The sequence below is a fragment of the Callorhinus ursinus genome, unplaced genomic scaffold, assembly GCF_003265705.2.
Source record: "Callorhinus ursinus isolate GAN/ISIS: 27379988/994484 unplaced genomic scaffold, GSC_fseal_2.0 scaffold77, whole genome shotgun sequence".
NCBI classification, from domain to species: domain Eukaryota; kingdom Metazoa; phylum Chordata; class Mammalia; order Carnivora; family Otariidae; genus Callorhinus; species Callorhinus ursinus.
The window spans coordinates 2,461,418-2,598,572 of NW_027397139.1; the positions used below are offsets into that span (position 1 = coordinate 2,461,418).

At 60.1% G+C, this 137,155-nt stretch overlaps 5 protein-coding genes and 1 long non-coding RNA gene across 12 annotated transcripts in view; 3 read left to right on the forward strand and 3 right to left on the reverse strand.

Moving 5' to 3' along the window:
* FZR1 (fizzy and cell division cycle 20 related 1) overlaps positions 1-19,435 on the reverse strand; it is a 20,646-nt gene extending 1,211 nt beyond the window's left edge. The window contains exons 1-14 of one of the 2 annotated variants that reach the window (XM_025861428.2): positions 19,238-19,435; positions 6,824-6,946; positions 5,380-5,505; positions 5,219-5,282; positions 5,008-5,135; positions 4,490-4,572; positions 3,918-4,101; positions 3,191-3,256; positions 2,627-2,729; positions 2,350-2,534; positions 1,981-2,214; positions 1,574-1,678; positions 950-1,051; positions 1-558 (exon numbers count right to left, since the gene is read on the reverse strand). The exon at positions 1-558 is cut by the window's left edge and continues 1,211 nt beyond it. In XM_025861428.2, coding sequence (XP_025717213.1) covers positions 517-558; positions 950-1,051; positions 1,574-1,678; positions 1,981-2,214; positions 2,350-2,534; positions 2,627-2,729; positions 3,191-3,256; positions 3,918-4,101; positions 4,490-4,572; positions 5,008-5,135; positions 5,219-5,282; positions 5,380-5,505; positions 6,824-6,892 — 1,491 coding nt within the window. In that variant the 5' untranslated portion in view covers positions 6,893-6,946; positions 19,238-19,435 and the 3' untranslated portion in view covers positions 1-516. The remainder of the gene's footprint in view (positions 559-949; positions 1,052-1,573; positions 1,679-1,980; positions 2,215-2,349; positions 2,535-2,626; positions 2,730-3,190; positions 3,257-3,917; positions 4,102-4,489; positions 4,573-5,007; positions 5,136-5,218; positions 5,283-5,379; positions 5,506-6,823; positions 6,947-19,237) is intronic. The other variant, XM_025861429.2, reaches the window with a different exon arrangement.
* Positions 19,436-23,533: 4,098 nt separating this feature from the next.
* LOC141371557 (uncharacterized) lies at positions 23,534-29,054 on the forward strand. The gene is made up of 3 exons (XR_012376600.1): positions 23,534-23,682; positions 24,540-24,833; positions 28,934-29,054. It is a non-coding gene; the product is annotated as an uncharacterized lncRNA (long non-coding RNA).
* DOHH (deoxyhypusine hydroxylase) lies at positions 27,107-36,832 on the reverse strand. Of its 3 annotated transcripts, none has more exons than XM_025861433.2 (5): positions 36,470-36,832; positions 32,649-33,008; positions 30,512-30,588; positions 28,999-29,239; positions 27,107-27,941 (listed from the first exon to the last, which is right to left on the reverse strand). In XM_025861433.2, the coding sequence occupies exons 2-5, from the start codon at positions 32,920-32,922 to the stop codon at positions 27,622-27,624; spliced, it is 912 nt and encodes a 303-aa protein (XP_025717218.1). In that variant the 5' UTR covers positions 32,923-33,008; positions 36,470-36,832; the 3' UTR covers positions 27,107-27,621. The 3 variants fall into 3 exon arrangements, with proteins under 3 accessions (XP_025717218.1, XP_025717217.1, XP_025717216.1); XM_025861432.2 differs by having other exon boundaries at positions 36,462-36,831; XM_025861431.2 differs by lacking the exon at positions 36,470-36,832 and adding an exon at positions 34,013-35,204.
* Positions 36,833-40,332: 3,500 nt separating this feature from the next.
* LOC112815432 (small integral membrane protein 24-like) lies at positions 40,333-43,956 on the forward strand. Its single transcript, XM_025861436.2, has 4 exons — positions 40,333-40,821; positions 41,205-41,316; positions 41,621-41,677; positions 42,773-43,956. Exons 1-4 carry the CDS (start codon positions 40,749-40,751, stop codon positions 42,909-42,911), a joined length of 381 nt encoding a protein of 126 aa, XP_025717221.1. The 5' UTR covers positions 40,333-40,748; the 3' UTR covers positions 42,912-43,956.
* Positions 43,957-44,569: 613 nt separating this feature from the next.
* LOC112815444 (small integral membrane protein 24-like) lies at positions 44,570-46,483 on the forward strand. The gene is made up of 3 exons (XM_025861461.2): positions 44,570-44,709; positions 44,794-44,905; positions 45,618-46,483. The coding sequence occupies exons 1-3, from the start codon at positions 44,631-44,633 to the stop codon at positions 45,742-45,744; spliced, it is 318 nt and encodes a 105-aa protein (XP_025717246.1). The 5' UTR covers positions 44,570-44,630; the 3' UTR covers positions 45,745-46,483.
* Positions 46,484-52,632: 6,149 nt separating this feature from the next.
* Positions 52,633-117,349, reverse strand: NFIC (nuclear factor I C). Of its 4 annotated transcripts, none has more exons than XM_025861034.2 (11): positions 117,195-117,349; positions 100,945-101,476; positions 75,544-75,615; positions 71,930-72,004; positions 71,033-71,156; positions 70,291-70,415; positions 64,229-64,354; positions 62,356-62,540; positions 61,547-61,694; positions 59,526-59,611; positions 52,633-55,350 (listed from the first exon to the last, which is right to left on the reverse strand). In XM_025861034.2, the coding sequence occupies exons 1-11, from the start codon at positions 117,195-117,197 to the stop codon at positions 55,333-55,335; spliced, it is 1,494 nt and encodes a 497-aa protein (XP_025716819.1). In that variant the 5' UTR covers positions 117,198-117,349; the 3' UTR covers positions 52,633-55,332. The 4 variants fall into 4 exon arrangements, with proteins under 4 accessions (XP_025716819.1, XP_025716818.1, XP_025716820.1 ...); XM_025861033.2 differs by lacking the exon at positions 117,195-117,349 and adding an exon at positions 110,960-111,123; XM_025861035.2 differs by lacking the exons at positions 61,547-61,694; positions 117,195-117,349 and adding an exon at positions 110,960-111,121.
* Between the last annotated feature and the right edge of the window lie 19,806 nt (positions 117,350-137,155).

Genomic DNA, 137,155 nt, shown 5'->3' on the forward strand with positions numbered 1-137,155 from the left:
GGCTGCCAGGGAAAGGGCGGCAGGACTGGCCGCAGAGAAACCTGTCAGGTGGCGGCTCTGTCCCTCTGATCCATGGGCTGACCCCAGCCGTCTGCCCAGCCCCATCTGACCGGCCTGGCGTCCAGCTGTCTGTCCCGTAGGCGTGAGTGGTGATGCGGTGGTGGCAGTGAGCACGTGCTTCTGGGAAGAGCATGCAGCCCCGACGATGCAGCGGCGGACGCAGACAGAAGCAGGCTGGGTCCCAGGAGGCGTCCATCGTGCTCCGAGCAGAGCAGCCAGACAGATGGTCCCTGCTGGGGCCCCATCTCCTGCTGGGGCCCGGCCATGTCCCCGCCCCAAACACCGGCTGCCAGGGTTCGCAATCAGGCTTTAATGAGAATCTTCAGGGTCTCTCCAGGCCCAACTCCCCACCCGCCCCGGCTGTCTCCTCTAGGGACCATGTGCTGGGGAGGGGAGGGTCCATGCACGCCGATGAGAGGTGGGACTCTTCTGACCCGGACGGTGAGGCCCGAGGCTTTACCGGATCCTGGTGAAGAGGTTGAGGACTGACACGGACTCCTGCAGGGCACACAGGAGGGACTGCTGAGCCTGCAGCCCCTGGGCGACCTCCCGGTAACCGCGGGCCGCTCGGTCAGGCCGTCAGGGCGCCGGGGAAGGAACTTCTGCCTGGAGGGCATGCGAGGCTTCGGGCCAGGGGAGCCTGTGGGCACCTTCCCCAGCACCCCGAGGGGTGGAGGGGAGCCAGGCTCTGAGTGCCTTGTGCCACGTGGCTGGAGCTGTGCGGCGACGCGGGAGCAGAGAGAGAGAGGGGACGTGGGCGTCCCAGAGGAGACTCCCGGGGAGACTAGAGCCAACAGGATAAATGGGCTGGTTGGGTGACTGGGGGAGGGGAGCCCCCAGGATAGGCTGAGGGGACGCGCGTGGGGGAACATCTGGCTCTGATACCGACCCACTTTACCTTTGTCGAACGGGTTTTGCTAAAGACATTCCAGAACCTCAGCGTTTCGTCCCCAGCACCAGTGACTATGGCCTCTCCATCAGGGGACATGGCCTGCGGAAGGGAGGAGACAGACCCCCTCCTTGGCCTTATGCCCTGCAGGCAGCCCTACTCTGACAGAGCTGCTGGAATGCAGCCAGGGGCAGGGGACAGGCCCCACCGAGGCCACATAACAGAGCCGCGGTTAGAGCACCCTGGTAAAAACACAAGGCCGCCCCCCACCCACTGCAAGAACAGATAGTCTGTTCTGCAAAATCGAACAAATGATAAGTACGTTTTAAGCACAAAACGTTTCACGGTCTGGTGAAACGTTCAGAGATCAGCCGAGTGCTCAGGCCTGGGTTATCTACGGAGGTTTCTTCCTGTGCATGTTCAAAAACACACAGAAGAGTAGGGGAAGGGCAGGGATTTGGGAGAGCAGACTCCGGGTAGTGGGACAACCTGACCGTGCAGACAGGAGCCCATCCTGCTGTCCAGGCCTGGAGGCTGCCCGGGCAGGGGGACACGGAGGCAGGGGCTGCACACAGGGGCAAAGGACAGTGGTGTTCTTCTAGACGCCGGGCGGGGCGGACTCACCAGGTACAAGACCCTGTAGGAGTGCCCGGTCAGCTTTGCCACCTGGGTCAGGGACGGGTACTTCCAGACCAAGATCTGGTTCTGCGAATAGCCGTGCGTGCTCACCTGGGGGGTGGAGAGGGCGCTGTCAGAACTCAGGGCCCCCTTCTGTGGCCCTGGGGCTCGGACGCGAGTGGTCCGACGCACCCACCCAGGAGCCATCTTGGGCCCGCTGGGCAAGGCGCGGAGGCCACAGGTGACCGCCCCCGCTCCCTGCGAACCTGTCTGGTGCTCCCACCACCTCCTGCCTGCAACAGCCGGGCTTGTCTGCCCCCAGCTCCTCACCGAGGGACCCTGAAGGCTTTCTAGCAACGAAGCGGTAAGGCACGCACACCGGCCCCGCAGGCCCTGCCCAGCCCCGCACTCACCAGTTCGTTGGCGTGCTTGGACCAGGCAAGGTTGCACACCTGGGAGCCCGTGTCGATGCACTGCAGCGGCTGCCCTGTGAGCGTGTTCCAGAAGCGGATGCAGCGGTCCGCCGTGCCGCCACCGGACGCCAGCAGCCCGTGCTGGTGTGGGGACCAGGCAATGGCCTTCACGGCCGCCAGATGCTCTGTGTACTGCTGCACCGGGCTCAGGCTTGAGTGGTTCCAGACCAGCAGCTGCGGGGGCAGCGACCGTGAGGCTCCCCGAGCTCCTCACAGTGCCCCCCACCCCGGACAACACCCGCATTGCCCTTGCCCTGGGGCGGAAGGGACGGCCCGAGGCCGGGATGGCGGGGGCCCCGGGGCGCCTACCTTGTTGTCGTTGCCCCCCGAGGCGAGAAGCTGGTGGTCTGTGGACCACTTGAGCCCACACACCTCCTGCCGGTGGCCCTGCAGCCGCCGCTCGGACTGCAGGGGCGGGGTCCGGATGTCCCTCTGCAGGATCATGCGGTCCCGGCTCCCAGATGAGAGCTGGTCAGCATTCCAGGCCAGCGCCCCTGGAGGCCGGGCAGAGAGCAAGGGAGGCTGAGTCCCGGCCACCCCCCCCTTAGAGAGCACACCTGCCCCCGGGGCCCGGGTGGCTCCTCACCGACGCGTGCCGTGTGGCCTTCCAGCATGGACAGCTTCTTCCCCGCAGCCGCATCCCAGATCTGCACAAAGCCCTTGTGCGTGCCCACAGCCACCAGGTTGCCCTGGAACCGATCACACAGGGGAGGGAGTGGGCATCAGGCCCAGGCGCAGGGCCCTCTCCCTGACTGGCCACCCTGGCTCTCCTCTCCCTCCTCGCTGCAGGGCCCCGGGGCCACTTCTCTGTGAGTTCCTTTGGGCCAAGAGGATACCCCATCTTGGAACCCTCTGGGAAGAAGGGTCACACAAACATTCCAGCTGACACACTGAACATCTGTGTGCTTCCCCACGTTGGGCGGGGGGCAGTCCGCAGGGGACCAAGTTCTGGCCCAGGGTGTCTGGGGAGGAGCCCCATCACCGTAACCCAGGCTGGGGACAGGCAGGGGTGCCGAGGCCACTCCTGCAGCTTAGACGAGTGACCTCCAGGCTGGGGTCTGAAGCCCCCTCAGCACTGGGCAGGGCCCCCACCAGTGAGACCAGGTCAGATGTCCCCCGTGCCAGCCCTGCCCAGCTGGGGGGTACTGACCCGTTCAGACCAGCCCACAGACGTCACCGAGTCCCCTTCCACTGAGAGGTCACAGAGCCGGGTCACCTGGGAAGACGGGAAGCGGGCAGTGTGAGCCACGTGCTGCCCGGCGGGCCTCCGAGGCCCTCCCCATCTGTTCATCCCTCCATCCGCCCCACAACCAGAAGTTCACGCGCTCGGGAACACCTCAGGCCCGTGCGCACTGGTGTCAATGCTGAGACCTGGGGCAATGTGCCAGCGGCTGCACGTGGGGGTGGGGGTGTACACAACAGCATGGGGACGACAGACTGCACAGAGCCTGGGGGGGGTGACCAGGGCACCATCCTGCAGGAGGAGGCCACAGGCTGCCATGTGCTGAGGGGTGGCCCCTTCTCTGAGGCGGCTTCAGTCCCCTTTGGAACCCACTTGCATTTGGTTTTATTCCCGAAAACAACCAGCCCACCTCAAACAGCAGTGGGTTCCTGCCCTGCAGGCCCCGAACCCCAGCAGCTACTCCAAGAGATTCACTGCTAAGGCAGGTGTGAGGACCACCACCAAGGACACGGCCCTCACGGCGGTCCCCAGGCTACTCTTCTGCTAACACAGAGGAATGGGGGAGGTTGCGGCCCCCCGCAGGGAGAGGTAGGCCCTGGGGGCACGCGGCTGGTGCTGCCCTGGACCCTGGGGACCGGCTCAGTCCTGCCCGCTCCCCCCAACCCCCCAGCGCACACTCGCTCCGTGGCGTCACCTGGCTGGTGCAGGCGCTCCACAGGTACACGCAGGTCCCCAGCCCCACGCTAAGCACGTTGAGGGATGACCAGTCCACTAGGTTCAGGTAGAAGTCGTCCTGCAGCTCTGGTGCGTCCAGGACCTTGAAGGGGATCTTGGAGATCTTGCGGGTAGGTTTCCGCGGCGACCGCAGTAGCTTCTGACTGCAGGGAGGGAGAGCCCACCTCGTGAGCTCCTCTCCCCCTCTGCAGCCCTAGGAGCCCTAGACCCCCCCCGTCGGGGTCTCCTGCTCATCCTGCCCCACCTTGTCACCCACGTGATTCCCAAAGCCATGTATGGGTGACTCAGGGGCCACCAACCTCCCTGAGCTCGGACAGCCACACAATGCCCTCTGCCCGGCACCTCCTCTAGGGAGCCATCCCTGACTCCCCTGTCTGGGCCCAAGGCCCCTGAGCCTGCAGTGTGTCCCCAGGGAGGCCCCCCGAGCCACCCCCGCACCCCGGGAGCACCGTCCTCGGACCAATCTTGGCTCCCAAGCACCCCCTGGCTGCCCGCCCTGCCCTGCCCCAGCCCCCACCGGCTCAGACTCACCTTTTGTTGCTGACTGGGGACAAGGAGTAGGGAGACACGTCATTGCCGTCGTCAGGGCTGGAGCGCTTGGCGCTGAGGGAATACTGGAGGCGGGGGGGGGGGGGCGCCCGCTGAGCGGAGCCTCAGCCCGAGCTCAGGGACCTCCCGCCCGGAGCCCTGGTGCCCCCGCGCTGCCGGAGGCCGGGCAGGAATGCAGGGTGCGCACCGAACCCGGCATGAGCTCTGGTGAGGATTCAGAGAAGCAAACCAGGCCTCGGGCCTGGGGCGTCGTCTGGACGGTGACTCACCCGTGTCGGCCCCCCCGCTGCCCCCCTCAGCCATCTCTCAGGAGACCCAAACCAGGCTCCTTCCCACACTGCACGGGGGCTGCCCCAAGGCTCAGGACCGTGTACTTGGCCCCTGGCCCAGCGCTGCCGTCGTGGCAGCAGGAGAGCAAAGCCTTGGTCCGAGGCGTGGGGTTAAGCGGCTCCCAGGGTGAGCGCGGGAGAGCAAGTGGGGAGCCGAGCTGGGAGGCTCACCGTGAACAGGCCCTTCTTCTCAGGTGTGGAAGGCTGCAGCCTGCGGTCCTCTGTCTGCGGGTCCTGCACCTTCTCGATGCCGGCTCCCAGCAGCTCGTTCTTCAGCAAGGCGGAGTAGGCCAGGCCGTCTGCAGGCAGGGGGCTCCATGAGGCCAGGGAGGGGCGGGGGGGGGGGCCGGGGCGCGGCGGGGGGCGGGGGCTGGCTCCTGACCTTTGCCGTTGTCTGAGGTGGCGTCCTTGGCCTTCCGGTTCTGGCTGGGAGACTTCTCATTCTCCTGTGGGAAGGGGGGCAAAGGAGGCAGGGCCCGCTGGAGCCAGCTCCTGGCCCCCCAGCCCCGGCCCGGCCCCGCCGCCCTCTGGGCGGCCCCTCACATTGATCCTGTGGAAATTCACGCTCCAGTTGGCCCCGGCCCTGGAGGGGATGAAGCGGTCTCCATGCTTGCTGGGGGAGGACACGGGAGAGTTGGCGGGCGTCAGGGTTCGCCGCATCTCTGCCACCTGCAAGGACAGAGGGGCTGGGCTGGTGCCGCGGGGCCCTCAGTGTGCAGGGCCGAGGCCAGTGTCGCCTCTCAGACCCTGAGGCCAGGCCTGGCCTGCCTCCCTGCACTCGGTCTCTGGCCGCTGACCCAGGGGATCAGGTTTAGAAATCCGGGTGGCAGAGGTGAGACGGTGAGTGGGCCACGTGCTCGGCGTGGCCTCCCTGCTGCGGGAGGCCGGACACTGGCGAGGAACAGAAGGCACAGTACAGACCGAAGACCCTGGTCCCTGTGCACGGAGGGCTGCCACCCCCTCAGCCCCATCTCCGTCAGGCAAGGATAGAGTCCCGCGCAACTGCGAGTCACTCACCAGACCCGGGGAGTGGACGCGGGGGCACGGTTCCTGGTCAACCAGCCCACCCCCCGCGACTGTCCCAGAAATGCCCCTTTTTCTATAAGGGATCTGCAGTGGGTTGACTTGTGTCTTCCAAAAAGCCATGTTGGAGTTCTAACCCCCAGGCGCCTGGGATGTGACCTCATTCAGACACAGAGTCTCTGCAGGTGTCCTCCAGATAAGACGAGGCCACGCTGGAGCGAGACGGGCCCCAAATCCACGCCCTGTGTCCTTCTAAGAGTCAGAGACGCCGACACGCACAGAGAAGGGGACACGAAGACAAGGCAGACACAGGGTGGTGGCTCTGAAACCAAGGGCTGCCGGCCACACCAGGAGCGGGGGGAGGCAGGAGGGGCTCCCCCAAAGGGCCCCCCAGAAGGAGTGTGGCCCTGAGACACCACGGGCGGAGGCCTTGACTGCCCAGCGCAGAGCTCAGAGAGCGTGGAGCAGAGTAGCAAGCACAGCCTGTGACCAGTCAGGAGCCCGTGACACAGGCAGCATGGCTGAAGGGGGTGGCGTACAGGAAAGAGGCACCCCCAAACGCTGCTGGCTCCCAGCAGGTAAGGACCGGGCCACCTCATGCCACCATCACACCTCTGCCCGGTGAGGCCAGCCCCACAGCTCTGAACCCCAGCTCGGACACATTGGGCCCTTCACCTCCCTCTCTGGAAACTGAGAGCAGCTCACCTCCCCTGCCCCCCTCCTCAGTCCTGAGTGCGGCCCCACGGGAACAGGGGTCTGGAAGCTGACGGCCCATGTGGGCTCCCGCAGCAGGAGGCACGCAGAAAGCCTGAGGAGGGGACTCCCTGGCGTGTAGCTGTGCCTCTCACCTGCCCTGCACCCCATCCTCTGAAGGGTGAAGCCCAGGGGCTCACTGCAGTCCCCACCCCAGCCCCCCGCATGGAGCCAGGACGGTGCCAGTGGGGGTGGGATGCCAGGTACTCACGCAGGGCATCGTGTTCTCGTTCTGAACAACGATCTGCCGGAGGAGGCGCCGCTCATAGTCCTGGTCCATGGCGACGCAGGGCAGGCCCAGCCCGCCGGCCAACGTCAGCCGGCCAAGGTCAGCCTGGGGCAGGAAGGGCAGGAGAGGTCAGCACCAGTAGGCAGCAGCCCCCTCCGCTGCCTGGTGACCACAGGGAACTCCATGGTGATGGCCAGGCCCTCCACCAAGGACCTCCCTCCCAGGAACCTGGGTGAGGGAAGCCACAGCGGGATGTGACGGGGAGGCCAGGGGGAGCCCTGGCCTTTGTCCTGGTTAGTGCAAGTCTCTCATTTATTCCTGGGCCATGAAGCTCACCCTAGGACCACCCCTCCAACCCATGCACCCCATCACGTTGCCTTCCTGCTTCAGATCCTGAGGCTACAAACCGCCCCCCAAACCACATCCAGCCCTGAGACTGGAGAAAGGGGCTGAACAAGGGCTGAAGTGGTCCCAGCATGGGTTCCTCCGAGCAGGGGAGCCCGCGCCCTGGAGCCAGAACGGGGCCACAGTCCTCACCCTGCAGCCCCGTGTGTGCAAGCGGGTGGGGTTCAACAGCACCCCCCACTGTGCTCTACCCAGCTCAGAAGGCTTCTCTAAGAGTGAGAAGAGGGGAGGCAGCAGCAGAATGTTCTACGAGGAGGAGCACGTGCAGCAAGAAAGGGCTGAGCACTGTCCAGCACGAGGGGAGCGAGCGGCCACCTCGGAGAGAATGATGCTCTTCACCGCAGGGCTGACACCAGGCCCACAGCCAGTGGTTACTTGCAGAAACCAACGGGAAACGTCTGCAGCCGTGCTTCCCCTTGGGGGTACCGCAGAGCCTCTGGAGGCTGAAGCAAGAATTCGGGGGACAGAGCCCGGCACAGGGCGTGCTCAGAGGACTGCAGCTTCCCAAGGCGCACCTGCTCTCACCCCAGACCCCCCGCGCGCTCATAGTCACCGTCCCTCTGCTACTCGGGCTGGAACCTGGGGCCGGGACAGGAAAATATCAACAAACTGAACAGCAAAAGCTGGCCAAAAATTAAAAGTTTATGAATTCTGAGGTGTAGCACCCCGGAGAAGTCAACGCTTGGCTTAAAAAAAAAAAAAAATTACAGTAAGAGACACGTAACAGAAACCGTAGCATCGTAACCATTTTCAGTGCACAGCTCAGCTCAGCCGCATGAAGCCCACTCGCATTGTTCTGCGAACACCCTCAGCATCCGGCTCCAGAACTTTCTCATCCTCCCAAACTGAGACTCTGTCCCCATGAAGCACCGACTCCCCGCCCCATTCCCGTGAGCTCCTTGCCACACACTCGCACGCACACGTGCACGCACAGCCACGTGACCCAGGAAGTCCACTTCTAGGTATATACCCTGGAGAAAGGAGGGCAGACCCGCACCGGGACTAGTGCTCTCGTGTCCTGACTGGTGTTACTCGTAACAGCCGAAAAGCCAGAGCCTCCCAAGTGTCTCCACAGATGAAGGATAAACACAGTGCAGTCCATCCACGCACGCTGAAATGTGATTCAGCCTTAAAAAGAAAAGATATTCTGACACCTGCTCCAACGTGGATGCACCTGGAAGACACCGCGCTCGGTGAGAAGCCAGACGCAGGACACACCCCGTGCGATCCTACTTTGTAGGGGCTCCCCAGGGGGTCCCGGGCACAGAGACAGAGAGGAGACCAGAGAGAACGTTTGCCCTTTCAAACAAAGACACTTGAGGACGCCTGGGTGGCTCAGTTAAGCGTCTGCCTTCAGCTCAGGTCACGATCCTGGGGTCACCAGATCGAGCCCCGCAGCGGGCTCCTTGCTCAGCGAGGAGTCTGCTTCTCCCTCTCCTTCCACCCTCTCCCTCTGCTTGTGCTCTCTCTCAAATAAGTAAACTCTTCAAACAAAGACTCCCAAGGAAAGTACTGGCTTTGTGTCACCTGGGAGGGAGCAGACCTGGGGGAACGCCACTCACACCTCTCCAGCTGTGGGCACACGAGGAGATATTCAGGCCAACCTGCCTAAGTCCTACTTTCAACACCCCCAAATGGCCTGATGGGTTCCCGGGCCTGCGGTGGAGAGACCAGGTACAGCACGTGGCTGAAGGACCAGCGTGAGCCTGCTGATTTTTTTTTTTTTTAAGATTTTTTTTTTTTTTTCATGAGGGGGGGGGGGGGGGGGGCAGAGGGAGAAGCAGGCTTCCCGCAGAGCAGGGAGCCCGATGTGGGACTCGATCCCAGGACCCTGGGATCATGACCTGAGCCGAAGGCAGACGCTTAACCATCTGAGCCACCCAGGCGCCCGAGCCTGCCGAGTTCCTGACCCTCACCTGCGACGAGGGGACATGGAGGGCTGGCCTGGTGTGGTCCAGCCCAAAGCCGGACACTCGGCCAAAGCCAAGCCAGGTGCATTAGGCTCACAAGAACATGAGCACGGCCTCTAGACACCACTGTGTCCCACACCACGTGCCACATTAGTGGGCGCTACCAGTGCGTGGCCTCACATGCACATAAACACATGACGGCTGAGCCAGGGGCAGCAACACCTCAGGGTCACGTGGGGGCACGGACAGGGGCTCTTGCCCACAGGCCTGAGATCCGTGCCCACCTGCCCCCAGGGGCCTCCCTCCACTGGGCCTGGGGTTCTTCTGAGCTCCCCCAGCCCCGTTGTCCCCACGGGGCCGCACAGCGGGCCTCCTGCTTTGTGAGTGAAGTGGGGTTGAGGCCCTCCATCTGGGGCAAACCTGTGGGAGCAGCAACCCCCTTCTTGGCCATCCCCCCCCACCTTGCATGTACCCTGTGTGCCCTGGCAGAGGTCCCCAGACCGGTTCAGCCCATTTGTCACAGAGTGGAGTCCAGAAGTAGGGGGTGGCTGTGACCCTCAAGCCTCCCTCACTTCTCTGGGGGTGAGGCTCCTTCCCCAGCCTCTCCTTCCTGTCCAGTTCCAAGTCCACCTACTGGCCTGCCCCAGGACAAACCCCAATGTGTATCCTCACCACAGGGACCACTCCTGGGGCAGCACGGTCATGAGTTTCTGTCCAGGCTGGAAATGCCCATTCAGAAGACACGGTGTTTCCCAAGGGTGAGCCTGGGCCCCATGCAAACCGGGGCTGAGCTCCAGGAGACCAGCGTCCACTTTGAGGACCGAGAATCCCCAGTGGGATTTTTGGCAGGGAAAAAGAAGGGACACATGGCTTCGTTCTGGTCAGTTCTACCATCAGTGGGTACTCTGCCAGAGTTGGGCCAGTCAGCTGCCCCCTCCACCTTGCAGACAAGGAAATAAGGGCCAGAGAACCACTAACATCCCTCTGCCAACCGTGTGTGGAGTCAACCCTGGCCGGAGCCTTGTCCGCCACCCACCAGGGACTGAACCCTGAGGGGAGTCAGGTGAAGGCCATGCTCAGTCCATATGCTCAGCGGATGCCCCTCCCCTGCTCTCCCCCAGTAGGGCTGCTCAGGGCTGGTGGGGCTCGGGAACAAGGGGTTTCAGCACCGGGAATGGTCATACTGTGGGCTACAGGGGCCTAAACCTCTCAACCCAGGTGAGCTCGCTTCCAGTGGAAAACAGAGCCCCCCCATTCACAGAGCAAGGCCACCATGCTTGTGTCCCCAGGTGACTCCTTGTGAGGCCGGCAGGGCTGATCTGTCACATGGACTACAAGGCCCAGGAGAAACGAAAAGCGTCCACAAGACAAGACAAGCCACAAACGGTTTTATTTAAAAAGACGACACAAGCAGGAAAAATACCTGCCAGCCTTGGGAGATACCGAAGCGGTGAAGGGTGTGTGCATGGCGTTCCTGAGAGCAACGCGCACCGTGGCCGGCAGCCGGAAGGTGGCAGGTCCCCAGCCCCGAGCTTCCAGGCAGCTGACACAGCCGGGCCGCCCATGCCAATGCAGAAGGCAGGCACGTGCGCTCCTTGGCAGGAGCTGAGACCCGACTTCCAAGGAAGGCAATTTGGCAGTTGCTTTCCAAATTTAAAACGCACATCCTTTCTGATGCGGTATCTCTACTTCCAAGAATCTGCCCGTAATAGTTGTGTGCGATACCATGTGGGCAAGGACGCGGTCTGCAGGCTGCGTGTGGGAACAGGAGGCGAGGGCTGACGCGGTGGCGTGAGGCTCCTGTCCCCACCAGGGCACAGGGCAGTGGAGGGCGGGGGTCAGCGAGCCCCACGCACGTGAGCGCAGCTCCGGGCCAACAAGCTACTTCCGGAGGGCGGGGGAAGAACCCAGGAGCACAGGTCAGCTCAGGGGAGAGGAACTGAGGGTGCGGGACAGGACAGCAAGGAGCCTTGCTTCCCTGGGCGCGTCCGTTTGCACTTCTGGGGCTCTGAGGCCCCGGCCCAGGGCTGGAGCACAGCGGGCAGGGCACCCAACATTCGGTCGCCTTCACCGCACACTTGAGAACTTCCTAATAAAATATCTGAGAGCCTGTGCTGACTTCTGTTAGCGAGCAGTCTGGGGCACGGACCGTCCACAGGCCGAGCCCGAGACAGAGCCGGGAAGGCAGCAGCGAGCGCCCCGAGCTCACCCAGCTGACCAGGGAGGCTGGTGTCCAAGTCAGGTGAACGGGGGCCAGAGCCCTTGGCCACTCGCTGCCACTGTCCCCTCCACTGGGTACTGTCCCTGGGGGACTTGCCCACCCACCCAGCCAACCCTTAAGAAGGGGGTCTCCTCTTCCCCCCAACGTGGCCCCCAGGATGGAGAGCCAAGAGACCCACCTCAGCCCACTGTCTCAGACAAGCTTCCAACCTCCAAGCCCGCTCTTCTGGGAGACAGGCAGCACCCCCGTCACCTCACAGGACAACAGTGAGGTTCCCTCACAGCGAAAGCTAGGGTCTGCACAGGTCAGGGGTCGCCCAAGCACCCAGGGCTGCCCTCCCGTGCACTGGCCGTGCTTCGCTCCTCACTCACCCTGGGCCCAGAGCTCTCTGAGAGCAAGCCGATCCCCACCAGCAGTCAGGGAGCGGGGCCCAGCCTTCTCTGCAGCTCCCCACTAGCCCCTGACCTCACCCAACCAGCCCTGGGTGTGCTGCTCACATGGTTTCCACCCACCGAGCACTCAGCAGAGACGGCCCACTCTAGGCAGGACCCAGTGGTTCTCGCTGGGGGCCATCCTGCCCCCCAGGGGACATGGGGCGGTGTCTGGGGACTTGTGTGGTTGTCACGACTGGGGTGCTCCTGGCATTGAGGGGTGGGGGCCGGGGCTGCTGCTCAGCATCTCCCCCCGCCCCTGCAGAGAGTGGTCCGGCCAGAATGTTCACAGTGCTGAGGGACAGAGACACTCTGGGACCAGGCCAGGAAGGCTAGCTGATGAGGGAGACGATGAAACACGTGGGCTGGGCCTGGTGTGAGCAAGGACCGAGGACACAGCACACGGCACCTCCAAATGTCTCCCAGCCTCCTGGAGTGGGGGGCGGCCGCAGGGGGCACAGCAAGGGCGGTGGCATGGAGATGCAACAGTCTGCCCTCCAGGCCTGGGGGCAGCCCAGTGCACCCACATCTCCTCCCAAGTTCATGCTGGGCCCCGGGGCCCCAAGACGGAGCACTCTGCTTCCAGAAGTGCTCACCAAATTCAAAGTCCTTCAAGGTCCTGCTCATCTCGAAAAACCGGTCCCTCCTGGTTTAGATGTTGTAAGGCTCTTCAGCAAAAGCCAAAGGAATGAGACATCCCCCACAACGGGGCTTTCGTGACTCGGTGTTTTGAGGGTGATGCCGGTCTGGATGTGGCTACCTACGAAATGATTTACACCGGAGGTTCTCCCCATTGTGACGACCACAGATGTCCTTGGCACCGCCCAGCGTCCCCCAGCAAAACTGTCCTGGGTGAGGGTAACTCCAGCTTCTGTGGGGGAAGCCATACCTGCTAACAGGTAGAGGTCAGGTGGCACCTGCTCCCACCCACCTGCCCCATCCCGTGTGGGCCCAGGGTCCCAGGTGAGCAGGATACTGCTCCTGGCCCCATGGGACAATGACAGCAGCAGACCAGTGTAGCTCCAGGTCTTGTACTTAATTTTGCCCCCAGGTGCAATGCTACCTCCCTTTCACAAAGGAGGAACCTGCTGGGATCCTCCCCAGGAAATGTAGCCCCAGTACCCACGCTCACCCTCCTGCCCACGGCTGCTCAGATCATGACGCTCCCCCAGGCGGGAGGGTCCCCAGGCCCAGCATCAGAGCGAAGGCCTGCTCTGGAGTGGGGCGTCACATCACGTGTGAGTATCTGCTGGCTGGTTCTCGCAGGAACCATCCACCAATTAGGACTATGCTGGTAAATGGCTGCGGGCTCCCTGGGAACTGTCACCAAGGGGCACAGCCCTTCACGGGGCCCCTGAAGTCTGCAGAGACGCATGCACCCGTGGGAGAGATCCACAGGCGGAGGCTGCAGGAGACCCCAGGAGAGCTCCTGGCGCTCCCAGACTACCTGACTAGCAGCCCTTTCCTCCCGGGAAGGTGACAGCATCCTGCCGGGCGCCCAGGGGTTGGTCGTATTCTTCTCAGCCTTTCTCTAAAAGGCTGGGGAAGTACCACATGAGAAAGACCCAACTAGAAGAAGGGGGAGTTGTCCAATGTTCCACTCACGTGGGAGCCTCTGGCTTTGCTGCTTCTGCCTCAGCTCAGGCAGGCTTGGAACCAGCCCTCACAGCTCCTTCCCCCCCCAACCACAGTCAACCCAATCACCATGCAGTCCTAGAGAGGTCTATCAGAGAGCGAGGGGGGGGTGCGGGGCTGGCTCCAGAGAAGGACACACCTGGCTTTGAGTCCCAGCCTCCATTCCTACTGGCCCAGTAGCTCTGGGCAAGCAACTTCTCTCTGACCTGGGTTAACGGGAGAACGCCACCTACGTTGCTACAAAAGTGGGCGGGACTTCTGTGAAGCAGCTAGCAGAGGGCCTGACCCAAAGGAGATGCTAGGAAGTGGTGGCTGATCCCCCGGGCTCAGGGACAGGTGCACAACAGCCTCCAGATGGGCCTGCTTCCTGCTCCTCCATCCGCAGCGTGTGTGGGCTGTGTGGCAGGGGAGGTGCCCTGCCGGCCACAGCGGGAGGCTGGGTGGCCAGGTGGGGCCCCTTCTCCTCCCTCACTGCAGCGCGCCCCCCCCCCCCCCAGAGGAGGGAAGACTACAGTCAGTAAAAGACGTGGGGCTGGTGGTGGGAGGCCTGGCCGTGGTCTCCAGACATCGACTAGAACTTAGGCTCCTGGGCTCCGAAAGGGACTTCTGAACAGGGAGGCCCCACCCAGCGAGGGAACCCGATGAGCTAGTGGTCCGTGGCCTCTCACTACAGCAAAAGACAAGGCCCAAAAGAGCTGCAATCAAAAAGGACCGCGCCCGACACAGGACAGGGAGACGGCTGATGTGAATCAGCATGAGGGTCAACTTAGTTCTGGGGAGGCCCGGAGGTGGGGGCCCCCAAGGAGCACGTTCCAGCATGCATGCAGTCACTCAGCTAAGGCTGACTCCCTGCACTCGCTCTGTGCAGACAGGCCCTGGGGCTCATCAAGGCGTCCTGCCCCTGCCCCGGGCTGGCAGTCTAGAGGACATGGCTTTCTGGACCAAAGGCTCTCACTTTCTAGCCTGTGACAACGGCTCGAGAGACACTGCGGCTCCCCAGGCAGGCACTGCTGCACAAAGCCCCAGAAACGCGCCCAAGGTGAAGCCGCTTGCCTCCTACCCCTCAGCGCTGCAAGACACCCATTCTCAGTGTGACGGGGTGAGACACCCAGCCCACGAGGCCATTAGGGTCCACAGCGGCCCAGAGCACGCAAACCCCTACACAAAGGAAGGATGACTTGGCAACGGCACCCAAACGATTTATGCTCACGTACATGTTTACAGCTGTGGTTTATGTCAGAGAGCCAGATCTCAAGGCTGGACGGGCCTTAAAGGGGTTCGGAGTGAGCCCCCTCACAATGGCATCTGCTTACACACCTGCAGGGACAGGGAGCTCACCCCCTCACAGGCAGCCCTGAGCATCAGAAAGTGCTTCCTCGGTATGTCTCGCCATGGATCCCACCTCTGGGTCCCAGGTAGGAGCAGAAGGAAAACCCTAAAACCCAGTACATTTAGGGCAAGGACACGCAACCCCATCTGCTGGCACTGGTGACAGTGGGACCACGTCATTCTCTGTGGGGGACCGTCACGGGCATGGCAGGGGGCTGAACAGCATCCCTGGCCCCCACCCACTCCATGCCAGAACACCCCCACTGTGACAACCATAAATATCCCCAGACATTGCCCCCAGTGGAGAACCCCTGGTTTACAGGAATCCTCAGGGGGGAGAGTGGCTTCCCTCAGGCTCAAGAGACCAGCGCTAACCTTTCTCCTACTGTTCAGCTTTCCGCAAGTGTAGCCAGACAAGCTCCAAGCAGCAGTCTGCCCCTGCCCTTGCTCCCTCACCCTCCCTCGATGCCACCTTCAACCCAGCCCGCCTCTGCTTACTCCTCCTTATTGCAGGGCACTGTGCAAATACAGCCCGACACATCCCGCACAAACCGGTGGTTCCTTTCTCTGGACAGAGCACGTGCAAAAAGGCATGGGGATCTGGAAGGAGCGGCTGCTGCCCTAGAGAACTGCACAGAGGTTCAGGGAGGCTGGGTGAGGCCGTGCTGGGGGCAGGAAGAGGGAAAAGTAAAGCCAGAAGAGCAGTCTCCCGGGCGGTGTCCTAGGGCTAGTGGCAGGAGGGTGGGACAGGACAGGGAGCGGGGACTGGCAGGAGCTGTGCCTCTGTGCACTGGAAGTGGCATCACGCGCAGACCGGGCAGAGCACCGGGGAGCAGGCCCAGGCCTGCCCAGCACAGGTGAGGAAGCGGGCGGTCCAGAGAGGAGGGGCCCCATGAGAGGCCGGGCGCGGGAAAGGTTCACGGAAAGAGTGACCTCTTCTGGGCTACCTCAAGCCAGGTGCCTGCAGGACACCCAGATGACGACTGGCACTGGCCCCGTGGGCCTGGAGTTCTGAAGCCAGCCTCGGGCCGCAGCAGCAAACGAGGACAGGAAGTGAAGTGTGCCCGCCAAGAAAGTGTGCAGACAGCAGAGAAGCATCTGAGTTCAGATCAAAAACAAGGGTCACCACACAGGAACCCGCACGCCACTGTTTGCAGTGGCTCTAGTCCCAACAGGCAAAAGGTGGACACAGTCCAAGTGTCCACCCAACACGCAGGCACATCCCTCGGCCTCGGATGGGCCAGGCGCCCACACGCGCGGCCCCAGGGACGGACCCCGAGCCCACGACGCTCAGGGAGAGAACCAGACACAGAAGGCCACACGGGGTGTGAGTCCACGTGGGTGACACGTCCAGAACAGGCTCATCCTGACAGAAAATGGGGCAGTGGTTGCCGGGGCTGGGGAGGGCAGAGGACTGATGGGTAAAGGGGAGGAGTTTGTTTGGACGAGAATGTTCTGGAGTTAAGGTAATAGATGCAAAAGCTGGAAACCACTGAACTGTGTACTTTAAATCACTAAATCACATGGCATGGGAATTCTATCTGAATAGATCTGTTAAAAACAAAAATTCAGCAAATAATGAAAAGGAGAGCCAGGGAAGGAGGCTGCTCGCTGACGGAAGGCGTAGGAAGCCAGGAAGAGAGTGGAGTCCACAGTCCAGTTTCGGGGGTCGAGGACTAAGCCACTCGAGGCTGCGGGGCCGAGCCATGTGCCCCTGTCCCAATCTCAGGCGAGGAAACCACAGTAGGAGAAAGCAGTCACTTGCCAAGGACACAAGGATGCATGGCGGTTGGGGGCACGAATGTCCCCTGTCCAGAACGTCAATGCCACATGAGAAGGAGCTCTGATTGTGTGCGAGTCGCAGTGCCGGACAGAAGGAAGGAGCTGCAGGATGCGCCTGGCTCCAACTGCCCACCGCCTGCAGCCACTCCGCAGGCACCAAATCTTGGGCAGGTGGAGTGAGAGGTGGCCAGAGCAGTAACGAGTGGACCTGACAAGGGGGAGGCTGCTGGGGCCTGTGATGGATCAGAAACTGGACGGCGGGAAGCTGCTAGGCAGAAGAGGGGCAGCCTACTATTCCCACCCCAGCTCTGAAGGCCATCAGCTCCCTGTGCCAACTCCCAGAATGGGCCAAACGTACCCTACCCTCTGGCTGTCCCCACCCTTTAGCACTCACTCAAGCCAGGGTTCTTGAGCTCCAGTCTTACGGGGCGCAGAGTCCCTGGCCTCACAGGGCTCTTGGACTGAACTCCAGTCCCAGGTCCCCCCCCTTGGCACTGCTGATATCTGCACTGGGCGGAGGGGTGGGACAGCAGCATCCCTGAGCCCACCCACTCGATGCCAGGAGCACCCCCAGTCGTGATCACCACAGACACCCCCAGACAGCACCAATGTCTCCAGTGGAGAACCTCTGCTCTCGAAGAGAATTACAACGGTAGTGCCATTTCGCTGGCTCCTCAAAGACCAAGTCCCTTGATCCTGACACCTGACATGAGTCTCCAGGATCGGCCTTCCAAACAGAACCATTTGGGATCCTCACCCTGCTGCTCAGTGCTACCAAGCAAAAGGTCCCCACGATCAACCCCACTCTGGTCCCCAAATCCGCCAGGCCAGAGGCCCCAACAAACAGCACTGGGAGATTTCCTGCTGAGAGGGCCTCGTGTGAGAATGGAGGCAGACTGGCTTCTGAAGACTCATCGCCTCCCCATTTGCTTCCAGGCACTTCTCCCGTAGCCCCAAACAGCCACTGCCACCGGCTGGGCCACGGCGGGGGGGGTGGGGGGTGGGGGTCTGAGATTTCCCCGGGGAAACAGTCACGGGGCCCAAATGGCCAGCACAGCTAGCTCCCTGGACACTGCCCACCACCCAGCAAAGCAACTGTCCTTTGAACCAAGAGCTGTCCAAGGGCCAGGAGCCTGGTTTTCAGAGGGGGAGAGCCCATAATCCTCAACAAAACCCTCTTGGAGCAGTGGAACCTTGTTCACTTGGAAAGTGGCCTTTAACAGCCAGCACACCTGCCTGCACTCTGGGGCTTAGAAGGCATGCCAGTCTAGTAGTTTCTGTTGAAACAGAAGGGCCCATGGCCTCAAAGGCCAAAACGGCCCATGAGAAATTCTGCAAGAACAGCCCGGGATGTGTTCTAGGGGACAATGCACCACTCTGGGGGCTGTCCCCAGGAGATCTCATCAGCCTCTAGTGTGCAAATCCCCTCCCCCCTCCAGGAGAGACCACCCAACCTCCTTCACTTCAAAGACCTTCTCACCTGTCCCCAATCTGGGGTAAGGGGAACAGCTGTGCATGTTGAGATGGATTGTTTTTCTTTTGATAAATCCTCCCCATCTAAAGTATAGTAAGAAGTTGGGGGGGGAGGGATGGAGGGTGCGCAGTGTAGCCTCGCCAGAGGGAGGCAATGAGGTCATCACTCTGTGAACTGGAGTGGGGTGGGGGTGGGGGGCTAGTTCCTAGCATGACAGGTCCCTGAATGAGGGGAGGATTTCCAGGGGGAAAGAACAGGGAAAAATGAAACAGGTCTAGGCTAGACAGCTGCGCAGAGGAGGGTCTCCGGCTCTGGGTTGGGGGCAGGTCTAGACAGTGCAGGACCAATGGGTGGGGGTCTGCAGTTTTTAGTGGGGGAACATGGCTGTGATGGGAAGACGCATTCCACACCTGGGGGCTCCCGGATGTCGGGCGGGTGCTTACAGGAAAAGGCAGGATGGTCCGGGATAGGAGGGTAGCGGGGCAGAGACAGGTCTCAGATTTTGGTGGGGTCAGGGCCCACATGGAGAGCTTGACACCGGCTGGATGGCAGCTGGAAAGGGTCAAGCTGGGAGGCTGGGGGCGCAGATGGCAGTGGGGTTGGGAGCAAAGGGGTCACTGATGCACTCAAATGGCAATACCTAAGTGCTTCTGGGTGCCGGGAACCCCGAGGGGCGCCCACACAGACAAGGTCTCCACACCTCCTTCGACTTGTTTCAGGGGCCACAAGGCGGGGGAAGGGGGCCTGGTTCGAGCCTGGCTGTGTCGTGACAGCCGTGGGGGGGGGGGGGGGGCCGTCTCGATCCGGGCAGGGCCTGAGCTGGGATGGTCCCAATTTGGAAGAGGCGGGTCCGAGAGGCCAGAGATGGAAGAGCCGTTCTGGGGGACAGCTCGGCCCCGTTTATAAGCGGACCTCGGACCTAGCTGCGGGGGGAGTGCTCGGGCTGCAGGTGGCTCGGGCTGGGGCGCTCATGCAGGGCCGGGTTTGGGGGGTGAAGACGGGAGTGAGATGCGGAGGTCACCCCGGGCCTAGCTCGGCACGGGGGGCTGGCCGGCTCCCGGAGGGCCCGAGTGTGGGGGCCGCTGGCTCGGTGTCGGGGCGGAGTGGGGGGAGGCCCGCGCCGCCGTCGGGCCCTGCCCGGCTCGGGGGGGGGGGGGGGGGGGGCGGCTCGGGCCCGGGGGGCGGGTCCCCACACCCCGGCCGCCTCACCTGGCTCGCTCCGGTCGCCCGCTGGCTCCGCCGACCCCGCCTCTCCCGGCGCCGCGCCGCGCCGGCCGCCGCCGGCCGCAGCTCCACTGGTCCTGCCGCGGCCGCCGCCAACGGGACCCCGGGCTCCGTGCTCCTTAATATGGCGGCGGTCGCTGTTCCGCGGCCTCCCGGAGCCCTCCTCCGCCGCGCGCGCTCCCGCGCCCGGCCACGCCCCCGCGCCGGCGCGCTGCGTGCGGCCGCCACGCCCCGCCACGCCCCCTCGCGCCCGGGCCTCTCGCCGGGGCCGCGCCCCGACCCGCCCACCCTGCCCGACTGCGCTTGCGCACGTCGGGCATCTCGGGAGGACGTGACGTAGCTGGTGATTCGAATCAATACAGGAAGCGCGGCGCCACGCGTTGCCATGGGCGACCGAGGCCGGCTGGATCTCCCCGGCCCAGGGGAGCCCAGTTGCGTGGGATCTGCGGGAATGGCTCCGCTCAGTTAGGACGCGGTTCTCAGGGGACAGTCGCAGGGCCGGGCACTCAAGGGCAGACAGACCCACGCCCCGTGAGGGCAGGCGCACTGCGTGACAAGCGCAGAGAAGCTCGACAACAGGTGCATGTCTGGGCCGGGCCGACCCCACTGCCTGCGGCAGCGCATTCGTTCAGTCGGCCAGCATTTACTGCGCTCCTACCCAGGGCTCGTCCAGGCCCTGGAAGTGGGGCCCAAATCCTAATCATCTCTGCCCACCCCCCACCCCCTAAATGGGCAGAGGATCCAGACAGACATTTTCCAAAAGAAAAGAGATGACTGGCCAAGAAGCTCACGAAAAGTCGCTCACCACCATTACTCATCAGGGAAATGCAAGTCACAACCAGTGAGCTCCCACTTCGCTCCTGCCAGGGCGGCTACGAGAAAAGAACAGAACAGGAAGCGAAACCAGGAAAGTGCTGGTGAAGATGCGGAGCAACTGAGCCCCCCTACGTTGCTGGTGGGGTGGAGAATGGGGCCGCCACCGTGGAGGACGGCCCGGCAGCTCCTCGGAGAGTTACCCGCTGGACTACCAGAAGACCTAGCGATTCCTCTCCTCGCTATATCCATCTACCCAGGAGAATTGAAGTCGTGTCCTCACAAACATTTTTACACGGGTGTTCAGACAGTTATTCACAATAACCAAAAAGCACGAACAACCCGGGTGTCTATAACGGATGGTTGGGTGGACAAAAGGCGGTGTATCCGTGTCGTGGCATGTCGCGTGGCGGGAGAAAGGAGTGATGCGCTGAACGCTCTGCCGCGTGGATGAACCTGGCAAACACGATGCCCCGTGACAGAGGCCGGACACAAAAGGCCGTTGTGTTGTACTGTATTTCCCCGCTTATATGAAATGTCCACAATGTCCGGGCAAATCTGTAAAGACGGAGAGTAAGTTGGTGGTTGCCGGGAGGTTGGGGGTGAGGGAGGAAAAGGCACAGGGAGTGACTGCTAGGAACTTTCTTGCTGGGGTGATGGAGTGTTCTAAAATTGATGTCATGATGGTTGCATAGCTCTGAACACACTAAAACCCAGTGAATTATACCCTTTGAGTGGATTTTAGAGTGTGTAAATTGTATCTCAGTAAAAACGGTCATAAAAAAAAAAAAATCCAGTCTGCCTGGAGCTGAAGCATGGAGAGTAATAAAAGAAGGAAAGATGGGGTGAGGGATTAGAGTCTCAAACACAAGTCGATCAGGGACATTTGGGCAAAGGTTTGAAGGAAAAGAATATACCATGGAATGATACATGTTATGCAGTGCGCCTTTATCTGATTTCAGTGAGCTCCGGAAAGCACCATAGGATCTAGAGCAGTGTCATCTGATAGACACAGAACACGCGCCACCATAAGTAATTTTAAATTTTCTTGTAGCCACACTTATAAAATACCAAGAAACCACTGTAATTAATTTGTTGAATTAACACGTCAAAAATATTTACATTTCAATGTTTTATCAAAATCAATTATCAATGAGATATTTGCTGTTCCTTTCCTCTTAATGTCTTAAAACCCAGTGTGTATCCGCTTACGGCCCATCTCCGTATGGGGGCTAATTTTCATTGGAAATACTTGATCTCTATAATTTATAAAATTGACAGTGGGACAAGTAGATTCACGTACCGCAGGTATTCCAAGCATGCTTAAAACGTTTCCAATAACTGAATCAAATATCATCTTTTTCCACCTCTATTTAAATTAAATTTTAAAAATTAGGGACGCTTGGGTGGCTCAATCATTAAGCATCTGCCTTCAGCTCAGGTCATGATCCCAGGGTCCTGGGATCGAGCCCCGCATCGGGCTCCCTGCTCCGTGGGAAGCCTGCTTCTCCCTCTCCCACTCCCCCTGCTTGTGTTCCCTCTCTCGCTGTGTCTCTCTCTGTCAAATTTTTAAAAATCTTAAAAAATATATAAAAATAAAAATAATTGATTCTGTAGCTACACTGGCCACCTTTTTTTTTAAGATTTTTTTTTTTTTAATTTGACAGAGACACAGCGAGAGAGAGAACACAAGCAGGGGGAGTGGGAGAGGGAGAAGCAGGCTTTCCGCGGAGCAGGGAGCCAGATGCGGGGCTCGATCCCAGGACCCTGGGATCATGACCTGAGCGGAAGGCAGACACTTAACGACTGAGCCACCCAGAAGCCCCCATGTCGATTTTTCAAAAGAAAAAAAATGCATGAAAATATTACTGATTTATGTGCTGAGGTTTTTGGCATCCCCTTCAATTTGGGGCTCACCTGCCACACCGCTTAACAAACACTTTCCTCTCTCTGGTTCCACTTATTTATTTTTATTTATTTTAGACAGTGCATGCACAAGCAAGGGGAGGGGCAGAGGGAGAAGCAGGCTCCCCACTGAGCAGGGAGCCCGATGTGGGACTCGATTCCAGGACCCCAGGATCATGATCTGAGCCAAAGGCAGACACTTAACCAACTGAGCCACCCAGGCGCTCCCAATTTTTTTTTTTTTTTTTTTTTTTTAAGCAGAGGTTCCTATTTTTGACAAACTAGAAGTCCAGAGGGGTGACAGAGCCTGGCAAACATTCTGTAAGTCGCTCCTGAGGTCTGTCCTGGGCAGTGAGAAGAGGCAGAGCAGGAGCCCAGATGAATTCTCTCACTCAGCCTGGCTTGGGGCAGGGGCCAGGCCGACCCCCAGCCTGACATCGGAAGTATAACAAAGGGCTATGGGTTTCATTGCATCCCCCAAAAAGGCATCCCCCAGTACCTGGGAATGGACCCTTATTTGGAAATAGGGTCTCTACAGTCAGCAAGTTAGGACGAGGTTATACCAGAGTGGGGGTGGGCCCCGCATCCAGTGGGCAGTGTGCTTATAAGAGGGGAATCTGGACACAGACAGAGAAAGAGGGGAAGGCCATGTGGGGACGAGGCAGACACTGGAGAGATGTGTCCAAGCCAAGGAAGGCGGAGGATTGCCGGCAACACCAGAAGCTGGAGGAGACAGGGAGGATCCTTCTCCAGAGGGCTTAGAGGGAGCAGGGTGCTGCTGACACTTTGAGCTTGGACTTGCTCAGGTGTAAAGGAGCCGCAGAACGAAAGGCGTGATGTCTGCGTTTAGCACAGATGTCTGTCCTGCTATCAGTCTGTCGCATGTCTGTAGGTTCAAGATTCCAAGTTTCCTGACGTATACAGGTCTTGCTTTTGGGTGTGGCTTCCCATATCTGCTTCCTGCACCCTTGGGTCTATCTCCTTACCCCCAGCACATCCTGGGGGCCAATCATACCTGGCACTCTGCCTGGAAGCCTTCCAGAGTCACCACAGTGCCTGGCCCCTGGGGAGGTCCTGCGTGAGTATTAGCCTGAGCCACAAAACACGGTCGAGATGGTGTCCTTGCTGGCCAGTCAAGGTTACCGCAAAGTCAATCCAGAGTCAGCTCTCGAACACATAGGAAGACAATAAAAAAATAATATCAGGGAGTGCCTGGCTGGCTCAGTCGGTAGAGCAGGTGACCCTTGAGCTCGGTGTTGTGAGTTCAAGCCCCACGTTGGGTGTGGAGATCACTTAAAAAAAAAAAAAAAGGACGTCAGCTCCAGGAGACCAGAGACTATCTCGTTCTATGCCCTCTGTGCCCGGGACCGCCTGCCACGCAGTAGGTGTTCAATAAATATTTGTGAAATGAACACCTGAATGTTTAAACCAATAGTTGGTCTGTTAAGTGAGTTCTTTGTTATGCATGGCATTTTTATGTTTTTAATTGCCCACATTTATTTTTTTTTAATTTTATCTTCTTGACAGAAAGCACATGCGCACATGAAGGGCGGGGGAGGGGCAGATGGAGAGGGAGGAGCAGACTCTCTGCTGAACAGGGAGCCAGACACTGGGCTCAATTTCTGGACTCCGAGACCATGACCCGAGCCAAAGGCAGACACTCGACCGACTGAGCCACCCAGGCGCCCCGCGCACATCTCTTATGAGAGCTGGTACGTCAAATCAACTGCTGTCTGTCCTCCCTTAAGAACGGGAACACCCGGCCACGCAGGTGCACCTGCCTCAGTGCCTTACGCTTTCTGCCTGGCCCAGGAAGCAAGAGAAAGCCAAGAGGAGAACCGGAGTGGCCAGGCGAATTTTGTCCCCAGGGTAAAGCAGCTGCCTTGTGCAGGCCGTTTCCTCCCTCTGACGGGGCCACTGTCACCGTCCCGAACACATGTCAAAGTAAATACCATGGCGAAACGTTCCAAGTAGCACAGGGAGGTATAAGATCGAAAGTACTTTGGGTAAATGCTCGGATATTTTTTTCAAAAGTCACCCATGTGTCGTTTACGTACATAACTCGCCGGCTTCGAGTTCTGGAGGTCCATCTTGGACTGCTTTCCTGTAGCACAGGAAGGTCTTCCCGTCCTTCTGAGGGTCTGATTGTTAGGGTATAAATGCACCACTGTTTAAGCAGTGGCCCTGCGGACAGGCACCCCTCAAATCTTTACCTGGCATGTCTCGGTGCTAGGGGTCCACTTAGTGATGTGCGGGAGCCCGTGAGTACTGACCACAGAAGTCACGGTCAGCAACTGCACGAGTGGACCATGGCGGGAAGATTCATTTACTTATTTTAAGATTTTATTTATTTGACAGAGCATGAGCGGTGGGGAGCAGCAGAGGGAGAAGCAGACTCCCCGCTGAGCAGGGAGCCCGATGCGGGGCTCCATCCCAGGACCCTGGGATCATGACCTGAGCCGAAGGCAGCCGCTTAATGACTGAGCCACCCGGGGGCCCCATTGTGGGAAGATTTAAACTATGGGAACTGGCAAACGCTACGGACTAGGGCTTTATTTTTATTTTCCAGATTGCTCCTTTACCACCACACCGCTGTCATGTCATGGACAACAAAGCAGACAAAACCCCTGCTCACATGGTGCTTATTCTAGTGGAGAAAACAGGCAATAAACGAATTAAGTGTGCCGGAAACTATAGATGCTATGGAGAAAAAGAAAGCAGGAAACAGGATAAAGGAACATTAGGGAGGTCATGATGTCAATGCCAAGCGCTCTGGCAAGCCTCGGCAAGGAGGTGGTGTTTGAGCAAAGGAGCAAGTGTTTCATTGAGGGAGTAAACATACCGGGAAGGAAAAAGGTTCCAGGTAAACAGCGCATGCAAAAGTCCTGGGGCAGGATTGGGCCTGACCTGTTGGAAGAACACTGAGGAGGCCTGATCGGCTGGAGCAGAGTGGGCGACAGAGAGGGGCAGGGCAGGGGCGGGTCGTGCAGGGCCTTGTGGGCCTTGGGGAGGACTTGGGCTTTTCCCCCAGGGAGGGAGGGACCTGGCTCCGGTGCTCACCCGCGCCCTCCGGTGGCCGCTGCGGGGAGGACGGGCTGCGGGGAAGGGAGGTGGGGGCCGGGGGCGGGGCAGAGGGGATTGGGCAGGTCCAGGCAGGCGATGGTGGCGGCTGGGGGCAAGTAAGAGATCTGGATTTTAAACTGATTCAACCGCGATGTTTTTAGGCTGAGCCCCTGGAATGATAGTTCCCACTTCCTGTGGGAGGAGCAGCTTTGGGCGGTAACGTGAGGGATCCTAAGAACACACTATGTTTGGGACGCCTCACCAGTATCTAAGCGGAGACGTAACGGGGCAGCCGGACCCCGAGTCTGGAGCTCAGCGGAGGCCCAAGCTGGGGACAGGACTGTGGGCATCGTCCTGCCGTAGACCGGGGTGCGGGGGGAGAGCGGGCGAGGCTGCCGGGAGGGGAGCGGCTGGGGAGGGAAGAGGCCCGAGGACCCAGCCTGGGCACCGGGGGAGCGGTGAGAGGTGGGAGGGGAGCCGGGTCCCCGAGGAGTTCCCAGGAGAAGGAGGGGGCCGGGCCAGGGAGACAGCGCCCGAGGGGTTGGAGGACAGACCAGGACAGGTCTGGGAACAGGAGGGCAGAGCCTGGCGGGTGCCGGTAGGAGGGAAAGGCGAGCCGAGGGAGGCAGTCGGGGTTTGGCTCTTCCTGGGGCTCTTGCTGGAGAGAGAAGCACAAAGTGGGCAGGAGACAGAACCTGGGGATGCTGTGAGGTCAGGAAGGCTTGTTTTTAAGGAATTCCCACAGTCTCTGCTGCTGGGGACAGGTGGCTCCGAGGAGAGCAGGGAGGGTGGCTGGTGGGCCAGTGGACGAGGTGCCCGTGACGCTGAGGTAATAGGGAATGTGTGTCCCGGGCCCCAGGCCCCCGCCCCTTCTAAAAGTCTGTAACTTCCTGGGGAGCCTGGTGGCTCAGCTGGTTGGGCGACCGACTCTTGGTTTCAGCTCAGGTCGTGATCTCGGGGTGGGATCGAGCCCCGCGTCAGGCTACGCACCTAGCACGGAGTCTGACTGGGACTCTCTGCCCCTCCCCCCTGCTCTCTCTCTAAAATAATACATCTTAACCAAGTAAAATTTAAAAAGCCTGTAACTTCCTGAGAGGCAAGGGCCAGAGGAAGAGGAAGGCCTTCCCACCACACTTGGGCTCACCAACAAGGCCTGGGACTGCGGGCTCACAGGTGGCTTCAGGATGGGGCTGGGGGCTGAGGAAGGAGGGACTTTCAGCCACACCCTCGGCCCTGGGGGAGAATCACCGTTGGCCACCTATTGAACCAACCTTGCCTGCACACGGAGCCTCCACAAAAATCCCTAACCAAGGGACTCAGAAAGCTCCAGGGCGGGTGAACGCATCCCTGTGGCAGAGGGGTTGTGCCCCAAACTCCACAGGAAGAAGCCCCTGCACCTGGGACCCCTCATCTGGTCGCTTGTGACATCCTTTATAAGAAACGGGCAAGTCAAGTGCTTTCCTGAGCTCTGGGAGCTCTGCGAGCAAATCATTACCAGAGAGGAGGGGACCCCAGGGGGTCTGTGTGAACTCGGGCGGTGAGCATCAGAACTGAATCGAATTGTAGGATGCCCATGGAGAGATGACTTGCTTAGGGTGGAGACCTCGCGTGCCTGGTGTCAGAAGGGCCAGGAGGAGAAGGCTTCAGCGTGGCAGAACCAGCTCACAGTCACAGCACCCAAGGACCCCCCACTCTGGGCACCTATGCCCTCATGTGACCGGTCAGGGATGTTGTTGGCCGGCAGACAGCAGCAGGTGGAATGTGTCCCACGTGAGATTAGGTGCTATGGTTATGCCTATTTTACGGTCGTAAAACAGGGTGTTGAAGGCTGCACACGGAGAATGAGGCGGGTAGCTGGGACGGGAATCCATAGCCTGGGCTCCTAGCCATACCACTAAACCCCAATAGGGACTGGGTGAGAATGAGGGTGTGGGGAATCCAGGCTGGGAGTGGGCTGGCTGGAGATGAAACCAGGGCATGGGCCTGGAGCTCTTCAAACACCCCGGCCCCCTCCCTGAGATGTTCCTTGAGAGCAGCCCTGCAGAGCCCACAACATACTCTGAGAGTCATGGCTTGGCAAAAATAATTTAATAGTCCATTTGGACCCCAGGGTCTGCTTGTCCCTCCCCAGCCCCCAAGCCTCTAACAACCCTCCCACCCAGCCTAGTCCGGGGCTAGGGAGTCAGAGGCCCCAGGGGCAGCCCTTGGGAGCCCCAGCCCCTGGCTAGGCCCAAGGGGCGTGGGTTTGCCCACAGCGCCTTTCCGGGCGCCCCTGGTTCAAGAGGCAGGGTCAAGGCAACCCCAACTTCCCTGAGCATAGCCCTGGCCTGCACCCTTAGACCCCCGTTCCCGTGCCAACATCCCACCCCCGTGACCAGAAACCCAGGTGCTGCAGCCCTGCGCCAGGCCCCCCGTGGGGGACACAGGACACCTCAGCCTGGCCCTGGGGAAGTCAGGATGCAAAAGCAGCCAGATCAGGCCAAGCAGACAGCCCTGGGGGGACGGGGAAGCCAGACCCAATCCGCACAAGCTCGGTTTATACGCAGCTCATGCCGAGTCCCGCAGGGCAGGCAGGCGGGCAGGCGGCTCTAGGAGCGGGGCGCGCGTAGCTGCTCCAGCCCATCGGCGTACTGGAAGGCCAACCCGGTCTCATGCTCATACATGTCCAGGGCCACCTCACAGCTCTCCCGCACCACGCGCTCGGGGTCGGCCGCATGGGCCCGCAGGGCGGCCAGGCAGGCGGGCCGGGCGATGGCTCCCAGGGCCTCAGCGCACTCGTGCCGCACCATGGGGTTCTCGGCCCGCTGGGCCAGGGTCGCTGCCAGCTGGGGCACGGCCGCCTCATGCTGCAGCTGGCCCAGGACGTAGCCGATCTCGTGGCGGAAGAGGGCGCTGCCACAGTGCAGGCCTGCGGGCAGGAGGGCAAGGGCGGTCACTGGCTGGGCGGTGCCATCGGGGCAGGCGGGGAACTCGGGGCTGAGTGCCGGAGCACAGGAAGGAGCAGGTGGAGAGGGGGTTCCCCGTTTCCAGGGCACCCCGCCCCAGCCCCGGTGGTCAGTGCTGCTCAAAGGGAGGGACCTGCAGCCAGAGGGGCAGGAGAAGCTGGAGCATGGGCTGGTAATAAGCTCCCCGCCAACAGGCACTGGGAACACAGCGCTGCCCTCTGCAAGGCCAGACGGGGCAGGTGTGGCCTTCCCGGGCCCAGGGTCTCCTTCCAGCTGTGCCCACCTCTCCTTGGGCCTCTGTGTTACGCTATCGCTTGTTTAGTGAGGGGACAGTCATGAGCACCCTCCCCCCGGGACTCCACAGACAGGTCATGCTTTACACTGATGGGGAGTCCCCGCTGGGAGGGGCAGGATGACTGCCCAAGACCAGAGGCCCTTGAGGCCGAGCCAGGGCTCGAGGCCACCTGCCTGACTGCAGCCCCTGCTCCCAAGCACCAGCCAGCCCCGCTGTGCTCCTGCCCGGCACCACCTGGGACTCCCACCCTGTGGCCCAGGGTCCAGGCGATGACCAGGCATCTCCCTGCCAGACAGGAAGTTCTGGCAGTGCAGAGAGGGCTCCAAACCCTCTGCGGGCACGCCCCGGGCACAGGGGTGCAGGGGACCACGGGGAGAGGCCTGCAGAGCAGCCTGGGGAGCTGGGAGGAGAGCGACTCAAGTCACGATAACAGAAAGGGGCTAAGGGTGCCGGAGCCCCACTGCCGCAGACCAGATCCCACCTCCGCTGCTCGCCAACCACTGTCTGCTCAGGCAACCCTCTGGCTTTCTGGCCTCGGCTTCCCCCCGGGGAACTGGCAGGAAGGGTGCCCGCCCACCTCTTGTAAAGCCGGGGAGGAAATGCCGGGCGCCGGGCCCAGGACGTGCGCTCCCCGGGTCACTCTGTTGCTCCCTCTCACAGGCGCAGCTCCTGAGCCTCTCCCAGGCGCCCTGACCGGGACTCCCCAGCTCCCGGCCCCAACTCACCCTCGGCCAGTGCCAACGCAGCCTCTTTGCCGCCGGCATCCCGCAGGGCGAACATGGCTCGATAGCGGTCAAAGAGTGGCTGGGCTTCGTCCAGCAGGACCCCCCGCAGCCGCCCCACGTCACGCTCTTCGGCTGGAGGAGCAGGGTCCACGGACAGGTAGGGCCCGGCCACCGCCGGCTCCCCGCGGTGCTGCTGCAGCCACTCGAGCCGCTGGGCAGCCAGCTGGCACGTCTCGGCCACCTGCGGGGACAGGGGTGCCCGGGTGGCCGCTGAGCACAGGACGGTGGACACGACGGACCCCCCCTCCCCACCCTCGGGGGCTCTAGTCATTCTAGACGGAGAGAAAGCGGCAGGGGCTCGTGCGAGGAGGGAGCGACAGGACGGAGGGCCGGGGCGGCTCCACACGGAGGTGATGTGGGAGCGGAGCAGAGGCCTGCAGCAGGTGCAGCAGGGAGCCGGGTGCAAGTGGCCGGTGCAGAGCCCCTCACGCAGGGCCGTGCAGAGGGCGAGGCCAGGCCTGACTGTTCAGCCCGGAGAGCTGCACTAAGAACGGGGGGTTCTGTCCTCAAGGTCATTAGGAAACACGAATGCTTTAGGTCTGAAAGAGGTTAGCAGACCTCCGTTCTGCACTCACCCCCGCTGCCGAGAGGAGGCTGGGACTGAGTTCTGGGAGGTGAGCAGCAGCAGGTGAGACACACACACGCGTCCACCCAGAAACCCGCACATGCACGCTCACGGCAGCAGAGTTCAGGTGGCCAAAAAGTGGGAACACCCCAAATGTCCATCAGTGGGTGAGTGGACAGGATGTGGGCCACCACACACGGGAGTATCAGCTGCAAGAGCGAGGCGCCCACACGCGCAGCCCCGGGGATGGACCCCGAGCCCACGACGCCCAGGGAGGGAACCAGACACAGGAGGCCACACGGGGTGTGAGTCCACGTGGGTGACACGTCCAGAATAGGTTCATCCACGGACGGGAAGGGGGCTCGTGGGGGCGGGGGGCGGGGGGGGGGGGGGGGGGGGGGGGGGGGTGACTGCTGATGGGGCGGGGCTTCTTTGGGGGCGACGGAATGTTCTGGAATCAGGAGATGGTCGCACACCTCTGTGGATGCTCTAGAAACACTGATGTGTACCCTTTCAAAGGGTGAACTTTATGGTATGTGAATTACATCTCCGTAAAGCTGTTCCCTGAAGAAGGAAGAAAGGCAGGCAGTGGGGAGGCCTGGGAGAGGCCAGGCCGGCTGGGGCAGCGGAGGCGGACACAAGTGGGGGGGGCTCAGCGGGATCCTGGCGCAAGGACTGGACAGGGCGGGCGGGGAGAGGCAAGGCGGGTCAGCCGGGCAGGGTTTAGCGTGGGAATCAGTTTGGTTTTGCCGAACGGGGCCATGGCCTGGGACCACCCTGGCTGCTGCCCTCTCTCCCAGGACCCTGGCCAAGCGGTCGCCCTGGCAACCAGACACAGGGGGAGGCTGGTCCAGGTGGGGGCGGGAGGAAGGGATCAGGCCACGGCACCTCGATGACAGGGTCGTTGGAGTACTGCTTCAGGACTTCCAGGACGTCTGGGTTCCCGATGGCCCCCAGGGCCTCGCCTGAGAAGAACCACACAGACAGCTCACGGTTGGTTAAGAAACGTCGCGGACACCGCGGGGGGTGGGGGGGGACAACCAGCAACACCACCTCCTTTGTGCCCCCCCCCCCCCCCCCGCCACGGCTCTGCTTGTATCTGTGACCCGTGGATTGGAGCTGGAGCGTGAAACTGGGCTGGGACCCCCCCACCCCCACCCCTGGGGCCATGCCCCCTGTGCTCGTGGTCTAGGTGGGGAGACACTGACAAGCATGTCATGACAACTCTGAGACATCGGTTAACATGGAGCCCCAAGAACACCCGGGCGGGTAGAGCTCGTCGGGGTGAGCCCCAGAGGAGGTTTTACGCTGCAGTGTGAGAGAGGAAGGTCAGCAGAGCAAGGCGGGGCTTGGTGGGGGAGCCTGACCGTCTCCCTGTAGGTCCCCACGAGCCCCCATGGGCCCATACTGGTACGGAGTGGGAAGAGACCCACGGCCAGCAAACACTTAACGCCACACTCAGTCCCTGCCCTGCTTTGCAAGTGGGTGGAACACGCTGCTGCCCACAGTCAAGAGCATCCTAATGGAACTGATTCCGGGTCAGGTCTGCCCTCCTTGCCCGCAGCCGTCCAGGGCTCCCACCTCCCTCAGGGTAAAAGCCCAAGTCCTGCCCGAGGCCCCCCAGGCCCTGCCCCTTGCCCTTCCTCCTCCCTCTCTCCCCGTCACTCCCTCGGCTCCCAGCCACAGGGGCCTCCTTGCCACTCCTCCAAGGAGCAGACAGGGTATGGTGCCAAGACGTCTGCACAGGCTGCATCCTCTGCCTGAAACACCTTTCTCCAGATAACTGCCTGCCTTCATTCAGATCTCTGTCCACTGATTAAAAAGGTAACACCTCTGACACCCTCATTCTACTCCCTGCTTTATTTCTTCCTTAGCATTTATGTGTTTCCACCATCACCCGACAAGGTGTTCTGCGATACCACACGCTCAAAATAGCAGAACTCACAGGAAAGGTGAGGTTTGGAGGAGAACATTCTTGGTAAGGAGAGCTCCAACAAAAACAGTGACTGGCACACTGAGAGTTACCTGGGGCAGCCTGGGGAGAGGGGGCGGCTCAGCAGAGCTGGACACTACTTCAGGGAATAGGGGAAATGCCTAAAACGAGTAAGATGGAAACAGAGCCCTGCCCCGCCCCCATCTGCAAAGCAGCTCGCTGGTTGCAGAGACAGCCTCAACAGCACCGGCTTGCCACGAAACGTACTCATCTCCCTCGTTTCCAGTGTCCCTCGAGATAACAAGGCCCGGTACACAGCAGGTGCTCAATAAACACTGGCCCAGTGAATAACACGAACAAATGAAACCGATATCAGGGGCTGGCGAGCTCGCCACCTGATTTTATATTAGCAAAAGATGGTTTCTAACTTTTTATTTATTTTTTTTCTTTTTAAAGATTTTATTTGTTTGACAGAGAGAGCGAGTGTGCACAAGCAGGGGGAGCTGCAGCAGGAGAGGGAGAAGCAGGCTCCCCACCGAGCAGAGAGCCCCACAGGGGGCTCGATCCCAGGATCCTGGGATCATGACCTGAGCTGAAGGCAGATGCTTCACTGACTGAGCCACCCAGGTGCCCGGTTTTTATGTTTTTAAATGTCTTTTTTTTAGGGGCACTTGGCTGGCTCAGTCGGTAGAGCACGTGACTCTCGATCTTGGGGCCCTGAGTTCCAGCCCCACGTTGGGTGAAGAGATGACTTAAAAATAAAACCTTCAAAAAAACCCAACGGATGATATTTCCCGATGTGTGAAACTTAACGTAGAACTCAAATCTGAGCGCCCATAAAGTCCCACCGGCACGTGGCCATGCCTCTCCGCGGAGGGTAGTTTACCGCGGCTTTTAATCACGAGGGCAGAGTTGCGTCTTGGCAATAGGGACTGTCTGGCCCACGGGGCTGAACATTTTACCACCTGCCCTTTAGAGGGAAAGCCTGCCAAGCCCTGCTAGAACACGCGGGAGGGAAAGGGGGCACGTGAGGCAGAAGGGATGGGGGGGGAGTGTGTGTGGAGGTCAGACGTCCCCTCCCCCGCCACTCACCCGCCTCGTGGCGCACCATGGGCTCCTGGCGGGTGTCACGCAGCACGTCCAGCAGCACGGGAATGGCCCGGGAGTCCTGCATCTGGCCCAGGCAGTAAGCCAACTCGTGCTTGAGCAGGGCAGAGTCGTCGTCAAAGGCCCGGCTGATCCAGGTGATGGCTCCAGGACCACCGAGCCCGCGGAGGGTGAAGAGCGCCCGGAAGCGGGCCTGCAGGGGCTGCTGGGGGTCTACCAGTGTCTGCCCGATTGCCTCCACCTCCTGCTCTGTCACCATGGTGTCGCCGGCTGCCTCCTGCCCACGGGCCCAGGCCTTCCGCAGCCCCACCTGCACTGAAACCAGGGCCTCCCGGGCACAAGAACCTGCGGGCAGAAAACCGAGAGCCCAGGTGAGAGGTGTTTTCCATCCACTCATGGATTTGTTCATCTACGAGTGAGGAGAAGCAGTGCGAGCAGAAGGCTGAGAGCAGCTCCTCCAGCCCCGGTCCAGCCTTCAGCTGAAGCAGCCCCGGCCGATGTCCCCACTGCGACCTCACGAGAGATCAGAGCCGGAAGCACCTAGCTACAAGGCCCAGATCCCCGGTCCACCCAAACTGTGGGAGACAGCGTTCGCTGCTCTCAAAGCTGCTAAGTGTGGGGTGATTTGTTACAGGACAGGTAGTTGAGGCGCAAATCCTTTCAGCATGTAAACCGGACCCCTGCCTAATCGTCCTATGGCACCTCATTATTCCAAACTCCCTCACAGTCCCAAAGGCTCTGTGTGACCTGCCACCCCCCCGCCAGCCCTCCCCTCCTACCCCCCTACCCCTCGCTCACTCTGCTTCAGCCACACGGGCCTCCTGGCTCTTCCTCCAACACACCAGGCCCAGTCCTACCCCAGGACCTTTGTATGGGTCGTTCTCTTCCTCAGGAACACTCTTCCCCAAATGCCTCCCATGCTCACCCTCTCACTTGCTTGGGTCTCAAATGTCACCTTCTCAGGGAACCCTTCCCTGATCACAGTTGTCACTGTTACTCTTTTCCCTTGTTCTACTTTTCTTCAAAGCACTTACCACCACGAGATATATAGGACGTTTACCACTGTAGCTGCGTATGGGCGGTCTTCTCTCTCATCAGAACTCTGAAGGCAGGGACCGAGTCTATCTTAGTCACCACTGTACTCCCAGCAGTCCGTAAGCCTTCAGTGAAAACAGCCCTTCCAGTAACAGCAGCTGACGTTCACAGAGGTGCCAGGCCCCTCTGCTAAGCCCCTCACCCTCACGAACTCATTTACTTTTCCCCATAAACACAGAAGATGGGCACCAGGCTTGTCACCTTTCCACAGGCGAGAAGGCAGACACACAGAGAGAGGTTAATAACCTGCTTACGAACAGCGTGAGGAGTTATAAACCCAGCGAGCTGGGCTCCAGAGTCAAGCTCTAAACCACAAATGCTGTGTTGAGTGGATGGACTGACACAAAATGACATAGCCTAGGCTGGGAGGTGGGGCACCATCTCTATCCTCTGGACCAATGAAGACCTGGCGGACGCTTCATAAAGCGTGCTGTGGCGTGCTGCAGTGTCAGCAGGGCTGACTGGGCTTCATGAGGGAGGTGCGCTGCCTGAGCAGGGGTGACCACCAAGGGAGGGAGAACCCGAAACCACAGAAGCCAGGAGTGAGGGAGCTGGCAAGGTGTTAGGGGCCCTGAGCTCTGACTCTGCTACAGAGATGAGCAGTAACTTGTGTGGGCTCACACAGCAAGTCAAGGGCAAACAGGACCCAGGAGTCCTGACTCCCGGCTCTGCAGGGTCGTCCTCAAGACACCCGGAGAAGGCCCTTCATCGCCTACTCATCCCCAGAGTCCTTAAATTCCTGGGAATGAGGGGAAATCTGGCCAACAAGGCAGCTCCAGCTACGGGAGAGGAGCATGAGGAGAAAATACGCTGCTGATCTCCAGGGCAAGACTTGAACTGGGGCAAAAGTCTCTGGGCTTGGTTTCTGCATTTGGAATAAAACTATTAATAGCTCACAAGTCAGGTTTCCTTCTAGTCTCTGTTCAGACACTCAGTGTGCAGGCAGGAACTCTCTGAGCACCCGGATGTAGCCATGCAAACCCTCCGTGCCCTGCACTCCCATTGTGGCGGCTTCAGTGAACCACGCAGCATCTAACAGCACCTGGTGTCCAGCATATTTCACTGATCAGTTTCTTACTATAGAAAGTAAGGGCCGGGAGGACAGACTTCATATATATATATGTGTGTGTATATATATATATATATATATATACACACACATATAAATAAAAAGAAATCTGGGGGCGCCTGAGTGGCTCAGTTAAGCTTCTGCCTTCAGCTCAGGTCTTGATCCCAGGGTCTGGGATCGAGTCCCGCATCAGGGGGTCCCTGCTCAGTGGGGAGCCTGTTTCTCCCTCTCCCGCTCCCCCTGCTAGTGCACGTGCATTCTCTCTCCTTCTGTCAAATAAATAAAATCATTTTAAAAAATAAAGAGAGGGTGCCTGGGTGGCTCAGTTGGTTAAGCGACTGCCTTCGGCTCAGGTCATGATCCTGGAGTCCCGGGATGGAGTCCCGCATCGGGCTCCCTGCTCAGTGGGGAGTCTGCTTCTCCCTCTGACCCTCTTCCCTCTCGTGCTATCTCTCATTCTCTCTCTCTCAAATAAATAAATAAAATCTTTAAAAAAAATAAAAAATAAAGAGAAATCTATTACACACACACACACACAGGTATCTATATTACTTTGTTCACTGCTGGGTCCCCAAAGGCCTAGCATGGGATTTGTCACCATGGCAGGAGGTGCCCAATCCGTATTTGAGTGAACTGAACACCCACTGCACACCAACCATGGTACTAAGCTCTTCATACACAGTGTAAATCCGTATTATTCCTAAAATGGGTAAAAGGCGCACGTGGACCTCACAGTTACTGCGAATAAGGGTGTGCTCATGGAGGGGCGCCTGGCTGGCTCAATCAGTGGAGCGTTCTACTCTTGATCTCAAGGTTGTTAGTTCGAGCCCCACACTGGGCGTAGAGATTACTTAAAAATAAAATCTTAAAAAAAAAAAAGAAGAAGAAGAAGAAGAAGATGGCGTGTTCATGGAGCACCTTATACGCACTTGACAAACCAGAGCTGGTATTAAATATTCCTGCAGGGAGCCCCAAACCCACCTCTCTGTACTCAAGAGGGAGCAACCGAGCCTCCTGGAAGCCCACAGCTCCTACCTTCAACCCATTCTTCAGCGGGAAGCAGGGCAAGGGTGTGGGCGTGGGGTTGAGGGGATCAGCCCCCAACCAAAGCAGAATCTGGGAATCTGCTCACCCCTGTGAAATCCTCTGGATGAACTAGTAAGGGACCGAGAAAGAGGAGACCGGGCTCCTCGACCTCTCGCCCCCACCCGAGATCTATCTAAACCAAGAATTCCCAACAAAAACACCTCTGGTAACCAACTCTGCCCCGGAAAGGGATCTTCCCAACACGGGACTCCCTCGGCGCTGCGCGCAAGACCCCACCCGTTGGAAGAGAACCCGAAGAACCGGAAGCCTCAAGATCTGTCTACGCGGGTCCCTAAGTACCGCATCCCTCCTACCGCTGGTTCTCCCGAAACTCGAGAAAGAGATCGCCCGATATGGGACCCCCTCCCCCACACGCGCTGGCTCCCCGGGTCCCACGACCTGGGAATCCAGTTCCCGGCGACAGGGTCCCCGGGACGCGAAGCCCCTCGGGAGGAGGCCCCTCGACCCCCCACTGACGAATCCGAGAGACGGGACCTCCCCACGAGGCGTTTCCCGCCGTGCCCGCCCGCCAGGCCCGGGCCACGCACCGTGCTGCCTGCAGCCGAAACGCCCAAACGAGCTCCGGGAAGACGAGGCCGCCGACCCCCCCCCCGCCCCGCTCCCACAGCGGCCCCCGGCGTTTCACCAGCCCGGACGCTCGCGGCCCTCTCTGGGGGCGGCCATCTTCTCGCCCACGTGACCGGGCCGGACGGCACCAACGCGGCGCTGGGGGGGGTTCCAGTCAAAGTGTCCGCGGCAGGAGAGAGGTCTGGAAGCACGAGTCGGCATCGGTGCCACCGCTCACATTCACGCAGGAGATGGGGTCTGAGGACATCCCTCAGGGAAGGGAAGGGCAACGTCCACTCTTTCCGCGGAAGACATTCTCTCCGGCTTCCCCACCCAGTTCGATAAGTGGAAATGGTTTGCGCCGATGCCGGCCGGAGCCGGGGTCCGGGTAGCGACGGAGCAGGCGCCGCGTTCCTGGGGCGTGGTCAAGTCCGGGGGGCGTGGCCAATGGCGTCAGGGGGCTGGACTCGAGCTGCGGAAGGGAGGGGTCTAAGCCCTTTCTTCAGACCCCGATCGAGTCGTTGACGCGTCGTTCACTTAACACGTAGTTGACGGGGGCCGAGGACAAGACAACCTGCGATCCTCACCCTCGAAAACCTCACAGCCTGGTGGTCTGAGGGAGACAGACAAGAAATAAATAAGTAAAATACGTGCTAGCTGGTGACACCGGTTAAGCAGTATCGTCCAAGGGCGGTGCGAAGTCCTAGGAGGAGTGGGCAGAGGCTCAGGTGGTGACGTCTGAGCAAACCCCTGGCAGGTACGGGAAGGAGCCGCGGGGATGGTTGCGGGCGAGCCACCCAGACACAAGAAGGACTTGGGTTTACTCTGACGCAAGGAGAAGCCTGAAGTGTTCTAATCAGGGAAACACATACGAGAAGTGTTTCACCTTTGGAATGTGGAGAGTTGGTTGCGACAGTATTTGTAGAGGCAAGGAAAAAAATATTGGAAAAAACGGTGACGTGCAGCCCCTCTTCTGCCTCCGGGGGGTTCCAGCCCCCCTTATCTTTCACCCGGACCACCGCAGTCCCTTTCAGCCTGCCTTCCTGGCGTCTGTCCTCCCCGCCGCGGCCACCAGAGGCCACCTGTGGGCAACTGAGCCAGGCCCCGCCCTCCTCTGCCCACAGCCCTCCAGGGCTCCCACCTCCCTCAGGGTGAAAGATCAAATTCTCCCCTGACCCCCAAGGGGCAGGGGGGGCACCCTCCCTATCCTTCCCTCCTCCCTATCACCTTGTTCCTCACTCTGCTCCAGGTACACAGGCCTTCTTGCTCTTCTCCAACACGCCAGGCCCGGTCCTTCCCCAGGGCCTTTGCATGTGCTGTGCCCTCTGTCTGGACTGCTCTTCCCCCCTGGTACTCCCAGACCTGCTTCTCTTCCTCCTCTGGGTCTGCTCACATGCATCTTCATATGGCCTTGGCTACCCTATTTTAAGCTTTAACTCCCCTCTTAGTAGTCCCAACCATGGTACCTCCACCCCAATACCGCTCTTTTTTTTCTTTTTAGATTTTATTTATTTATGTTAGAGAGAAAGAGAGTGCGCGTGCACATACCTGCACACACACATGCGCAAGAGGGAGAGAGGCGGAGGGAGAGAAGTAGACTCCCTGCTGAGCACAGAACCCGACTTCAGACTCTGTCTATCCCACGACTCGTGATCATGACCTGAGCTGAAATCAAGAGTCAGATGCTCAACTGACTGAGCCACCCCAATGCCACCCTTCACTTTCTAACTCAATACATCACTTACTCAAGGTTATGTTTTTCTCAGTGTGTCCCCCTATCTTGAATGTCAGCTCCATGAAGGCAGGGATGTTCCCAGAAGAGGGAGCAGCTGGAGCAAAGGCCCTGAGGCGGGGGAAGGACGTACAGAGTACCAGCCATGTCGGCTGGAGCTGAATGAGGGAGGGGGGGGCCGCTGGGCGGAAGTGATTAATCCAGGCAGATGGTGGCCTTGGAGGAGCCCCAATCCTCTTACCCAAAGCCCCTAAATACTTCCGCCACGCAGGTCACCTCCGGGCCTCTCTTGCTCCAGGTGGCCATCATGCCGGGGCTGGCAGTCGAGCAGGGGATGGAGGGCTGGAGCCCGGCCCCACCGCTGTATGAGGAGTACCGCCCACCGCCTCTGGATGCCATCCGCCTGCCCAGGTATGCGCTGTACCTGCTGCTGGCGGCACTCCTGGTGGTGGCCGTGGCCTATGCCATTGTGGGGCATCTCATCAAGGACCTCGCCCATGACCTGGCTGGTGAGCTGCTACCCGCCACGAGCCCTGCTTGGGGCAGTGCTGGGCCACTCCGGGGCAGCGGTGGGGGGGGGGGGGAGGGGGAGGGGCGGGATGCAAGGGCCTCTCGCAGCCAGGGAGGGGACAGAGGGTGGATGAGGCCCCGGGAGGCTCCTCACCAGTGTCCTACTGCAGACTGGGCCTTCGGCCCGAAGCCAGAGCAGGAAGACGCCCCTCGGGAACTGTGCTCAAGCCTGGAGGGCGAGGATCTGGAAGAGCTGGACCTGCAGCTGGCCCGGGCCTGGCGGGGTGATGAGGACCCTGGTGGGGGTGGCGACGCAGCCACTGCAGAAGCCCCCGCCCCGGCTCCCCGCCGCCCTTCCATTGCCTTCAAGGACCCACCTGCTCGAAGCTCCTTCTGGAGGCTGGACTGAGCCAGGCCCTGCCCTCTGGCCCAGGACCTGGGTTTGAACCCCTTTGCAGTTGTGTAGACTGGACTTGTGCCCGCTGGATCCATTGCTCCACTGACCTGCCCCGTCTTGGCAGAGAATGTTCTCTTTCTTGGCTGACAGGTTCCAGGGGTTGGTCACTGGCTCTTTCCAGACTCCCGCACCCCCCATAGCCCCAGAGCCTGATTCTGCCCAACCTCCACCAAGAAGAATTTTTCAAAGACTAACAATGGTGGCTAACCCTTACTGAGTGCTTAGTATGTCCCTGCTGTTGTGCTCAGTGAGCCTTTTCCACGTATTACTTCATTTAATCCTCACAGGCCAGGACTTTTCGCCCCCATTTAACACATGGGAACATGGAGGCACAAAGCCCAGAAGTGACTTGTTTGGAGCAGAGAGAACTTTTTGCAGAAAGAGGCCAGTTCCGTGACCTGCCTTCGAACTCAGAATCCCCAAGGCAGGGTTCTGGCCCTGCTCTCCCGAAGCTGCTCCAGCCCCACCTCGCACCTCCTCCCCAGCTCTGCTGCTCTGTCCGCCGGATCTGTTGGTTTCTGGGGGTCCTGACTTCCCAGCTAACCTGAGAAGTCCCGGAGGACAGCGTCTGAGGCTTCGTCCCTCCCTCCTGACCTTGGCACAGACAGGGCACACGGTCGGAGCTTCGCAGGCACCACTCGGGTGGTTGAGATGGGCTTGCTCTGAGCAGGTGCCTGAGCTCCATCACTCTACTGGTTGGCCCCTTGCGCAGTGATGATAGACCTCAGGGAGGCAGGGGGCCCCAGGTATGCATGGGTGCTCCTTAAAGGTGTGTGCAGTGACACTGGTACCCCCCCCCCCAGCCCCCAAGGGCCCTGCAGAGCCCCCCGCCCCCCGGTCGGGGCTTCCTGCCACATGCCTGGGCCGTGGCTGTCCAGTGGCAGCTGGGGGGAGGTGCTCCTTCTCCTGGGCAGGGCTCCCTATCTAATCAGCCAGGGACCAAGGTTGATGGACAGGAGAGCCTGCAGCCTGAGTCATCCGCTCCCTGGGCGTCCCATTCTCCAGCCATCAGGGCGTGGCTGGGTTTGGAGATGGATAGTGGGCCATGTGGCCCATCACTTCTTGTCCCTGTGCTCATCCCCGTATTGGCTGTGGGTCCCCAGGGATCCCTGTGCTCATCCCCGTATTGGCTGTGGGTCCCCAGGGATCTGGGAGCCAGGATGAGGCAGTTTAAGCCGGTGGTGGGGGAGATCTGGGTTCAGATCCCGGCTCCAGCTCTTTGTGCGTGACCTGTGTGCTCCTGGCCTCCTTGGGCTTCTCTGAAAATGGAGACAGAAACATTCTGTGGGGTGTTCAGAGAAGGAGACACAGTGATGCCTGGCAGCCCTGAGCCCAGGCCCATCTTGGCCTGGCCGCTGCGGCACGGAGCCTGGGGCACCTGGAGGCTGGGTCCTGGGGTAGGGCACGGGGTCGGGGGGCTGGACTCCCCGTGTTAATTGTTATACCAGGTCCAGAGTCTGATCTCCGGGTCTGGACCAGCCCCGCCCCTAGGCCCGCCTGCCACTATATCAGGGGCTGGGCAGGGCCTCACCCAGCTGACCTTGACTGTGCACCGCTGCTGGCTCTTCCATGACCATGGAGACCCTGGAGACCCTTCTCCTGCTCAGCGCCCTGCTCCTGTCACCTGCAGAGGCTCAGCGGGGTAGGGCTCCGACCTGGACCTGGGGGGGCCGGGTGGAAGCGGGGGGAGGGGTCGTGGGAGGGGCTCATTCATAGGCTCACCATCTCCCCATTTTTCATGATGAGGAACTGAGACCTCCGAAAGGAGGGGGCAGGCAGAGGAGCAATGGGGCCAGGCCCTTCTTGGAGCCCCCCCCCAGCCCCCACACTCCCTCTGGGCCTCTCTCCCCATCCCTGCGATGCCCCCAGCCCCCTCCCCTTCTCTAGAACTGGCCTCTGACACCCGGCCCCTTTCTAAGACCCCATTGGCTTGAGCATCCCCCAGCAGCCTTCCCCTCTTCCCTTCCGGGGGCAGGCCCCGGCCCTGCCCCATCTCCGAGTCCCATCTGCCCCACCTTCGGACAGCCTCGCAGGATCGCCCGAAGCCCTGGCTGGTGGGCCTGGCTGCCGTCGTGGGATTCCTGTTTGTTGTCTTCATCCTCATGCTGGTCAACCGCGTCTGGTGCTCCGAAGCGAGGTGCGAGCCCCTCTCCCCACTCCGCACAGCTGCTGTCCCTGTCCTGCCCTTCTCCCCAAAGTGTTGGGCACCCCTCCCGCTTCCTGACTCTCTCTGGTCCTTCCCCCCCCCCACCCCGTCTCCCCATTCCCCTGTTCCAGCTCAGACCTCCCCCACCCCCACCTCACCGCCTCTCAGTCCAGGACAACCATGCCGCCCATCTGCCTGGCTTGGTGCAGTCCCTGAGCCCCAGCCAGGGGGGACTGTGAAGGCTACCGCCCGCCCTTCATCCACCTTCACCCCTCTACCTCTGTTTCTCCCGCAGAGCTGAGGACGAGGAGTCCGCATTCAGAATGGAGTCCAACCCGCATCAGGACCTGAGGTACTGCTCGTGTGAGCATGTGTGGGTGTGTGCGGGGTCAGGGGGCTTGTGGGAGCCCCCTCTGGGGGGTGGGAGGGATGGGTGTGCTCTGATGACCCCTGTCTGCTCTTCAACTCCTCAAGCACATTTCTGCCCCGGGGCCTTGCCCATACTGTTCTCTCTGATTGGAACTCCCTTTCCTGTATCTTCTGGCCGGCTCCTCCTTCAGTCCCAGCTCAGATATTTCCTCCTCACAGAAGCCCACCCTGACCACCAGCCTTCCTGACCCTCTGTGTCCCCCAGCTGTGCATTCTTCTTTGCACTTAACCACCAGCTGAAATTATCTGAGTCACTTACCCCTTTCGCCACGCTAGCTGGTAGCTTCCAAAAGACAAGAGAACTTAGCTTTGGTCCTGGCTGTGTTCCCGGTGCTCAGCACGGGGCCTGGCGCACACAGTAGGCCCGTTGAACAAGACCGTGGTGTGGGATTGGCTAGGTGTCTCTGCACGGGCATGTGATCGGGTGTGGGTGACTCTCCTGGACTCCGTGTCTTCTGTGGTCCCGACTGGTTCCGGACACGCTCCTGGTGGAAGGCTCAGGGAGGTGGCAGGGCTGGGGACCCTTTCAGGGCAATATCCCAACTTGGGCAAAATTTGGGGGATGGAACAAGAAGGCAGAAGATGGGAGGCGGCCAGCCTGCCTGGAAGATCCTCAGCCAAGCCCAACAAGATGTACGTGAGGGAGAGGTGTAGGCCCGATAGTTTGCTTCGTCTAAGACCCAGTGCAGCTCCGGTGAAATGTGATTCCCACCGCTGGGATGTGCTGGAAGTTCTCGACCCCACCCATGTTGGTAGTTTTCTCCCTGCCTTGTTCATGCCTTCGTCCATCCATCCATCCAACCATCCATCGTCCATCCATCCATTCTCCGTCCACCTGTCCATCCATGGGATGGTTGAGTCTTAGTGTCTGCCTTTGTGAAATGGAAATAGCAAGGCTTCCTCATGAGGAGTGTTTTGAGGAATTCAACAAAGGTGTAGAACACCTGGCACAGGTACGTGTCAGTTTAATGAGAGTGGCTGCTTCTCACTGTGGTCTGGGCCCTCTGTATCCCTACAGTGAAGAAGGCGAGAGGAAGAGGCAAGGGGACATAAAGGGCAAGAAGTCTGAGGAAGAAGGAGAGAGAAACCTGGGGCTGGAGCTGGAGGAGACAGAGGAGTCCGGAGGTAGAGGGAAAGTCGCGAACACAGCCATGTGAAGCCTCGACACCGACTTCCTCCAGGCAGCCGCCCAGAGATGCCCCTTTCACATCGTGTAAGCGATGATCTGGACGTGAAGCCACCAGAATAACTCCGTGCAGAGCCGAGAATACCGCACGAAGAGGTGTGGACTTGCCCCGCCCCACAGGGAGTGGGGCAGGTGTGCCCTGTGTGCTGCGTCCGTGGGCTTTATGCACCCTCCTTCCTGACTTGACTGCCTAGTGATTCTTCTTGCACTAGGAGCGCGTTCTTGGTTGTGGAGAAACCCCCCCAGCCCTCACCATCTCATGGCTCCACCTACTTCTACCCACCGCCTGATTTCTTTTCCCTCTCCCTGATATCTGTTGGCCAGAACCTCCGCCCCGCCCCCCCCACCCCCCCCACCCCCGTCCCGTCCCACTCAGCCTGGGGACCAACTTGGGGCAGGGAGACCTGCATTAAATTGATAAGAGCCCTTCAGAAGGGCTCCTGTTGTCTCTTGGGACTCAGTTTCCCCCTGGGGGAGGCAGCTTTTGGGGTTGGGGTCACTGCCTGTGCAGGTATGGTAGAGCAGGCTGCACCGTGCCCAGATGCCCTGGGCACACTCAGCCCTCTCCCTGCAATCTTGATTTTGCTGCCCTGAGCCTTGGACTTTGAGCCCCGAGAGTGCCGTATCCTGGGAAATCCTTGCTACCCCACCCCTCGTCTGGGCTCACATGACTCCATTCCCGGGAACTGTGTCCAGGGAGGCTGTGTGCCCCGGGGCTCTGCGCCCCCCTGGGAAGGGACAAGCACTTTCTCCTCCCAGTTTCCAGCCACTCCTTTCACCTCACTTTTTCCGGGCCCTGGACCTTGCCCTGGATATTAACCATTTCTTAATAAGGACCTTGATAAAAGCTGGCATTCGGGCTGGGTTCTGGGGCAGGTCGCTGGGGTTGTTGGGTGTAGGATGTAACCCCCAAGGCTGCTAGAACACTTCCAGGGTAGTCCACCAGGGGGGTGGAAAAAACATAAACAAATGAAATCAAGGTACTACATGGCCTCACAGATGCTCCCAGGGAGCGCCCAGCATCTTGATCCTCAGTCTCCATTAGTACACAGTTAGTCCCATTTTCCAGCTGAAAATACTGAGGCGTAGAGAGAAAGATGCCACTGGCCAGGTGTCGAGGGTGCTCTTGTCAGAGCTGGGATGAAGCCCAGGCTGCCCAAACGATGAGGGAGTTTGTGGGCTCTGGCTAAGGTCAGATTTGGAGGTTAATGTCCTAGGATGGGAGAGGGTTGGAGCGCCAGGTGTCCGTTCCTGGCTGTGGTTCCTCGCTGGGGGAATGGCGTCCCTCTGGAATGCTGTGCGGCCCCCGGGGAGGTAGCCCCTCATCTGCAACCTGAGGACAAGAGTGAGAAGGCTTGAAGCAGGTGCTGGGGCTTAAGCACCATTGCAAGGCCTGACGCATAGTAGGTGCTCAGGAAACGCGTTCCCCACCTTTCCTGAGCCTCTCCCATGGCTCTGGCTGTGGGGAGTGAGGACGCCAGGGTGGGCCTCTGGGAGACAGGGTGCTGGGATGCTCGGGACGCCGGGCCCCTCCCCAGCATACCCAGAATCCAGGCAAGGGGGCCCCACCCCCCACTTCCTGTGGCACTGGCCACACCCTGCCCTGGGGTGTCCGGGGCGGGCCACTTCCTCCTCTAATGGGGTGGCACCCCAGACCCCGCCGGAAAGAGGCCAGGACAGACGGACAAGGATGGACAGATTGCCGATGACTGCTGGCCCAGTCTCCCTTCTGGCGTCTCTGGTCCCGCGGCCGGTTCAGGCCCAACCCTGTAAGGCCTCGGGAGGGAGAGGAGGTGGGAAGGGAGCCCCCAGCTGGTGGCCCAGCCGCTGACCCCGCCGCACCCTGCCCGCAGCGGCCCAGAGGAAGCCGTGGCTGGTGGGGCTTGGGGCCGTGCTGGCCGCCCTCTTCCTCATCTTCGCCCTCATCATGGTCTACGCCATCTGGTGCAGCCAGTCCCGCGACAGGTGGGCCCCCCTCCTGTGTGAGTCCCTCCCCTGCCGAACCCGCTGGGGCTCGGAGCCCCTCCCCTTTCCTCTCCTCTCTGAGCCTTGGAGGAGGCAGGGCCAGGGGGCAATTCTTTGATTCAGACCCAATGGGGCCTCCTATAACCTCACTGACTTCCCTCCTGACTCCCTACGTGAAAAACGAGGTGGTTTCCCTGAGACCCCATCACTCATGTGTGTTTCAGATGGGATCCCTAACGTCCTTGTCACCTCCCCTCAAGCCCCACGCATTTATCCCTCCCTCCCTCCGTCCGTCCATTCCTCTGCGTGTCCATCCCGCTGTCTGCGCCTCTGTCCACCTTCCCCCCACCCCGCCCGCATGTCCACCTGTTCATCCGTCCGTCCATCCGCTCACTCACCGAGCCACCCATCGATCGATCCATCTCCCCACCTCGCTGCCTGTTCCCTCGCACACAGTTCTGAGACCCGGGAAGCCGGGAAGGCCAGATGTGAAGAGGTGGGTTCGGGCTCCCGTAGCTCACGCGTGAGCTCCCCGCACTTCCTTCTTGTTCAAACAGGGCAGGTGTCCTAACCTGTCTGAGCCTCAGCACGGCTTCCGCACAATGGGAACGACGAGAATGCAGGACTCAGAGGTTCTGGGGGGATCGCAAGAGGCCTGGACACTGTAACTCCTTATTAAGTGAGGTTTTCTGGACACTTCTTGTCTCCACAGCAAGAAAGAGAAGGAAGAGGTGACCACGGGAGAGGAGGAGAAAGAAACAGAGGGCAATGGGGGGCTGGAGCTGGATGAGAAAGAGGGGCCTCCAGACCACGAAAGAGTGGCGAGCTCCTCTGAATGAAGTCGTCCCACCTGCCTCCTCCAGGCAGGCCTCCCGGGGACGCCCAATGCCTGCTCTGCACCCTACAAGCAAAGACCTGGTCCTGGGGCCAGCAAAATTATTCCATGTGGGGTTCAGGTGAAGTGTCCCTGAAAGAGGAGCGCTCAGGCCCTACCCCAAGTAACCCCCTTTGCCTTTACCTGGGCATTTTTACACCCCCTTCCTAAGCACCCCCTCCCCCTTTGAGCCCGGAAGAGATCTGGTGGGGGCAAGCCATGCAAAGGCCCTGCAGTGTTTTCCGGGCCCCAGAGCAGGTCCAGCCCTCGGGCTGTCTTGCTTTTGTTTTGTTGCTCCTGGGCCTGAACTTCGGGGGGCGGGCAGCACGTGGCCGTTTCCTGGGAGCCAGGGGCCCTCCCACCGCGCGCGCTGGTTTTCTAGTCACTGTCTGCTAGCTGTGCCTGGGTGCGGGTGCTGAGGGTGGGAGGAGACGGCGTCCTCACTCCCTCTGACCGTGCTGCACTCCTGCGGGCGGCTGCAGAGAAGGCTTGAACTCCAAGCGTCCATGCTGTGTGGCCCTAAGCATGTAACTTAACCTCTCTGTGCCTAAGTGTCTTGTCCTGTAAAAGGGGGAGGACAGTAACTTGATCCTTTCTAAGTTGTCATGAGGATTAAATGAAATACTGTCCACAAAAATCCCGAGCACAGAACCCCCGGAACCCAAACGGTGTCTAATAAATGTCAGCTTTTTGTTATGCTGAAACGGTGTGGATGGGGCCCAGTGCATGCGAGCCCCGCCCCCTCCCCAGGCCTGGGGGATCTAGAAGGGCACAGTGTGCGTGTTCAGACTGCGTCTCTGGCGCCCCCGCGTCCTCTGCCTCTGGTCCGTGGGTTCGGATGGGGGGTCCGGAGGGTCCGGAGGGTCCGGGCATGGGGCGGCGCTGCGGTCGCGGGGGGGGGGGGGGGGGGGGGGAGAAGGGCGGGGCTGTGTGACTCCTCCCTTTCCGCGGGGCGAGACTTCTCCCCTAGGGGCGTCTGGAAATTGTGGGGGTAGTTTTTGGCTGTCACAAGCGTGCCCCCCCTTTTAGGGCATTGAGTTGGGGGCCCAGGGATGGCAAACAGCCTGCAGTGTTGGGACGGCCCCCCAAAGCCAAGAACTGCAACACTTCAGGGGCCAATGTCTGAAAAACACGGAGGCTTACCTTGAGATCGAGGGCCAGACTGCTGCCCACCCCGACCCAGGCTTACCGCCCACCCCGACCCGGGCTTACCCCCCACACCGGCTGAGCCCCCCAGCCCTGACTGACCCCCTACCCCGGCCGAGGCCCCCACCCCTGGTTGAGCTCCTTAGCCCTGACTGACCCCTAACCCTGGCTGAACCCCTCAACCGTGGCTGAATTCCCGACCCCTGGTTGAACCCCCATCCCACCTGAGCCCTTACCGCATCTGAGCCCCCACAACAGGCTGAACCTTCACCCCGCAGAAGAAGCTCCTGCTATCGCCCCCTTTCCCGCTGCGGGAAGGGGCTGGAAGGCGGGGATTGGGGTGCAGGTGGTTGGGGGCCCTTCCCCCCAAGCCCCGGCTTCTGGGTCCAGATCCTCGTCCCGTCCACAAGGGGGCGCCAGAACCGCGCTGCTGAGGGCAGAAGCACCCAGCCCTGCTGGGGATGGGGCGTGGGAAGGGAACGCGCGGGATCTGGGGGGCCTAGGACCTCCTCCCCCGACGACTGTCGTCTGTTCCTGTCCGGGCGGCGGCGTGGGGCAGTGCATCTGTGTGCAGCGTAGGGCACTGTGCCTGGGTCCCTCTGAGCGTCTTGTCTCTCTGCCTTGGTAACCCCGTCAGTAAAAAGGGACATAATCGTCCCTCCTGGGTGGGTCCGTTGCAGTGTGGGAGGAGCCTGTGCAGTAGAGAGCTTTGCTTGCCCATCCTGGTGTTCCTTGGAGGTCTCTGGGGGACTTGGAATGGGGGTAGAATGATGGGCCAGGACTCGCCGATCCCAGCCCCCCCCCCAAGACAGGGAAGTGACTGCCCCTCACACGGGCAATGCTCCTGCGCTGTAAGCCTCCCTCCTCTCTGACCCCAGCCTCTGAGAAGCCCCCCTGGCTGCCGGGGTTGGAGGAGGGACTGGACAGGACCGGCCTGACGGATCAGGGCTGCGGCGGGACCGATGGGGGGCCGGGAGCTGGGAGGCTGAACAGGGGCTTTGCCCAGGCAGGTGGGGAAGGCCTCCGGGATGAGAGGTTGTCATAATGAAGTCAGGTCCTGCCGTCCTTTGCCCGCAGCACTCCAGGGCTCCCACCTCCCTGGGGTAAAAGTCCAGGTCCTCCCCGAGGCCCACAAGACCCTGCAGGACCTGCCCCATCCCCTCCCTGTCGGGTCCTCCTCCCCTGGTGCCTTACTCTGCTCCAGTCACACGGGCCTCCTGGCCGTTCGTCCAACTTGCCAGGCAGGGTCCTACCCCAGGGCCTTTGCACAGTCTGTGCCCTCTGCCTGAAACACTCATCTGTCAGATCTCCAGGAGGCTGTCTCCCTCATTCTATTCGTCTCTGTTTAAATGTTACCTCATGTGACACCCCCTCTCCTATCCCTTACTTTGCTTTACTTCTTTGGCACTTACCTCCTCTGATATGTATTTTACTTATTTTTATTGTTTACCATGCATCTTCCCAATTTGGAACTGTAAGGGCTATGAAGGCAGGTTATTTTGGGCGTTTTGTTCCCTGCTGTGTCCCCAGTACTTGGTACTCAGCAGATGCTCAGGAAATCTTTGCTGAATGAATGGGAGTTTGCCAGGTGCAAAAAGAGGGAAAGCACTCTGTACATTTATGGAGCACCGACTGTGTGCCAGGTTCTGTCCTTGGGAGCCGGGGGGGGGTGGGAGGGGGGGAGGCAGAATTTCTTGGCACAGAGCAGGTGCTCCATAGATGCCCATGGAGTTTGTTGATTGAAGACCCTGGGGAGATCTGAGGCTGGTCGGGGAGGAAGCTAGACTGGGGAAAGGTGGGCCGGCCTCCTGGAGGAAGAGGGTGTCGTTGTGGGAGCTGAAGGGTCTGCGTAGAGTGGGGAGGCAGTGATGAGCAGCAGAATAGCAGGGGCCAAGGTTCAGGGGTGTGAAATGGCCCCTCGTAGGGGCGGGGGGACCATTGGAGCACCGGGGGCACTGCAGGAAGGACCTGGACCCAGAGCTCACCAAAGTCAGTGTGTAAAGCAGGTCCCTCCCATGGGCTCTGCGGACACAGACATGGGGCCAGATCGCTCTCTGCAGGGGCGCCCTGGATGCCGTGGGGGGCTGCACAGCACCCCTGGCCCCAGTCCTCAATACCAGGAGCACCCGTGTCAACAAACATCCCCGGGCACTGTGGAGGGTCCCTGGGGGCCACTGGATGGACACAAAGGTCTCAGCCCCTTCCCTTCACTCTGGCACCGAACAACCCACACAGCACAGAAAGGAGGACCCAGGACAGTCAGTGAGAGTCGAAGCATAGCTTGTTTATTTTATACATTTTTTCTTCCTTCTTTTGTCTTTTTTTTTTTTTTGCTTTTTATTGAATCTTTTATGGAACCCCCCCTTGTTTCTTTTTTTTTTTTTTGCATAGGGAAACAAACAAACAAAATAGTAACAGCCAGAGTCACTTTCTGTAAATGGTACTTAGGTAGGCGCGTCTGCAAAAACCGAAATGACTGCGTAATATACAAGGTTATGACCAGAGTATGCTGTGAGGGGGGCAGGCGGGCGAGCCGGGCAAGGGAGGGGTCCGGCTGGTCTGCCAGGCGTCCCCCCAGCCCCCGGCCCGGAGGGAAGGGGGCGGTGGGCAGCAGACCCAGCTCGGACCTTCTCCTGACCTGGGTTCACGAGCATGGGGTGTGTGTGTGTGTGTGTGTGTGTGTGTGTGTGTGTGTGTGTGTGTGTGTGTGTGTGTGTGTGTGTGTGTGTGTGTGATCCGGTGTGTGTGGCAAGCAGGAAGCGAGAGACAGAGTAAACTATCCTGGTAATATCAGTAAAATACAAAATGGGGGGGAACCTCAAAAAATATCTTGGAGGGAAAAGAATGAAAACGAAGAGCAACACCACCAAAAAGTTTTTCAAAGAGCGAAAGGAAGGAAGGAAGGAAAGAAAAGGAAAGAGAAAGGAAACTCAGTCAGGTGGGTCTCTGTCCTTCCCCCTGCGCTGTGCGCTCTGTCCCTCAGACTCTCTCGTCTTCCCCCCTGTGGGGTCCTGGGGGGTGGGAGGGCAGGAAGCTGGGGGCAGAGGCCAAGACCCCCGAATCTGAAGGGACTTTGGTTTTGGAGGCCTGGCTGGGACCCAAGATGGGAGGATGGGGCGTTGATGCATTTGGGGAGTAGATTTTGGGGGTTCCCACGGGAGGGGGCTGGGACAGCTCCCGTCCCCTTCCCGGGGGTCCCCTTCTAGCCAGGAGGTGTGAATGGAGGGCTGTGGGGAGGGCAGTAGCTCGGGGGTGCGTGACTTCCTTCCTGTCTGGCCCTGACTCCTGTTGGATCCCACCTCCTCCTTCCTGAGGCCTGGGAGGGGGGCCCTGGGGAACAGGGGAGGAGAACCCCAAAGCCACACCAGCAGACAAGTGAGGCACTGCTTGGGAAAAGTCTTGTTTTGGTATCGCTGGCAACAAGTCCCACTGGTACGGCTTTGGGTCTGGCTCCCTGCCTCGCCTGGGGGATGCGGGGGGTGGGGGGGTGCCAGCGCGGGGACAGCCCGACGGGGGAGGCCGGGTCAGTTCAGAGGTGGGACTCTCACGTGCCCAGAGGGGCAGAAACGGGGAAATATGGGGGCGTGCGGAGGAAGCTGGATGTGAGGACGGATCTCTGGGACCTCTCTACCAACACCCTCCGCAAAGAAAAGTAGAAACCAGGGTCTCAGGGAATCCGGGTCAAAACAAAAAGTAGCCCCTGTATAACCTGTATTATGAGAAAAAACTCCAAAATTATATATATTTATACATATGTGTGTGTGTGTATAGTATAGCCCTGCACTGGAGCTCAAAGTACCGCGGGAGAAGCCGGAGGGGGGAGAGGGCCCGCGAGCGACATCGCGGAGCGCGGAGCTGCTCCTAGCGCCAGGCTCCCGCCTAACTGGCTGCCGGCCCCGGGGACAGATAGAGGGTTCCAGAGCAGAGACGAGGGTGTGTGGGGCTGAGGCTGGAATTGTCTGCTGCCTGGGGGGTGCAGACAGCCCCGCACGTCTCCTTCGGGGTTCCTCTTGGGTCTGATTGTCTAGCTCAGGGTGGGGGGCCGGGGTCTGGGTTCAGAACTCGGCAGGAGCCCGGGTGGCGGACCCAGGCCTGGGGGCCCCCTGACCCCCTTCTCCTCAGTCAGACAGGGCCGGGTCTTCCCGCCCCTCCACACCTCCTTTTCCACTCTGGTCAGGATCGCATGCTCTCATCCCAGAGAGGCGTGAGGACAACTTGCATATATCTGGGAGGCCTCTCTGTTCTGTTCCGCAGCAGAGCTGGACCCCAGGGTCAGGTGGGTGGGGGGCCTCCCGTGGGTGGTGGGGGGCAGCAGGCGTGGGAGGGGATGGGGTTTGAGAACATGTTAGTCTCACACATGTAAGAAACAACACAGCGCCCTGTGCGCCCTGCCCCGTGCCTGGAGCACCAACCCGAACTGCGGAGCTGGGGAAGGGGGAAAGGGGTCTGGGTCCTGGTGTTTCCGCCTTATTCTGCCTGCAGCCTTTCCTGGGGGGCGGGGGGGGCACACAGGCCCAGGGCGGCACCACCTACTCAGCGGGGCACACAGCTGGGGGTGGGCTGCGGAGGGACAACGTGGTCCCCACGAAGTCCTTGGGGAGGGGTCCCGGGCGGGATGCTCCCCCCTCCCTGGGTGTCTGCTCCCCAATTCTGGGGGGAAGAGAATAAAACCCAGAAACCTGCCGCATGAAACATGACATGCAGGACCTTGAGCTCTCGGACCAAAGGACAGTTCTTAGGGGCGGGCGCTGAGAGCGGGATCTGCCCCCCGGGGCTTGCGGAGACCTCTTTTTCAAAAGAAGACATGGGAATGTGTGCTGGTGGATGGAAGCCAGGCTGCCCGCGGGGCCCCTCCCTGCTCTGGGGGGCGACCATCTGCCCGCCACAGGAGATGCGTGGGGAGCAGGAGCTGGATGGACCCAGCCCTCGGACACCCCACTAACCGGCTGCTACTGTCTCAGCTTTGGTCGAGTAAAAAGCAAAGGAAATTGGAAGAGAGAAAAAAAAAAAACAACAAACCCAACAACAAAGAAAGGAAAAAACAGAAAGGAAGCAAAAGGTTAAGAGGACGAGCGTGAAATCGAGGACAAGACAACAGTTTGGGAGCAGCCACCGGACGGAGGCCCCTGCCCAGGGGCCAAACCCCGCGCCTGCGGGCCCCTGGCTGGGCCTGCGGTGGCTGAGCTAGGTCTATAGGGACAGACAGACAGATATTGCATATATTGGGTTTGGCTTCTGTTTGCTGTTTCATCCCAGATAACCCCCCCCAGTCACAGCTGGAAGACAGAAGTGGGTGCTGGGGGCAGGAGGGGAGCGCCGCCCCAGGCGGGTCTCCAAGGAGGGGGGGGTGCCCGGCGAGTCCTTTGGCAAGAAGGAAGGGGGGCCTGGGGAAAGGAGGGGAGCCTGGGGGGCGGCAATGTGACCCTGAGCCAGGGGGACGTCAGCCTGCAGGAAAGGTGGCATGGGGGAGTCTGGCTGGAGGCAGGATGGCCACCCCATGGGGCCAGGGCTCACCCCTGAGGTCTGTCCCCTGCTGTGGGCGGGGGCCTCGGAAGGGACTCCTCTGGAGCCCAGGGGTGGGGCTGGGGATGGCAGAGCACCAGGGCGCACCCCCACTGCAGCAGAGCTGTGGAGACAGAGCTGGGGGTGGGGGGCAGACCATGGGGCGATTGTTCTGTGGATTGCTTTTCTAAGCACGGGATTTTCCTTTTTTTTTTTAATTCTTATTTTTTTATTTTTTATTTTTTTACAAATAGAAATACATCCCTCTTCAATTTTTATTTTTTATTTCATGTCATTGTTTTGTCTTTTTGTTTTTTTTTTTTTAACTACACGAGCAGTGCATGCAGCTGTGTGCGCTGATATTGTTTAAAGGTAATACTTATTTTCGGAAGGCAAGGCACATCATGTGGTAGAAAATTTCGTGCAAATTAGGAAACATGGAGTTTTTTTAAGGTTTTTTTTTTTTTCTTTTTTTTTTTTTTTTTTTTTTTTTTTTAAAGAGGAGCGGGTAGTGTCAGAGGGCTGGGGGAGGGCTGGGGGAGGGAGATAGAGCCAGGTATAATTTGCCATGCAGTATCAGCTGCGGCGAGCTGACATCAGGAGCCAGGTCACAGGAATCCCCGACTAAGCACCATGCAAAGTTAGGTAGCTGGGGGCCGCCAGGTGCCCCTCCCCTACCCCGCCTGCCCGCACCCTAAGGTTCCCGGCTGAGAAGCTTCCGGATACCCCAACTGCACGACCCACCCCCTCCTGCCCTCCCGGAGAGCGGCCCATGCTTTGGTCCCCAACAGCCACCCAGTGGAGGGGGCCCTGGGGACAGACGGACGGACCAAGGGTTTTTGAATGCCTCTGGACAATGGGAGGGGGGTTGGTGGGGAAGGGTCTTTCTCTTATGGTTGAGTTTGCCAAGCCCCTTGGGATGGTTTGGGAGGAAAGTCCAGTTTCTGGGGAGGTGGGAGGAGGCTGGCCAGGCCTGGGGTACCAGGAGAGGGCCAGGAGGGCCAGGTTTGGGAGCAGATGAGGCGGAGGCCCAGCCCAGGGTGATGGCTTTGGCCAGGGGGTGGGGGCTCTTGGTGGGGAAGGTCTTCCCCAGGGCCAGGCATGGAGAAGGCCGGCTGGGACTCAGATGGATGGGATGGGAGGGGATCCCCCCTCCCAGGCCCCCCACCCAAGATGGCCATCCTGGGGTGGGGGTGGGGATGGGGCCAGGGAGCCGGGGTTGGGGGGCACCCGGTGTCCCCAGCTTAGTGTTTTTGGAGCGGCTCAACGGAAAACGTTTAGCAGATGGGAGATCCCCCACATGGCGACAGGGGACCCCCCCCCCCAGGCGCTGACCCCACCCTCCCCCAGCCAGAACCCTCCAACCCCATCCAGGCTTGTACGGACTGCAGTTGCCCGGCCTTCTTTCCTTGTGGGGGCCCAGCTGTGATGCACCTGCCCGGCTGTGCCCCACTTCGGCGGGGGAAGATGAAAGTGCAAACCGTGGCCCCCCTTTGGGCTGGGAGGCACCAGGGAGGGGGTGTCGCTCCAGGATGTAAGGCACTGGCAGAGGAGGCGAGGGAGGGCCTGCTGGCTTCCCCAGACCCCACCCCCGTGCCCGAGCGCAGCAGGGCTTGAGGGATGCCCAGCTCTGCCCCTTGGGCCAACTGTAGGGGGGTCCCATCTCTCCAGCTCTGAGGGGAGCACAGTAATGAGGGTCAGCGACTGGAGGTGGCCGGGTTGGGGGAGGGAATGGAAGGGGCCCGCGGCCACTTCCCATTCCAGCGGGACAAAGGGGGGCGGGTGGTGGGAATCAGGCACTTAAACCACTCGCTCTCACCTCCCCCCTCCGTGGGCTAAGCGGGGGGTCCTCCCCTCCCAGGGCTCGGGTGGATGGAGGCTCCGGACAGGGTGTCCCCTCCTGGGGAGCTCTGAGTCTCTCCACTCCCCCCAGCCCCTTCCTCGGAAAGTGCATTTCTTACAGTGTGTGCAACGTGGGTCCCTCCCCTGGGGGGTGTGGAGCAGGGCCAGTGGGGTGCGGGGTGGGGTGGCCTCCTATGCTGTGGGGTGGAGCTGGGGTCAATTGCATAGAGACTTCTCCTCCCAAACAGGGCAGGCACGGGGCTGCAAGACCAAGTCCCGAGCAAGCCCGGCCGAGCACGCACGCACACCGTGGGGCAGGCGGAGGTCCCACGGCAGCAGGACGCTCCTGACAAAGTTTCTGCCACGCATCCCAGTCCCCTGGCGACACCCAGGGTCTCCCCACAACCCTCTTCTGCCCTTGTCGCTTCCCTGCCCACCTGGGCCTCCACTGCCCGCCGCTGGGGTCCTTGCCGGCCCCCCCCCCCGCGCCCCAGCATCCCCATGGCGCCCACCTCCCCACTCGGCAGACACGGTGGCGGAGGCCTGGCTGACATCCCGGCAGTGGGGGCACGGGGAGAGGTGGCCTTGCCGGGTGTCCCGCCCCGTGGGGCCTGGGCAGGGGCACCGGTCCGCGCTCACCTGGTCCTGGGCGGAGGCGGGGAGCGGGCGCCTGCCCTTGGAGACCAGCAGCCAGAGATGAGTCCCTGCGGAGGGTGCCCTGCGCAGGCTGCGTCCGAGCGGCGGCAGGGCCTGGCCCTCCGGTCCGGCCGCGGCGTCCCGAGAGTTTTGAGGGGCTGCTGTCTTTACCTTTTGTCTTCTTGGATGGGTGGGTTTATTTTTATGGTGTTTTTTTTCCGTTTGTCTTTTTTTTTTGCCTTTTTTTTTCTTTTTGCTTGTTTCCCTCCTGTGTATATATGTCTGTTCTGTCTTTTCGGCCAGGCTGGGAGTCGGCGGGGTGTTCTTGCTCGCTCTAACTTTCCACTGAAAACGTGGGCCAGGGGCCGACAGTGCGGCCCCCTGGGATTCCCGCGACGAAGGAGCAGGGCGTGGGAAGAAATCTTTCTTATCCCAGATACCAGGACTGGGTACCCGAGAGGGACACACGGAGAGAGGGGGGGGAGAGAGAGAGAGAAACGGGGGTCAGGCTCCACCATCGACTGTACTGGCCACTGCCCGCACCCGCCTCCTGGGGGCCCCTGTCCCCGTCCCAGACGTGTCATAACCTAGAGGACCCTGGACAAGGCTGCTGGATGAAACGCAGGGTGCCTGGGGACAACTGAATTCTGGAGAAACCACAGGGAAACCCGTACGCTGCGCAACTTCTGGTTATATACGTATGCTGAGACAATTTTTTCAAACTTCTTTTTATCTCTTGTTTATCTGGACTTTAAATCTATCCGAGCATCCTGGAGTTTTTGTTTACAACCAGGTCTCTGCGCCTCGGTGCCCTGAGTCTACAAGGATGGAGAGGATGTGGCTCTACCCCGGGCTTGCCTCCACTGGCGGAGTCGTTACGAAGTGCCACCTTGTTCAAGCACGGCGACCAGGGCTGTTTGCTTTCGTTTTTTAAACAAATGTTTTCCCATTTAAGGATCCCCGCCCCCCCCCCGATTCCACATGAAGGAGGGACTATGCCCCCCACTACCCTGTTTCAAACCGAAGAAAATACGGGCTCAGAGAAGTCAAGGAATTTGCCTAAGACCACCAGCACAGGGGGCCAGAGTGGAATTCCAACTTGGGCCTGCCTCGTTCCAGCCCTTGCTTGGCCCCTGCCCAGGTCTGACCTCTAGCCTGTCCCTTGAGGGGTCACAACCTCCGCTTCCCATAGGGGGCCTGGGGCTCAGGCTCAGGGACAGCTCCAGCCTGGGTCTCCACAGGGAAGCCGCTGTACACGCCCTTTCCCTGGACATGCGTCCAATCCACCTGCGCGGGGCCGGTCTGGGGACGCCCCCTGACTGAGGCTGGAGCGGCGCTGTCCCTCACCCCTGCTGTAAATCAACTGTGCCCCTCCAACCAGGCTGCCCCGTGGGCCATCCCAATGAACTGGCGCCCTGGCTCCCAGCCCCCACCTCCAGCCAAGTTCAAGTTCATCTTGGCCATTACCTCATGTCTGGTTTCTGCTGGCAACCAGACAGACTCTGGGCGTGACCCTCCCCCATGGTGGCCTCCCCTCAGCCCTTCCTCCTTCCTCCCTCACAGGCCTCTCGTCCCAGTAACTTAACACCCTCCCCTTCAGCTGAGGGAGGGGGAGGCTGCTGGGGGTGCTGGAGGCGGGGCGGTGAGGCCCCGGCTCTGGACTCCCCCTGGCCTGGCTGGAGCCATCAGTGTGGCTCTGGCATGTGGCTTAGCCCCTCTGGACCTTGGCTTACTCATCTGCTGCATGGGTGTCATGTGCTTCTGGGCAGAAGGGATCCTGGTATAGAACGCTCCACGGCGGTGGGGGGGGATTCCATCACATCGGAGAGGGAGCAGAGGTGTACGGGCCCATGGATCCCCACTCTGGGGACCAAAGTGATGGATGGCTCAGGACTCGGGGGGACTGATGGGGGAGATGAAGAAAGTCGGTAACTGACCAGGGGGAGATCAGTTGAACTGACCAGGGTCGGGGGCACCCAGGGGGGAGGGGCACTGCTGGGGGAGGGGATGCTGACGGGGGAGGGGGCACTGCTGGGGGAGAGGAAGACAGAAGATGGAAGGTGTGGGGAGGGGAAGAAGCTGCTGTCGGCTGTGGGGGTGGAACTGGGGGGCCAGAGGAGAGCAAACCTCCCAGGAATAACGAAGGGGAAGGCAGAAGTGCGGACTGGGTGACACGCGGGAGGCCTCTGGGCTCTGAGCCCTTCACATGGGGGCTCCAGGAGCGGGGGGAGCAGGGTCTGCAGGGGGCAGCGAGGGTGCGCCTGACCCACTAGGGAACTGGGGCCAACCGTCCCACTGACGGCAGCGCTGCCAGGGGCTCCCCCAGAGCTGCCCTCCCTATTCACCCAGATTGGGGTCTCCCCTCTCCCACAGCCCAGGCCCCTTGGGAGCCTCTCACCAACCTGGCATCTCCCTTCCATGTCCCACGTGCCCCAGCAACACCAGCCCCAGAAAGCTCTTTCTCACTCCCGGGTCTGGCTGTACCCCTCTCCCCCTCACTCAAAACCCTTCCATGGCTCCCCATGGCCCCCAGGACAAAGCCCACATTCAACTGTTTCTCCAGCCTCTGTCAGTGCCAAGCCCCCTGCCTGGGCACCCCTGGCCTGCTCCTCTGCTGGCCGGCCTTTGTACCAGCCCCAACCCCTTCCTGCCCGGGCAGGGGGTTGGGTGCCCCCTCCCCAAGGTTCCTCCACACCAGCTGGGGCCCACTGGCCAAGAGGGGGCCATGAGAAGCACGTAGAACCAAAGTACGCCCTGGCCTGCCTCGGTCCCCTTCCTCTTTCAGGACGTCTGCTGGGGGGAGGGACCCCCATGTAGAGGTTGATAATGCAGAGGTGAGGCAGGGGGCTGGGGGCCCGGAGAAGAGTTAAGCAGGCAAGGCCTCCTACTGGTCACTGTGTATTACCTTTGGTTTCTGAAGCAGTTAGGACATTCCCAGCCTCCCCCTGTGGGGGGGGGGGATATGGGGTAGGGGCAGGAGAGGAAAAGCAAGGCTTCAGAGCACTGGGGAGTAGGAGTGTCCATGCTGGGACTGACAGAGGGTGGCCACGGGGTACCCAAAACCCAAAGAGGGGAGTCCTGGAGTTGCCCCAGCTTGCTGGGCACCCTGACCAAGCGATTCCTGTCTGGATCCTGGCTGGAGCTTCGCAAGGCAGAACGCTTAATATTTGGGGTTTGCAAGGGTATACGGGGCAGTCTCTTTGCCTTTGGGTGCCCTTTCTAGATAAAACTGGTCCCTGAAGGAATGCTCCCCCTGGGAGGTGTGTGAGGCCAGAAGACGAGATGGAGGTTCAGAGTGGGTAAAGCAGTGCCAGGCGTGAGCCCTGGCCTCCTGGCCCCAGGACTCACTGCCGAGGCCCGGGCAGGGAGGGAGAGCAACGGCCTCCCCGTGGCCCCTGCGAGCCAGCAGCAACCAGGTCTGCCCAGGACGGTCCCCAGCTGGTTCTGGTCTTAGCTGAGGCCGGGGGGGACGCAGCCACCTCTCCGGCTCCTCCTCAATCCCTGCCCACGCCCTGCTGCAGGAAACCCTCCCCCAGCTACTGGAGGGACCACTTGTGGCCCCGGGTCCCAAACGCCCATGCTCTGTGGCTCTGGTGATCTGGAGATGCTGGGGAGCCCCGGGCTTCTCCCTCTGCACATCTGGGCACTGGAGAGCCTGCAGTGCCTGGCACTGCCTTTGGGCTGTTTGACATCCTATAACCCCCTCCCCAACACATACTGGGGAGCGGGGGCTCCCAAATCCAGCCCCCACCTGCCAACACACTCCCAGCCAGCATGCAGCACAGACTCCGACCCCCACCCTGCTTGGGAGGCTGAGAGCCACGAGTCTTAGTTCTGGACCCATCAGGGCTCTGCCCTCCACTGCTGTGCAGCCTCAGGCAACTCGCTCCTCCTCTCTGAGCCTCCTGGTCTGGTCCCCGGCCCCTCCCCCTCGCCTGGCCCTGGTGCACCCTTGGCACCCCTCCCCCTCGCCTGGCCCTGGTGCACCCTTGGCGCCCCTCCCCCTCGCCTGGCCCTGGTGCACCCTTGGCCACAGTTATGCCGACTCCGCCTCCACAGCTCCCCTCTCCACATCTCGGACTGCAGCCTGGGGTGGGGGTGCACGGGCTCTGCTGGGAGGCCCCACCCCCGGCCATGGGCTGCCTCCGCTTCCCCAGCTGCCGCTGGAGTCCGAGAGTCCACGGCCACCCTCTGTCTCCCTTTTTCGTGCTCCCTCTGGCCAGCAGCATGGAAGGGGACAAAGGCTGGGGGTCATAAGCTTGGGCTGACGTGCTGTGTGATCCTGGGCAAATCCCCTCGCCTCTGTGGGCCTGTCTTCCCATCTGTACAAATGGGCCTGGGGTGGTAACAGCCCCGGCCTCGCGGCAGCTCTGTCGTGAGTGTCTCCCGCTGGGAAGTGGCAAGCGGGGTTGGGGGCCGTACCACGTCCCCGGGCACGGGCTCGAGGCCCTGGAAGGGTACGGGGAGCCGGCCCCCCTGCCATGCACAGGGGCCACCGTGCCAGGGGTGCAGCTGGAGGGATGGCATGGGACCAGCAGGCCGGCCTCTCCCTGTGCACCCAGGCGGGGCCCTCTGCCCTGCCCCTCCCTGCCCCCCACCAGCCGGCCTCTCGGCCCCTACCTGTGCCTGATAAATGCCCGCTGGATCCCTTGGTCCTAATCCCACAAAGGAACGGTTTGCAGGGGACGTGCCGGGCGTAGAGTAGGCTGCGGGGAGGAGAGAGACCGAGAGCCCGTTAGCGAAGGGGGCTGTGCGGGAGCACCCAGAGAGGGTGGCCGCTGCCCAGGGTCACACAGCCGGGCCTTTGCACCCAGCACCCGGCGCCTCCAAGCTTGCTGCCCTCCCCAGCCGATCCGGGCACCCCGGGAAGCCCACAGTGTCGGGCCCTGGGGTCACACAGGCGGGGCATCTGCTGAGACGGAAGGCACAAGATGAAAGATTCATCATCAGAAACCGCCTGTGAATTATTCAGGGTGCTTCGCTGCCTGCTCCAGCCGCTCCCGCGGCCTGCATCCCGTGCGTGGCGCCATGAATTATGGAGGGCGCTTTATTTATTAATCTTCCTCTTGGAGACTGTGCAGGGAAGGCCGGGTGTTTGCAGACACACGCACACACACACGCATGCGTGCACACGTTTATATTTATGTTTACATTTAGAGTCAGATTTTCATCCCACCAGTTACGTTTTGTTGGCAAGTGAATAATTCGCAGCCCATGGCTGCCGGGGAGCTTGGGGGCCTCAGCCAGGCCGTGCCCGGGGTGGCGGGAGGGTCCCTGCGTCCCTGCGTGGGATCAGCCAGGCTGGGGAAAGTGGGGGGCACGGGGGTCGGGGGCAGGCTGCGCGGGCCGTTAGAACCGGGTGCAGGAGCAGAGGGAATTCCTGGGCCCGTGGACCTGCAGAGGCCCCCACCTAGCAAACGTGAGGATCACTCGCATTTTACAGACGGGAGAGTGGGCGGAGCAGGGAGTACTCTGCCCAGCCTATTTAATATTTCCTGTCTACTCTGTGCCTGGCGTGGAGTTTCATGTTCTCCCCGATCTAGCCCCTCCCCTCGCCCCCCACCGCCCTAGACTTGGCGCTCTGTCCCATTTTATGGCTGAGAAAACGGGAGGCTCAGAGAGCGAGGACGTTTCCGTGAAGACCCACGGGCAGTGAGCCGCAGAGACAGGATTCAAACGCAGCGCCCCGCACTGCCTCTGGCATTCAGAGAAAGCCTGTCTGCTCATACAGCTGCCCTGGGTCCTGGCCGGCCCTGGATGGGGGGGGGGGGGGGGGGAGAGGGCGGGGGGGAAGGGGGCGAGCTGCTGGCCCCCCCCCCGCTCAGGTGCGGTGACACAGACGCTCAGAGTGTGAGGGGCAGACTGAGAGGTCTGGGGTCTCTGAGATCATCTGCTCAGCCTGAGACGGCCTCGGGGGATGCCGAGGCCGGCGGCCCAGAGTGAGGCAGCCTGGAGGAGGGTGGACGGCCCACCCAAGCCTGCGCTGGGGTCCAGGGAGAGGCTGGGTACAGAGCCACCACTGATGGGGGTGGACCCCAGGACTGGGGGAAGCATGAGGGGCCAGCGAGTGGTCATCTGGAACCACATCCAGAGGGTGGAAAGTTCTAGAAGGCAAGGCAATCAACTCAAGGCCGTCTAGGGTCAGGTGGGCAGGTGGTGACTGTCCCATCTAAAGGCGTGGCCCAGCCTGGGTCACCAGTAGGAACAGGGCCCACGGTGGCTGCCTTCTTTTTTGCCAAGAGCCCAGAACTCTGACATTCTCCTGTGACCTGTCCTGACTCTTCAGACAACAAGAAATTATCATTTTCCATCAACAAAAGATACCTGAGGGCTCCGTCTGCCCCCAGGGCCACCGGTTTGAGATCTTCACCTACCACCACCTGCTCACTGCACGGAGGAGGGCTGAGAGGCCAGGAGCGGGCACGCAGGGACCCCAGACACCCCCCTGGCCCTCTCCTGCCACTCCCTAAGGCTGCCTTGGCCCCACGTGGCCCCCCGGGCCTCTACCTGGGGACCCACCAAACTCACCGGGACCCAGCAGGCCGGGCCTGAGCCCCTGACCCCAGCAGTCGGGGAGGGGAGGGGAGGGGGCCCCTCAGGGACGCCCGCCCTGCCACGGGCACCGCTTCCCGAGTGCTTACAGGGCGAGGTCGGCGACGTGCTTCCTCCCTCGGAGGTGGGTTTGGTGGCGGGGGGGAGCGCCAGCCGCGGCAGCCCAGGGGGCGGGGGTGCCAGCATCTGAGCAGAAAGGCAGTGACTGGACATTTTGAGCTGACCACTTCCATTTAACTGGGAGGAACAGAGAGACAGGTGGTTAAGGCGGCGGGCGCCCCCTCTGCCTCGGGCGGCCGTCGGCGGCCCTGCCGGGGGAGGGCCGGGCTTGGCGTGACCAGGCGAGTTTGGTGGGTGCCGCTGCCGCCCCCTCGCCTGACCCCGCAGGCCTCCAGAAGCATCCCGGGACCCTGCGTCTCCTCCTTAAGCCACTCTTTACCCGTCTGCTCCTTCCACGAGACACCACCTCACCCTGAACAACATCTGAACCCACGGGGGCTGTACACTCCCCTTGTCCACTACAAGGACGAGTTCGTCCACCACCTCGCCCACAGCTCCAAAATGCAAAAGGCTCTGAACGCTGAAAGCTTTTGTGGAGGTTTGGCAAAGGTGGGCCTGTGCTGAGGCCACAGGACCATGTGTGAATCTGGGTAAACTGTGTGCTGTCAATTCCAACACCCGGAAAAGCCTTCATTCTGATCTGGCCCAGCTCCGGGCACTTCAGACGAGGGAACACGGCCCTGCCGTCCACGAAACCATTTCAAACAGAGGCTGCCTGGCGGAGGGCTGCCCAGGACGGCTGCGTGATGTGCCAGGCCCCCCGGGGAGGTCCCCTGGAGCCATGTGTGGGCAGGCAGCCCTGTGGGGCAGAGGGGAGGCCCAAGCCCCCCAAACTCACCGGTCCAGGCTGCTGGCTGGCTGGGTCACAGGCCAGCGACACGAGATCTTTGAGCGGGTCCTGGGGGTTGAGGTGAGGTGGGTAGCGGATGGCCGTGTGCGGGAAGTAGGTGGAGGCCGTCTGGGGCAGGATGGAGGTCGTGGGGAAGTGTAGGGCCGAGGATGGGTGAGGGCTCCGGGCGATCCCTGCAGAGACCAGGAGGGGTAGTCAGTGGAGGCTCTGGGTGGGGGCGTGGTCTCCCAGCGACTGGGTCTGTGGGTGCAGGTCCCAATGACAGAGCAAAACCCAGCCCTTTACACGCCCAAGTTCGAGAACGTCTACCATAAGCCCATGGGGTTCTGGTATCACCTCCACCTTTTTTTTTTTTTTTTTTTTTTAAGTAGGCTCCACACCCAGCGTGGAGCCGAATGTGGGCCTTGAACTCACAACCCTGAGATCAAGACCTGAGCTGAGATCAACAGCTGGATGCTGAACCGAAGGAGTCCCCCAGGTGCCCCGGTTTCGTCTGGTTTTGAAACAGGATGACATGATGGCTCTCTGAGGTTATGTCCCCTGCCCCAGACCACACAGCAAGCAGGTGGCAGACCCAGGGGAAGGTCTGGCCCCACAGCCCAGAGCCCAACCCAAGGCTCGGCTAGCTCTTTCCAAAGACGGTTCACTGGTTTCTAGCATATTCTCTGTGCAACCACCATGATGGTTTCTTTTAGGACACTGCCATTATCCCGAAAAGCAGCCCCACCCCCATCAGCCATTACCCTCCCACCCCCCCCCCCGCCCCCGGGCCCCCCCGAGCCCCCTTCCCGTCCGTGGATGAGCCTGTTCTGGACGTGTCACCCACATGGACTCACACCCCGTGTGGCCTTCCGTGTCTGGTTCCCTCCCTGAGCGTCGTGGGCTCGGGGTCTGTCCCCTGTGTGGGCGCCTCACTCCTGTTCACAGGTGAGTAATGTGCCCATGTAGTATTTGCTTTTTTTCCTCTCCAAACAATCCACCACTGACTTTTTGTATATTCACTCCGTCGCTCTAGAACATTTCCACCAACCCCAAAGGCAGCCCTGCTTCTGTTACGGCTCAGTCCCCCCGCCCTCTCTCCAGCTCCTGGCCAAACAGTATGTACTTTTGGCTTCTCAGGTCCTAGGTTCTCCTATAGCTACTGGACCCTGCCCACTGCAGCCCGAGAGCTGCCGCAGATGATGTGTCAACGGGTGGGCGAGGCCACGCACCCGTGGAACCTTACTTACAGCGGCAGCTGTGGGCCTGGGCCGCTGCCTCGTGGTCTAAACCACGGCACGAAGCTGGTTTTTACCCGCCTCCCTGTACGTGTGTCTCCCCTGTGCACAGCTAAAGTGTTATCATTGTAACAACGGGCTCCCCGGAGATGTTCAAGCCCTTGATTTAGCTCGTTCGGTCCTAAGCACAGTCCCGGGGTGGTGGTGGGGGGAACGTTTATGAGCCCCAACTGCCAGGTGAGCAAACACAGAACCAGGGGCACTGTGCCCAGCTCAGCGCACGCCCACTGGCTGCTTGAGTGGGTCTCCCTCCTGTTCACGTGGCGCCCCTGTATCACCCGGGTGGCCTTGTGTGTATCCACCCCCTTCGGGGACCTCCCAACCCTGCAGGAGCTGAGTGTGAGATAAGGCGAGCAGGTTGAGGGACAAGCCCAGACTGTACCTCCTTCCTGTACAGAAGGGGACACCAAGGGACAGAGTCAGGGCCAGGCGCTCTGTACCATGACACCTCCAGGTTTTCTCACCTGGCCGGGAGACCGCGGTGACAGGACTCATGGTCAGATGGCCTGTGGGACATCCCTGGCTGAGGGGGGGCCTGCTCAGAGCCCCCAGCCGCCCTCCCTGCCCGGGGCCCCCGTGCTCACCGCTGTGCACGGCAATGACAGGCCGGTGGTGCTGGGTGAAGCTGGAGAGGCGAGGTGAGTCCTGGGGTGACGGGCTGTGGAACGGGGACTTGTCCATCTCTGTCTTCTTCACCGGGGACGAGATGCCTGTGTGGGAGGAGCCAGAGGGTCACAGGGCTGCAGGCATCAGATCCTGGCCCTTCCTTCTTCCAGCACCTCGGGGCCAACGGCCTGGGAGCCCACTGTCCATGGTGGGGCCGCACACCGGGGCTCCGAGCACAGAGAATCGGGGCTCTGAGCACAGAGAGGGGCCGCACAGGGTCATGTGGCCCACGGAACGAGGAGCATGGTGCCCACAGAGGCCCCTGGACGTCACAGCCTGGCTCCCGCCTTCTCTCCTTCCAGACACAGGTCCGCTCGGGGCTGCCAGGCTCTGGAGAGAAGGCCACAGGGTCCCTTCGAAAGCCCCATCGGGCAGAGGTGAGCTGGCAGGACACAGACAAGGCCCTGAGGGGCTCTGCGTGTGCAGACCTCATCCTCACTGTGGTGAGGAACAGAACCTTCCCTGTGGGGCCATCGTGAGGATGAAGCGAGACAGAACACTATGGCTGCTAGGTCAGGGCCCGGCACCTGCCCGACCTGCGGCAATCCCGAGCAGAGGGGCCTCACCGCCTCCCCAGCTGCCTGGGGCACCCCTGGCCCTGCGGTACCCCGACAGCCTCCAGCTCAGCCCCCGGCACCCCCCTCCATGAACAACTGGTGTAAATCGGGCCCGCAGAGACTCCACAGAGACCGTGGCACAGGTGTCCCCATTGTCCCGACGGGGGCAGACCAGGCCTCTGCTGGGCACACGGGGGCCCTGCAGAAATAGGTGAGCCCCCTGCACCCTCCATCCAGCACCCCCACCCCTGCCGTCCCCTAGATGTGCGGGAAGAGGGTGACGAGTGCAGACCCCCGGGCCCGGCTCCAACCCTGCGACCAGAATCTCAGGGATATGGGGCCTGCAGATAGATATGCTTAGAAATTATTTTAAAAATATAATTTAGAGTGACACACACCCACTGAGACTCAGAGTGGATTCAGACGTGGTGAGAGATGTGCCTTGCCTCCCACCCAGCACTGCTGACGTCAGGGCGGGTCATTCCCCGGGGAGGGGGGGCATCCTGCACGCTGTAGGCCGAGCAGCATCCTTGCCATGCCTCACCCCCATGCCAGGAGCCCCCCGAGCCACAGCCACAGAGGTCCCTGGGCAGAGTCGCCCTGGTGAGAGCCGCTCCCTCCTGAGGCTTGCTGTCATGGTTTCTGGGGTCTCCTGTCGCGCGTGCGCCGTGACGGGGGGGCATGTTCCCTCAGCCACACCGCTGGGCCCTGCTTCCCGTGGTCCCTCCGCCGGCCTTGGTGAACCAGATCTGGGAACCAGCCCCCCATGGCCATTAGGGCAGTCAGCTGGTTCTGCTGTTACAACCCTGGTCGCCAGCCCTGAACACACGCGGTGTGGGTCCTGGGACCTGGGTCAGCGGGCCCCACAGGCCTGGCAGCCACGCTTTCCCAGGGAACAGGAGGCGCTGATGGGACAGAGGTGGCCAGCAGGGGAGGCAGCCGGCCCTGGGTGGGGGGGGGTGTGTGTGTGTGTGTGATCCCTGCTGCTGCGGGGGGTGTGTGTGTGTGTGTGTGTGTGTGTGATCCCTGCTGCTGCGGGGCTCTGGTGGGAACGAGGTTAGGGCCGGGAGGCGCTCACTTAGGAGGATTTCCTAGAACAGGCTGTCCTGGATGGCAATAGCCTGGCTGGACCCTGCTCCCCAGCGCATCTCTACAGGCCCTTCTACAGCTTCCTGAGATGGGGCCTGGGGGAACCACGGCAGGCGGGAGGAAGCGGGGAGACTGACCCCAGGCCCTGCAAGAAAGAACAGCCCTCCGTGCTGCTGGGCAGGCCACCGGAGGCCCTGAGTGTGAATTCCCACATCCGGGCATCCCTCAGTGGTTCAGCAGACTTGCCTGCAATGCCCCTGTCTGAGGAGCTGCCGTCCAGTTAGGACACTGCTGGTATGGCCTCCACCCCTAGGTCCGAGCAGGCATCTTGCTGCTCAACACGTGTACCTCTGTGTTCCCATCCGGGCGCCAGGTCTGTGCCCCATCTGAGAAGGGCCGCCTTTACTGAGCACACAAGCCTGCAGCCCCCACTTCCTGTTCCCCGCCCCACCCTGCTCCGTCTGGCACCTGTCTAAGCACATCCTCCACCAAGTGGACCCACCTGCATGTGTATCTACTTGCTCAACACACAAGCCCATCCCAGCTCCACCGTCCAGGGCTCCCCGGCCCCAGCGCGTGCGGGCTGGCCCCCTGCGGTGTGTGCAGGCGGAGTGATGGGCGGGGGTGCGCCGCTCTGCCAAGACCAGCCATCATCTGGTGAGCGCGCGTGACGCAGGGGACGTGAGGCCCAGTGACTCTCCGCGGGGGCGTGCGGGGCACTGCGGGGGTGTGCAGCATCCCCGGCCCCACCACCGCGGTGCTGGGAGCCCCTCCCCAGAGCGGTGACAACCTGGATGTCCTGACTGGAGTCCCCTGGGGGCAGAGCGGCCCAGGTGAGGGCCCTCTGCAAGATCGTGGGCAGGGCACGCAGCTACCCCGTGCAGGACTTACAGGAGTCACCCCCACATGTGGACACTGGTGCCTGATGGGAGGTCACCGGCTGGAGGCCACGGAGCAGAGAAGTGGTGGGGCTGACTCTAACCACTGCACCTCCACCAGCCACGCTCTGCACCCCTCCCGCCACCCCGAGTTCCACAGAGGTGGACAAAGCCCCCCCCCCAACACGTGACAGGGAGAGAAGGGAGCTGCCTGCTTCACCCTGGATCATAACTGCATGTGTGGGGGGCCTACACCCCCTGCTGGAGGGCCCCTGGAGCAGCAAGAACCAAGCAGTCTGGCAGCTGAGCAGAGGGTGCCCCTTTCTGGCCCGCGTGGGTGGGTAATCAGGGAAGGCCTTGGGAGGGGGTGGCCAGGAGGAGAAAAGGCACTCCTACCTGGGCATAGAGAGGGCAAAGGCCTGAGAGGTGTGGCTGCGCGGATGCTGCCTGGGTGGGGCTGACATGGCGCCCCCCCCCCCCCCGGCCCCATAAGGGATGCTGGGGTTGGGGGGCCGTTAGCTGAGCGCTGCCCTTGTGCCCAGAGCAGAGGAAGGGAACAGTGCTCTAATCAGCTTAGCCCCCTTAATGAGCAGCTAATTGGGGGCTGTCTAGACAGGAAGCTGGAGGAAGCCAGGAGGAGGAGAAAGTGGGGGAGGGGGGAGGAGATGGGAGGGGAGGGGAGGGAGGAGGGGCAAAGGCGCAGGAGGGAGGAGAGAGAGGAGGAGAAGGGGAGGGGCGGGCAGAAGGGGGAGGGGAGGAGGAGGAAGAGGAAGAAGAGGGGGAAGAGAGGAATCCATCTTCCCACTAGGCTTGGGAGCTCCTGCGGGGCCCACACAGGACACACAGCAGGGGTCACAGCGGGGCTGGGGGGGTTACACCGAGGGTCCCACAGGAGGAAGCGAGTTTGCCATCACCCAAGGCAACCAACAGAGGCTAGAGGGGACAGATGGCCTCTGACATTCCCCTGCGCCCCGCGATTCCCCAGCACACAACAGGAGCGGGTGTGGGTTCCTCCCCCTCCCCCACGGCTGCCACTTCATGCTCAAGGCAGGAAGTTCAGACCCAGCTCCAGTCCAGTGACTCTCGAGAACATTTCCTTCCTTTAAAAAAAGTTTTTTTTCCTTTTTGAGCTTCCTGCATTGAAAGCTAGGTTTTTTACGTCCATCCCTTCTCTTTTTCTAACCCATAGACTTGAGACTATAATTTTTCCTCTCAAGGCTGCTGTGGCTACATCACAGAGGCTGTCCTCCACCTCTAGGGGTAGTATATAGCTTATACGTAGTCTTGTCAATCACAGAGCCAACGAGGAGTGCTTTCGGCTTCTCAATCAGTAAACGACAGGGCAGAAGTTAACGGTCTCCCAATATCTGCTCTACCCTTCTTCCTTAGTAGCAGAACCCTTAAATTTGAGACGGGCACATACTTGCCGAAAATAAGATGACATTTCCCAGAGTCCCTTGGGGCAGAGTGTGGCCATAGGACCAACTCAGGGGCATAGAGATCAGCAAAGGAGGTAAGTGCATCTTCTGAGAATTATTCTTAAAGAGCGAGGACATGCTCATACTTGACCCTTCTTTCCTCCTGGCTGGAAAGTAGACCTGATGGCTGGAGCTCCAGCAGTTGTCTTGGACCACGAGGTGGGAAAGAAAACCATATTCACTGGAGCGTAAGGCAGGAGCCTAAGTCCTGCACAACATCCATGTCCAGGGGTGCTGATGGCTGAATGTTTACTTTCAGGAGAAATGTCCTGTCCTTTTGGGTTTTCTGTTTCTCACAATCAACTTAAAGCTTATTAAATACAGGATTTTTATAGAGGCAAACCTGACAGAAACGGGGAATGCACAGAGAGAGCCACAGAGACACCGCGACCCATAAATTAGGGTCTATAATAAATAGATCCTCCCAAAGTACCAGCTCTGAGAGCCACCGCAGTGGAAGAGGGAGGACCCTTGGGGCTCGCGTGTACAACCAGATGAGTTGGAGACTGACTCGTAGAGATGGGAATTGTATAAAGACACAAACAATGAACTGTGTCCTGGGCACTTACCATGTGCCAGAGAGTTGCTTTAGGCACATCCTACCATTTCCTCCTTCCAACTCCAGGAGAGAACAGTTAGCTCATCAATCCCATTTGGGACATAAGGAAACTGGGGCTCAGAGAAGTCAAGTCACCTGCCCAGTTACACAGCCCCCACAGCGAGCCAGTGGCAGGGCTGGATTTCAGACCCCAGTCTCTCTTCCGTCTAAACCTGCTCTCTTAACTGAAATGTTAACACTGCTTTCCAGGAATCCTGGAGGTATGACAGTCTGAACAGAGTTTCATAGGAAAGCTGGCCCTTGGGGGCTAGGGAGGAGGGACAAAGGGGGAAGACACAAGCAAACCACTCCTAAGATTTACTGGGTGGGTATTACGCGCCAGGTCTGTTTCAGGGACACCGAATGCATTAACTCAATCCCCAAACCAACCTCAGAGGGGCAGTGCATGTATTAACAACCCCATTTCACAGACGAAGAAACAGGCTCAGAGAAGTGGGTTCCCCAGAGGCTGTACGGGCCGGTGCACCCGAGTCCAGGTCGGCAACCCCTGGCTAATCCGTGGGGTGAACCCCTGATAAGGGCTAAGGGTCTGGACAGTGTGATGCTTCCGAAATCTGGGGCACAGATCCCGCTGAAGATCTAAGAGTCGCCAGGGACGCCGTGCCCAGGGTAAGGCAGGCGCGTCGGCCGCCCTGCGCACCAGTTCGCGAGCATCCCCGAGGCCGGCCCGCTGCAGAGCAGAACCTCGGACGCCTCGGAGGGGAATCGCGGTGGAGACGGGGACCCCACGGGGCGGGGGGAGTCTTTGGAGGAGGCCCGTGGGGAGCGAGCGCTGCACAGAAGGGCGCCGATGGAAACGCCACCCCCGCAGAACAGGACCCCGATCTGGGGAGGGCCAATGAAGACAGAAGCGCGAGGACACGATCTCCCCGGAAAGGACACCGAGGGAAAAGCGACGGGGCTCGGAGAGAACTGGACTCACACGCGCGAAGACCCCGCGGGGATGAGAATCCCCTGAGAACACGACAGCCTCTAGCTAAGGGTCTGAGGCCGACCCCGGGAAGAAGCGCCCTGCCCTGCTGATCAGAAGCGCTACCGAGTCCATACTGGAACGCCGCGATGAACCCCACGGGGATGAGGCCTTACCGGGCAGAGGGCAGGAAAGTCGCCCGAGGGACAGTCTCCGCTCACCCTGGCCTCAGCGGAACCAAAAAGCTCGGAAACGAGAGCCCGGACTTGCAGCGACGAACACCCCCCCCCCGCGACTACAATTCCCAGGAGGCTCCGCGGCTCCAGCCCCCCCACCCCCAGGTTCCCGCACCCTGGGAGCCCGCGCAGTGCCTACCGGGATATGTAGTCCCAGCCGCGGCAACCCCACCCCGACCCGGAGGCCGGCTCCGCCCCCACCGCCAGGCCCACCTCCTTCCATGTCTTCAGTCCAGTTGCGGCTGCTACTCGTGGGAGAGCTGGGCGAGGTGTAGTAGTCGCCGCCGGGGCTCGTGTCCACGTCTTCCTCCATCGAGCCCGATTTGTGCCGCTTGCTCCTAAGGAGTGAGGGAAGGAGAGCGCAGGCCGGTTACCACGGAGACTCGAGGGTGTGGGGCAGGCTGCGTAACTTCCGGTCCCTAGAGGGCAGGGCGAGCAGGGTGCTATCGCGAGACGCGGCGGGAAGCCGCGGGCTCTCAGCGGGTGGCGTGAACGCCCGTCTCGACCTGCCCATTGCTCCGATGGGACGCGTGGGGCCGCAGGCGGCAGCTAGCGGGCTGCGGACTAAGACCCCACGGGCCTGGCTCATCACGGGGCCTCCCGTAACCCTCCGAACACCCGGGTAGGGCTACGGCCCCATTTTCCAGATGGGGAAACCCAAGCAACCACGGTGTGACCAGCTCAAGGTTACACAGCGTATCGCAGCGAGAACCAGTGTCCACCTTCTCGTGGACTCTCCAGGGCTGGGCTCACAGGACTCAAGGCTGCGGGAACGCTGACTGGGGTGCCAGGGCTGGGGACAGCAGCGCTCGGGGCTGGGTTTTGAAGGATCAGTAGGAGTTTATCAAGTGGACCTTGAAAGCAGGCACTGCAGGGAGAGGAATGGACCACCGGGGCCAGAGGGACGTAGGGGAGGGGTCGTTCAAGGCCCCGAGGCGGGGGCCGGGGCACGTACCCGCTGGAGGAAGTGCTGGGTAGCGTTCTTCTCATGCCTGTGCTGGCCGGATTCAGGTCGTAGGCCAGGTGTCCCTGCAGCTCCCCCAGGGAGAAGTTGGGTCCTGTTCCAGTCACCACGGGGGCTGCAGAGGGCAGGAGCGAGCAGAGTGAGAGAGGGCGCAAGGTCCAGGGGTGCAGTGTGCCCTGGAGGGTGCGGAGAGCCATCTGGGGGCCGGCTGGTGCGAAAGGGAACCCCTTCCCTGATGGGCCTGGTTCCTAATTTGGCTGAAACTGTCCTGTTCTATGGATCAGAAGACCAAAGCCCGCAAGAGAGCTGGTTCACACTGTGAGGCAGAGGCAAAGCCGGAGGCCAAGCTTGCCCGTGCTCCCTGAGGCCAGGCTCTGCTGATGGGGACAGGGAGGGTGACGGTCAGAGGGACGGTCAGGGTGAAGGCCGGACAGTGCCCACACCTCCCTGGGGTGGAACTCCCTTGGGGGTGTCAGGGGAATGGGTCCCCAGCAGGTCCATTAGGAGCGTAAGGGAACGGGAGGCAAAGAGAGGAGGGGGTGGGGCCCTTTGGGGTCTCCTCCTGGAGGGGTCGGGAGGCCCCAGGAAGGGACACGGGCAGAAGGTTTTCCAGCACCCTCCATCCACCGTGTGCAGTCTGTTTCCTGGGGAGGAGCATGGTACCCTGACCCTTGGTTCTAGGAAGGGCCTGGATGCCGCCCTAACTAGGGACCTTGGCTTGGTGACAGAGGGGAGCAGGGCAGGGTGAGGGGCTCCTCGCCTCTCCCTGAGACCCTTTTCCTCTCAGAGCCTCCCCTCCCAAAGCCCCTTCTCCCTCTCCATTGCCCCTTCCCTGTGGGAGTCCCTCCCCTCACTGGATCCGGGCACAGGGTGGGCGGGGACACTCACTCCGGGACACTTGGATGAGCTCGGTGACACTGAACACACCGGAGGTGACGAAGCTCTCCTGGAAATCCGTGGTGTCTGGAACAGGGAGAAAATGGGGCTCACTGGGTCTGTTTCCTTCTTCGACACCCTGGGCTACCCACACTCCGGGGGCTGGAGTGGTCACCCTGTCCACCCCCTGCAAGTCTGTGGCAGGACGGCGGTAGAGGCCGCACCCGGGTTCAAGTCGCGGCCCTGCTGCCCGGATCTGATCTTGGGCAAGTCACTTCCCATCCCTGAGCCTCCCTGCTCCCTAATCTCGGAAACGGAGGCCACGTACCCTGTCATCTGGGCAGCTGAGAGATATGAATCAACTGCCCAGGAGGGGCTGGCTTGCTTCCTGCGTCACTCCTTACACCATGCAATGCTGCAGCTTCTTATCCTTCCCCCTCCAGACTGGGAGCTCTGTGATGATGGGGTTCCGTGTGCCCAGATCCCAGTGTCCCTAGGGCCCAGACCAGAGCCTGGCCAACAGCAGCGGCTCAGAACCACAGGCTGGATGGAGGGCCCCCCTGCAGCAGTTAAAATCCCCAGTGTCCCCAGAACCACTCCTAGTGTCAGAGGGAAGAGAGACCCTTCTCTCTGGTGTGGGGTGGCCGGGACCCGTTTTATGGATTTGGAAACAGGTTGGCTCCAAGAGGGCGGGAGCCCTGGCTGACCTCAGACAGCTGGGAGCTGGCCTCCTGTGCCCCCAGAGGCCCACACAGGCAGGATTCACTTACTCAACAAGCATTTACCAAGTGCCTCTAGTGTCCAGTTCTGAGCTGGGCGCTGCAGACACTGTGGGAATGAGGCAGACACAGCGGCTGCCCTCCTGGGACTCACTGTCCAGTGTGGGCAGTGGACACGTGACATCAATAAGACACAAAACCCTGTACATGAACGCACATAGGGGCGTGATTTACAACAGCCCAAACTGGAAACAACCCATCAGCAGATGAACGGATACACAAAACATGGTCCATCCACGCACGGGGGCGTCCCGTGGCCACGAGCAGGAGCCAGGCGCCCACACGCGCGGCCCCGGGGACGGACCCCGAGCCCACGACACTCAGAGAAGGAACCAGACACAGAAGGCCACACGGGGTGTGAGTCCACGTGGGTGACACGTCCGGAACGGGCTCATCCGCGGACGGGAAGGGGGCGTGTGGGGGCCAGGGGCTGGGGGCAGGGATGGGGGTGACGGCTGATGGGGACGGGGTTTCCTTTGGGGGAGAGGGAATGTTCTGGAACTGGATAGAGGTGGTGGTTGCACAACAGTATGAATGTACTTAATGCCACTAACTGTACATTTGATGTTCTGTGAATTTAACCACAATAAAAAATATTTAAAATCATGAAGTCAAATGCGCCAACGTGTCAGGCAGTGATAGGCAGGCAGGGTTAGGGGAGCCTGCTGGAAAGGTAACCTACTTCACGCGAAGGACCCTCGGAAGGCCTTGCTGTGGGTGACATTTTACCAAGACCTTCAGGTAGGGGTGGATAAGAGGAGTGGATGCATTAAAATTTGGGAAATGGCAAGGACAGCAAGTGTTGGTTGCTGTGACTGGGGTGATCTTAAACGTGGTGTTTTGCTGCCTCCCTGAGGGCCACGATATTCCCACTGGTGGCCCATGCAAAGGCCCTGGGGTTGGAGGCCAACAGGGCTGGAGTGAAAGGAGCCAGGGAGGGCTGTCAGAGCAGGGTCAGGACCAGCAGGTGGGCAGCGCGAGGCTCCTTGGGGAGGCGAGAGCAGTTCTTCGCCAGGCCCCCAGGGGGCAGCATGGGCCACAGGGAGCTGACCTTGGTGCCCGGTTTCCCCAGCTGTGGGAGATCCAAGGCCCGGCCAGTCCAGAAACTGCAGCCTCCCTGGTTATGAGCTTTGTGAACACCATTTGTTGTGCAATTATTATATGCCCAGCCCCATGCTGGGGGGCTCTGGGCCACAACATCCCTGGGAGGACAGGGTGATGGCCCCCCAGTGTCCAGGGGAAGTGGCCATGGCCATTTCCTGCCACCCAGATGGCCAGCTGGTGTCAGCACGCCCCTCCGCCTTCCCCCCCCACCGGGGTTTCCTGTTTGTGCAGCACTCGCCCAGCTCCATCTCCAGGGGACTCCCTGGCGGGTGGGAGGAAGCGCTTTCCCCCCCGCCAGACGCTGGAGCTCCCCACGGGACCAGGCCAAGCACCGCTGCCCCCGCCTGCCTTGAACATCTGGCTTGGAGGCAGGCGCCTGGAGATCACAGGAGGCCAAGGAGGACTCAGGGTCACAGACGGCCAGTGGTGAGCAGCCTGAGGGCCCGTGAACCTCCTGGAATCGCCCGGCCTCCCTGTGCTGGTCCTTCCTACGGGGAGGTCCTCACCCACTTGCTTTTTCTTCCATTCTTCCTTCCTCCCTTTTCGTCTCTCCTCCCTCCTCACCCCTGCTATACCATCTCTCTAGTTTCTCTTTTTCTCTCTGCTTCATCTCTCCCTCTCTCCTTTTTTGCTTTCTGCAAATATTTATTGAACACTTATTATGGACCAGGTCCTATCCTAGGCACTGAGGACCCAATGGTGATCAGGACAGACAAAAGCCTCTGCCCTCAAGGAGGGGACGTTGCATTCGGAGAGATAAACACATGTGCAGTCGCTAAGCAACTAAGCAAATGCATATGCAATCACTAACTTCCTCAGAAGGAAATAAAACAGAAGGTGGCCACTGAGAGTGGCTAAGGCTGCTTGAGATCAGAAGATCTCTCTGGGAGGGAAGCATGTGAGCTGAGACCTGGGAGATCCAAAGAGAGAGAGAGAGAGAGAGAGAGCAGTCAGCTGTCCAACTAGAGAGCAAAGCACATGCAAAGGCCCTGAGCCGGGGACTGGGCCTGGACTGTTAGAGGAACAGCTAGGAACCCATGTGGCTGGAGCAGAGAGTGAGGGAGAGACAGGGTGGAGGGGAGGGCAGGGAAGGCACAGGGACAGATCCTGAAGGGCCCTGGGGGTCAGAGGAGGACTTTTACCCCAAGGGAGGTGGGAACCCTGGAGGGCTCTGAGCAGAGGAAGGCAGGACCTGACTCAGGTGCTCACAGGCACTCTCTGGCTACTTTAGGGAGGACAGACTGGGGAGGGTGGGGGCAGAAGCCAGGGGACCAGGGTGGAGGCAACTGCTCTGGTCCAGGAGGGTGATTATGGGGGCAGCCCAGGGCAGAAGCAGGGCCTCTGCAGCTTCTGCATTCTTTCTGTTCTCCGGGGCTCTGCTCCCAGCCTTGCCTGAGGCCGACTCTCTCACTTCCCACCAACGTAGAAGTGACTCGCCCTGCTCATCCACTGAATGTCCCATGGGATTGCAGGGACCCCTGGGGCCCCACCTGTGGGGTGAGCACTTCAGTGCCCGGATGCTGGGAGCTGAGGGTTGTGGGCTCCAACCCCAGCTTCCTGGGTGCCCCTGGGAAGGCCCCTTAACCTCTCTGAGCCTTGGCTTTGTCATCTACACAATGGAATAACAGTAGCACCTGTTCATGGCATGGCTGTGATGAACGAATCCACTAATCTCTGGGGTGCCCACACAGGGCCACGCAGAGCACACAGGGTCCCCCCCTCCTTCAGCATCCCCAGACTCACCCAGTGTGATAGGCTTGCTGTCCTCCTGGTCGGAGCCCATCCCTGCCCGGGGACTGCCGCTCTGCTCCGCATCTGTAGAGGGAAGGAGGAGGGGGTGGTGACATTGCAGGGAACCCCACCCCAGGGGGAGAGGAGACACCCACGCTGGGGCCAGGCTGGGCAGTGCCGTGGAGAAGCAGCCCCCAACGCGCCCAGGCCCCGGGGTCTCCACTTGGCCCCTTCCCTTGGCCGCTGCCCCACAGGGTCATGGGCATCTGGCAGGACCCGCACGTGGCAGAGCCTGTGTGCAGGGGCTGACTCAGTCACAGGCTGGAGATCTTCCCCTCCCTGAGCCTGTTCCCTCATCTATGAAATGAAGGTAGCTTGCTTACTAACTCGTGAGGGTAACTCATTCATCCTGCCTTAACCCTGGGAGGCAGGAGCCACCATTATGCCCATTTTACAGATGGGGAAACTGAGGGCCAAAGAGACGAGTCCTTGAGCCCTCAGGCCCCCTCCGCTCGGCCTCTGCCCTCAAAGTCCTGGGGGTCCAGCACTTGGTCTTGGGTTGTCACGCACGGCGCCCAGGAGGGGGCGGAGGGGCGTCCCCCTGCAGCTTCTATACTGCCACCCACCCGCCTGGCTTGGGGGCTCCCTCCCACCCTGGCGCCCGCCTCTCCATCTTATCTAAAAATAATCAGGCTCCTTGGCAGACGGGCGAAGCAGACAGACGCTGAGCTCAGCATTATCAGCTCTGGCGTCCTGGATGGCGAGCAGCGCCAACCCCCCTCCCGCAACCCCCTCCATGTCCGATGCACGGGTGTGGGGGGGGGCCCATGGCCAAGCCCAGCCAGATGGAACCCCTGGCCCTGAGTTGTCTCTCAGGTCAAAGACCAAGGTGGTGCGAATCACCATCAAAGGCCAAAGGAAGAGAATCAGCCCCTTCCACCTGCCACATCCCAAAGCCAGACATAATCGCTGTGTGACATCAGGCATGTTGCTGAACTGTTCTGAGCCTCAGTTCGCTCCTTCAAATGGGTGCAAGCACCACCAAGGGGTGGTAAAGAGATGATACCAAGAACTGGACACCTGGGGATGTCCTTCACGTCATTATTATCGTTGGTGTTATGTATGTTTAAATCCCGAAGATGACCGTCAACGTGGCGCTTTATTGTTCCCATTTGAGACGTTCCCTAAAATCCTTGAGAGAGCCACACATCTGGCATCGTTATTGGATCCACCTTATGGACAAGGAAAACGGAGGCTGAAACAATGAAGAGGGGCCTACCCCACGGCACACTTGCACCCTCCCTCAGGAGGGTGATTTTCTGCTAGTTTGCACCGGCGTCCAGACATCCACCACGTGGCTGTGCGTGACACGACTGGCTTCTGGGCTCAGATGCCTGGGTTCCCATCCCAGCTCCAGGAGCCTCGGTGGTGATGGGCCCCCAGCAAGCCCGGGAGGCTGTGGAGGTAATGTGCTGATGCCTCCTAGAACAGCCACGAGCCCTCGCCCTTTGCCCTGTGGCTTTGCACACACTGTGTGTTGAGCACCTCCTGGCCGCCAAGATTGAGGATGCCCTAAACAGCGCCAGAGCGAGGACCCGTGCCTCAGTTTCCCCACCCACAGCACGAGTGGATGGGGGCAGCTCCAGTCGTGACCGACTGGGCTGGGCACGGCTGGGCAGCAGCCGAGGGGAGTGTGCCCGGCTCGGCCCCACGCCCTGTGGCTGCTCCCGGGCTGGGCAGCCAGCGGCCCCTTGGCGCTGGCCACTCCTGCTTGGATGACCACGCGGCTGGGCACGGGTGGCCCCTGCGTTGGGAAGAGCCCAGCCCGGGCAGCTGGCCGTTGGGCTGCAGGCCTCGGGCACAGGACCCTCTCGTGGAACCGGCGCCCACACGGACTCAGCAGGAAGCAGTGCCTAGCTGGCCCGCGGGTGCTGCCCCAGGAAGGGGGCGTGTCCCCCGGGCACCGCCTGCGTGCTGGCGCTCGGCAATCAGGGCCACAGGGCCGCGGGCCTCACCTCTCCCTGTGCCTCTCTCTCCTCATCCGGGAAGTGGGCACAACGACAGCACCTCTCTCAGAGGTAGTTCTGAACCGAGAAGGTGACAACGGATGCAACACGCTGCCCCACAGGGTGGGCGGCTCACCATCAGCACTTCACCAATCGGAGGGGGGCACTTCATCACTCTCCGTGCGACTTCCCTTGTTTCCGTCCCGGGTGCTGGTACTTTGCACCCACTGAGAGCGAGGGCCCTGGGCTAAGCCTGGCTCCTGCTGGGGGCCCTTATCCCCTCTCGCTCATTCACTCCGTGACCTTGGCCAGCGGCCATGCCACCTCTCTGAGCCTCAGCTCCCTCGGAGTAAAACGGGGAAGATAGCAAAACCCACCCCCCGGCTTTGATAGGGCACCAAAGCGGCTAATAATACGTGTAAAAGGGTTGGCATGTACCAACATTCAAAAAATGGTAGGCTTGGGGAGCGGCTGAAAACAACATTGTGTTCTTAATTTCGGTCTCTAATTGTCCGTTGCTTGCACGGAGAACGGCCGGCGGCTGGGTTTTTTGTGTCAGTCTTGGATTCTGCAACCCCACTGAACTCACTCAGTAGTTCTAGGGGATGTTTACGTTTGTATAGATTCCTTGGAACTTTCTTAGCAGGCCATCACGTACTTTGCAAATAGGGGCAGCTTTATTCCTTCTTTCTCATCTGTATGCCTCTGATTTCCTTTTCTTGCCTGATTGCTCTGGCGAGGACCTCCAGCACAACACTGAACACAAGGGCTGAGAGCAAGTGTCCCTTCCTGCTTCCGATCTTGGGGGGAACTCACTCAGTCTCTCACCACTGAGTGCAAAGGTAGCCGTGGCTCTCTGCTGACCCCCTTCACTGGGCTGAAGCTTTTTTTAAATATAGTCCCCTTTTTTTCTTCTATACTCCCCAAGCTTTTCTTTTTTAAATTAAATAAGTGTAGTTTCTAAAAAAAATGATGCTGTAATTATATGCTATCTCATTAAATTTTTTTAAATTTGGTTTTTAAATTGTGCTTAAATATACATAGCATAAATTTTACCATTTAACCATTTCTAAGTGCACAGCTCAGCGGCATGAAGCCCACTCACCCGGTCCTGAGACCACCCCCACCCTGTCTCCAGAACGTTCCATCTCCCCACACGGAGACTCTGTCCCCACCCCCTGCCCCAGCCCCGGCTCCCACCCTCTCCTGTGTGGACGGGACTCCTCTGGGGACCTCCTGGGACTGGGGTCCTGCGGGACGTGTCCTTCTGGGTCTGGCTCCTCTCACTGAGCCCGGTGTCCTCGGGGTCCCTCCACGTCGTGGCAGGTGTCAAGATGTCCTTCCTTTTAATTATGCCATCTTATTTTTAATTACCTCTCAGCTTCGGCATATTTCTCGTCCATCTGCTGACCATTTGCCTGTCACTTGGCTCCTGAAAACTCCCACCTTCTTGAGCTGTCCAGTATGGGAGCCACTAGGCACATGTGACTCGAAATTTACATCCGCTAAACTGAAATTAAGTTAGAATCTCAGGACTTCAGTGGCACTGGTCATCTCTCAATCCTCAAGAGCCCACAAGACTGGTGGTGACTGAATTGGACGGTGCCGAATATCACCATCTGCATAGAAAGTTCCACTGGGCTGAGGGCCTGTGGATGTTTCTATGAAAACTTGGGAGTGCGTGGGCACAGGTAATCCCCTCCTCCTCTCATCTACGTAGACAGCCAGCCCTAAAATGCACCTTCCTCTGGTCTGAACAGATGTACCCAGAGTGGATAATGCCTAAAGGATGGCTAATGTCCAATGCCCCACGATGCCCCACGATGCCCCAGGCCCCAGGCCATCAGCTTTCATTTGCCAAGTTTCACTGTGTGAAGAGCTTCATGGCACCATCTGATTCAACCAACCCAACTGATGAGTTTGGTAAACTGAGGCCCACCTCAGAAAGTCTGTATCCCAAAGCTGATGTCAAGTCAAAGAAGTTGCGTGCCTAGCACAGAGTAACGTCACTGGGGTGATCTTGCCCCTCAGGACAATATCTGGGGACGTCTGTAGGTCGTCACGACGGGGGGTGCTCCTGGCACTGAGTGGGTGGGGTCACGGGTGCTGTTCAGCGCCCCCCCCCCCCCCGCCCAGGACGCCCCCACAGAGAGCGACCCGGCCCAGCGTCTGCAGTGCCAAGTGGGGAGACCCTGGTCTGGACCCATCCACTTTCAGTGGGGGTGAAACCGGTTCCTGGGGAGGGTATGGAGGATCTAAAGATTTTACTCTTTCGTGTATAACACATCAATATAGATACAGCACATAAACAGACATATACCTGTGATATTAAAACTTCACGGGGCAGAGGGATTAAAGAAAAAAATGTCTATAAAGGATCTGTTGGTGAGGCAATAATTAAAAGGGGGGGTACATTTTGTACCCTAGTGAATTTTTAAAGGACTGTAAAAGGAGAAAGGAGAGTATGTGACAGAAACCGTATGAGACCTGCCAGGTCTTAAATATTGACCATCTGGGCCTTTACTGAAAGTCGGCTGACTTCCAGCTGCATGTCGTCCGGCAAGTTCTTGACATCTCCGAGCATCCTTTTTCTTCATCCATAAATCGGATGCAAACCACACTGCCCTTATTCCTTTTGAAGGGAACTGATTGCTGAGCACCTCCTGGGGGGCCCAGCAGTGACCAAGATGGACAAAAGGCCTTGCCCTCATGGCACTCACGTTCTAATGGGGGAGCGACAGGCGATGACCAAGTAAGCAAATAAATGAGGAGGAGAACCTCAGGCTGTGCCAAGTGCAAGGGAGGCTAAACCACCGGGAGACGTGGGTGGCAGCTCCTGGAGGGTGCGGGGCTCAAGCTGGAGCTCCTGGGCGGGTTGGTAAGGCCCCTCCATGTGAAATGGTCCATTCCAATAGTTGATACTTAGTGAGTCGTTTCTTTGACTAGACTGGTCCGCAAGTTTCACCTCCACTGACTTATTTAATCTTCAAAACTCCCCCAGGAGGACAACACGGATGGAGCTAGAGAGTATAACACTCTGAGGGAAGTAAGTCAGTCAGAGAAAGGCAAATATCATATGATCTCACTTATTCGTGGAATTGAAGGAATAAAATAAACAAGCGGGGGGGGTGGTGCAGAAAGAGAGACAAGGCAGAAAACAGACTCTTGACTATAGAGCACGAACAGGTGGTCACCAGAGGGGGGGGGGGGGGGGGGGGGGGACACAGGTGAAGGGGATTAATGAGCACACTGATCAGGACAAGCACTGAGTCACGTCTGGGACCACTGAACCACTATATATTGTACCCCTGAAACTCATCCAACACACTATGTTAACTAGATTGGAATTAAAATTAGAAACTTACTTAAAAAGCTTACCCTGACTTAAAAAACAAACAAACCAAAAACCTCCCCCAGCAGGGACATTCAATTCTCGTCCCCATCTGCCAGATAGGGAAACCGAGGCACAAGCTGGGCAGCAGCATATTCAGCCAATGGCGATGGGCCTGGAATCAGGCTTCCCATCGACTCCTGTGCTGCTGACAGAGGTGAGGCCCAGCAGGGTCCAGGATCCCTCTTTTGGTAGTTTGGGGTGATGTCCGGCGTCTGGACCCTGTTCTCTGACTAGTCAGCTAAAGCCCCTCCGGCTGGGGTCCCCTATTCCTCTGCCCCTGCCAAAGGCCCCTTGTGCCATTAACTGTGGTGCTGGGGATGGCGAGGGGCAGCAGAAATCCTTTGTGCCTCCCTGCTCCGTCTCTGCCGACAAACACCCCATCTCAGCAGAGCCCCCGACCCTACCGTACAGGCCAGTGATACCTGCCCTGCACGGACGGCACCCCACGCGCCAGATGTCAGGCGATGCGTCTGACAATCTGCTCTGACACCCTGGAGCAGCCCTTGATGGAGTTACCCAGAGAGGGCAAGTAAGTTACCCAAGGCCACACAGCAAGGAAAGCTGACCGGTTTTATCTGCTCCCCTCTTAGAAACATATATAAGTGAACATCTTGTGGGATTTCAGACCACGTCCACTGCCAGCTTTAAAACGCTGTTTGCTTGCTTTTGAGTTTCCTCGGGACCTGGTGGACTCCTCCGCCCCGCCCCCACGCCCTGAACATGCCGTTCCTGCAGCCCACCTCGGACCAGGCATTCCCACTTGGCACTCGGTGCTGCTCAGAAGGTATTCTCCACACGAGGAACACACAGACATGCCTCCTGGGTAAAAACTGAAGCAGGACGTGGCCGCCCGTGACCTGTGCTTGCGGTTCCAGACCTGCCCGAGCGCGGGCGTCACGGTCAAAAAGTGCGGGCCTCTCGGCATCTGGGAGCAGCTGTGGGCTTTGCAGAGCCTTTAAAACACACTGAGGGCTTGAGGGAGGGCCGGCAGCTCCCGTGCCCGTCTGATCGCGCCGTGGACCCTGGCCCTGAGTCCCGGCCCTGGCACAGCCCGGTGTGTGACTTCGCACTGGTCAAGTCTCCCCGCTCCGAGGCTCGGTTTCCCCATCTGTAAAGCGAACATTCTCTAGAGTTGCCTTCCTTTACGGGTGTGAGGTTGAAATCTGAGGCGCTCTGGGAGAGGAAGGGCCCATCGCAGATAAGGGGATAAATACCATTTTGGTGACAGCGTTTTTCCAAACTCAGAATTTAAATGAACTTATTAGAGAGAGAGAGAAAAAAAAAGAAGAATTTCAATGAATTTAGTCCTTCCTCTGCCAACTGCCCTCCAGGGCTCCCCTTTCCCGCAGCCCCCCAGGCCCTGCAAGACCTGCCCCGTCCCCTCCCCGCCCTCCCCTCCTCCTCGCCCCTGTCGCCCACTCCGCTCCAGCCACACGGGCCTCTGGCTGCTCTTCCAATACACCAGGCAGCCACTGCCCTCAGGACCTTTGCACAGGCTGCACCCGCTGCCTGGAACTCTTGTTCCCTCAGCATCTACATGGCCAACACTCTCCCATCATCCTGGGACCTTCCTCAAAGGCTTCCTTCTCTTTGAGGCACACAAGGCTCCTTAGCACCTGAACGAAGCATAGTTAACCACACACATGTGCGTATAAGCAACACTCGGGCTGTTGACTACAGGTGTATGGCAAGTGACTCCCTGCGCTGGCCCGGACCCAGTTGTCCCGACTTTCCAGGTCCGTGGGGTGTTCATGTGTAGCCAGGACGTCACCACCTCCTGTAGCCTTTTGCTCAAACAAGCACATGATCGTGGTGACAATAGAAATGTAAACTGGATCCCACTGACGGAGTGTACAAACTGTTCTTTCCTGTCCATGGCCATGAGCCCAAATTTGGTCTGTCCCAGCCCATGACAAAGGCGCCGCCGGGCCTCCGGTCCCGCCCTTCCCGCCGGGGAGCACCCACCCCTTTGCACCAGACAACTCCCTTCATCCTGGTGGCTCAAACTTCCGCCGCTCTTAACCGGGAGATCAACGCACCACCAGACGTTGACCTCACAGATGTTTAGTGATCACCTACTACTCGCCAGGCATTGGGGGGGATGGCAGAGTGCCAAGGGAGGGGGGGATAGACAGGAAGTGAACACACAGAAGAAGACAGAGATAATTTTGCACGGTTCTACGTTCCAGCGAGGCCAGAAAGCTGGGTGAGGGGACAGAGAGCGGCTCTGGGGGAGACTTTCGACACAGACGTCAGGCGGGGCCTCTCTGAGGGGGCCTTAGCAACGGGGTCCTAGGAGCTGGGCAGAGGCACAGCAAGTGCCAAGGCCCTGGGGCAGGAATAAACAAAGGATGTCTGAGGACCGGAGACAGGCCATGTGGCTCCAACCTGGTGAGCAAAGGGGAGACAGCTGGGCCACTCCGGCCACGTGGCTGCCGTGAGAAGCTCAGGCCTGATTCTCGAGCACCATGCGGAGTGACATGACTCCAGCTCTGGTAGGTTCAACAGCACCACTGGCCAGGAGGCTGCACAGAATCTGGAAGCCCGGCGCATGGTGGTGGGAACATGAGATGGGGCGGCCGCCGAGGAGGCCGCTTCCTCGGAAAGTTAAACACAGGGTCCCCACGTGACCCAGCAGTTCCACTCCTGCGTATCTACCCCAGAGAGGTGAAAGCACGGACTCCCCACAGATACTCGCACCCCTGTGGGTAGGGCCACCACAGACGGACGCCACCCCAGTGTCCCTCAGCGTGTGAAGGATATACACGGTGCGGTCCGTCCACACACTGCAACAAGATCCAGGCTTAGAAAGGAAGGACCCTGACACCTGCCACGACGCAGAGGTACCCCCGAGGACACCGGGCTCAGTGAGAGAGGCCAGACCCAGAAGGACACATCCCGCGGGAGGACCCCACTCCCAGGAGGTCCCCAGAGGAGTCCCGTCCACACAGACAGACAGACAGGAGAGGGTGGGAGCCGGGGCTGGGGCAGGGGGTGGGGAGTCCGTGCTTCGTGGGGACAGAGTCTCCGTGTGGGGAGACGGAACGTTCTGGAGACGGAAGGTGGGGGTGGCTGCAGGACCGTGTGAGTGTGCTTCATGCCGCTGAGCTGTGTGCTTAGAGACGGTTAAGATGGTGACTAACACAACATAATAAAATTAAAAACATTTTAAAAAAAAGATGGTACATCTTACATTATATGTTTTTTTAACCACAAGAAAACACACACGCGTTAAAAAAAAAAAAAAAGTCTCTGGCTGCTGGGTGAATTCTAGAATCTTGGGGGCTGGGAGACCAGGGAGGTGGCACGGGCAGGTGTCCCAGGGACTTACCAGCCCGGCCCAGGGTGATGGCCTGGGAACGGACAGAGGGGTCATCGTTAATTTCTCGTTGGGATGCAGAAAGGACAGGACCTGATGAAATCATAGTGACACTTCTTTAAAACCTGGCAGGACACGGGAGAGCCTGGGGTTCCTGCCCGGGCCCTGCAGCATGTCTGCGGGGCCGGCATGGGATGCCCGGGGAGCGAGTGAGCCGGATTTACGTTCCAACCTTAGCGGGCGTCCAAATGTAGCTGGCTTTGCCGGGCTGCCACGTCTGCCTCCCAACACCAGCCAGCGAGAGAGGAAACCAAAGCCAGGCCCTGGAATTCCCAGCTCCCGAGTGTCACCAGCCATTTTTAAACATTAGCCAGCTCAGGTTCAACTTTCTCTGTCCTGGAAGGCCATGCCGTACACACGACCCTGGCCTTTGTCCTCCTCGTTGCTGCCATGCGCCTTCCCTGCCCCCCACCCCCTCAGGCAAGCTCCAGCCACCTTCCCAGGCCCAGTTCTAAGATCTCCTTCTCCAGAACACCCTCTCCCTTGGCCCCTTGGCCAAACCCCCATCACACCGGACTGAGTCTGGGTCCGTAAATATATGAAATTCCAAAGTCCTCCCCATGGCCCCCAGGACCCTGCCTAAACTGGACGCCCTGCCCTCCCCTCCTCCTTCTCTCCCCTTATTCACTCTGCTGCAGACACACACACACACACACACCTCCCCACTGGTCCTCCGACACACCAGGCCCAGTGCTGCCCCAGGGCCTTTGCATAGGCTGTACCAGCTACCTGGAATGCCTTTCCTGTAAATGGCTGCCTGGCTCATCCCCTCACTTTACTCAGGTCTCTGCTCAAATGTGGTTTATGTGTCCACAGCCCCAGGGCACGGGATCTGGGCTTGACGTTGGAGAAGTTCGGGAATCCACTTCTCTGTGTCCCTCCCAAGATGTGTGACAACAGACTCCCATGTATGTCCAGTTATGTGACAACCAGCTTCATGTCCCTGAGCCTCCACCCCCATCGCATACTAGCGTCTGCGCAAATCCAAGCAGAAGACGAAACTGTGATTCTTTTATTCAGCGCACTCACTGAGCACCTACTGTGTACCAGACCCTGTTCTAGGCCCTGGGGACACAGCAATGAACAAAACAGACCCGAAGTCCTGCCCCACGAGGTTCACGGTCAAGGGTTTTGTCCCTGGCATTCCAAGGAGGGCCGGGGCTCGAATCACAGAAGGAGGGCTTCAGGCTAAACTGACCTTGGACTTCACTGGGAGCGTGGCAGCAACAGCAGACCGCCCTGAGCTGCAAGGAACTCCCCCACAAACCCGGGCTCCCCCTGCAGCGCCCCCAGGGGCGCGGAACACAGACCCCCAAACCCAGGAACGACGGCGAGGACAACGACCAGCTGTGTGACCTCCACAGAAGTACTTTCCCTCTCTGAGCCCCCACATCTCCCTACAGAGGATCCCAAACCCCCTCTCCAAGGGCCTCTTGGACAAACCAAAGGAAAAAAAGTGCAACGCTGGCCGTCCAAGGCATGCGCTCATCGGCCCCTGGGGAATGGTCTGGGAAAGGCCGACAAGAAGCAGGGGACCCGAGGGGCAAGAGAGGGCCCCGCCGGGTGACCTCCGGGACGCCGGCCTCCACCCGGGGCCTCCCTCGCCCTGTGCTTCCTGACCCGCGTGTTCCTCGAGTCTGGACCACACTTTCCCTCTTCCTCTCCGCGGCCGCCGGCTGCCTGGGCCCGAGCCAACCTGCTTCGGAGTCACTTTCAAAGAAAAGTTTCTGTTTTCTTCCCCACCCAGCCCAGCTCCCCCGCCGCCTGGCCTGCTCCGTGGCCTGGCTCCGTGGCCACCTCGGGCCGGTGGGTCAGGGTGGCGGCCCTCCACCGCCGCCCCCCCCCCCGCCCGCCTCCCCAGCGCCACCGGCGGCTGCAGCCCGAGGCCTTGGGCTGCTCTTGGGGAGTCCAGGACGCCCCGCGGGGGCTCTGGCCCGGGCACCGGCGGGGAGGTCCCTGCAGGCCGGAGGGCCCCCCCGGAGACCTGCAGGCCGGGACCGGTCCCACCCCGGGGCGCTTCTGGCGGCCACGCCGCCTCATGACATCACCGCTCCGGCGGCCATTTTCTCCACTCTCCCTCCCCCGGCTTCCAGATGCTTCTGCCGGCCTCGGCGGCCATTTTGTCCGCGCAGGAGGCGCGGGCTGGCACGGGGCTGGCGCGGCTGGGGCGGCTGGAAAAACGGGGTAAAAAACCCCCCCCCCCCACCCCCCCCCCCCCCCCCGGTCCCCTCCAATGTCAAATGTGTCAACGCCACCCGGGGAGGGGGGCAGACTTAAAATAACTTGCTGTTTACATTTGGAGCAAATTCTTGGCTTCTCCAGCAGCCAAGCCAGGGCCTCCTCCCGCCTCCCTGGCAGGCCCGCTTCAGCGGCCGCGGGGTGGGGGGGGGGGGCGGGCTGGGCGGGGAGCTCGGGGGCCACATGTGCCCGGGCTGAGCACACATGTGCGGGCGCGGGAGGGGACGGGCCGGCCCCAGCACCCTCTGTGGCCGCATGGTGGACGGAGCCGGACGGGAACGCCAGAGAACACCCTCTTCCCAAAAATGGGTGCGGGGTGCGGGGGGCGGGGCGGGGTGGGGCGCCGGGCCAGGCAGGGGGGCGTCCGAGGAGCCACGGCCCCTCCCAGCTCAGCCCTGCTTCGCATGTTTCTTGGGCCGCACCACCGACTCGGCAGCCCCCAGGGGAGTCAGGAGGCCGGAGGCCAGCAGCCTTGCCAAGGGAGGCGGGCACCGAGGGAGGTCTCCGGAGTGGGGCAGAGTTTTGTCCGGGGCTGTGTGGCCACAGGCCAGCGCTGCCGCTCTCTGGGCCTCCGGGGAAAGCCCCCTGGCCTTGGAGTGGGGTCGGCAGAATGGGTCCCATCCCAGCCTTGCCTGGGGGTTGGCAGGAGGCCCCGAATGTTGCAGGCCCTCTACGTGCCTCTTCCCTTCTCTGTACAAAGTGAATGTTGAGGTGCAAACACCTCAGATGTCGGGCACTCCATTTTACAAAGGGGCAAACTGACGGCCAGAGACGGGGCAGAGGCTTGGCCCAAATCTCACCACCAGTAAGGGGGACAGGCAGATCGGAGCCCAGTTACCCTGGTTCCAGTGCCCACACTTTAAACCCGCTGCCTCGAATGCTGGAGGAGGTTGGAAACTCGAGGGCCCAAGCCCAAAGGGGAGAGTCGGTGGGAAGACTTTTCTACTCCCCTGGCCTTCCTGAGACCACTCTTCCGGGAGCCTGGTACACAGTCGGTACTCAATGCTCACACGTAGTTGGCACTCAATCGATGCTTGCAGACAAGTGATGATTCTTCCAGAAGGGGCTGGTACACAGCAGACACCCAATACACACTTGTTGTGTCAATGACTGGAATTATCCTGATGGGGCTTGGCATGCAGCAGGTGCAGAATAAATGCTTGTCAGAGGAATCGGAGGAATGTTGGGGAAATTGGGGGATATTCAGAGGGAAAGACTGGATTGAGGGTGATACAGACCCCAATCAGTGTGAGACAAGAGGTTTCTGACCGCAGGCCCAGGGCTGAGTGTGGAAGGTCACCCAAACATTGCCCATCTAGTCCCCTGGGTCCTTTGGGGATCAGCAGAAATCCTCTCTTGAGTAGGTGCCCCAACTGTCCCTGGTCCTGAGTATCAGAGGGAGGGACCTGCAGCTGGAGAAGCCCAAGGAAGTAACTGGAATCTGTCCTGGGGGCCCAGGAAGGCTTCCTGGGGGGGGGGGGGAGAGGATACTGGAGCTGGGGCCTTGATGTGCGAGTAGGAGTTTGCCAGGCACAGAAGGGGCTTGTGGGGAGTGAGACTAGTGTATGAAAATAATCATCACAACTTCCATGTGTTGAGTGCTTAAATGCCAGGAGCTACATACAGATTTACAGAGGGGCTAACGGTGCCTGAGAAGGTCAGGCAGCTGGGCTGAGCTGAAAGTATACAGCCAGCATCCACCCTGAGCAGGGGGGCTTAGCCCCACCACCCGCTGCCTCCCTAAACGTGTCTGGGTCTGGCGGAGGCACAATGGGCAAGGTCTGAGCTGGGTGGGACGGTCTCGCTCCAGTCTTTCCACAGGGTGGATGAGGCCAGGTCAGCTCCCCCTAGGGCCAGGCAGGGGCTGAGGTTCCGGGGCACAGGGGCTTAGTTACATGGCTCCCCCTCCATCAGCTAGAAAACCTGAGCTAATTCAGGAGCCGCCAGGAATCTGCTCTCACCCCTTCAATTAACAGCAAAGGGGAACTGGGTGTGTGTGGGGGGGTTGCTTTGGCATCCCCCATTAGTCACCCCAACATCCCAGGAGAATGTGTCCAGAACCTCAGGTTGGCCAGATCAACCCTTGCAGCCTCTTCCCTGGGAGCCCAGTAATTTCTACTGAGCCTAGGAGTGTGCCCATTTCACAGATCTGGAAGCTGAGGCACGGTGAGTGGCTTGGAGCCAGGCCACCTGTTCCAGAAGCGTCTTCTTTTTCCCGGGGAAAGGGGAGATGACCTCCCCTGCCCGCCTCCGATCGGCTGTGTGACTCCAGGCTAGCCCCCTGTTCACTCTGGGTTTCAGTTTCTCCAGCTGTCACACGGGGGCTGGGGCAGCATAACATCAGCCTCAACACCTTTTTGTGCTGGAATCTGGCCATGCACTGGGGGTTCTGCGTGTGTGCTCCCATTTCGCTGGAAGAAAACAGGGCCTCAGAGCCTCAGAGAGGGCAAGTGAGTTAACCGCCCGGTGGCCCATCTCAGGGAGTATTATGGGTTTCCACTTGCACACCTCCCATGCTGGCAGGCTCTCTCCCTTCTGGTCCTCCTGCCTTATTGCTGCTGATCACTGCAAAGGTGCCTACTGTATGCTAGGTGCTCACTGAACCCACTTGACAGTTACAGATTATCACTCCCATTTCACAGATGAAAAAACTGAGGCACCGAACAGGGCAGGTGTGGCCTGAGCTCCCGTGGTGAGAATGGGGATGAAAATGGGCAAAATGCTGCTGTGCTGGGGTTGGGCACCCGGCAGCAGCCCTCCCGGCCCCCCTGGAGCCCCGTGGACCTCCCGGGATCATACCCAGGTTGCATGACAGCAGTGCCCGATTCCAGGAGAGGCCCTGGGCATGTCGGGGGCACCCTGCCCTCACCTCAACCCTCAGTCCCCCGCATATGCCCAGGCAGGTGCCCGGCTGCAGGCAGGGGGCAGGAGGGCCAGTGCCAGTCTCAGAAGGGGCATACGATCCAGGTGACCAACTTGCACGGCCCCACTGAGCCCAGGCTGACAACCAAGGGAACCAACTAGGAATAGGCCTCCTGCCTCTGCCTCTATTATCCCTCTCCTGAACCCATGCAGTGGCCTGGGTCCCTGAACTCCCACCACCCCCCTTTCCCACTAGCGCCCATGCTCCCCACAGTGGCCAGAGGGTGCCTGTGAGCCCTCCAGGACTCCCACCTCCTTGGGGTAAAGGTCCAAGTCTTCCCAGCAGCCCCCGAGGCCCTGCACATCACACCTGCCCTGTCCGCTCCCCACCCCCTCCTCCTTCTCTCCCCTTCACCCACTCTGCTCCAGCCACCCCAGCCTCCTCGCTGCTCTCAAAACCGCCAGGCCCAGTGCTACCCCAGGACCTTTGCACAGGCTGTTCCTCCCACCTGCAATTCTCTCCATACATTTGTTCACACAGCTGGCTCCTCCTCAACCCTCAGGTCCCAGCTCAAATATCAGGTGCTCAGACAGGGCCCCCTCCCGGCAAGTAGTCCCCTATCTCTATTCTTTTGCCTTTATTTTTTTGATAGTCCTCATCGCCAAACCAACATTTCATTCTTGCCCTTTGTCTGTCTCCCCCAGCGACTGTAAGCCCCACAAGGGCTGTAGTTCTGTCTCATTCCCTGCAGTGCCCCCAGCACCCAGAGCCGTGCTTGGCCCACACCGAGCACTGAATCATACTTCCTGACTACAAAGCGGTTCTACTGGCTGAGCGCTGAGCCTGTATGTGCTCCATGCTGCCCTAGACCTCTCTCAGGTCTTAGCTCATTTCTCCCTCCGCAACCCCACGAGGCAAGCGTATTTCACAGGTGGGGAAACTGAGGCCTGGGGAGAGAAGGAGCTAAGCGAGCGTCAGGGGCAGAGCAGGCCGAGCCAGGGCTTTGTGCCCCAGCGGCTGACCCGCTGTGGCTGGGAAGAAAGAGTCGAGCGTAAACAACATCAACAGCAGTAATAATAATGATGGCAAGGTGGCAGTGATGAGCCCGGAATTGGCCGGTTGATAAAGCTCCCCCCCGTGTGGGTTAGTGCGGGGGAGCCCCGAAGGGGAGACTCAGGGGACACTGGCCCCTTTAAGAGCTTCCCCCTCCCCAGCTGGGCGCTGGCCCGGCCTCCCCTTATGTAAGCTGCCCTTGCATAACCTGGTTACATAAGGAAGCAGGGAACAGGCTTGTCCATCCGGCAGCAACCTGTCCCGGGCCGTCTGTGGGGCCGGGCCTGGGGTGCAGGAGCGCCGAGGCCACCCAGAGTGGCCACCGAGTGCAGCCCCGTTCAAGGGCCCCTGGGGATGCCCCAGACTCGCAGACGCAGTGTCCTCTGTGTGGGCAAGCGAAAGGCTTCCAGTCTGCAAGTGGGCAGGGGCTGCTCCCATTGCTCTGAAGGTGAGACTGAGCCCCAGAGAGGGCCAGTGAGCAGCCCAACGCTTCCCAGCCCCGAGCGGAGGACGGAGGTGGCAGGCCTGCGGTGAAATGTGGATGGTGTGGCCTCAGCTTCCGAATTCCTCCGCAAAACGGAGCTGCAGGTGGGGCCTTTCTCAGCAGGGCCTGGTGTGCAGCTGGTACTCCATAAATGCAGCCCTGGGCCCAACTCAGCACTGGGCAAGCTCTAAAAGCCTTTTAATTCTATTAACCGGCTTGCCTCTTGGCAGTACCCACGGCCACTGCCCTGCTCTACCCTGAAGCCACAGGCCCTGAGAGAGGGGAATGCCCGGGGCTCAGGTGCTGTAGGAGGGCCCCACCAGCTCGGGAAGAGTGCCGACTGTATACCACATTCTGGCCCAGGTAACTGTTCTGTCTGCCCGACAAGCCCCAGGCGGACGCGAGGAGCCCCAGAGACAGATGGGGAAACTAGCCGAGGCACTGAGAGCTGGGATCTGTCCGAGGTCAAACCCAAGCCCTACCATGCATGCACTGTCTCCGTCCCCAGGCAGGCCCCCCCAGCCCCCGGTCCCCCCCGTCTGACTACGGGAGCCCGGGGGTGTCTGGGTATGGCACCCCCCCCAACATACACACATATCAGTTCTGCCATCTTTGGGAGGGGTGTGGCTCGGGAGTGGAGGCGGCCCCTCTCCTTCCCCTTCTCTCTGGGCACTGGCCCTTTAAGGCAGCCGGCTGCCAGGGCTTGTCCCGGGGTTACCCCAAGGGGCGGGTGTGGTCAGGAACAAGGGGCCCATTCAGCTCCTGCTGCCACCTCCGGGCAGCCCACAGGCTGGCCTGGGTGGGAGGCAGGGAGGAGACTGGCAAAGGCAGGGACAAACTCGGGGCGAGCAGAGACAGAGAGAGAGAGAGAGACAGAGACAGAGACAGAGACAGAGACAGAAACAGGCACTAGGAGAGAGACAGAGAAACGGAGATGGAGAGGCAGAGACCCAGAGAGAGACACCTGGCCTCTTGGCTGCACCACCTGCCTCCCTGGTTCCCCTGAATTGAGAGTTTGAGGCCAGCCCAACCCCTAGCTAGGGTGCAGCCCCCAAAGGTGCTCCTTGAGCCCACTGAACCTGGTGCCCACTCACTAGCACCAAAGTCCTGTAAGCCCAACGAGGGGATCCTGGGACATTCTGGGGAGGTCCCTGTCACACCTCAAACAGCCCCTTCCCAGGGGACCATTGTGGGCCCTCAGATCTACCAGACCTCTGCCTCTTAGCTATGTGACCTCAGGCCAGTGGTTTTACCTCTGGGCCTCAATTTCCCCAACTGTTAAATGTGGGATTAGGATAAAATGCAACAGTGCCAACAAAACCGAACATCTGCTGATTGAGTGTAACTTCATGAGCCCTTGGGAGACCCACAAGTGCCCCAATGCGCCAACACACTCGCATGTAACTCTGCCTCCCATCAGGTGTCACAGTCTCAAAGGACAGCCACTGTCTTCAACTGAGGACCCACTGAGCACCCTTCCAGCTGTGGGCAGGAGCTGCCCCGGTGTCCCCTGGCCCCATGACAGCCTCCGGAAACACACCCAGGGTTCCATGTCCCCAGATCCAAAAAGCAACAGACATCTACTGGGGATCAAATGAAATCTCGATTCTTACTCCTGGGACTACCTGGTTTTAGGTTCTTCAAAGTCACATACCCCCACAAAATGCTCCCAAACATCTTGCCCCCAACTGGGGCCCCCATCCAGTCGGCTGCCCCCAAGAAGGCAGCCCCTACCTCCGCCAGTCTGGAGGGAACCTCAAAGAAACTAAAACCTGCCTCCTTCCCCTCCATAAGCATCTTTTCTGAAATAGTCTGCTCAGTCACCTGGTCTTAGGACAGACTTCCTTGACTGACCTGAGCTTTCCGGATCTCTGACACAGATAATTCTAGAACCTATCCATGGGAGTTCTAGAACCCAGCTCAAGAACATTCCAGAGCCTGTCCTTGGGTGTGCAAACGCCCAATGTGAGGAATTCTGGAAGCTGCCCCCAGTGCTCAAGAATATACTTAACGGGTTTCTTGAGTATTTGATGAAATCAATACTTGACTGGAGAAGTGCTGACAGGTTTCACAGTTTGGGAATCCTCATACTCTTGAGAACCCAGCTTGGGTATATGTGAGATCTGTTTCCAGATGTGGAAAAAAACTCCCCTCGAAGAATGCTAGAACCCGCTTCAGGGTGTTCTAGAACCCAACTCGCAGAATTTTGGAGCTCATCCCTTAGTAAGCAAAAACCCAACATAAAACATTCTGGACTCTGCTTCTAGACACTTAGGAACCCACCTCAGGAATTCTAGATCAAGGGACCAGCTTGCTGACAAGGCTCTAGAACTAATTTCCTGGATCATTAAACAGCCCAACCTCAAAGAATTCTAAGGCTTCCCTTAGCACAGCGGTTCTCAACTGGGGTGACCCTGGTGAGGGACATCTGGTGATGTCTGGAGATATCTGTGGTTGTCACAACTGGGAGGGGGCTCCTGGTATCACGGGGGTGGGGGCAGGGATGCTGCTTGGCCCCCACAGTGCCCCGGATGCCCCCACAGAGACTGGTCCGGCCCCGATGTCAGCAGTGCCGACGAGAAGAGACTCTGCCTTTTTATAATCAAAAGCCCCATGGTTAGACCTTCTAGAACCTACTCCTTGGATTTTCAAGAAACCAGCTGGGGAATTCTAGAATCCCTCCTTACATTCTCATCTATCCAACTGGGAGCAGATTTGAGATCGGTCTTGAAATTGTCTAGACTTCAGATGCTCTGGAGCGGAGCCGCCCGATCCATGTGTGGCTCTGAGCCCTGACACGTGGCTGGTCAGAATCGGGGTGTGAGTGCAACACACACACTGAATGCCAAAGACTGAGAACAAATAAAATAACGTCAAACATCTCAATAACTTGTTCATACTGATCATGTGTCAAAATGACAACATTTTGGATGTCCCGGGTCAAACAGGATATGTAGTTAAAGCTAATTTCCCCTGTACATTTATACTTTTAAGTGTGGATACCAGAAAAAAAAAAGTGAAATTATTTATGTGGCTCACACTGTATTCTACTGGATGGAGCTGTTCTGAAGCTGGCTTAGGAGAATTTTTGTTGTTGTTGTTAAGCAGGCCCCACACTCAGTGCGGAACCCTATAAGGGGCTCGAACTCACGACCCTGAGATCAAGACCTGAGCTCAGATCAAGAGTCGGACGCTTAACCCATTGAGCCCCCCAGGTGCCCCCAACCTAGGAGAATTGTAGGACTGCCTGGATGGTGGAGATCCCAGCTCTGAAGATTCTAGAACTCAGGCCTTGGGAATTCCAGAACTTGCCTCCTGGAGGGTCTGGAAGCCACCTCAGCTCTGGCATTCTAGAGCCCCCCTCCCCACATGCAAGCCATTTTCCCTGAGCCCCAGGGTCCTCCCCCCACCACTTCCGCCTCCCAACACCCCTCCAAGTCAGCCTGGAGCACAAGATGGGACAGGATGGACCAGAGGAAGGGCCCTTATAGGGCAGCCCGGGGCAATGCCCCCCCCAGGCCTCGGTTTCCCCATCTGGACAAGACACGCAGTGTCCCCATATGCCCCCTCCCTCATCCTTCACCAACTCTGACCATCTGTGACTTCCTGCCCACACCCAGCTGGAGGAAGAGGGGCTGGCCTGGCAGCTGGCTGGGGGGGGGGGATGCCAGAGATGTCCCTAGCTGCCCTCAGCCTCCCCTGGGCTCACTGGGCAGAGGGCCAAGGTGGCAAGTGCAGCCCCGCCATACCAGGGATGGCCACCACAGGTGCAACCTGCTGGCTCCTCGGGGAGCCGGGCCCCGCCCCGCTGGGTGGACGTGTGGACCAGGGCACTCCGCAGGGCGGCCTCTGGAGCCTCCTCACCCCTGCCTGGGCTACAAGGGTGCAACACCGCCTCCAGGGGAGCACTTACTCACAAACACGCTCCCCCCTTCTGAGCGCTCAGCACGTGCTAAAAGGTTGCTTTCTCAAAGATGCTGTTTCCGTTTCCATCACCAGACACTCCCTACGCTCGTTTTGCAGAAGAAACAGAAGTAGAAAGATGGGTACTAACTTGCCCAAGGCTGCCCAGCGGGCCAGAGAGCAGAGCTGGGACGGGAACCGCAAGCACGTTGAGGGTAATAATCACTGTTATTATATCACCATAGCTGATATTTTTATGAATTATTTATCGTGACACGATACATATAGAATACGTTACTAGTTATCATTAACGGCAACAAGTAATTGCTTCCGTGAGGGTAAAATACACAGCATAAAATTCACCACCATAACCGTCTCTAAGCGCACAGCTCAGCGGCGTGAAGCACACTCACACGGCCCTGCAGCCACCCCCACCCTCCGTCTCCAGAACTTTCCATCTCCCCACAGGGAGACTCTGTCCCCACGAAGCATGGACTCCCCACCCCCTGCCCCAGCCCCGGCTCCCACCCTCTCCTCTCTGTCTGTGTGGACGGGACTCCTCTGGGGACCTCCTGGGAGTGGGGTCCTCCTGCGGGATGTGTCCTTCCGGGTCTGGCTCCTCTCACTGAGCCCGGGGTCCTCGGGGCCCGCCCACGTCGTGGCAGGTGTCAGGGTCCCTTCCTAAGGCAGTGACGTCACTTACCCAAGGGCCAGGCAACACAGGAGGCATAAGGTTTGAACCTGGGTTGACCGCGCCCCAGCACTGCCAGCGCCCCCCTTGGGCTCCCGGCCTGCTCTGTGAGCAGAACCCTCACCTGTTGGGTGTCTCTTTGCTGCTGACCATGAGCCTGGAGGCCTGCCATCGCTATAAATACGCCGTCAGCTGGCGTCTGGGCCTCACCCCTGTGCAGCCACCTTCCCTGCACAGACAGACGGCCCGTACACCTGGCTGCCCGGCCCCGGGGGAACCCAGGCTGCCAGGAGCCCCTCACCCCTCCACCGCCCAGACACCTGGAGTGGGTGACACGGCCGGCTGCCAGTGGAGAGCCCATCCTGGGTCAGAGGTGCCCCTGTGGGCTCCCTGGGTGGGAGAATGAAGCCTAGGGTCTCAGAGCAGAACTGAGGTCCCCCCCCCCCCCCACTGACTGTCTCCTGGGGCTGGGGAAGAGGATCCGGGAAGGGACCGAGCATTTATTTAGTGCTTCCTGTATGCTTTTTGAGGATCACTGCCTCTGGTCCTCAGTGCGGTGGACGCAGTTCTCATGCTCCCCATTTATAGATGGGAAAACCAAGGCTGGGGGCGAGAATGCGTCTCACATGGCCTGGAGCAAGCATGGACACAAACTGCCGTCCGGACCCAGGGTGCGCTTGATGGTGACCCTGGCCCCCAGGCTTAGTCACGGTGGGCTCTTCAACACAGTTCACCGCTATTCATTCATTTATTCACTGTGTATTCAGCACCAACTTTTTTTTTTTTTTTTTTTTTTTGTAATCGGCAGCACAACTGGGAGGGTGCGGATGTCACCTGGTAACCTCCAAAGTGTTTTTCAGGTTTTTTTTTTCCTTTCAGGGTTTGGAGGACTCAGGATCCTGTGGGTTCTAATTCTGCTCTGCCTCTCAGGGGCTATGTGACTTTGGGCAAGTGGCTGACGGTCTCTGGGCCTGTTTCCTTACCTCGTGCATGGGAGAAGGTAACAGTCTGTCTCTCGCAGGATGGCGGAGAGAATTAAATGAGCTAAAATGTGGGATGAGCTCAGAACCAGGCTCGCAGTGTCTGGCACACGCAATATGTGTTTGCTGCTGCTGATGTTGCTATTGCTTGCTTCCCGCTTCCATCCAGCAGGGCTCGGGGACCCTCCCTGGGGCACCCTGGGGAGCCCCTCCAGCAGCTGCAAGCTTCCCAAGCCGGCCCCTGCCCACAGCGCCATTCTGGGAGGTTGGCACCGCACAAGGCGGGAACGGGAGGCTGGCCCGCGGCAGCGTCAGCAGATGGGCACCATCTGGGCTGGCGGCTCGGGGCGGGCTGGCAGCTGCTGGAGCGGGCGGGCCTGGCAGCCCCTCCCCCGCCCAGCCCTGGCACCGCGCCCGCCCGCGCCTCAGGTTTCTCAGGCCGCCGGAGGGGGTGGGGAGGCCTGGCTGGGCTTCAGGGCTGGGCCAGCGGCTTCCCTCTCTGGGCCCTGGTTCTCCCAGGCTCCCTCCCAAATGCAAGGCAGGTGGAGGAGGGCCGGGCTTGCCCGCTCCTGGCCTCCCCATCACCCTCACCGGGAAGCCACGCGGCAGGCCTCGCCTCCCCCTCTGAAGGTCCCCAGAGGCCTTCCTGCTCTGCTCCTCAGGCTCTGGGCCATGCCGGCCCCTGGGCCTTTGCACTGGCTGTGCCCCCATGCCTGCCGCACTCACGCAAATCCCTCTGTGGCTCCCTCACTTCCTTCAGGCCTCATCCCAAGAGCCACCTCCTTGGGGCCTCCCTCCCTCCTCACTCTTCTCAGTCTGGGGCGCCCCCCTCCCCACCCCTCTCCACACCCTGCCCCTGCTTTGTTTTCCTGCCGTTGTTCTTATTCACTGAACTGTGAATTGTCGGGTTTCTGGGACCCCCACTCAGTTGCACCCCACCCACTGCACCCATTTAGCAGGCAGCCCCCTGTGCCCCAAAGCAGAGCTCACATCATCCCCTCATCATGGTCCCCCCCCTCCAGCTGGCCCCTAGGCTGCCCCCAGGGCACACACTGAGGCCAGCCCCTGGAATCAGGGCCCTAAGGGCTCCAGATGGATGCCTGAGGCAGCCAAAGTCAGCCCCAGGAGGCGCCCCAGGCTCTGACCGGCCTGGCAGCCCCAGGGGTGAAAGGGCCTTCTCAGATCTCATCCCCATTCCTCCAGCCCTCCAAAGAAACCTGAGGATGGAGGGCTGGGAGCACCCCTGTCCGTCCACCTGACCCCCAGGAGAGACGGCTCCCCCAGGGGCTGCCAGGCCTGTCCTAGGACGGGGCAGGGCTGAGTGTGGTGCTTCCATGCACGTCTGTCTCCGGCTGTCTGTCTGTTCTGAGGAGCCGTATCTGATGCACCAGCTGTCTCCCCATCTGACATCGGAGGTGCTAGCCTTGCAGCTGGAGGGGGCGCCCCACCCCAACATCCACCCTGCATGCACATCCCTAGAGCTCCGTCCCCAGCCTCCTCATCAAATCCCAGCAGCGCTGGTTGAAGGGGGTGCTGCGCTGCGGCCCAGGCCGCGACCCCCTCCAGCCCTGGGACCCACAGACAGAAGGAGGAGGGTGGCGGGCGGCCAGCTCTCTCCGCTGTCGGACTGACACCTGCCTGACCAAGAACAGAGATTTCACTGGGACCCAGAATGAGGCTGGGGGTCCTGGAGGGCAAACCCAGCCCACGGGAGCCTAGAACACAGCCCCAGCCCCGAGGTGCCAACAAGGCTGCCGGGCTGCCCACTTTGTACCCCACGATTCACCTCCCCCCTCTTCCACCACCATCCAGGGTGGAGGGCTGGGGGCTGTCGTCAACAGCAGCTGCCTGCACCCACATCCCCCCCTCTGCCCTCCCTTGGCTCTGGGACCTTGGGCAGTCAGGCCCTGTTTCCTTCGCCGGCCCTGGTTCCTCACCTATGACATGAGTACAACAGTGATTCCTGCCTTGCTGGGCTGTGGACAGAATGGGAAAGAAAAAATGCCCAGCAGAGAGAAAGTGGAGTCAGGAGTTAGGGTTCTGAAGCATACGCAGGAGTCTTCCACACGGGAAAGGCCTGCCTGGCATGGGGAGCAACAAGGCACAGGCATGGAATTGGCAAATGGTAACCGTGATCAGGATGATAGCAGGGGTGGGGGGGGAGAGGGGGGTAAGAACAGGGGCCCGAGGAGCCCTCGCCCCAAGCCTGGTGTTTCCTCGTGCCCCCGTGAGGGTTGTCTGTTGAGCACTCACCACGGGGACCCAACCAGGCAGCTCATTTGAGCTTCCCATTTTAAAGGCAAGGAAAGAAAGCACAGAGAGGTGCAGCGACTTGTCTCGGATCACCCAGCTGGCCAGCAGCTGAGTCGGCTTGGAATCGGCCCTCCCCTCACGCCCAGCCCAGCTGCGGCTGGGTCGGCCGGGGCCAGTTTGAGCAGGGGTTCCCCGTGGGGATGATGGAGCCCGCTGAAAGCAGGGGCGGGCACGGCTTTGACCTTCCCCAGCCTGCGAGCGAGGAGGCCGATCAGGCTGGCTGGCAAAGGCATGGCAGTGGGACACAAAGGTGTCTGGGGAAGCCTGGAGGCCCAGCCTGCCTGCTGAGCCGAGGGGGGAGGGGGCCGGCTGGGGGAGGGGAGGCGCCTGGAGATTGTGCTGACACCGGCAGAAAACTCGCTTCAAAATTTTATCAGCTCAGCGCGGAGGAGGTGGGGGCAGGGCCAGGCTCAGAAGATGGAAGTGGTGGGAGAGGCCTGGACCAGCATGGTAATGCGTCTGCAGCCCCCAAGGCCACCCCTGCCCCCTGCCCGGGACAGCCAGTCACCTTGTCCACCCCTCTGCCTCCTCGGTCCCTAAGGCTGCTCTGCTGCCAGCCCCAGTGGGTTTGTGACTCATGGGTGGGGGTGGGGGCAGAAGAGGGTCAAGGTCAAGGAACCAAGGTCAAGACTGGGAAACCGGCCCACCTCTCCCTCCCACACACCCTGGAGACTGGGAGCCCTACAACCTCATCTAATCCTTACCCCATCACTAGGAGAAGTGCGGCGGTTATGCCCATTCACAGAGGAAACAGAACCGTGATGTGTCCAAAGTCACACAGGCTGCAAAGGGCAGGGCTACGCGTGGCCTCTGGGCAGTGAGCCCTGAGTCTGTCGCCGCTAGACACCCCCCCACCGCCCCTCCCACAGCCTTCCTTCCGTCTGTTTCTGGTAGTGTGCACCTGTGGGATCTGCCGGGGCTGGGCTTGCAACCTGGGTGTACCCACTGGACACACTCATGCAGCCCCCAGGTATGTACCCACATGTGCACCAGACTCAGCCCGGTGGGGGGTGGTGCTGGTGGGGTATGCGGCATGTGACCATTGGGTTCTATGAGCACACCTGACTCTGTCCACACTAAGACATTCCCAGCTGACACCTGCCACGTGGCAGACCAGCGTTCACATGCTACATGCATGATCTGGCGACTCCCCCGGGGGCCTCATCCAGCTAGGGACTCTGATAACCTCCATCTGACAGACGGGGGAAACGGAGGCCCAAGGTGGACACACAGCCAGGAAGCAGCAGGGCCCACCGCCCTCCCAGCCAGGCCCGGCCCTGGGCCACCAGCCCTGCTGACATCCAGAGGCTGGGCCACACATCTGCCTCTACATCTTTGCGCAGGCTGCCGACCCTCTGGGACACCCCACGCTCAGCACTGTCCAGCCACCCCGTAGAGCTCAGCTCTGCCGCACCACTTTCTCCAGGAGGCTGCCATGGGTTTCCCCACCCTCACAGACCCTGCTGGCCTCCATGTGGGGCACTGACCATGGAGCCAGCAAACACCCAGCTAGAACAGCCAGAGCCAGGGACACAGGGGACCAGAGAGGGTGGTAACCTAGCCAAAGTCACACAGCACCCAGCTTCCCACTCAGCACAAAGGTGGGACCTGTCAGGCCTCTGCTGAAGGTCTGAGAGTTGATCAACTAGCATTCACAGCACCCAACTCCAGGGTTCTTTCAGCTTTTCCTGGGGGGGATATGACTCTCTCTGCCATTGGTCCCTGTCCTGTCCTCACCCCTAATTCCCAACAAGGCCTTATGTTGCCCCTCGGGCCTCCTGGGACAGGGTCTCATCTCCGGAGATCTCAAGGGCCTGCCTCTCACCTTCAACCCCCTGGACGCACCGCCTCCCCGTTCAGACTCTCCTTGAACCGTACCTCTTCCCCTTAGACCTTCACAGCACCGGTGCCGGTCCCGCTCCAGCGCAGGCCGGCGGGCCCCCTCAGCCCCGCCCACTGCACCCGCCTCCCGTCTCGGTCCCCACCTGAACCACCACCCCAGCGGGACGCGCGAGTGGGCCGCCTCCCCCGCGCCACGGCCCCCCCCCCCGCGCGCACATCTCCCCCCCCAACCCCGAGACCCTGGGCGCGCGCGCCCGCCCGCCTCACCTCGCTCGCGCACGAAGTAGGCCAGGTAGAGGTCGAGCTCCTTGACCGCCACGCCGATGTGATGCGGCTGCACGCAGAGCACCGGGTGACCGCATTGCGCCGCCTTGACCAGGCGCTCGCCGTCGGTGCTCTCCAGCGGGATGCCCTTGAAGAGGATGACCATGACCAGGTCCAGCCGCCACACCTTGTCGGCCTGGCGCAGGCAGTCGATGCGGCGCATCTTGCCCTTTTGGTCGGGGTTGGAGAGCACGCAGCCCGGCGCCTTCTTGCCGGTGATGGCCAGCACGAAGTCCTCGCGGCACTCGGGCCGGATGTCTTTGCGCAGCTTGGCCAGCAGCCGGGACGCCCACTTCTGCTTCACCTCGGCCTTCTCGCCCAGCAGCTCGTCCTTCACGGCGCGCTCCTCGTCCTTCGACATGCGCTTCTCGTGCTTCTTGAAGTACTTGCGCTTCCGCGCCTGCAGGTTGAACCAGGTGTAGGCGAAGGCGCGCACGTGGGGCAGCAGCGCCTCGATGAACGGGTGGAACTCATCCTGCAGGCGCGAGAGGCCAGAGGTCAGGGGGTGCTGGGGACCGTGGGCCCACTGCCCAGCCCGGGAGACTGAGGCCTGGGGGCCCCAGGAAGACCCCCAGGGAGGGCCAGGCGCCTGTGGGCAGGGGGTGCACTGCAGACCTGCTCACCTCCTAGGGAAAACTCGAGGCCAGAGGGGACACCGAAGCGTATGGGGGAGAGGCGTGAACTCCTTGCCCGAGTGGGGAAAGTGGGGAACCTGGGGCTTGGACTACGTGGGAGGCGCAGGCCAAGGCAGAGGTTCACGGAGGGCTGTCTTGAACTCCAATGTACAGACAGGCCAAGCTGAGGGTGCCCAGGTGCTTGATGGGGGCTAGCCCATTGTACAGACGGGGAAAAGTGAGGTCAGGAGAACGGGGATGTTATGGCCCTATTTGCTGTCTACTAGGACGGGGGGGGGGAGCAGCAAACCCCAGTCTGAAAGCCTCTTAAAGAAGACGATGAGTATTCCATTCCATTGCATCTACTCAACTCAGTGCCGTATCGCCAAACTAGCCCTAGACATGACACACAGATGATGGACATGGCTGCGTTCTGATAAAACTTTATTTACAAAAACAGGTGGCAGGCACTGGGCCCCAGGCCTGTAGTTAGCAAACTCCTGCACTAAAGTATGAGCTCCAGGGGCGCCTGGGTGGCTCCGGCGATTAAGCGTCTGCCTTCGGCTCAGGTCATGATCCCAGGGTCCTGGGATCGAGCCCTGCGTTGGGCTCCCTGCTCAGCGGGGAGCCTGCTTCTCCCTCTGCCCCTCCCCCTGCTTGTGCACGCTTACTCTCTCTCTGACCAATAAATAAATAAAGTAAAATAAAAATAAAGTATGAACTCCAATGTCTAGAGCAGGGCCAAGCATACAGAGGCTGCTGGATGGCTGCAGGAGAAACCAGGCTCTGAGAGTGTCCCTATCAGCAAAGAAAGCTGACACCGGATTGTGGGGGGAGCAGTCTGAGGGCTGCCTCTACTGGCCCTTGGCACAAATTAAAAAAATGAGGTCTAGGGGGTCATTCCCATAGACCAGCTGTGCAGAAAGGCCCCGCAGAGGTCCATGGGCCAGGACTAGGGCAGCCTAGATGTCAGAGGCTGCTGGAAGGAGAGGCTCCTGCGCAGACCCACTGTAGGGGCTGAGGAAGCTGAGGCCCAAGAAGGCAAGAGATCAGAATACACGAGAGAAGGGGAGCTGGCCTTGGGGGGTTCAGAGCTGGGGAGAGGGGCCCCTGGGGCTGCCCCCCCGACATACCCATTCAGACGGAAAATCTGAGGCCTGGGGAGGCTCTGAGGCCTGGCCAGACCTGTGACTTCAACCCCCGCGCCCCCCATCCATGCCTAACTGGTGTTGCTGGGAGGCCACAACACCCATTTTACAGATAAGGAAACTGAGGCCCCAAGAGGAGGAGACCGAGTCATGAAGGACATAGCACTGTCCCCATGAGAACAGCAGCAGCCGTGGCCGGGCCCCCCCGAGAGCAACACGGCGCCATGGGAGACCCCTGCCCCCTCCTACGGGGGTGGGAGGGCTGTCTCATCTCTCCGCTTCTCATCACGGGGAACCAGCTCTGCAGAACATCTGGGACCTGGTTTCTCACCCTCCAGGAGAAACGAAGACAAAGAGAACCTTGGGCCCCACGTCTCCGCTCTTGCCGGGGCCGTGCGGGCTTCCAGAACAGGAGTGCTAGCTCTTCACAGGATATGAGCCCCGTTCCCTGCCCAGCTCTGGAAAGGCTGCCCTAGACTCTTAGTGTTATTGTTGACATTGTTACAATTATTCCGGTTGCTTACAATCTCCCAGGACGCAGGGGAAGGCCCAGGGCTCCGCGACCCACTGCTTGATGGGATCCAAGGCCCAGACAGGGGCGGAGACCCGACCTGGGGGTCCCACGGGGTCTCAGGGCCTGTGTGAGGCCCCGAGCCCAGGCCCCCGAGGCCTGTGAAGGCCATCGGCCACTTCCTCAGAACAGCCTGGGGTCTCGGGGGAAACAGCCGTTCTGGGCTATCAGTCTGCCTTCTGGCTGGATGGGGCTGAGCTCCGTCCCACCTCCAGGCCTGGACACTCACAGGGACCCCCGCCCCGTATGCTCTCAGGGCTCTGTGCACCTCTGGCCGGGGAGGAGGGGGGGCGGTGAGGGGGTGGGGGGTGCCGGGGTGGGGGAGGGGAACGACCTCAGATTTCACCTATTACTGAGGCTCTGAAAATAGCCTCCCGCCCTCACCAGGGTGGGGCGGGATGGGGCTCAGCGTATGGCAGACCAGCTCCCCACTCCAATGTCCCCCAAAGTGTGAGTCACCGCAACAGCTGTGGCAGGCACTGGACCTCAGGGCTCTCTTCCGCTGCCCACTCCCCCAACCCCGGCTGGCCTGCTGAGGCCGAGGGAGAATGGAGGGGGGCCCATCTGTGGCCCGTCCCTGTCCAACCTCCACGGGGCTTTCCTGTGCCTGAATGCCACCTGACAGGCCAGCCCCAGAGAAGGGGAGTGACTCAGCCAGGGTCACACGGCCGGTCAGCAGAGCTGGGACCAGAGCCGGGGCTGCCTGGCCGGAGGGGCTGGGGGTGGGGAAGCGAGAGAGGCACAGGTCGCTGCCCCCCGTGGAGGGGACGCCAAGGTGGCAGGAGGCCAAGGCAATGGTGTTGACGCTGGGCCATGGCTGCCACCCAAGTTCTGCTGCTTTACTGGGGCAGCGATAAGAGGTAGCTGGGAAGGGGCAGCTGGATGGTCAGCCAGCAGGGGCCGACTGACAGGTCCCCAGACTCCTCTCCTTGAACCCTTTTCTCTCTGAACCCCTCCCCTGGCCCTGGGCCCCGCCCCTTCTCTGTGCCCTACTCCCTCCGGGCCCACTCTCAGGAAAGGTGCCAGGGAGGCGGGCAGGGGCGGGAGCCCACGTCACCAGTGACCCCAGCTGGTCCGGGAGGAAGGAAGACAAACAGTTTGTAACTGGGTCATGGACCTGCTGCCCTATCCTCCCTTGTCCTCCCTGGGAGGTCAGCCCAGGTGAGAGGCAGGTCTGTCACTCTCTTTGTCCCACGAGACCTGCCACAACCAAGACATCTTCCCCAGGGCACCTCCCAATGCCCTCACTGGCTGACCAGGCAAAGGAGACAGTCAAGGCAAGCCAGATCCCGAGAATCCTCCCAAACTCCTACACATCCCTCAAAGCCCTGTCTCCAGTGTTCCTTCTCCCTCAGGCAGCCTTTCCTGCTCTCCTCAGGGATCCCCCCAGACCTAGCCTGGACCACACAAGCTGGGGTTCGGAGTCCGGCTCCATTGCTACCCCCCCCAAATCTGAGGCCCAGGGCTAAAGCACCCATTTGCCAAGCAGACTCTGCAAGGGAATGAGGTTGGATGACAAGGGCCTCCATTTTCACCCTCTGTCTGACCCCAGAACAAATCACTGCTCTGCTTTGGGTCTCAGTTTCTCATTCTGTACAACGGGCAGAACGGGATACGGCAGCTGTGGGGTGTTGGGGGTTTTTGTCAGTTCCTGGTAACCAGAGAGGCAATGCTGGGGGGAGGGGGACCGAGGCCAGGCCGTTCCCAGAAATGCCACTTGGCTCACTGGGACTTCCTGGCCAAAAAGGGCAGCAGCAGCTGGGAGGTAGACACCTGGGTCCAAGCCCTTGCTGGATGGGCTGGACCATAAAGCTCCTATTCACAACCACAAGTTTTCCAGGAAGGATTCTCTCTCCCTCATTTACTCAGTGACTCACCAAACGGTACTGAGAACTATCTTACCACCTCCTAAATTCGTATCACAAACTCTTATGTGCCCTTCAAAGCCCTGGTTCCAACGTCTTTTCCTCTAGGTTAAGGCCAGGTTAAGTGGCAAATAGCGGAGCCCATATTCAAACCCAGGTCCATCTGGCACCAGTCAGTGTCCCTAACCTGAGGTAATTCCTCCCCTCAAGCTCAGAGCATCACAGCTTAGGCATAACTCCCACATAATGAGGGCGAGATGCATTTGCTTGTTCGACAAACATTTATTGAGTGCCTACTGTGTGCCAGCTCCGTGCACGGTGCTGTGGGCCCAGCAGTGACCCGGGCTCAGTCCTCACCTGGATCCTGATCTGGGGCAGGGATGGATGTGAAACAAGCCGACAGATATGCAATAAAATGTCAGTTTGAATAAAGCGCTCTGAAGAAATTTAAAGGAGTTTGGGGAGGGCCAGGGAATGCCTTAGGGTTGTTTTTTAGCTGGTAGTGGTCAGGGAGGGTCTTTCATAGGAGAGAACACTTGAACAAAGGCCTAAAAAATGATGGGCCAGGGTAGGAGCTTTCCAGAGAGTAAAAACAGCATGTGCCAAGGCCCTGAGGCAGCACCGTGCCTCATGTTTTGCGAGAACAGTGAAGAGGGTGATGTGGCTGAAACAGAGTGGATGAGAAGGCGAGTGGAGCGGGGCAGGGCAGGGAGGTGCTGGGGGCTGGTTGTGCAGGGTCTTGTGGGCCCCTGAGAGGAATCTGGGTACACAGAGCAGTGGGAGTGAAAACTTCCCATCAAAGCGACCGGGGAGTCTGAACCCTGGATCTCCTGCCTTCCTTCTCTGTGCCTTTGTGTCCCAGGAGGATGACGGGGCTGAGCCAGAGGGCCAGGGTGTGGGAGAGAGAGTTATTAGAGAGACAGGGCGCGGGGTCCTACCTTCCAGAGGCTGAGCATTTACTGAGCTATCAACTCTGCAAAATAGGGACTATCCTCACGCCTGGTTTCTGGAGGGGGAGACTGAGGCACTGAGCACCGAAGCCACCCACCCAAAGTCATGCAGCCAGGAAGGAGCCAAGCTGGGGCTTGAACCTGCATCCCTGTGACCGTGGACCTCCGGACTCCTCAGCCCTGCTCCTGGGCCCTTCAAGCACATGGTCTGGCCCTGTCGCTGGGACTCCCCAGAGATGCCCATCCTGTACCCCACCTGCTCTCTCAGAATCTCGTGTGACTCCCTTCCCCTGCTCGGTCCCAGGTCACGGGCCACCTCCTTCTTAGCCAAAGCGGCAGCCTGGCCTGGCCCGGCCCCTGGACTGCGGCCCCTCCAGGACAGGGATTTGGTCCTTCTTGTTCACTGCTGTGCCCCCAGCACCCAGATCCCTGGGGGAGCAATCCCATCCTCTGCCTACGTGACACCCATCCAAGCACCCCACGCGACAGAGGATGCTGGCACCCCCACAGGTTTGGCCAGACTCAGGAAGACCCTGGACAAATCCTTAGGGCTCACAGCTGTTCCCATCACCCAGCCCAGGGCCTGGCTCCTGCTGGGCAGACAGTGACAGCATGAAGGGGAGGGTACGCTGGAAATGCCTCCAAGACATTTAACCCAATTATTAGTTTAGCGACCACCATAATCACAGCCACATTTATTTGGCACCCACTGTATACCAGGCACTGTGCTGAGGGTGAAGCCTCGGAGGAAGGAATGACTGTACTCCACAGTTCACGTGGGCAGAGAGGGAGGCTCAGAGAGTTCCTTCTCTCGGCTGGCAGAACCGTCCACTCATTCCTTTGTGCAACAGATATCTGTAAGCGCCTACTGTGTGCCAGGCCCTGCACTGAGCACCTCACGGGGGTCCTGCCTCCCCGAATCCTCGGGTGGCGCGAGCAGCGGAAGATGTGCCGTTGACTGCATTTCACAGTGAGGACAAGGAGGCACGGAGGAGTTAGGTGCCCTGCCCGGCATCACGCAGCCGGGAAGCCAAGAACTCAGTTCTGAGCCTCCTGAGCAAGACCTGCATGCAGATCTGAGGCGCCCTGCCTCGGTCTCTGCCTCCGGGACCCCCATTAGGGCCCATCGGAGGCGGGGCAGGGCTGTGTCTTCGTGGGTGAGGTGGCAGTGAACACACACGTGTGTGTGTGCATGTGCGTGGGTGTGGTTCAGTCCCCGGGGAGCCCCCTCACCCCTGCACGGGGCACCGCAGGTCCACATGCCCCGACGGGAGCAGGCAGCACACGCGTGTGCGGGTTGGTGTGGACATGGGCATTCGTGTGTGAGGGCTGCGTGGGGCAGGGGGACCCCGGCCGGGGTGAGTGTTTCCCATCCATTTGGCGTGAGACAGGGAGGAGAGAGAGACAGAGACAGAGGGGGGGGGGGGGGGAGACAGGGAGAGGGAGGAGGAGAGAGAGAGGGAGGGAGACAGAGAGAGAGAGAGAAGGAGAGAGAGGGAGAGGGAGAGAACGCTGACTCGCCAGAATCCCAGCTTCGTGATTTACAAGGCGCCTGGCCCTGGCGCTCGCTGAGGCACCCCTGCCTCCGCAGAGAAGGGAGGGGGGAGAGACACAGGGACAGAGCCCTGGAGCCAGGCTGTGCTTTTTGCAGGAGCCGAGCAGAGGCATCACCACGGGTGGGGGGCGCACACAGGGAGCGCCCACCTGCCCAGGCCTGCCTCAACAGCCCAGTGGGGGCAGTGGCCCCAAAGCCAGCCTTGCCCGCCATAATGCTGTGCCACCCGGGGCGGGCCCTGGCCCTCTCTGGTCTTGGCCCCTCTCCCAGCCCCCCAAAGCCCAGGTCAGGCCTAGACCCCACGACCTCCTGCCCCCGCACCCCACCCCTACGAGGCATTTAAAAAAAGTACCTGCTAAACCCATCAAAAGTCAGGGCCACCCTCGCAGCCTCGGTCTCCCCACTGGAGAAAGGGCTGTAAGAGGGGTGCCATACTGAGAGGGAGCGTGGGGCAGAAATGAAGGGAGGAATGAATGAATGAGGGAGGGGCCCTGGCGGCTGGCGTGGCCGCAGCCTCGGCCCCGGGGAATCCTCGGCACTGCAGCCAAGAGGGATTTGGCCCCAAACCCGGAATAACTAACGTGGCGGTGTGGCGGGTGGAGGGAGGCAGGGAGGGAGGCCCGGAGCAGGGCCAGAGCGGGGAGGCCAGCCTTCCCGCCGCCAGGATTTATGGAAGTAACGGCTGTTCCACACAGTTCCTCTTAAGAGTAAAAGTGAAAAAGCGCTTGAGTCACCACTGAAACAGGGACGGGGCTCCCAGAATCCTCCAGGGCCGCCGCCGCCACCACCCCCCCCCCCGGGGGCGGGCAGGGCCGGGGGCACCGGGGCGCTGGCACCGACAAGGATCCGGGTCGGATCAGCTAAAAGGGAGCTATTTTAGGATGGGCTCAGGTTGTAAAATTAGTCGGGCAAAGGCGGGAGATGGAGGCCCAGAGACAGGGAGACACACGGGAGAGATGGAAAGGGGGAGAGAGACACACAGAGACAGGGAGAGACAGACCCAGAGATCGAGGAGAAACAGAGAGACCGGGAGAGGGAGATGGAGATGGTCAGAGACGCGGGGTGGCGGCGTGCTTAGAGAGACTGAGCCAGCCAGCCAGGAGTGCAGGTCCTGTGCGGGCAGTCGGGGTCCTCCCGGGGGGGGGGGGGGGCCCAGCCGGGGATCCCAGCCCAGGCTGGGTCTGCAAGGAGCTCTGGGGGATCACCCTCAGGCTTCGGGGAGCCTGCCAGGGGGTCCTGGGGCTCCCCTCCTGGGGGGGGGGGACGCAGGAGCAGAGCAGGGGAGGGGAGCCCCTGCATTTGGGCCACTCCATCCTCACCCTAGCCCTGGGAGGGGGGCTCTTGGGCTCTCTCTGCCTCCTGTCCACCCCCGTCGCTTGCCCCGAGCAACCTCAGGTAGCGTTCACTGTCCACCAGGAGCCCGCCTGGCTGATCCTTGCCCTGCTCCTGGGGAGGGCCGAGCCAGGCCCCATGAGCACACATGCTCACACCAGGGCTCGGGTTCTCACTGCCACCGCCTCTCCTCTCGGCAGCAACGTGGATGAAGGCCTGTCTCCCGAGGAGTCCTGATGGGGGAATTCCAGGGCTCGGTGACAAAAGGCGGCCTTCCAACCTCCTCCCCTGGAATAGCCTCCCTGGCTCAGCCCCCCTGTGTGGCTCTCGGGAGCTGGCAAGCGCAAGAAGGGCAGAGGGGGCGGGGGCGCCCACAGCCACCCAGGCCACCCCGCAAGCCCAGAGACTGGGAGGCCCAAGGTCACGCTGCAACCCTCACTAGAACCCTCCTTGCACCCGGGGAGCTTTAGGGCAGCTGGGATGCAGAGGTGGGGCAGCAATGACAACTTCCGGGGGGGTCCCCAAAGTTGTTCAGAAAGGGAAACTGAGGCCTGGACAGGAGCAGGGACTTCCCCAAGGTCACTAGGGGATCATGGGTAGGACAAGCCCTGAGACCCCCCCCCTCACTTCGCACCCACCCTCTCCTTTTCTGGCGGGAGCCAGGAACTCCCCAGTGCGGCAAGAAAGATTCTACCATGAATGAGGGGGACCCCAAGATCCTGAATAGTGGACCCTCTCCACACAGACTGGCAGCCCCTGGGACCCAAGCTAGGCATCCACGTGCTCCCCATAAGGGAGAGAGAAGGGAGACCGGACACCCAGGCTCCCGCTGGACTCCCAGAGTGCTGCACTTTGCAGTCTGGAGGCCACACTGCCCCTCTCTCCAGAGCCTGCCTTAGTCCTCAGGAGAAACTGAGGCCGCAACCCCACTGGCCTAAAGACACATGAGGACATGGGGGGAGCTGGAAGTAGACCAGCGGGGGGGGGGGGTCCCAGAGGGAGCTGGAGGAGAAAAGAAGTCCCCGGTGTGCGGCCTGGGACAGGGGCAGCCGCCCCCTCCTCACACATCCCCTTGCCCATTGCACAAGGGCTCAGCCCCGGACAGTCTGGGAGCCTGGCCAGGGGTGAGAGGCTACGGGAGGGGGGCAGGGGCAGGTGCCGGGCTGGCGAGGGCGTCCGCAGCGCCGCAGTGCCCGGGCCAGACCCCGGAACGCCCGGCCTCCCGGCTCCTCCCGGCGGCGGCGGCGGCACAACAATCCAGAATCGATGCGGCGAAAATATCAGATCGGTGTGGGGGGGGGGGGGGGGGGGGGGGGAGACCGAGCCGGGATGTCAGCGCGCCCCCTCCCCCCACTGCTGGCGCCTCCAACTGCGCGCGCCCCCCCCCCCCCCACGCACAGGGGGCCCAGTGGGGGGGGGAAGGGCGTCCGGAGGGGGGGGGGGCGGGGCACAACCTGGGGGGGGGGGGGGGGGGGGTCACTGTCTGGGGAGCACATCCGAGGGATCCTCTCCTCCACAGTGCCGAGGGACCCAGCCAGAACCCTTCGATTCCTCCTAGAGGCAGGCCCGGTCCGGGCGGGGGGTCACGCAGAGGCCTGCCTTCGGCTCCGCGGGGAGGGCGCCCCCAGACCTTCCCGGGTTGGGTGGGGGCTAGCGTCCCGCCAGCCTGCACCCCGAGTCCCGCGTCCGCGTGGGGGGAGAGGCCGGGGCGCCGAGGGCGGGGCGGGAGTCCCGAGGGAGGGTCGGGGCGGGGGGGGGTCCCCGGCCCAGCCCATCCCCCACCGGCCCCTGGCCCGCGGCGGGGGCACCCCGGCGGGGCGGCGGGAGGGACGCGCGCCTTTCCCGTCCCGCCTCCTCTGGCTTCCCGACTCCGGGGCCCGGCGGCGGGGGGCGCGGGGGGCGCGGGCCGAGCGAGGGGCGTACCTGGGTCAGGCAGAGCGGGGACGAATACATCCCGGGCGCGGCGGGAGGCGCAGGGCCGGCCGGAGCGGGCGCGCTGAACTTACTGAGTCATTTTTCCAAACCCCCCCCCCGCGGCCGCGGCCGGCGCGCTCCTCGCCGCCTCCTCCCTCGGTCTCCCTCCTCCCTCCCTCCCGCGCTCGCTCTCTCTCCCTCTTCCTTTCCTGTCCCCCCTCCCTCTCTCCTCCTCCGTCTCTGTCTCTCCGTGTCTCTGTCTCTCCTCCCTCTGGCAGCCTCCCCCCCTCCTCCCCCCAATTTCCCTCCCCTCCCACCCGAACCTCCCACTTCTCAACATCCAACTTTCAAAGAAACGAGGGAAAAAAGAGCGCGAGCGGGGAAGGAAAGCCGCTCCCCCCCCATGCCCCATGAACCCCCATCATAGCTATTATTACGAATTACGAGCCGCCCTGGTCCCGGGCACCGGACAGGAACCAACCGGCCGCGCAGAGCCCGGTCGCCACGGGTCCTCGAGGACCGCCCACCCGAGTCAAGTGGGGAGGGGGTGCTGGGCTGTTGTTGGACACTTTGGGGCCGGTGGTGGATTTTTAGGACCCCCCCCCCCTCCCCGCGCTGGCCGGGAAGTTGGAGAAAAGAGCCAAGTTGGGGGGGGGGGGAGGGAAAGAATGAAGAAGTGACGTGTGCAGAGGCCGGCGCCAGCGCGCGTCTTTCCCCTTAAAGATGTACAACCCGGGGTGCAGGGCAGGAGTGGGGGGGTGTCCCACAGCATCCTCTCCCCCTGCTCCCCCGAGAGCCAGACAGGGGGCTGCAGTTCCCCCCTGGCACAGGGGCTGGCTCCAAGTGCACTCTTCTCCACCCCACCAGCCCCAAAGGTCCCAACTAACCCGAGAGCCTCCAGGAATCTGCTCTCACCCCTTCAGTTAGCACCAAAGGGGAACTGGGTGTGTGTGGGGGGTTGCTTTGGCATCCCCCATTAGTCACCCCAACATCCCAGGAGGATGTGTCCAGAACCTCAGGCTGGCCAGATAAACCCTTGCAGCCTCTTCTCTGGGTGTCCAGTAATTCCTACTGAGCCTAGGAGTGTGCCCATTTCACGGATCTGGAAGCTGAGGCACGGTGAGTGGCTTGGCGCCAGGCCACCTGGCCCCAGAACCCACCTTTCTAAAGCTCCATTGTTCTCCCTCTAGACGAACTGGGCACAGGCCTGACCTCCCCCAGTCTGTGCCCCCAGCATGCCTGATGACCATGACTTCAACCCTTCCCCTTTCACCCTCTGAATCCTCCCAGCTTCAACTGCTGAAGCTCCCATTCCCACCCCACAGACTAGGGTGATGTGTCCCTTCTGCCCCTTGGTGTTGTCCCCTGTAAAGTGCACTAACAGTGCCCACCCATGGGGTCCATGGGCATAAGGATAATGACACTTAGCAGAGCCTTGACCTTGGGTCAAATGTGCACCGAGACATTCTTAGAAAGCCTGATGATTTTGATTTGTCTCTCCCGGTGTCCTGATGCCAGATGATACCCTTCTGCCAACTTGGGTAATGGGAGGTGCCAGGAACCCTATTATTCTCCCGTGTTACAGGGAGGGAACAGGCTCAGGGTCCCAGGGCTAGACTAGGAGGGAGCAGGGCTCCTACGGAGCACGTATTCCCTGGGCCACACTGACCCCACTGCATGTGGGTGTCGGTTATTCAAACAAACAGTGCTTAGCACATCATGAGCACTTCACAAATGTTTGAAAACCCCTTGGCTGTCAGGCGGCCCCGTGGGGGGGGTGCATTTAAAACCCCAGGATGAATGGGGAAAGTCAGGTGTCTAGGAATCCAAATGCCAACATAACATAAAGCAATATTTTATTATTTTTAAATGGCCAGGAACACAGAGAGCACAAGATTCCGAATTCACAGACATTTAAAAGTCACACTTGACTGCAGAGGGTTCTCCCAGCTCAGCCCCCTCATCCCCGCCCCGCCTGCCACCTGAGCTCCCTTCCAAGGTGAAGTCTGGAGAGCACAGACTGCCCTTCTCAGAGCCTCAGTCTCCACATCTGTAAAATGGCAACAGTGCTGGGACGCATGGAGGAGGGTTGGAGATGGGAGTCCTGAGGTCACCTGTGTGACCACTGTGGGCACAGTGCAGAGAGTAGAACCTTCTGCAAATTCCCGAACACCAGTGGACTGTCACAAATCTATATATTCTAGTTCGGGTAGGAGGGGCCCTGCGGCGCACACAGTAGGTCCACAGCTGGCCCGCTCTAGCTCAGGCTTGCAGCCTGGTCTACGTCTCCTCCAGCAGCAGCTACACTCCTGTGTGCCTCAGCCTCCCCTCGGTGAAAAAGGGCGAAGGTAGTTTTCACCCCCTGGGTTATTATGGGTGAACAAGGGACTATTTGGGCTGAGGTCAGAACAGTGCCTTGCACCGGGCAGTTATCCGAACAAAGCAATCGGTGGATTTGGACCTACTTGTGCAAGGGTCCAGAAGGGGACCGGGGGGCATGATTTAGCTCTGGGCACTTTGGAGCACAATTTACCTCATTGGTTAAAAAATTAAAAATGCACTCTCCTTATCATTCATTCTGCCTTCTCTCTAACTGTCCCTGATCCAGACGCACAAGCGTGTTGACCACTACTCTACCAGTAATGGCGACAATTTGGGAACAGGCCACTGTGTCCCTTTGTGGAGGGCCAGATCAGTAACGCCAGCATGGGCACAGGCTGGAATACTACGCAGCTCCATAAAAGAACAAGAGGCTCCCACCGGCAGATGTCTCTGAGAGACACACAGCGGGGAAAACAAGCTGGAAACCAGGGATTCTCACCCGAGGGTGCTCTGGATCATTCTCGGCTGGGGCTTGGGGCATCCTAAACACTGTGGGGGAGGGGTGCTGAGCAGCATCCCTGGCTGGAGCACCCCCAGTCCTGACCACCGCAGATGTCCCCAGATACGGCCCAGTGTCTCCTGGGGCAGACGAGTCCCTGGGTGAGACCACCCCCACTCACTGTAAATGCTGCAAGTAGACTCAAGATCTCACTGGGGATTGTTTTTACAAAATATGCAAGCATCCTTTATAAGACTATGTACCTGTTACATGTGCAATGGTTCAGACGAAGCTGAATGAAACCAGAGCATCCCCCGGAGTGGGGACCCACACAGGTAGGGGTGATGACGCAGGTTGGTTTTCACTTGGGATACTTTGGTATACTCTTTAGATGTGCACGAATGGTTTGTCTCATTAAAAACAAACTTTTTAAAAAGTGCGTGGCCTTCACAGAGCAGCTCAGGCAGGGACCAGAGGTGTCCACCTAGTAACTCCAGAGTGATCACCCCCCCAGAGAACAGAGGACACAGCACCGTGCCAGGCCTTGGGAATGCACACTTGGGACAGCGTCACTCCTCCTCAGCCCTTGTGTGTTCCCATTTCACAGAGGAGAAACAGGTTCTAGAAGGGGACGCTGAGGTCTTTGGTCTTGATAAGTAAAGGCAGGACAGGACACAGGGCTGGCAGGGACATGCAGCACATACAATGTGCCACAGAGGGACACGCAGACATCTACACTATGCCACACAGATACTCACGTCACACGAATACACACAGTCACACACCAGTGACACAAACACATAAAGATTCACCTGAACGCAGGCCCACCCACAACCACGGACGTCCCCCACACCTGGCCTCAAGCATCCCGACAGAAGGGCACCCAGGGACTCACAGACCCGCTCAAGTGCACACACAGCCATGACCACAACACACATACACTCCTTCACAATCACACACTCATACCCAGGCACAACCATACACACCTACGATCACCCCCACCCACAAGCAGAACCCCTCCTAGTATCCCTACGCAGGCCTGGGGGCACATATGTGAAATAACCACATCCCTGCCCCTCCCCCCTGGCAGTCCCATCGACATCCCCCCCTGCCCCCCCCCCCAGCCGGGCTCAGAGCTCTCCAGGTGGGGCTGGAGGTGGGGGTGGGTGGGGGTGGGTGGGGTGGCTCGTCTCCACTCTCACAAGTGCAGGTGCCTGTCCACGTGTGGCTGTGTGGGCACCTCTGTGTGCGTGGCGTTATGTACACCTGTGTCATGGGTGTGAATGTTCCTGCGCCGATGTGTGCCCCTGCACTGGGTGGGGGACGAGGAGAGAGGCTTGCACTGGGGAGGGCAGCCCAGGTGTCCCACTCCACAGGAGTGTGGTGGGAGTGTTGTGTTTCAGCGCTGGGGGCGAGCGCAGGGGAGGGTGAGGACTGGCAGGGGGTAGGAAGTTTACCAAACTATGGGACTCTGAGGGTTGGGTGCCAAGGTATCCCTGTGTCCATGTAGGACGCCTTTTTCCCTTTCCCAAACAGCCCCCCAAAATGGGATGCACGTTCAAAGAAAAAAGCAGAGACGCCGTCCTGGCCTTGGTGCTTTTATATTTAGAAAATTATATAAAGTGCCCTGGTGTGGGGGTGGGGGTGCAGCGGGGATTCCCCTGCAGGGGAGAAAACAACACTTTGTGCCCGCCCCTCGTAGGGGGCAAGTGCAGGGAGGCAGGACTGGGGGGGGGGTGGCTCCCAGCAGAGAGAGGGTGAGGGGGTTTCCTTGGCCACCCTCCTGAGCCCGACCTGGCCCGCGCGCTTCTGTAACCGGCCATCCCTCGGGACCTCCTCCGCCGCGGTGTGGGGGGACCCCCACCGCCCCGCCTTCCTCCGGGGCAGGCCCCCGCGCACGCGCAGCCCCTGGCGGGAGAAGGCGCTGCCACCGTGTGATCGGGTCCCGGCGCCACCTCGCGCCCGGTCCTCAAGCCAGGACCACCTGGGGCCTCGCGGACGGGGTACCCCGAGTCGGAGGGAAGTGGAGGGGACAGCGTGTGGGGGGTGAGATGAGGGGACAGAGTTTTGGCATGGTAGAGGAAACATCCGTCCCTCACTCAGCAACCCCGGTTACAGGAAAAAAGGAGCGGGGCGGGGGGGCTGAGGGACAGTGTAAACCCATCCCCAGGAGGAGTCCCTCTGCGCTAATCACACGCACACAGCGACACCCAACTGTCCCCTGGGACACAGGGACACGACACAGTTCCCCACTCACCAGCAACCCCCTAACCGCCACACATTCACATGGGGACACCCCACGGGTCACCCAGGGACATCACGGCCCTCGGGGACACACAACCCCGCCGTAGAGCTTCACAACACCTTCCCACAGGGACGCACGGTTACCCAGACACAGACACTGTCCCTTAGCCGCACAATGCTCTAAGACACACGCAACAAAACACACACAGCCACGTGGATGTGCAGACACACACAGACACATAAAGGAGAGGACTCGACGCCTCGAGACCCACGGACCCATGGCCAGAGACGGGACCACCCAGCCGTACAGACACGCGGGCGCATCCCCGGCTTCCCGTGCTGACCCGTTTGGGAGCACAGAAGCCCCCAAACGCACCCCTCGAGTGCCGGATGCCACCGACGCCCGCGGACTGGACACCGGAACCCTCAAGTGCAGCCACCGACGCCAGCGGGCCTGGGGCGCGCCGGGCCGAGACCCGGTGACCCCTCCCGGCTGGGACCCGGCGCGCGCCGCGGAGGGGCCGGGGTCGACCCGGAGGCGGGGCTCAGGCATCGCAAGGGCAGGCGGGGTGGCGGCCCCCGCGCGGCGCCGAGCGCAGCCGCCCGCCCGGCTCCAAGTTCAAGGCGCCCGGCGGCGGCCGCTGCGCGCTCTCCGCCCCTCTCCGCAGCGGCCATTTTCCGCTAGCTGGCGCGCGGCGCTTGCCCGGGCCGGGGCACCCCGCGGGGGCCGCCGCGACCCCCGCCCCGCACGGCCCCGGGCGGGCGCCCCCTCCTCGGCCCACGCTCCCCCGCGGGCTGCGCGCTCGGGGGTCGTGCGCCCCGGGCCGCGCCCTCCCGCCTCCGGCCGGGCCAGAGAGGAGGCGGGAGCCGGGTCTGGGGGGGACCCTCTCCCGGGAGCCCCGCCCTCCCCGTTAACTCCGCGGCGCCCGCCAGGGGCCCCCCACTTGGGGTCCCCCGCTAAGCCCCGCGCGCCAGCTCCGCCCCCAGCCGTGGGGGGGGAGGAGATCGGCGGGCGGGGGTCCCGCAGCCGCGGGCGGTGTGTGGGGGGTCCCCGCCTCGAGCCCCTCCCCTGGGCGGCCCCCGCCCCCTGCCCCCCCCGACCTTGCAACTTTCGCCGGGAGCCCACGCACCACCCCAAAAACTCCCCGGGCGAAAACGAAAGTGGGGGCGGCGACGTACCATGGCGCTGCTGCGAGGAGGCGAGGCCGGCGCCGGAGCGAGCGCGCTCGGTCCCCGGCGAGGGGGGGCCGGAGGCGGCGGGAGGAGGCGGCGAGGGAGGGCGCGCGGGGGAGGGAGCGAGCGCGCGAGGGAGGGGGCGCGCCGCGCCCGCCCCCCCGGCCCGCAGGACCCTCCCCTCGGCCCGCCCTCCCCCCGGCCCCGCGCGCCGCCCGCGCCTCAGGCCGCTCCGCGCCCCGGCCCCGGCTGCGGCGGCTCCGGCTGTGGCTCCATCCCCGGCCCGGCCCGCGCGAGGGGAGGCCGAGCAAGCGGCCGCCGCGGCGGGTCGTGGGGCCCAGGTCGGGCTGGCTGCGGAGGAAGCGGATCCACCTTCGCCGCGGCGCGCGCGCGCTCACACACTCACACACACACACACACACACACACACACGCAGAGGGCTCAGGGACACTCGCGGCCCGGGCCTCCTCGACTCCGACACGGACACACAACGCACACCGACGCGCGCAGACCCACACAGTCGCTCTTGCAGCTTGTTACAGACACACACAGCCTGCGGTGTCATCCAGACACACGGGCACCCACGCTCACGGCCGATGGGGTGTCTCGGACGCACACCTCCTTCAGGATGCCACGAACACAGACTCACACAGCCTGCGGGTGTCATCCAGACACTCGGGGACTCACATACTCACAGCCTGTGGGGTGTCACCCAGACAACCACGGCTCCACGCTGTCACATACACAGACTCACAGCCTGCAGGGTGTCACCTGGACACTCACACAGATTGACAATCATAGAAAGACACTCCAGACCTCGGACTGACCTGCACACCGACCCCCAGGACCCCTCCCCCAGGCGATCGCGCCCGCCACCCGGGCCCGTGAGTGCAGGTGTCCCGGATACACGCAGTCACAGCAAGCACGCATAGCGGGGAGACGGGACAGATGGGGACACAGACAGAGACTCGGACACCGAGGGCGACAGACCTGGGGGGCGGGGGTCCCCTGGGGGTCCCGCAGGGGCTCCAGCGGGGCGGGGGGCGGGGAGCGCGCGCGGCGGCTTCACAGGTTGGGGGTGAGCGGGTGCCCCCTCCCCGGGTCAGGATTAATGGTGGCGCCTCGGCAGCGGGGGGAGGGGCGGGGCCGAGGAGGGTCAGGCCCCCGCCCCTGCCGCACGGGCAGCCGTGAGCTGGGACGCGGTGCCGCAGCGCCCCCCCCCTCCCCGGGCCGCCCTCCCCCCGCCCCCCCCCCCCCCCGCCCCGCGGGCGGGGGCCCCCCCCCCCCCCCCCCCCCCCCCGGCTCTGCGTCTGGCGCAGCTGGGGGACGACGGGAGGGGTCTTGCCCGAGCCGGGTGGGTGGAGGAGATTCTGTTATCGTCCTTCTGTCTGCGTTTCCCTCGGCCTGCGACCCCAGTTCCCCGCACTGGGGCTCCAGGATTCAGGGGCCCTTTTGGAGAAGTGGTTCCCAGCTCCCCCAGGAAGGACGCCAAGGTTTAGGGTGGGGGCCGGCGGCATCTCAGGACGAGAATCAAGCCCTGGACCGCCCTTCTGGAGCCATGGCTGACTCTGGGGGCTTCTGGAAGTTGATTCTGCGGTTCTGTGTGCGCGGCTGGGCATCCCAGAGGCTGGGAAATCTCAGACAAATGGGATGTGACAGCAACCCTGCCTACATAGTAGGTGCTCAGTAAGTCTGGGCTACACGGAGCAGATCTCCACCAGGCCCTGAGCACCCGCTCTGAGAGCTGAGGTCTCATCGCTTCTGCACGCTCTCCCAGTTTTTCAGAAGGGAAAACTGAGGCCCAGAGAGGGGACCTCATCTTCCCGCTTTCAACCAGCCTGTAGGAAGCTTGAGGACCCTAATCCTAACGCCTTCTCCAGGTTCTCCGCAGGTGGGAGGGGAAGGTTCTGCAGGTGGCCTCCCTCTCACAGACGTGAAGCCAGAGGAAGTGGGGTGGCTACCCTGGCTCTGGGGAGGGAAGGGTTAAGTGGATAGAGACCCCTTCCCCCACCCTCTGCCCACCCCCCCATCCCTAATCTGCCTCTGTTAATCCCCAGCCTGAATCCTCTGCCCCTCCCTCTTAGGGACCTGAGAGGAAGGGTGGGGGGAATGGGTTGATAGCTGCCAGACCCCAGGGATTGGGGCCCAGAGGATAGTCAGGGGGGCACAGAAGCAGCCCCCACCATCACTTTTCCCAGAGGCCACCCCTGGGCTGCAGGAACAGTGCTTTATGGGAGCAGCTCTGTTACCCTTCCCAGCAACCCTATGAGGTGGGTGTTAGTAACTCCATTCCCATTTCATGAGTGGGAAAACTGAGGCCCAGGGAGGTTTAGACAAGTGCCCAAGGTCACCCAGCTGGTCTGGAGGATGCTTTCCTGACTAACGACCTCATAATTTTAGCTTCTTTTGTGATCTGAATAGGCTGAGCATCTCTCAAATCATCAAATCCTGTTTCCTGAGTTTCTGCCTCTGCAGAACAAGGACCCCCCCCCCCCTTTCCTCCAGATGTGTTGGCCTGGCCTGCTTTTACTCCATTACATTCCTGGGAGGCAGACTGAGTAGTAAACGTATGAAAAGTGTCCAACCTTACAAAGACCAAAGAAAGGATAGCAACCCGTAAGAAAAGACCATCTCTGGCACTCATCAAAGTAGGTAAAGATTTTTACATTGATAAAAGCTAGTGCTGGTGAGGATAGGGTGAAGCAGGCATTTTCATAAATTGCTTGGAGGTGAATGTGTGTATCAATTGGGAAAGCAGGTTGGCATGCATGGCAGAGGCCTAAGACAAGTTCAGGCCTCATGGTCCAGCTTCTGGGAGTCTGTCTCCAACTTAACACACGAATGCCCCCGAAGATGTCCTTCACCATATGCTTGTGACAATTGCTACCAAACCGTGTTTCTCAGCCCTTTTTTCATGATACTCCCTCTTGACTTTTTCTTTCCTGATCACCTCTCAGTATACCACATATATACTGCATGTTTGCCTTTATACTTTACGCATATCTGTGTTTTGTACATTAGAAGAATAAGATTTTATGCACCCTCCCACCCCAGGACCAATTTCTGCCCCTGTTGAGAATGCATGCCACCAATCATGGTGTAGCCTTCTGATGAAATGTGATACGGTCCTTTAAAAAGAATGAAGTTCCATTAAGAACAAGACAACTACTCAAAAGGAAAAACATGCAGAAAGCATCAACAGGCACACTACGAATGATGAGACAGGAGTGGCCGACAAGGGCATAATGAGATGTCCAGCCTCTTTGAATGCATGGCCAGGCCATAACAAGGCCCTGTGTCCCCCTTATCATGGCCACAAATTAAAAATATCCAGCGATACCAAATGTCAACAAGGTTGTGGGTACACAGAGCACCTCCACACAGCATCGACTCTGGAAAACAGACTGACGTGCATCACAACACTGGCCATCCATAGGCTACGTACGGGCCCTTCCTCTCCTGGATACGTATCCACAAGAAACCTTTGCTTGTTGCTTCCGGGAAACATGCCCCCCCCCCTCAACATGAAGAAGGCAAAAACCCAGAAACCATCCAAATGCCCATCACTGAGAGAGTGGAGAGATGCATTGTGGGAAATTCACCTCCCGGCATATTCATCAGTGGCCCGACGGTGTCCTCAGCCACAGGTGAACAGTGTAGAGGGGTGGAGCAACAGGACATCCATTGGGCAGGGAGCCCCCCTTAATGTTCCACACAGCATGATAGCCTCCTTATGAAGTTAGAGTACTTGAAACGAAATGACAATTCATAACAATTGGAGATATGCTTATTTTTAAGCAGGGGGAAAGGATGAATTCCAGATGGAGGAGTGTGGTCACTTTCAGAGGGAGAACCCAGACAGCAGGGTGGGGTTATTGCTAAACTTCTCTTTATCCAGGTGGTGTTGAGCTGGTGGGTATTTATTCTATTAGCAAACTTTAAAATTTACGGATAAATGGAACTGTGAAGAGAGTAAGTCGTGAGTCAGACTGGGACTGAACTCATTCTGGCATCTGAAGCCCAAACAAAATGCTGAACCACTAGCTCAGAAGGACGTGTGAGAGGAAACTGTCAGCTCCACGCGGCGGGGGTAGGGGGTGTCCTTCTGGTTAGCTCATAGCTCTCCCTGACACTGAGAACAGCTCCTGGTACATAGTAGGTGCTCAATAAATCTCTGTTGCATGAATGAAAGCCTCAGAGGGACCAAAGGCCTTGTAAAATCCCATTTTAAAAACAAACAACAGGGATGCCTGGGTGGCTCAGTCAGTTAAGCATCTGACTCTTGATTTCAGCTCGGGTCATGATCTCAGGGTTGTGAGATTGAGCCCCAGCATGGAGCCCGCTTAAGATTCTCTCTCTCTTGGGGCGCCTGGGTGGCTCAGTCGTTAAGCGTCTGCCTTCGGCTCAGGTCATGATCCCAGGGTCCTGGGATCGAGCCCCGCATCGGGCTCCCTGCTCCGCGGGAAGCCTGCTTCTCCCTCTCCCACTCCCACTGCTTGTGTCCCCTCTCTCGCTGTGTCTCTCTCTGTCAGATAAATAAATAAAATCTTAAAAAAAAAAAGATTCTCTCTCCCCCCTTCTGTCCCTCCCCCCCCCCCACTCTAAAAAAAAAAAAAGAAAGAAAAAAACAAATCACACATGTATATGTGTATATAATGTATTGACATGTATTATATATTATATATGTATATAAAGTGTATGACGATATGCGTGTCTTCATGGGTTTATTATTTATGTATTTAAAACATCTACGCTTTAAATATGTTATGTATAATACATATATATGTATGTAACATGTTTTATATAAAATGTATATGCATTCAAAGCTATTATGTATTGTTATATATCATATAATGCATATTCGTATATTATGTATGTGTATATATTAAATATGTTAATTAAATAATTAACCATATTTAAAAGAATCACACACACCGCCCCCCCCCCCGGGGTTGCTCAGTCACAGCACCAGCGTGAACCGATGTCCGAGATGCTTTGCCACGGAGGGGAACCCAAATCGCTGAATGATGAGGACATCCTTCCAGCATTTATGGCAGAGCCTAGCCAGAGCCACACGGGGCCTGGCAAGCAGGCCCTCCCCCGACCCCCCGTGGGGCGGGAGCCATGCCTAACCCCATTCTGCAGTTGTGGGAACTGAGACCCAGAGAGTTACTAATTACCTAAAGTTCCTCTCTCCTCAGCCCTGCCCCAGGAGCACAGAAGCGGTCCTGGACAATAAGTAAACCCATGGGCGCGGCCACGTGTCTGGCTTCTCTCTCTCAGCATAATTGTTTTGAGGTTCATCCATCTGTCACGTATCCCAATAGCTCATGCCTTTTTATTGTTGGCTAGTGTCCCCTGTCCGGACAGGTCACAGCTTGCTTATCTGGCTCACCTGCGGTGTTTCCTCAGAATGTTACAAATAAAGCTGCTGGAACTTCTGGGTGCAATGTCTTATGAGCCTTCCCTTTCATTCCTCCTGGTGAATGTCTGGGAGTGGAATGGGTCATAGGCTGAGTGTGTTCATACAGAAGTGTGCGCACCGCCGTAAGCTTTCCTTTCTCCTGGGTGAAGACCCAGGGGTAGAACGCTGGATCCCGTGGTGGTAGGCATGTGTCTAGCTTTTTAAGAACTTGCCAAACTGTTTTCCAAAGTGGTGGTACTACCCACCAGCAGGGTTGGGGAGTCCTCGCTGCCCCACCTCGGGTGGCTGAGCTTGAACAAACAGAGGAGCAGATGAAGGGGTAAAGTGGCAGCAGCAGTGGGGGGGTGAGGTAGTGGGCAAGGTGACGGTTGGAATGGAGCCGGGGCTGGATTATGCAGGGACTAAATAGGTTCCTATTTGCAAAGTGCCTAGAACAGGACCCGGCATGCAGAAGGATAGAGAAGAGTCTGATGTGTGAAAACAAAGCCAGCTGGAGGTGTGAGGCCGTGCGCCCCCGCGGCTCTACCTCAGCAACTGGGAGTAACCTGAGTGCCCAGCGGTAGGGGATTGTAGAGGAAATGTCACAGGACGGGGGAGTCAGGCAGGCTTCCCAGAATGGTCAGTGGTGTGGGAAAAATGGTGGTGATGTGACTTTAAAGAGGGAAAAAGACCATGTGATTTTTGTACAAACCACACATTTCATAACAATAGTGAGCACAAGTATACCAAGTTCATTTTGTGCCCTGCACTGTTTAAAGTTACTCAGGGGTCAAACACTTCCGTAAAGAGCCAGAGATGAAATATTTTCAGCTTTGCCAACCGCGTGGTCTCTGATGCACCTACTCAGCTTTGCCCTTGTAGCTTGAAAGCCAAAAGCCACCAGGATGGCATATCAACAGATGGGCCGTGTACCAATAAAACTTTATGAACACCAAAGCATAAATTTCACATAACCTTCACAAAATATTATTCTTTAGATTTCTTCGAACCACTTAAGAATGCAAAAATAATTCTTAGCCTGTGTTGCACGCAAAAATATCTGGCCCCTGGAATGTAGTTTGCTGATCCCCGCATTAACTCATCGCTACTGCTCCACGGGAAAGATAACTGTCATCATTCTCATTGTACGGATGAGGAAACTGAGACACAGAGGAGTTGGGAGAATTGCCCAAGGTCAAGGTCACACAGCCAATGTGTGGGAAGCCTGGGACTTAAAGCTGGGCTGTGTGGCTCCCAGGGGCCATCTGCCCAACTCCCAGACAGTCCTTATCTTCCAGGGGTTAGCTGTGTAAAAGAGTAGGAAAAGAGAAAGGTGGAGGGGGGAGTAGTGCAGGGGAAAAGAGATCACAATTGCAACAATGGTGTTAGACGATTTCTTTTTTTTTCTAAATTCTTTCTCCTTGTCAATGTTGCTGTAGGAGGTGTTACTATAATGGGGGGGAGGGGTGTGCAGACTTTGCAACAGAAGCCAGTGTCCTCACCTTCGCAGAACTTTCTCAGCCCTCAGATGTTCCCCCTGCAAAGTCTCATCACCCCCACCCCTTGAATCCTCCGGAACCTTGGAGGTTAGCTAGAGCAGGTATCATTATGCCCATTTTATAGATGAGGAAATTGAGGCCCACAGGTGGCCCAGGAGCCCTGATAACAGCTTTCATTGTGTAGGCAGCCATTTCCGGCTATTATCCCATTTAGTGCTCAAACAGCCCCGGAGGCAGGAGGGGAGGCCTGATTAGCATGTTTGGTGGAAGAGGCCTCACTCAGGCCAGGAGAAGGAATGACTTGCCCAGGGTCACACCGTGGGGAAGCTGGTGTGACCAGGTCTGCTGGGGTCCTGTTCCCTGGGGAGGGCTGGGACTGCCCTGCACGCTGGGTGCCAAAGCTCTCGGTGCAGGGAGCCGGCCACCAGCTTAGGTGTGTCCCCTGCGACCCCTACCGCCCAGTGCCCCCTTCTCAAGGCTCTCCCCTCTCTGGTATCTGTCTCCAGGGGTGGGGGCTGGACTTGAGATCTTCGGATTTTCGGCCTTGCCGTAACCCTCCCCAAAACCCTGGATTGGGCCTGGCACAAGCTAGATCCTCAGAGCTGAAATGAGGGTGAGGCACTTAGGGGGGCCTGCAACATTGCAGGGAGGGGGCACCAAAAACTCAGTCCTCAAGATGGCTTTCTGAACACAATCTTTTCAAGAATCAAAACGAATGCAGACAATCCACAACTAACAAAACAATCCCGTTTAAATAAAGACAAGGTCAGTATCAACTGATTTGTGGTTTTTGGCCTCAGGCTTGCACCTGGTACCCCTCAGCCCTGGAGGTCCAAGGGGATGGAAGGCCAGATCGAAGGGGGCCTGGAGGGGGCCCTGAGGCAGACGGGAAGGGCATCCCAGGCAGAGGGACCAGCTCATGCAAAGGTGTGGAGGCAGCTAAGTTGTTGAGTACCCAGTGGGAGAGGGGGAGGCGGCGGGGCTGGGGGGGGGGCTTGAAGGCCATGTGCGCTGTCCTTTGAGGAGGCTGCCCCCTTTTCTGCAAAATGCAGGGATGCGGGTGGATGATGAGAGCCTCCAAACTCCCTTCCCGCCACCCCCACTCCCAGCCGCCAAGCGCAAGGCCAGGAGTGTGATTTTCAGGGTGAGCCCAGCCTAGGCTTCGTTCCAACCCCTTCTTCCTGCCAACAGCTCTCTCTCCTCCTTTTGATTCTGTTGGAAAAAAAAAAAAACCCTCTCCCTACCCACACCCCCCCCAACCGCTGCCGGGAGGAATCTGACCTGGCAGAGGGCCCGGGTCTCCGCCCTCCCCCAAGCTGTCCTCTGCCAAGTGCAACGTGGCCAAACCAGGGGACCCTCTGCAGATGGTACCCCCCACCCTGGGCACAGAGGCGTGGAGGAGCTCCTTGCCTCGGTTTCCCCCCAGGAGGGCAGTAGGGCTGCTCCAGGGACCCCTGGCCCCCTCCAGGGCTCAGCTCCACAACCCCCCCCCCCCCCCCCCCGCCCCGCTCCCAACCTAAGACCATCTGTTCATCATTGAGAACCTCAGCACTGGGGTTTCATTGGCGGAGAGATTCTGGAGCTAAGGGGCAAACCCTGGGTCCAAAGTGGAGGAGGAGAGGGCTGGCCCAGGCCTCAGCCACCTAACCCCCTTGGTCCGAGCTGGGCTTCTGGGCCGGGTGGGCTTTCGGGACCCCTACACTTGTCTACGCACACCCACATGGACCCATCTCCTCTGTTCCCCAGGAACTGGGCTGGATGACTTCTGACACTGGCTAGAACCAAGGCCCAGCCAACTGCTTGGCCAAGGCTCGCCAGGCCACAGAACCTCTCCACAAACACAAGCCGGGTGTCGTCTTGGTTACTCCCCCACCTCTAGTTCAAACAGAAATCCCTTGGACCTATAAAGACGGCCGAAGCGTGCTGGGGGGGGGGGGCTGTTCTTTTGCCAGCACGTGGGGGCCCTGTCCAGCCTCTCGAGGCACGGTGGGGGACCCCCGCCTGGTTCTCTTGCCATGCCTGTTCCTCCCTCCTGTAGCCCAATGAACCCCTGGGGTTCCCCTAGGGCTGGGGGGTGGGGCAGGACAGACACTGGAACTTGAGGTGGCGGGGGAATAAGGATAATTATAGTCATCTTTCATGAGTTCATTCATCGACATTTGTTGAGCACTTGCTGTGTGCCAAGGGCTGTTCTGGGCACTGAGGATGCAGCAGGGAACAAAAAGTCAAAATTTCTGCTGTCATGGGGCTGATGATCCAGTGGGGGAGACAGATGGTGAGCAAGATGCTGAAGTGGAATGAATGTACAGAAAAACCATGCTGGGGGAGAGAGGGAGGGGAAGTGGGGGCTCAGGCTTGGGGGTGCAATTTGAAGGAGCTGAGACCTGAGGGAGGTGAAGGAGGAGGCAGGGGGATGTCTGGGGGGAGAGGTTTCAGGGGGAACAGCCCATGCAAAGGTCCTGGGGTACGGGTGGGCCTGGCACATTGGAGGAACAGCCAGGAGGCCCATGTGGTTGGAACAGAGTGAGTGAGGGGGAAAGAGGGACAGGGGGGCAGGTCGTGTAGGGCCTTGGGGGCCACGGGGAGGACGTGGGCTTTTACCCCCAGGAGGGTGGGAGCCCGGGGTGGGGGGGGGAGGTGGGCGGGGAAGGGCGGGACCTGACTCAGGGACTCACGGGCGCCCTCTGGTGGCCGCTTCAGGGAGGACAGGTTGTGAGGCGCGAGGGCCGGAGCCTGGGGACCGGGAGCCTGGGGACTGCACTGTTCCAGGCGGGCGACGATGAGGGCTAGAGCAGACGAAGGTCTCGCACCTACTACGTGCCTTCTTCACATCAGCTCCTCAAGTAGGTATTATTACTCCCCCATCTGACGGACAAGGACATTATGGCCCAGAGGCAGCAAGGCCTTTGCCGCAAATCCCACAGCCCCTGGGTGGCACATCACATCTCCCCGCTGTCTAAAGCCCTCCACGTGTAAAGTCCTCCCCACTCTGCCAACAGGCCCTGCAGGAGGACCTGCCCCGCCCCCTCCCTGTCCTCCCCTCTCTCTCCCGCCCCCGTTCACTCTGCTCCCGCCGCAGGGGCCGCCTGGTTGTTCCTCCAACACGCCCAGCCCAGGGCTGCCCCAGGCTCTTTGCACGTGCTGTGCCCTCTGCCGGGACCTGCTCTCCCTCACATGCGGCGTATGAATGACTTACTGAACTTTTAAGCATAATTCTGACTCTGAGAACGTGGTAACACCCCAGGGACACATATCTGGGCACCGATGAGGTTTGGGAGTGCTCTTTCAAGCCAGCGCTCAGTGGCCCCAGATTAGGAAGCACCAGCAGAAGGCCCGCTGTAAGGGCCCGAGACCGCTGGATTTGGGGGACCTAAGGGACCCACCCCCAACGCTTTCACTGCGCCAATGGGCTTCCCCGGGGGTGTGGCCTGACTCGCTGGGGCCTTCTCATTGGCCAGGCCGTACCCAGCTTCTCCCGGTAGGCCACGCGGCAGGCTCCGGATCCACCTGGGCCCTGCCTCTCCCCTACCGGCCCGTGCCTGGGATTCCACCGTTTGTCCTGGTGCCCGGCTCTGAGTTGCCTTTTCTTTCCTGGCGGTGCCCGCGGGCCGAGGCGGCGGCCCTGCCCAGGCATGCAGGCATGCCGCCCTCCGATGTTGCAACTGTGGCATGCCCTGGGCTCCTTCTGCCAGTTCCTGGAACCCAGGCATGGCCGGGGTGCCGACTGCCCGCCCCTCCCCAGGTGCGCCCAGAGCCCCGCACGGCGCGGACGCCGGAAGCCGCAGCAGGGGCTGGCTCCACCCCGGGGGCTGCGCGGGCCCCTCTCCGAGCCCGGCTGCCCTACCCCGCTGCTCCGGGTGCTAATGAGGCCGTAGAGCAGTGGTTCCCGAGGGGGCGGTACTGCCCCCAGGGGGGACTGGGCCCTCTGTGGCTGTCACAACAGGGGTGCTCCGGACGGGAGTGGGAGGGGGCCAGGGATGCTGCTGCCCCCCCCCCCCCCCACCACCACCACAGTGCCCGTGTCCGCCCCGCAGCGACCCTGACCCTGCCGGGTGTCAGCAGTGCAGAGCAGGGGAACCCGTGCAGGAGAGGCCTAGCCATTTTGGAAGCTGGGAAACAGTGCATGCAAGAGAGGCGCTGCCGGATTATTTGCTCAACAAGCATGTATTGGTAACTGCTGTGAACCGGGAACGAGCGTTTCCTGTCATGAGAGCTCTGGGAGGTGCAGACAATGAAAACATGACCGATTTATTGTGCACCTACTGTGTGCTGTCTGCACATGAGCTCATCTCACACCCTTGGACGCAGCCACTTCTGACCCATTTCACAGTTGAGCAAACTGAGCCCGAAGCCAACTTCGGAGCCCCTCACGTCAAGGCCAGGTCCTGCCTGGGGCTCGGTCCCTTGCCTGGTGGCCACTGTCCTCCCCCCTGCTCCGCCCCCCCCAGGCCCTGGGTTGCACAAGAGCATGAGGTAGGTGCTCCCGTGGTCCAGCCCCCATTGCTTGCCTCCGGGAGTGCCGCCTGTTCGCCCACCCAGGGGCCCGCTCCCAGCGGCCACGGCCAGCGGCTGCTCTCATTAGTCAGCCTCGGTTCTCGTGGGTGTTGAATGCTTTGGGTGGCACTGAGCGGTGTAGACAGACTCACTTACTCACTCGTATCATACCGGGAATATTAATAGCCAATATTGACAGAAGTCTGCTGGGCACCAGACCCTGCGCTAAATCCTTTGCACGCTCTACTGCGTGGACCCCATTTTGCAGATGGGGAACTGAGGCCCAGAGAGGCACGCATCTGTTCTGGGGCTCCGTGGCCTCTAGGACACGCGGGTTCCCAGGTCCCTTCTGGCCTGCACCTGGGCCTTGCAGGGCACCATGATGGGATACCCAGGGACTGCTGCCGGGTCTCTGCAGAGCTGGGGCCCCCAGCCCTCCTCCCTTCCCAAAGGGGGGATGTACTGCTTGCTGTTGATGAGCCCAGGGCTTCCAGGCAGCAAGACAGACCACAGCTAGACACTGGCAGCACTTCCCGGGTTTGGAGATCAGTGGAGCAGGAAATCTACCCAATTGTTCTTCCCCTTGGGACACCTTTCACACCCTTGAAAGTGGAGCAGAGCAAAGAGCGTGTGAGTGATGCCACTTGTGGGAAGAAATAGGGAGATGGTGGCTCAGGCAGGTGTGGGCCCTCGTCCACGGGCGGTGGGACTCCTGGCTGGCCCAGGAGCTGGCGCCCTGAATTCTTTGGAATTCTCCAGACGTTGTAGTTTGGAGCTTGGCTGAGCTGGTTTTGCACTTGCTTGCTGTGTGGCTTTTGGCAAAGGTCCGGAGGTGGGACAGCTTGGCCTGCTCGGGGACAGCTCCAAGGCCGAGGAGTGTGCGGCCAGAGTCAAGCCCAGACCTCCGTGGAGGAGACGGGGAAAGGCCTCCGCCCAGCCCCTTCGCACCTGGGTGTGGGCACTTGGGTGTGGCACCGGCACCGCCTGGCAGGGCAGAGCCTGCCCTCACACGCCCGCCCCGGGCCCAGCCTCCTGAGGCCCGCTCACACCTCTCCAGCCTCACTTCCTTCAGAGGGAGAAACTGAGGCCTAAGTGTGCCCAGGACCTCACAGGTGGGAGCCGCTGAAAGATACGGGGCCCGGGGACCCTGCCTACACATCCCCTGTTACTGCCCAGATTAGGCGTCCCCACTGTGGTGTGGGAACTTGGGCGAGCGGCTTCTGTGTTCCTGGCCTCAGTTTCCCCATCTGTGCCACAGGAACTCGCTAACAAGCTGGCAGAGCTCGCCTCAGGGGAGAGAAGATGATCTGCTTCTGGGCCAACACGTGGGCTGGGGGTCGCCATTGTGGTTTCTGGCCCCACAGAGCCCACCAAGGCCTCCCTCCCTGACCGCCCCCCCACGCCCCCAGGAGTCAGACCTCCGGAGGTTCAAACCCCAGCTCTGCGTGGGTTTGGGGCAGGTCGCCCCGGTAGCACGCTTGCTCTGTGCCTGTTTCCCCATCTGCAAAATGGGCCCAGCCACATGAAGACTGCGGCTGTCCCCCTTGGCAGGACTGGCCTCCTGGCCTCCACGTTCCCTTCCTGGGCAGGGCCAGGGATCTCCTCCTCGTACCGTGAGGGCGGGCCCCGGCCGCCACCAGTTGCTCTGAATGGTCCTGCCGAGTTGGAGGTTTGTTTCCCTTCTGCAAGCTGGGGGACAATTTCTGCTTCTCTCCATCTGCAAAGGGGGCTCCTTGCCCTTTGCCCTTTACCCTCCAGCTGCAAGTAGAAGGCAGCCAGCAAGCGAGTGATCGCCCAGCCAGGTGGCAGAAGGGAGCCTGACCACCCCCGGACACGTCGGGGTCGCTGTGCCACTGGGGGGGGGTGCCTCCCCTGGGGTGGGAGTCCCAGCGAGAAGGACTAGACCCCTCTGCCACTGCGGGACTGGGGCGGGGGTGGGGGACGGGCGGCGGGCACCCAAGGTGGGTCAGTAACGGCAGGAAGTGGGTTACACAGGGAGAGAGTCGTTGGCACTGTGATTTCCGGCTGTGCTGCTGGGTTGCTGAGGGGCGGGGCGGCAGGGTGGGGAGGCGGGCACCCTGACATCGCCACCTAAGCCGGTCCCATCTGACAGAGGCGGGAAATGCGGGGTCAAAGCCGGATGGTTCCCCTCTTGGGGCCACCTGGCGGGGGTATGAACCTGGCCGGCTGGGGCTGGGCACTCTCCATCCCTCCCCTGGGCACCATGGGGGCAGAGGGGTGAAGGCAGCTGACTTAGTTTCTCAACTCCCAGCCCTGCCCTTGACTGGCCATGCGAACCCCAGCCTCTGCCCATCTGTCCAATGGGCCTGGACTATTTATTTACTTAGGTGTCGGTCCTAGCTTTCTTTCTCTTAGCATATACGTAGACACTCATGTCTGCCAGAGCCCATTCTAAACCCTTTCTGTGAATTTCTCAGGGACTCCAGAGGGGGAGAGGCTACTCTCATGATCCCCACTTTACAGAGGGTGACACCAAGTGGCCGGCTGCCTGGGATGGCACGGCTGGTAAAGGAGCTGAGATCTGAACCCAGACCTCCCTGCCGGGACCGTCCTGAGGCTCAGACTCCAGGAGCTTCGTACTGGCCTCCCCATTCCACAGATGGGAACCCTGAGTCTTAGTGAGGGCCCCCAGGGTCGGGGGCCCCGAGGGTGGGTGGGGGCAGCATCAAGACTTCTCAGGGTTCACAGTAAGAGTGAAGAGCCAGCACTCAGTGAGCACCTACTGTATGCCCTGCATGCTCCCTGCATGGCCTTTTCAACAACCTGGAGGTTGAGACCTTTGGGACCCCCATTTTCTGGAGGAGGGAGAAACTGAGGCACAGAGGCATGGCCAGGGTCAGAGCAGGGCCAGAGCCTGACCTCGGTGCCCTTGCTCTGGGCCCTCATGCTCCCATCTCTCAGACACGCTCAGCCAGTCTGCCCAGTGCCTGCCCCTCACACCAGCAGGACCTGGTCTTGGGGGGCCCAGGGACCCCACTTGGATCTTCATGGAGAGGGAATGGGATGGCCAGGGCACAGGGGGAAGGGTGGGTTGGGCTGCAGACCCTCCTCCTTGAAGAGGCCAAGCCCAAAGTACCCCACCCCCAGCCCCGCTAACAGGACGGTGGAAGAGTGACAGATGCGGGGGGGGGGGGCCTGAAAGAATTAAACAAACAAAGGAGAGGCTGGTTTATATAATCTCTAGTACAACGTGTTCTCTTGAGCCAGGATTAGGTGCTGGTGTTCCCTAGGCTGCCCTGGGGGTGGGTGGCTGGCACCCCGCTCTGCCTCTGCCCTGGCCACCACCCACCTTGACCCTGGCTTGGGGAAGCTCAGGGTGGAGGGCCGCGTGCAGCTGGGAGGGTACCAGCTTTGCCTGGTGAGGCGGGGTGGGGACCCGGGAGCATGCCACCTGGCAGATCTGCTCCCAGGCCCTGCCGGCCCAACCAGCTTGGGCCCTTGCACAGACCTGAGACCTCACTTTGTCCTCTGGGAAATGGGTTAGCAGGGTGACGCGTCTGGAGCTTGGTACACAGCGCTAAATAGTCACATGCCTTGGAAGGCTGTGGACGCTAGGATGCAAACGTGAGATCGTTCCCGTCTGCCCCATGGTGCTCAGCACTCCTGGACATTCCGTGCTCATCTGTCTCTCCCCCTGCGATGTCCCCTCTGTGAGGGCAGGGGCCTTCAGGGTCCAGAATAGGACCCAGGCCCCCGCCCGGGTCTGGGGACAGGTGACTGAAACGTTCACGTGTGTTGGATAGCCACTCAGGACCACGCTGTGCCCCAGGGACACACTATTGTCCCAGAGCCTCACAGAGCCAGGAAGGGGGTTGTCTCATAGCTCCCATTTTTCAGAGGAGAAAAACCAAGCCTCAGGAACTGGGGGGGGGGGTCACCTGCTCAAGGTCACCCTGCAAAAAAGCAACGGAACTGAGGTTGGACCCCAGAGCCCCTTGATGTCCAGGCTCCTGGCCGAGTTGCTGACTTCCTCCTCAGGGACACAGGCTCTCTGAGAGCAAGGCAGGAGGAAACACGGGGGCTGCCGGGGGTGCCTGGGACACTTTCTGCACCCCCCATCGGGCCACTGCCACTGCGGGCAGTGAGTGGCGTTGCTGCAGGGCCCCCCTGCCGCGGGGCGCCGGCTGTGTGGTGCAGCAGAGGGGACGGAAGATGTGTGAGGAAGGGGGCCCTCAGCCCGGTCCCACGGTCCCCGCCTCCAGCAGCCAGGCTGGGGACCAAGCCTGTGCCCCCCCCTTCCCGAGGGCACACTGCAGCCACCGGAAGGCGGACTTATTTTTCCGGTCGCCGTTACTCAGCTCCGGGACCTGGGAGAAAGGTCCCGGCCTCCGCTTTGCCAGCGACAGGAGCCGGACTGGGCCGGGGGGTGGCCGGAAGTCCCGCTGCCCCCACGTCTAGCCTGGCCCCTGCTGCCCCGGCAGGTGTCTGGCGTCCTTGGGGGCAGGGTGGGTACAGGAGAGGCTCCCTGGCCCCAGACAGTCCCACGGGCTGCCCCTCTCCCTCCAGCACTCCGCCCCACAGTCCATGTGGTCCTACCCGTCTGTCTCCAGACCCCGACAGCCGTGGAAGCGGGGGGCGGCTTCTTCTGGGGCCCTCCCCGCAGCCGGCACAGAACCAGACAGCAGGAACGGTGGTAGGCAGCAGAGGCCGCTGCCCCAAACCCCGTCTCCTCCACGGGGCAGCGGCCGAGGCTCACACCCTTCGGCATCTGTGCAGGCCCACGCAGGCTGCTGGCAGACACGCGGGGACAGCTTGCCTCTGGCTCGGCTCGGAGCTTAGCTGCATCCGACTGGGAGACCCGCGCCCGAGGACATCCCTGGGCCTCTTGCTTTGCTGTGAGCCCGTGGGTGCCCTGAGTTTCACTTTACGGGGGGGGGGGGAGCTGAAAGCTGCAGTCGCTGGCCCCGTGGAGGCTGCTCCAGCCCCTCCCTGGTCTCCTGGCTTTTCACTCCTGCCCCCACCCCATCCCATCCCTAAAACGTGCCTCTTAAAACTCCTATGGCTCCTCATTGCCCTTTAGATAAAATCAAGTCTTCTTTTCCGGGGGCCCACAAGGCCCTGCATGACCTGCCCCATCCCTGCCCTCTCTCCCTGTAGCTCCATCTGCTCCAGCCACATGGGCCCCCCGGCTGCTCTTCCAACACGCCAGGCCCGGTCCTGCCCTAGGACCTTGGCACAGGCTGTGCCCTCTGCCTGGAACACCTTCCCCAGTGCTGCCCCCTTCCATCTTTCAGGAACATTCTCTCCGGCCCTCCCTTCTCCCCTCTGGCCGCTTGTCTGATTTATCCTGTTTACGTGTCAGTGCACATCTCTCTTGGCTACTGTGCCTGGAACAGGGCTCGGTACCCAGTAGGAGCTCAATAAACACTTAGACTAGTGGTCAGCACACTGTAGGCCAGGGGCCAAGTCTGGCCTACCCCTTGATTTCACAAATAAAGTTTTATCGGTACACGGCCATACCCACTTGTTTACGTGTCATCTGTGGCTGCCTTTGTGTGGCACGGCAGAGCTGAGCCGTCCCAAGAGAGACCGTCCAGCGCACAGAGCCGAAATGATTGACTGTCTAGCCCTTTACAGAAAGAGTTTGCAACTCCTGCTTAAGATTAACGGTGAGACATCAAACCGATGAAATCCCTCCACCCTGTCCCAGCTTCCGGTGCTGCCTCTCCCCTCCCCCCTCCACCAGCACGACTCTGGGAGCACTCTCCTTCCCCGAGCCTCAGTTCCCCCACCTGTCACCTGCAGAGTAAGGGAGCCTGGCCCCCTGACTGATGTCCCCCCAGGCGGGGCCCACCTGCAATAAGGACTTACACGGGGAAGTGAATAGAAGGAACTGGAGGGGGAGAGCTTCATGACTTGGGGACAAGAAGGGGTTTCTTAAATAGACCTTCCAGCGCACGTGTGTGGATTTGACAGTAACGGGAAGGATTCCTGTCCCATGACGGGCACTCCGAACAGAGCCGGGAGCGAGCTGGCTGGGCACATACCAACGTTCACGGCAGCTTCACTGCTGAGAACCCAGCCCTGGAAACAGCCTCGGAGCGCCCCCATCCGAACAGACGAGAAGGGGAGGTCCCTTCACACAAGGGAATACTATACAGGGAGGAGAGTGAACCGTCTACATTTACAACAGGGTGTGATGGGTTGAATCGTGTCCCCCCCCAAAAAACCCTCCTAGTTTGGAGCCCTAACGGAGACAGGGTCTTCACAGAGGTAAGCAAGCTAAAACTTCGATCCCTCGGGGGGGCCCCAGTCCAACAGGCCTGGTGTCTTCATCAAGGGCAAATGTGGACAGAGATAGGCACACGGGGGGAACACCATGAGGGAGGGGGGACTGGAAGGTGGACAAACCAAGCAGAAAGGCGGGGCAGACCCTTTCTCAGGGTCCTTACAAGACCAACCCCTCCCACTCCCGCCCCCTGTGCGGGCAAACGCCGGTCCAGCTGGTGCTGCGCACCTGTTTTGTAGATGTGATCACTGATTTACAATCTCGAGCCCACAACATCCATTCCTACCTGAATTTTCAGCATGCTGGCCTGTCCCACAAATTTTGGACTTGCTAGACCCTGCAGCCCATGAGACAATTTCTTAAAATAAACATCTTGGTCTATTTATATCCATATCTCCATATCTGCCTGTCTGTATGTATCCATCCACGTGATACATGCACACACACACCCACCCACCCCACTGGTCCCCATTTCTCTGGAGAACCCTGGCCCATACACAGCCCACCCCTGGCTTTTATAAATAAAGTTTTTTTTGAAGATTTTATTTATTTATTTGACAGAGAGAAGGATAGCGAGAGAGGGAACACAAGCAGGGGGAGTGGGAGAGGGAGAAGCAGGCTTGCGGGGCTCGATGCCAGGACCCTGGGATCATGACCCGAGCCGAAGGCAGATGCTTAACCGACTGAGCCACCCAGGCGCCCCTATAAATAAAGTTTTATTCGCACGTAGCCACACCCATTCACTTACGTATCCCTTTCGGAAGCAAATTACATATATGTGTAACCTACAACCACAAAATGCATTTTTCAAGGACACATAGAAATAAAAAAGACACAATGGACACTGGAGACGTCTGTCTGTGCCGCGAAGGCAACGGGGCTAAAGGATCAAAATGGGGTAAAGGGAAAAGCGGATGGTGATACACAGGTAAATAAAACAACAACAAGGGAGGAACAAGAGAAAGAAAAACCACGAAAATTGCAAAGGGCAGAGCCGAGCGCGAAGGCGGGTCTCCCGGTCCTGTGCTGCCCTCTAGTGGGGACTATAAGCACCGCAGCCTTCATTACTTAGCTTCGAGGTTATTGCCCCACGAAGCAGCGAAAATTCGACCTTGTTCGAAGCTGCAGTGGGTCATTGCATGGATGCACGGCAGTTTTTAAAAATTGTGGTTAAATATACATAGCCTATAATTTACCATATTAACCATTTTTAAGTGCACAGCTCAGCGGCATGAAGCACACTCACACTGTCCTGAGACCACCCCCACCCTCCGTCTCCAGAACGTTCCATCTCCCCACACGGAGACTCTGTCCCCACGAAGCACGGACTCCCCACCCCCTGCCCCAGCCCCGGCTCCAACCCTCTCCTCTCTGTCTGTGTGGACGGGACACTCCTCTGGGGACCTCCAGGGAGTGCGGTTCTGTGGGATGTGTCCTTCTGGGTCTGGCTCCTCTCACTGAGCCCAGTGTCCTCGGGGTCCCTCCATGTCGTGGAGGGTGTCAGGGACCCTTCCCTCTTAAGGCTGGATTCCATTGTATGGATAGGCCACATTTTGTTTACCCATTTGTTGCACTGAACATTTTGGCAGATGTTACCAAGTTACCTTTAAAAGACATGTTCTCACAAATAGTACAGAAAAGAGTTTGCTTTCTAATTGATATTTTGGGCTGGATCATTCTTTGCAGGGGGGAGGCCTTCTGTGCAACTTAGTGTGTTGAGGATCATCCCTAACCCTCTCCCACTAGATGCCAGTAGTCTCCTCCCCTGAGTTATAACAATAAAAAATGTCTCCAGACATCGCCGAGTATCCCCTGGGGTTGAAATCACTCCTGGTTGAGAATCAGTGCCCTAAGCCCATACAGCTAGTGTACAAGAAGACTTTCACTCTTCGTGGCAATCTGAATGGTAGATACCCCATTGTTGTTTTAACATGAATGTCTCTTCCTATGAATAAAGTTAAACATCTTTTCATAGATTTTGTTCATTTTTATCTATTGTAAGTCTTTTCTGTAATGGTCTGTTCATGTCCTTTGCATGTTTTTTTCTGTTAATCTTATTGATTTGTAGACGCTCTTTACATATTTGTGGTCCGGTAAAAATCTTTTGCAAGTATGTTGCAAATATTTCTCTCACGTTTGTTTGTTTTCTGGACTTGTTGCCAGGCATACAATTTTAGATTTTATGTAATGAAACTTTTAAGTCTTTCTTTCATGGTCTCTGGGGCTTTGTTCTTGCTTAGAAAGGCCTTCACACTCTGCTTCTATAAGCAGTTTCTCCCATATTTTCTCCTAGTATTTTATGTTTTCATTTTCTAAATAG

Bases quoted from the DNA above. Each gene is read 5' to 3' on its own strand.
- DOHH (XM_025861431.2), bottom strand. From the start codon at position 34,112: ATGTCATTTTGTGTCAGTCCATCCACTCAACACAGCATTTGTGGTTTA. The intron at 33,009-34,012 runs GTAAGCAGGTTA...TTCTGCCCGCAG, and splicing joins TATAACTCCTCACGCTGTTC to GTTCTTGTGCCCGGGAGGCC. The intron at 30,589-32,648 runs GTGAGTGGCGGG...GGTTCTTCTCAG, and splicing joins CATGGTGCGCCACGAGGCGG to GCGAGGCCCTGGGGGCCATC.
- LOC112815432 (XM_025861436.2), top strand. From the start codon at position 40,749: ATGACCATGGAGACCCTGGAGACCCTTCTCCTGCTCAGCGCCCTGCTC. The intron at 40,822-41,204 runs GTAGGGCTCCGA...ACCTTCGGACAG, and splicing joins ACCTGCAGAGGCTCAGCGGG to CCTCGCAGGATCGCCCGAAG. The intron at 41,678-42,772 runs GTACTGCTCGTG...GTATCCCTACAG, and splicing joins AACCCGCATCAGGACCTGAG to TGAAGAAGGCGAGAGGAAGA.
- LOC112815444 (XM_025861461.2), top strand. From the start codon at position 44,631: ATGGACAGATTGCCGATGACTGCTGGCCCAGTCTCCCTTCTGGCGTCT. The intron at 44,710-44,793 runs GTAAGGCCTCGG...CCCTGCCCGCAG, and splicing joins GCCGGTTCAGGCCCAACCCT to CGGCCCAGAGGAAGCCGTGG. The intron at 44,906-45,617 runs GTGGGCCCCCCT...TTGTCTCCACAG, and splicing joins TGCAGCCAGTCCCGCGACAG to CAAGAAAGAGAAGGAAGAGG.
- NFIC (XM_025861033.2), bottom strand. From the start codon at position 110,989: ATGTATTCGTCCCCGCTCTGCCTGACCCAG. The intron at 101,477-110,959 runs GTACGCCCCTCG...TCGCGCCTGCAG, and splicing joins CCCCGCTCTGCCTGACCCAG to GATGAGTTCCACCCGTTCAT. The intron at 72,005-75,543 runs GTGAGTCTGGGG...TCCCTGTTCCAG, and splicing joins CAGCAAGCCTATCACACTGG to ACACCACGGATTTCCAGGAG.